This window comes from Oratosquilla oratoria, unplaced genomic scaffold, assembly GCF_046742065.1.
Source record: "Oratosquilla oratoria isolate Oo_2021 unplaced genomic scaffold, ASM4674206v1 SCAFFOLD74, whole genome shotgun sequence".
Lineage (NCBI taxonomy): Eukaryota > Metazoa > Arthropoda > Malacostraca > Stomatopoda > Squillidae > Oratosquilla > Oratosquilla oratoria.
The window spans coordinates 277,501-405,000 of record NW_027467738.1 but is presented as its reverse complement, the minus strand read 5'-3'; the positions used below and the strand labels follow the sequence as shown (position 1 = coordinate 405,000).

General features: G+C 40.3%; 1 protein-coding gene across 14 annotated transcripts; it reads left to right on the top strand.

Annotated features, from left to right (window-relative positions):
- The first annotated feature begins 9,985 nt into the window (after nucleotides 1-9,985).
- Nucleotides 9,986-104,499, top strand: LOC143023969 (fasciclin-3-like). 14 transcript variants are annotated; one of them, XM_076182642.1, is made up of 14 exons: nucleotides 9,986-10,507; nucleotides 28,144-28,295; nucleotides 28,384-28,549; nucleotides 28,664-28,842; nucleotides 29,215-29,347; nucleotides 29,465-29,655; nucleotides 31,668-31,815; nucleotides 33,057-33,146; nucleotides 34,281-34,388; nucleotides 37,998-38,058; nucleotides 73,264-73,369; nucleotides 74,963-75,088; nucleotides 90,001-90,057; nucleotides 101,824-104,499. In XM_076182642.1, exons 1-14 carry the CDS (start codon nucleotides 10,396-10,398, stop codon nucleotides 101,956-101,958), a joined length of 1,764 nt encoding a protein of 587 aa, XP_076038757.1. In that variant the 5' UTR covers nucleotides 9,986-10,395; the 3' UTR covers nucleotides 101,959-104,499. The 14 variants fall into 14 exon arrangements, with proteins under 14 accessions (XP_076038757.1, XP_076038756.1, XP_076038760.1 ...); XM_076182641.1 differs by having other exon boundaries at nucleotides 73,261-73,369; XM_076182645.1 differs by having other exon boundaries at nucleotides 9,987-10,507; nucleotides 73,264-73,354.
- The last annotated feature ends 23,001 nt before the right edge of the window (nucleotides 104,500-127,500 follow it).

Genomic DNA, 127,500 nt, shown 5'->3' with positions numbered 1-127,500 from the left:
TCCATCATATAAAAACCCCTAGCGGTCATTCTCTCTCTCTCTCTCTCCCTCTCTCTCTCTCTCTCTCTCTCTCTCTCTCTCTCTCTCTCTCTCTCTCTCTCTCTCTCTCTCTCTCTCTCTCTCTCTCTCTCTCTCTCTCTCTCTTACCACTTTTGTGACTCCTCTTTACCACGATTTTGTCCCCCAAGGATAGAAGCGCTGGTTATCACTGACAAAATACAAATATTCCGATACGCCTCCTTCTCCTTCCATCCCTGACAACCCATCTGACCACTTTGCTCAGTGGCATTCCTACGGACTTGAGTCAAGCAACATAGGGATCACTTTTTTCACCTATCCCCGTTTCTCTACCCTCCTTATATGTATATATATATATATATGTATATTCATATTCATATTTCTATATATGTATATATATATATATATATGTATATATATATGTATATTCATATTCATATTTCTATATATGCATATATTTATATATATACATAAATATATAATATATATATATATATATATATATATGAATATATATATATATATATACATAAATATATATATATGTATATATATATATATGCACATAAATATATATATATATATATATATATATATATATATATATGTATATATATATGTATATTCATATTCATATTTCTATATATGCATATATATATATATATATATATATACATAAATATATAATATATATATATATATGAATATATATATACATATATATATATATACATAAATATATATATACTGTATATATATATATATATATATATATATATATATATATATATATACTGTATATATATACTGTATATATATACTGTATATATATATATATATATATATATATATATATATATATATATATGTATATATATATATACATTTGTTTGTGTGTATTACTATATGGCTCCTCGGTGCTATTTGATTCCAAGGATATAAGCACAGGATATTGCTGACAGAATACCCCCCACACACACACCGCCTGCTCCCCCCCTCCCAAAAAAAGACCCCTTCGCCACCTAGGGTTTACCAGGAAGATGACTAGAATAGCCGGTAGATTGAGTTGACGGCGAGTGCCACTCTAGAAGGAAGGCGTTAATTGAGATAGACAGACTACCTAGAGGGTGCTATGAGAATGAATGAAATAGTCTGAAGAGTGTAAGAAAAATCGAAATAAACTCTAATCCCTTTCCTCCTGAGAGGATGCCAGTGCCACAGGGTTGAGGGACTTGTCTGGCGCCAACAATGCCAGAGCCACAGGAGTGAATGGAAAGCCTGGCCACAACAACAATTAAAGAAAACTTCCACTCGGTTCTTATGGCTGTCCGTCGGTGATCGACGACGACAGTGCTCCAATGAGGTGTGATGTATTGAGTGAAGCTGGGTGGTGATGCTAAGGTATTTGACGCCCGGTAAGAAGGAGGCGGTTTATCATATAAGGATTTTTTTCTTATATTGGATGTTTCCTCGAGTACACAGGCTGTCATCTTGGTGCACTGCCCATACATGCGTTTTCCTCTTTCCATTTCCAGTCTTTGGTGTAGTCGCCAACTATAATTCAATTTCCGTAAACAAGACTCTATTCTTGTGTTATACTCGTGTATATAACTCTTTACCTGTCTTCATATCTCGTGGCCGGGGACCTTACGTGTGCACACCCGTCTATACCAACATTCCTGTGAGTACCCTTTCACGTTCAGTGCACAATCCTTACTCTCCGTGACTTTCTCGTTCACAGTCCCAATCTTTGCGGCCTCCCTATACACAAAACCTTATATCTGTCCACTTAAGAACTTAAGAACACAAGAATGGAGGAGACTGCAAGAGACCATAAGGCCTACACCAATCAGTTTCATGCCCCTTACCACCTGTCATGCCTTACCATAAAGTTATTTAATCTTCTCTTAAACAACCTATTGTTTCATCGCTTACTACACGGTTACTAAGTCTATTCCATTTGTTAACCACTCTATTAGTAAACCAGTTCTTGCCTATTTCTTAAACCTAAATTTGTTCGATTTAGATACATTACTACGAGTCCTGCCCTGCTTTCTGAATATGATGACCTTGCCTGCATCACCCTTGTGAAAGTCCTTGAACCATTTGAATACTTATATTAAATCACCCCACACTCTTTGTTCTTTCCTTCTTCCACCTCTGTCCACAACTTTCTGTCTATGTGTACTATTCCTGTATAATCTCCCATTGGTGGCCAATGAAATATATAAGAATTCCTTTTCGCTTGCTTCGGTATAGTGAATTAAGAATGAATGAACCAGAAGACCATTCTGTTCGAAATCAACTCCTCCTCCCCCCCCGCCCCCTCCTGTGCACATCCTGTGTCCTACTCCGCGTCTCTGTTACAGATCATGCCTGAGCCGTATTGTAAGCGCATTACCCAATCTCTGGGACATAGTAATGATTGGGTGTGTAGCGGTGGGGCCTCGGCTATTGGTCAGTCAATATATCTCTCTCTCTCTCTCTCTCTCTCTCTCTCTCTCTCTCTCTCTCTCTCTCTCTCTCTCTCTCTCTCTCTCTCTCTCTCTCTCTCTCTCTCTCTCTCTCTCTCTCTCTCTCTCTCTCTCTCTCTCTCTCTCTCTCTCTCTCTCTCTCTCTCTCTCTCTCTCTCTCTCTCTCTCTCTCTTTCTATCTCTCTCTCTCTCTCTCTCTCTCTCTCTCTCTCTCTCTCTCTCTCTCTCTCTCTCTCTCTCTCTCTCTCTCTCTCTCTCTCTCTCTCTCTCTCTCTCTCTCTCTCTCTCTCTCTCTCTTTTTTTTACTTTGGTTCACTGTGAATTTTGTAGTGTACGTATGGTCATTGGCGGGTATGTATCTATGTATGTATAGGATGTGTATGTATGTATATGGTTTGCTCAGGGCTTTTTCCAACTGCTCTATTCCATGACAACCTGTTTCCCAACCTGTGGCGTGTGTCACTACTCATTTGTTGTGTCGGGTTTCGAAGTTTCGGAACCGACATGACGTCGTGGCCAGCTGAGAGTCAGAGTATAGCAGCCAAAAGCTTCGGTTGTGTTTTTTCAACCTCTGCTCCTACAAATTTGTTAAACGTCTCTCCTTTCCACGGAATCATCAGACAAAATCTGACGGACAGAACTTTCCGATCTTTATTTCCTGCGTTGAGACCACCGTAGCCTACCACAACCCAATCCGACGTTTTATCTCGGGATAATCTGGACGCAAGCCACTCCATGGCCCAATCAGCCATTCACTCAATTTTCCCATTATCTTGTAACCCCAATCGACCCAATTACCCGAGTATTTGATGAGCGCATTGGCAAATAACGTCTCCCCATTGTTACTCCCCTCCCTCACCCCTCACAGTCGGTGTCTGGTCCTGCCCGAAGATGCGGTGACTAACTTTGCTCAACCGAACTCACGCTAAAAACCGTAAAGGCTTTTCCAGCGGGTCCTAGCGATCTCATATGACTGATTAATTACAGGATATTCACTTATGTTTTTACTTGTGAGTTCCCACAGATTTTTTTTTATCATTGCGGCACACTCCTGTCCGCCCCCACCCCCTCCCGCAAAAAAGTGTATTCACACACGCACACACACACCCACACACACACACACACACACACACACACACACACACACACACACACACACACACACACACACACACACACACACACACACACACACACACACACACACATATATATATATATATATTATGAACACTTGCATCAAATTATAAGGATAAATTGTGAAAGTCCATGTACCAATACACCACGTCCTCAAAACGTCCATATGAAGTGTGTACGGGGAGTATAAACAAATTGAAACTTATAATTGTGATGACAGAACAAATGGATCCTTTTTCAGCAAAGTTGACATATAACCACTACTGTAGCGCCATGCCAAAGCTTCCCGTAATACGTTACCTGTCCCTGGAAATATAATTTTATTCATTCTCCTGCACTTGAACCGCCTTCACCTCCCGCGTACTACTCCAGCAGACCTTCTCCCCGCCGGGTATTGCCTTGTTCCGTTACCGCGACTTCGTGTACGTAACATCTGTCGTTCAGTATGGGAACGTTCCTTGCAGTTTGCCGCTTTGCGGGTTGTGCACTTGGCTGCACGGTTCCGAGACGTGGACGTAGCCTTGGTTTTGATTGCTCTTTGCTTGTAGAACCAAGGGTACCTGGAATTTCCCTCCAAGCCCGTGAAACCCCTTTGTACTGTCATTTGCTACATTCTTTACTTGAAACATTGTCCATATAAACTTGTCTCTTCACATTCACTATGTTCCCCTTGCATTCTGCATGAGCTAAGGAACGTTTTTATGCTTCTATATGCCATGCTCGTCATGAAATTGAAACAAAACAACACAAAAATATCTGTACCGCAAGACTAGCTCATGTGCCTGACTACAGTACCTCTTTTGTACATTTCCGTGTGCTCCCACACGTGATAATGAGGCTTATCATTCTACTCGGGCGATTACCTTGTTGTTGAATATATTTATCCTTGACCCCTTCCCATTGGCTAGTTCTCTCCCCTCCCACGCCCTCTACGCCACGACGCGACGCGACGCCGGGCTCGCCCCACTGAAAGCGGGACAGTTTCGTTCCATGACCACCAAATCCCTACAGCCGAGTGTGATGCGATTACCAAACCAGAACTTGCGGGACGCCCTCTTTCCGCCACCGAACTCTTGTTCACGGGAGTCCCTGGTCCTCCTCCACTATTACTTGTACTTTACCCTAAGATCCTTTCTTTAAGTAAGTGATAGGTACGAGCAAGGGTGATGCGATTTTCTATCTCTATACCAACAGGCTTCTCTCCCCCCTTCATAATGGAGGTAGACAGCCAAGGCTTTTTAACTAAATAGATGCTGTATGGGTGGGGGTGATTACATGCTTTGGGTAGCTACCCTCATTATAGATAGAAAATTGCATCATCCTTACTTGTAGTCAATGAAAGGGGATGTTTCATAAACAAATGTCTTTCAGCTTAAAACGATGAAGAGATTTTGTACTCAGACGAGATTGAAGGGTTAGTGTTTGATTCTTATTAGAGTGATAAACGGAACAGCATATATACTATTTTATACCACACAAGCAATATGCAATCATTTGCGGGCAATGCTAAATTGTTGAGGAAAGTGAAAACCGAAACGGATTGTGAATCACTACTGAGAAACCTAAACAAGGTTTGGAAATGGAGTCAGGAATGGGAAGTAGACCTCAGCATTCAGAAATGTAGCATAATGGAGTTCGGAAAAAGTAAAAAAGGGATATCAGGACAATATACAATTGCAACAAAGGAAGTAAAGAAAGTGGGATCTGAAAAAGACCTGGGAGTAATTATCTCAAATGATTTGTCCCCTGGTAAACAAAAAAAATTGTTGAACCCTACAACTTGCTAAGATCAATAAAGGTGGTTTTTACCTATTTAGACGAAGAATTGATTAAAAATAATATTAGCCACACTAATAAGGCCTAGACTGGAGTATGCTGTGACACTATGGTCACCCAGTACCAAAAAGAATATAAAGAAAATTGAAAGAATCCAGAGCAACCACAAAAATGGCCCCAGCACTTTCAAACCTGCCATATGAGGAGAGACTGGTTAAATTGAAATTACCGACTTTGGAACAAAGAAGAGAAAGAGGCGACTCGCTCACCATCTACAAAATCATGAAAGGCACGGAAGTCCTTGCGGACTTATTAAATTAGGACAAGAGAAACACAAGAGGACACGAAAAAACTCAAAAAGGATAGTAATAGAAGAGACCTAAAAAAAAAAAACAGTTTTCCACACAGAGTGGTAGCATCTGGAATAAACTGGACAAAACAATAGTGTGTGCAAAAACCATACACGAATTTAAGAGCAAATTAGACACGGCAAGATACAGAGACGGGACACTACGAGCATAGCTCCCTTTCCCGTAAGATACAACTAGGTAAATACACACACACACACACACACACACACACACACACACACACACACACACACACACACACACACACACACACACACACACACACACACACACACACACATATAACCTGTAGTGCAGTTTGTAGAGTTCCCGGCTGCCACTACGGAGGTCTGGGTTTGAATCCCACCCAGGTCTAGATACAGAGACGGGACACTACGAGCATAGCTCCCTTTCCCGTAAGATACAACTAGGTAAACACACACACACACACACACACACACACACACACACACACACACACACACACACACACACACACACACACACACACACACACACACATACACACACACACACATATAACCCGTGGTGTTTGTAGAGTTCCCGGCTGCCACTACGGAGGTCTGGGTTTGAATCCCACCCAGGTCTAAAAAAAATTTAGCATCGCTGCGCTGCGGGTTATTACTCCAGCTTTCGTGGGTGGGGAGTTGGGTGTGTGTGTGCATTTAAGGTCACAGCATTACCCATAGATCGGTCATATATGAGCTCTGAGCTCTGTTTCGGGAGAGAAATAGTTATCGATCACGAGTCCAACACGTGATCCAATACCATGGTGAATCACATACACATGCACGCACACACGCCCGCACGCACACAAGATATTATGTCCCCAAAAGTGAAAATTACCGAACTCGATGTATTGGTTAAATTGTTAAACACGAGTGGCAGTGGCATTTGTTATGAAAACAATACCTTGCCAGGTCGCCCATGTGCATGTAATATTCCTTGTATATCGTTCTGGCCAACACAGTACGAAGAAGACTTATATAGTTGGCTATAGCTAAATACCTCCTGGCGTGAGCTGTAAAGGTGTTAATCACTCTGGGCTATTTTTTCTTCGACTGTTGAAGCAGATTTGTAGCCCACAGCTTTCGGGAGGGAATCTGATATGTTCGAGGTAAATAATGTTCCTCCCGTATATCAAATAACATTCTATGCATTTTTATTGAGAAAACAAAATAGTTTGCCATAGTAATTATACGGCGGAAGATTGTCTGAAGGTGGGCGGTACCGCCGATTAATTGTATGTCGTAGGAAAAATAGCTCAGTGTGATATCCCCTTAAGCTCAATTTCACTTGTATAGTCTATTCAGAATACGACTCTTGGGTGACGGGTGAGTTCTTTGTGTCGGTGAAGTAAAGTTCTGTGAAATTTGGGGTGATTGTCGACGAGGCGTTGGGTGTCAGAGGCGTGATTATGTCGTCTGCATGTCCCAAAGGAGGGATCTTTGCGCACATATTGTGTGTTTGTCATTGCATGCAAACCTTGCGAAAATAAACCCTAACCGTTATTTAACCCTTTCACTACGTTTTACAATTCTGTGAATGATTACAGCTCCCACCAGGCGATTTTATTCAGGTGAAAGGACAGCTCCCTTCCACAGCAAAAAGGATAAGCCCACATCTGTGATTTTGTTATCTCACTTGATGGAAGACCAAGATTTGTTTTGAGTAATTTCTCATGTGCTATTGCATTTCACAGACCTTATTTGGAGCTAAATCCAAACTATTTTATTCAGCTTTAAATAGTTTTGGGACACACTTTTCAATTGTTCTATATCACCACCACTTGCAGCCCATTGTTATTTTTTAACGGAAACACAAACTGGCATTGATGGCGCATTTATGGTTGACAATCCTACGAGTGCTCGCAATAATATTGGCAAATAATGTTTCGTGAGGGTTGCTCGGAGCTAAACGATGGATGGGATATGGAGGCTATGCTGGGGGAGGGGGTTAGGCTTTTCAAGAGACCGTGGGGGCTTACCAGTCGACGATAGGCTTAACGTTGGAAGATGAATATTATTTTGATACATAGGCTAAACTGGGTAGTGCGTGGTTTTGGAAGATGATGGGGCATACTGATAGACGTAATTGAAATGAATGGGTGTGATGGTAGAATATTGGGTGCAGAATGTGCAGGTGTCTTTTAGGGGCGATGAAGGAAGACTGATAGTGGTGTTGGTAGGTAGATGTACATGTTAGTTTATGGTAAGGTATAAGATTGATGGCAGTGCTACAGCACTGAGTTCAGGGTTTGTTGTATTCACAGAGGTATACCTGAAAAAAGACGGTGCAATTACATTCCGAAGGATTTCTGGAAGTATGCAGACACAGTATGGTGTTAATGAACGACTGCAGGAAGCAGAATCAACTGTTTGGGTGATGGTAGCTAAGCATGCTGTATAGGATGCGGCAGGTAACTGTTTGCTATATAGATGGGAGGTTTTTGGTGATGGCAGGTATACTGTAGGGATGTGTCGGTGGTGGATGTTGCGCTTTGCTGCCAGACGCGCGACTACGTAAGTGTTGATAGATTTATGATTGCAGTTTTGTAATATTGGTCGATGCTTATATAAGTTTGATGCTACTTATAAATGTGTACATGTCTAGATATGTGTGTGTGTGTGTGTGTGTGTATAACATGTATGATTATTGTAATCTGCCGGAAGTATGTGCATGTAAGTGATAAGATGGACGTATTGAGAGACGTGTGCTTTGCAAACGCATGGTGGACTTAGGGTTTGTACTTATGTATGGACAGTGTGTATAAATACTGAGTACGATGAAGAATATGTATGCCACTGATGTCATTTAATCATATTTGTTCTATCTGTTATACATGTTCATATTATTTTCTGAGTGCTGGAATGACAGTTTTGTTTGCAATTTCACATCAGTTGTAATCTGTCTGGAGCTGGTGTAGAACTCGTTTTATGCCGTCAGTGAATATATGTTTTACCCAGTGGATATATGTTGTCGGTAATGTATCTGGATGGGGATAGTCATATCATACACGTGTTGATGGATACATTAGTGACGTAGGACATTACTGTGGAGTCCGATATTTTCTTGCGAAATGTGTAAATTTGCTATTGTACGCGGAAATGCGTTCGTTCAGATATTTTTAAAACGGATATGTACGTGTTCGTGAATCTAAATGGAGGGTGTGAGGGTTAATCTCATAACTGAAAAGACAAGTTTCTCGACTGTTATGATAACACGTAAAAAAGTAGCCATTCATAAAAATTAACAAAGTCACTAGCAGACACCATTTCGACCCTCAAATTCCTTTCAACGTTAATGTTTGATATCAACGCGATGAAAGAAAGAATTGTTTAACTGCAGCGTTATTTTTCTTTATATAGATTACTAGAATTTGCACAGTACAAGGTGAACTGAAGAGCCTAAATATAGTAACTGGTTGGTGGGAGTTCTCAGTGGAGGAGTCCAAGTGACGGATGCATCAGGAGTTCCGTGTATTGGTTGGTACTTTGGCGACTTCAATTCGACCGGACACAGTACGACAAAGGCGGTTTAGAATGTGCTTGGCAATGACTCGAATTTCCAGGAATGTTAAATTCATGAGACTGTCCTAATGCTGGAAAACCCGCTAACACCAGTCTTCAGCATCGCAAGGTTACAAGTTGTTGAATCTACAATGAAGTCGAACTGCTGAAACTTGCCTACCCTAGGCTACCTAGCCCATGCTGGTGGCCAACCTCCCTCTTTGCCCCCCAACACCCTCCTCCTTATTATCCCCCCACACCTCCGGGTCCCCCCCTTAGCCAGTTTTCCGCCCCGCCTCGACTCTTCCTCCCAGCCCGATGCTTGTGTTAGTTGGATTCACAGCACATTTGAACATAAAAATACGTTTTAGGCTTTATGACAACGCAACCCTGTGAACACTCGTGACGTCACGAAACCGCTCGGCCGCATTGTAAGATCACGGTCGTGTTTAAGAGAGGGAAATGGGGCAATTGGATTACGTGGAAATGGTGGCTGTGTTGAGTGAAGCGAGTAGTTGTTCCAGAGAACGCAGTAGGCTTGGCCCCCACCTCCTAATAACCCCCAGCCTTCACCCCTCTTCCCCCACCTCAGTCAGCTAGCCAACTCCCTCCCTCGTGCTCCGTTGCCTGCTAGTCCCACAACTCGATCCCTGGCTCCGCCCACACTACTGCCATATTTCTCTTCTTTTTCTTTAATTTAACACAATTTCGATCGTCAGTTGATCTAGAACTGTAGGTTGTCTCTCATGTACAGTCCAACCCCTTTGTTGTTTGCTAACCCCCACGCGTACCTGCCCGACCCCCTCCACCTCCCTCCTTACCATGCTTCCTCCCGTCCCCTCTCGGCTAACTCCGTCCCCTCCTCGCTCGCCGTTCCTCAGTCTAACTGCAATAGTTGAGGCGTAAAGGTTGCTGCGCACACGCTCCACTGTCGGGTAAAAAGTGAGCGGTTGTGATGCTGTGATAGCAAGTTAACACAAGTGCGACGGAGTGCGGACAGAACGTGTGCGCCGCAAGGAGACGGAGAAGCGAGAGTGCAGTTTTAGGAGTTGCCTAGTCTTATTATTTATTATTTTAAAGTTATAACTGTAATAGTGACTTAAACGCAACATGTATAGGTGGTCGAAGTTCCTCGTCTTGGCTGTACTAGCCAGCACGAGTTTCGCACAACAGTACAGTGTTGAAGATCCAGAGAATGCCAACATTGAATTCAAGAGTTCGTGTGAGTATCAGTGGTACATTACTTTGTCCTAGGACCCAAGTTAAGAACTAGTTTGGTAAAGTAAGATGAGAATAACGCCGGTACTACTTGTATATTATCTAAATCTTAACCGATATCTGCCAAATTACCTTACCATTGGGTGGTGAAAAATTTATAGTTTGAAAAACCTTTCCGCGTAACAAGGATGCGTGGCCAAGGTCTGGATGTAAATTGTAACTACTTTTGTGTGACAACTTTGTGAGAATTGTAGCTCTAACCATGAATTATCGACTGGCAGTTGCCATGCTGATGAGAATTGGCAGATTCCGGAATTTACCACCAGCATTATGCGGGTGCGTTCATGGTTGTGGGTTCCATTTTGCAGTGGAGGGTTGCACAAGATACTATACACGGTTGCTTAGTTGGTAGGATTACAGTGTGGGAATACATAAGATGGTTGTCTTGGTCTGTGGCATATATTTTGGTCGATATTGAGCCTTCTTGTGTTTGTCATTCGTACTGCCGTAGAGTTTCACAATCCGGTCATATAGACATTAAGTGACCAGTTCTTCAGCAGTTTGGTTCTGTGGTTTCAAGTTCAATACCAATGAATTTTAATTTGACAGACGTCACTGATTACAACTGTGTGTAGGTGCGTGCGCGCGCGTGTATAACATTTGGAATCTTCGTAGAGTCTGAAGTCTAGCCTACGCGGTGGGGCCCAGGTTAACAAAACTGAGCAATGCTGTAGCTTACCTGGTTTGGCTACGTGCCCGGTGAGACCCTCGTCGGACGTTCGCCTCGACCTGCATGCCTTCAAGTCTAGGAACTTCCGCTGGAAGTCGAGTACTTTTTCGGTGGTAGCAAGGATTTTATTTTATTTTTAACGAAAACTTTATCTATAGGGTCTGATGCGTATTACGGTTTGCTGCATTGGTTTGAACGTCTATTCTGAGTGACCTTTATGGTGAGTGAGGAGGGTTAGGCGGTCCGGCATCTATTGCAATCTTTGCCAAGCCATCTTCATCCTCCTTGAGGTCTCCCTGCCCTCCAGGAAATGCCAATTTTGTCTACGCTGGCGATACCCCCAGTGAATATCATACAAACATACATATACCAAGGCTTTTTCCCCCTTACCAGGGAGGTAGCCAAAAAGAAAAAGGCATAAAATCATTCCCACCCATTCCATCCCTGAATACACTCCACACCCCTCCACCCTCCCTCTTATCTGAGCACCTCCTGGGGTATTGGCTGCTTGTTATTGTGGCAAAGTAGCATGCAGTTGATACTTTAGGGTCTATATGGGGCGCCCCTACGGACCAGAGTGTCACATCATTTTGTCTATGATAGAGGAAAACTCTGTTCATAGAGAAATGATGACACTTTATACTACGACCGTCCCTCCGTTATGCTGTCCTCCAACCCCTTGGTGCTGTCCTGTATCATTTCTCTGAATATTCTTTATCTGTGGTGGGGGAAAAGAATACTGCCACCAAGTTTTCCCACTTGGATCGTAAGAGGCGAAAAGAAAGGGACGGGGATTGGGACTAGGCATCCTTCTCCTTGTAGCCCCACAGGGGACATTCCTAAAAGAAAAAGAGAAGGCATAAGAGGGCCCAGTGAATATACATACCGTAAAAGGATGATATATTAAAGTTGGCTAATGCAGTTTAAAATATTTGTACATTCCGTGCGTTTGGTCCGGGTGCGACACAACTGATAATTAATTTTTAGGTAACTGGTATCTCGTTGGGTGTGATATTCAAGGCTTACAGTGTACAAGATCATGTCTTCAGTGGACATGGTGGAGAGGATACGCACTGATATGGTGCTGCAGAATTGTGTATCATATATACGTCTGTTGGTAACTAATGTATTGCGCGCTTATCAGTTTAAAGTTTTATCAGTTTTATAGAAGTAAACGAGATAAGATATGCCATCGAATGTAATGGTAGACTGGGTATTGCTTTCCCAATTAAGTGGGCGTCGTGTAGTCCTTAAAAGTGTATGTAATGTGTTTTCAGTTATGCGTTCGGGAGATCTAGCATGAAGGAATAAATAAATTAGGCATTAGGAGCAATGTATATTTGACCGAACTGCAGTTTTCGAAGGACTGATGTGCTGACGGGCGTGGACTCGTCCGACCGTCCTGGCTGCAGAACACTGTCTGCACAAGTTCTCGCGTCGCCATTGGTGAGTTGCCCACGGAGCCGTTGTCATGGCGACCAGAGCTTGCCAGTTGGTCGAGCCCTGGATAACAGTGTACCTATAGTCTTACGGGATTTGGTCATTTTTGGATGTTGGTGTTAACAAGTTTTCATTATGCTTTCCAACAAATATGCCCCCCTCCCTCGACTGGGTTTCTTTTGTTTCACTGGGCTTGATCTGGTTAATCGGCGTAGGCGGTGTATTGTAAGGGATCAAGATAGTGACAGGTTCTGGCGAAAGTGAATAGGTCTGGTCGATGCGAGGAAACTAATATATTTTTTTTCCTATTTCTATATCTGGCGGTGAGGGTACGTTACCAATTCAATCTTTGACGTATCGCATCGCCCCCGTATGTTGCGACTCAAAGTTCGTAACGTAGTGTATAGCAAGATCTAAGAATATATTTAGACCTTGGTGTATAGCACATCATGACGTTGACAGCCGTTTCTCAATACTGTCGCTTCCTTTGAACGATTTCACTTATCGGCGTGGATGGTTGGTATGGGTGCGTGGACGGCGTGGAATATGATCAAAAGTAACTAGTGTGCAGGTTGACGGTATGGTCCACGTAGCCGATCAGCATTGGCATGTACGTGCATGTAGTAATCTCGATGGCTTTCACACGTCCAGGAAGACTTCTTCAACAGCCTGAGCAATGTGCAAAGGCTCAAGGGTCGCTTGTATCTGTCCTGTTTTCACACGAGTCTTAAAAAAATCAAACTAGTGGCCGTGACGAAAATGTCCAATCTTACCGGACTATGCATTGGCAAAGCGACAGTGCTGTTCGTTGCCGATTTGAGAATGTTATTTATCCACTCTGGTCCTAAGTCGGTAGAACCTTATATTGAATTAAAAAAAATGCTGTTGCAGCGGGTTTAGTATGCCGTCCCGAAAGCTTCAAAATTTGTTCATGCGGCCGTTTTGTATGTTAAACGTGGTGCACATTAGATTGGATTAAGAGGCTTCTCCACGGTCTCGAATTCTTGCATGTGCGACTGCTTATCACGGCAAGAACATTACCATTGTACTAAACACGCACTAGGTAGGTTATGGTCCAAGAGGTCTCTTGTTGGCTTGCTTTGATACTGGAGCCAGATAAAACAGTTCTGTGGTGTGATGCCGCGTTAGGTAGAGATGTACTCGTGTGTGGGCGGGCGAGCCGTTCCGCTTACGAGGCTCAACCTCAGAGGGCATTGACTCGAACGCACAAGTGAACGAGGAATGGTGGGGGATTGGGTCTTAGTTTTCGTCAAATGTAGGTGGAATGTGAAGTTTTGGATGTTAATGATCAGATTAATATGGGGTTGTAAGGGCGTTGAAAGTCATGCGAGACCTTGGTACAGAAGCTTTGGGGGAGTCCGTTGGGTAGGCGGGATGGGTGTGCTGTTGTGGAACTTTATATATTGTATTCATACGCCTGTCAAACAACGTATTGCAGTATGATAACATGACCTGGTTCCTTCGAAATCCAAGGGGTTTCCTAGCTGCCAGAACAGAAGCCTGATGCCATTGAACATATGTTGATGTTCATGTGACCTGTAAAGTAGTGACGTTGATGTGTGGCGGGTGTTTAGTGTCATCATGTGAATTCCAATAATTGTATATATTTTTTATTTTGGTTGACAGTATATTGCTTGACTAGGACTTAGCAAACTTTGATAACGAGTGGACTCGGCGCTAAACGGCTTTTTTTTTTTTTTTTTTTTTTTTTTTTTAATACTTGACCTTGATTCCACAGGCAGGTCCCGCGGCGTTGCCAAGTAACATGCCCATGTGTATAATCTTTGATATGCACATTACTTTATAAACTAGAACTGGTAGTCTACCATAACCATATGAAGGCGAGGATTAATCTGAAATAAAGTGAAATTGCATGGTGCAATGCAGAGCAAAATGAACCTCGCGGGAAGGGGATTGGCAGAATGGCAAGGTTGCAGGGTCTCTTGTAGTGCTACAGCACAACTATCTTCGGGTAAATCGTGAATGAAAATCGCCCGTTATCAACTAGGGTGCAAATAGTTTAGATTATTGCGGAAAGTGATAAAAGTACTATCAATTGTAAACAAAAGGCAAGCCATCGGATGTGGCTACCTTGAACAGCTCTTACCTCGTTTGGATATTTGGCACTTGACAAAACCAGTTTTTCGTAGCATGATGCTACATTGTTTGGTGGGAGGAGAGGTTACTTACGCAGCATTCATATTAGTTGCTGGTAGTGAACATTAGTTCATTTTATCTAATAACATTTGGCGATGATCGTTGAATACATGCCAAAGAATTAATTCAAAGTTTGCATATGCTGTGGAAAGTGATTTAAACTCGTGCGCGCACGTTTTATGCATATTTAATTACGATATTCTATCGAATTTTTTGTATCCTGTAATTATAGTAGTGTGAATCTTAAGATATAAACTTTGGCACAACTGTCGCAGTATACAGAGGTGGTTGGGTGGAGGCAGGTGGCTATGACTGGCGAGCAGCCACCTGTTGGCGTCGAGGCAGGAATTCACATGGCGTTGCACCATCTGTGGACGTGCGCCCGGATGGGTTCGCCTGGAAATGGTGTGCGACACATGGTGATAATTAATTAGTCACTTCTTGCATGATTCATCGTAGTCGTTGTGGTTAGAGGACTGTGTATTTATTTTATTGATATAGCATTGTTTGAATTTTCAATTGTTTGAAATTCAGTGTGTTACGTACTCTGAAATGCCCAACATTTTTTTTTTCAAACTCAAGACTATTATTGCACGCCCGTGTACTCAGCAGCATGATTATAAGTTCGAAAAACTAGTTACAAATGCTGCAGGCCTACCGTAGTTGAGCTTTCAACAAATGGCGATTCACAAACTTTGTCTTTAAGTAAGGTCGGCCGATTTAGTGATCTTGGAAGTTTCCTTTGTCGATATCTGTTCCACGAAACCACCAAAGTACCTTAAACGTGCAGAACTACATTAGTGGTTTGCACCTAAGGCGTGTCGTTTCACCATTGTGCCATGGCCGGTCCTCGGTCTCCGAACAAGCCCCCATGCAGCCACCCTTCCCATTCCGAACATTCTTGGCAAGTTCTATCGACTCCCCACAGCCACGAGTTCTGTAGGGGCCCCCTCCATCAACCTTCCCTCGACAAAAGAATGCATAACCTGCAGTATTTCTAGAGTATACTATGTAGGAGTTAGAGAAGCAAGCATTTATTAGTAAAATTTCTAAAGTTAATGCTTTGCTCATGTTTATATTTGACTGCTTATACAGACGTGAGCAATGGGAATTTTAATGCAAGGTATTTGTTACACCCAGGCATTGTGGAGTTGAAAAATAGTTGGTTGCCTATGTACGATAGTGTTCAAGTTTGCTTTATCTGTGCTGGAATGGGATAATGTATAATGTCTTTGCCTGTACGTAATCCACCGGCATCCTTGTCTGACTGAACTGGATTGCAGGATAATCACCTTGGATGCACAAGGGATCAAGTATATATTTATATTTTAGCGTGTGCTTTATTGATAATGGGCAATATGGGTAGTGTATTTATATTCCGCATTGCAAGAGCTATGATTGTACCGTAACTTGGATTATATTTGCACATGCCTGTTATATTGATGTAGTCAAATCTAGACTTCATGTGTTTGAAAAATGCATACGTCTACCCACAGAACGTACGTCCATGTCAATGACCTCTGAGTATATACAAGTGTTACTCACCTTCACGTTACACTATGGAAACTTAACGCGACGACGTTGGGTGCTTCGAACTTTCAAAATCAGAGAGCAGGACTGTCCTCCCTAAACTGGAGTACTGCTGCCGTATGTGGTCTCCTCACAGTGGGAATATCAAAGATGAGGGAGTACAGAGGTTTACGAGGAGGCCTCTATATCTGTACTCTCACAACGACACTGGGACAGGCACTGCTATCTTCCATGTACTTAGCTACTTCGCTCCGCCCTCACGTGGTAATCTATGGAAGTCCTTGGAAGAAGCCAAATGTTGGCCTCTTAGACCCAAGACGAGACAGGCTTTGGTTCATCGAAAGATCAAGTGTTATGCATGGGTGAACCACAGTTTCACCTAGGCTGGTTTTGTTTAATGCAGTGCCTCCTAGAATAATAACAATAAAAAAGTGCCTGGTAATGTGATAATGAGAAATGACTGGCAACGGTACCGGACCAGACCAATAGGCTATCCATCAACGTTCCCTCTAAGCTGTGCGCATATTTTACAACTAGCGCACATAAAGAATGTGCGCACACAAGGTCTTCATGATAATAAAATCCATTCAATAAAGAAGTTCCACCCAAACATCAACTCGTAAATTTTCTAAAAATGTTTAACTTTCCAACCGTCAAACCAATAATTGCTTTGTATTTCCTCCTAACCCTAGTGCTCCCATTGCAAAAGAGGTAATATGTAATAAGAACTTGCTAATTGTGCGTATTTGCTTAAATGATCAGATGGTGACTCGCATGGGTGCGCCGCACATACTTTTCAGAGAAGACAAAGTTTGCACACAAGCAAATTTCTGCGCACACTAGCAGCAAAAAATAAATTGATAGAGGAAACATTGCTATCCATGTGGAAATAGAAATCATCAAAGACCCAAGGGTAGTTACTGGGATACGGCAGAGGTCCACCGCGTCCATGGTCGACGAAATTCTACAAGGCGTACAACCTCGTACCGTTATGGTTCTTTGCAGTTGTGGCTCAAAACACTTAATTACATTCAGACGTACTTCCGTACGTACATGTATACATGCATACATACACATGCATATATGTGCGCGTGTTCGCATACACATGCATACTCCCAGTAAATGGGCTTTGTAGTCTCCGAAATGCATCTTTTAATTAGCCTTTAGTTGATTACCCAATCAACCTAACACGTCTGATTACCTATAACAGACACCCTCAGATTCTCGTTGTACAAAACGGATATTGTTAGTGATTTTCCAAGAAAACCAGTCTTTGGAGAATGGATGGTCATTAGATCAAAATGTTATGCAATTTTGTCCAGTGTTGAGGCTTTGGTCATTTTGCAGGTCTTGCTGCTGACACGAGTTTTGCATCTAGTCTAGATTTCTGCTGCTGCATTTTGTTTTTACACTTGGTGTCGCACAAACTCGGTGCGCATTAACCTTCATTGAGATAGCAGCTTGATCTGGACCAACTGTGGAGTAAGGGTTAGGGGCAAGGATGGTGTGAATGTGTGGGAGTAGAGTAACGGAAATAACATGATTGTAATTGGAAAATGCCGTTGGATAATTATCGTGTTGTATAAAGTAAAAATATTGTGTTACAAACTTGTAGTGAAGCAGCGCAGAATGATGTGGCGGGAAATGATAGTTCGAGAACTGATTGGAACCGAAATTGTGTAGTTCAGAAGTGTGAAATAATTTTTGTCAGTTTATGTATGTGTGTGTATACATATGTGTATAATATACACATGCATATATACAAGTTGCAGAGATAATATTTGTCCAGTCAAGTGTTGTATTTGAACGTAAGTTCGATTATGGGGTTCCTAGGAATGAAGCGGGAATGTAGGGGCTGGACATGATGAGGCTGGTTCGTCTCATTAGGACTGAAGTAGGCTTCCCTAATCGTTGGAAGGAGTAGCTGTAACTGTGAGACAAGTTTAGAAATTAATTTTTATTGGCCCGTCCGCCATGACATACATATTACATTGTAAATAATTAAAGCTATGAACAAAGTATGCAAATAAATATAGATATAAATATATTGAACAATAGAACAGTGATCCTCGTACTATATATAATTTTTGCAACATACTGTATAATTTAAAAGGCATGTATAATAAATTGATGCAGAATAATAATTTTACAAACAGTATGACGTGTACACTTCGGGGACACTAGCAGTGGTAGCGTGCTGCTACAGACAGGTTCGTTGCGGAAATAGTTTCCAACACCTGAACGATATAGACGTAATTTTTAGGACTACTGCCTTCTGAAGCTAGTGGGGAAAATGAAAATTAACTTATGGCACCCAAAATTAATTGCGTGTTTTTTGAACATGGTATGGTTTGGTACGGGCGGCAAGGCACGATACGATACATCTCCTTCAAGTGTATGTAGCATCGACTTCAATATTATCCTCTTGAAGTTCAACCATATTGATCGAGGAGGTGCTTGATTCAGACTGTACCTGAAAACACCCCCCTCAAATAGAATAAAGTATACAAAATAATTTTCCTTCTCGCTCCTAGAGAAAACGAACTTCTGGTCAAACTTTGGAGACAGTTTGGAAGAATCTAAAGTGAACCACTTTCTCCAGGTTGAGGGTTTATTATTGGTGAGCTGTTTATCATGAGAACATTGGACATTAAATGTTGATGTGCATGACTAGAATTAGGAATAGTTTGGAAAACATTTCGTAGTTATGTACTTCGCTTAGCTTTATTATAGTATCCACAAATGTGGTTCTTTTTTACCTAACTGCCTTGGTGCATGAGATATTGACCACTTTCGTGATCTTGAAAACCCTAACTTACCGAACGTCTCCATGGGAAAGAACAGGTAATACATACACAGCAAGCTACGACAGCATTAAATGGAAGGTTTTGGTCTGTTTCGATAATGCGACACAGTTTCTTCCTCGTGGGTCTCGCATCTCGTGGTTGTGTGTATACAGCAGAGTAGGCTGTTCAATATAGTTCCAGAAACTATAAAGGCGTTCTCAAGGGTATGGTGGTAAGCCAAGAGTCGTTATAATATTGATGCTTGTATGGTACCAACTGCAATAGAAATTGAAGTGCCGGCCAGCAGGAATGATGTTAAAGATTTATGTACATTTATGTATTTTCACCTATTTCCATACATGTTGTAGGGTACTGAATGGAATGGAGTGAAGAGAAATGGGATTCCCATTCTGTTTCTCCTACAGAAAGTCAAAATATTAGTCCATGGCCCTCGTTATTTAAATATGAATGGTATTGTGAAAACTGGAAGAAAGTAAAGTTGATCAAAAACCTTTGATCATCGTAAAGATGAGGGTGATGATGGGGAAACCCTTGGGTTAGTGTTACTCATTGTGTGTGTGTGTGTATATATATATATATATATATATATATATATATATATATATATAAATATATATATGCTTGCATTTATATGACTATACATGAATGTATGGATGTAAATATGAATGTGTACCTATGTATATACATTAAGTTTTGAAAATGGGCAATGCCACTGTCCATCTTGCAGTACCATCATGAACAACCCATCATTAGTCTTTGAGAAATGAAAATTAGTGTTAAGTCAAATCTCAAACCATATCTTGGCAGACTTTGTGAAGCAGTTGTACATAAGTAGCAAATTACATGGAAGAATGTGCAAAGTTGTTCAAATGAGTTACAATGGGAACTAGCTTGGCCAAAATGTTAGTACTTGATTTTTGTAATGGTACAGTTGTTTAATGAATCAATTGGTCTAATGCCACATCTTGCAAAAGGCCCACTGTTGACCTTTGCAAGGACGAATGTTTGATCAAAGAAAGTAGATTACATGCTAGACAGTGACAATTATTGCTGGCTACTTGGGAGCCATGGGTCTCCTGCAATAGCCCTAAGGCTGTTGACTGACTGACAGTGACAACCTTGTAAATCCAGTGAATGTGCCAGAAAGACAAACTTGAACAGACAATAGATACAAGGGCTTTTTCCCCCTTACAAGGGAGGTAGCCAAAGTCAAAAGGCATAAGGGCTTTTTCCCCCTTACAAGGGAGGTAGCCAAAGTCAAAGGGCACAACTCCACTCCCACCCATTTCATCCACACACACTCCACTCGCATTCACTACCCCTCCCTCCCTCTTTTCTTGGCTCCTGGATGACTGGACATCCTTCCATCTTTCCCATTGCCCTGGGTAAGAAGCAATGCACCAAGCCACAGCACATCTACAGCAAGGCCACTTCATTCAATTGGTGACCCCCCTTTCCATCCTCTGTGCTCCATCAGAATATTATTCATACATAACCCACTCCTTTCCATGCATCACAGGATCATCTATACACAACCGTTCTCCATTCATCCCTATCTTCTGTCTTCTCCCTTCCTCAAGACACTCTTACTCTATGCCCCTTTTATCCCATTCATCCATCCCATCCTTGGTCACCCCCTCATTTTCACTCCATCTACCTTTGCCTCCCACACTTTTACTAATCTTTCTTCACTAGCTTTTTCCACAAGTCCAAACTATCCCAATAATCTTTCATCAATCCTATCTCCCAACTCCTTTTCCATCCACGCTCTCCTCCTTGCCTCCTCGTTTCTAACTGTCCAGCCATACTTTAGATATATCATTTTGAACACGTTTGAATTCTTCCTCACCTATGTTCCATGTTTCTGCCCCATACAATGCTGTCAGCACAATGACCCCCTCCATACAATCTCTTGGCATCCATTCCCAAATGTCTTTCTCGTTACATTTCTCTCAATCTGCATTCTATCGCGACCTGTCACATGCACCCTTCGAGTATCTAAAGCTATCCACTTTCTCCAGTCTCTCTCCCTCAATAATATCTTCTAGTTTGCTGCCATCAATACAATAAATAGCTTACAAAAATGTTAGATTAAATTGTTAGTCTAGATCAAAGATTATAATCCTTGAATAAGTAATGTATGATAAAGTAAATGGAAAGAAGCATGGAAACTGATTTACATATGAACAAGTAAGGAAAAGCTAAGAACCTGTAGAAACCAGTGAACAAGACTGCCATAAGTAACAAAACTGGAAAGCAGAAAGCAGTGTTACAAATTCACTGAATAGTAAGCTTTGTTGGTAAACTGGAGAGTGGGTGAGTGAAAATGCAAGTATGGAAGATAGGAGCATAAAAAAATTGACCAATGAGAAAAACATTGTTGCAAATAAATTTTTAAATTTGAAAAAGTATGGAGGCTGAAATATACTTCCAGCAATAGAAGGTAACGTATTACATCATATATGGGAGAAATGATGTAATTTGTGGTGCTAGAAACTAGCAAGAAATGTGCAAGGTGTAGCCATGATTACAGGCTTCGAGAGGGGTGCATCTGTTTGTGGATAGGGGTGAGAATAAGTGCAAAGGTTGCAATGGATAGTAAACTAACATCAAGAATATTAAGAGTGCCAATAGTGACCAGTAATAGGTATGGTAGCAGAGCCCTTACATGCCTAAGTGCCACCCTGGGGCAAAGTTCTCAGTGACTCCCCCGCTCCCCCATCACCACTTCCCATCTCCACCATCCCTTACAGTCTGTTTTAGCTATTGGCTTGTGAAATAATTAAACAGATTTTAGAAATTGTATTTAATGTCCCAATGCAGAAAGGATAAGGGAAAAATGTTTCATTCTGTTGATTCTAACTCAAAATTCGTTTATTATGGTAAAATATTCAGGGATCCTTTGACACTATACCTGTAATTTTGTCGGCCTTGTGGGCAGCATGCCCAAACTAGAATTGCCCCCCCCAGGGCATGTAAATCCCCACCCCCCTTGTAAGGGCCCCCCTGTATGGGAGCTTGCTCAGAGACTGTGGGGACTGGCAATAGTGAACAAGTAAAATGTATCCCTCGTGGGATTTATCTTGTCCAACTACTGTTCCCCAGTATCTTGTCCATTCCAAGAATACCATAAACCCACCAGTATGTTCCAGTTTTCACATTTATCATTTGTAAGATATCTTGTCACTTTTTTCAGATCCAAATAATGTCTACTCGTAACTATTTCAAGTATAAATACAACCAGTTTAATATACATTTTACCATTTGTTTGCCAAGGTATTAGAACCACATATCTATATTCTCACACAATTTAGCCATAATCTTTCAATCTATATACCTAGAGTTTTTTTCCCTCTTACAAGGGAGGTAGCAAAATCGAAGGCATGTACCCAATCCCACCCATTCCACTCCCATCCACCACCCTTTCCCGGTTTTCATCTTAGCTCCTCATGGATCAGGAGCAATGTAGCAAGACGCATCACATCCACAGCAGAGCTGCATCACTAAATAGGTAACTCCCCTTTTCATCCCCTTGTGCAGAAAAAGAGAAGACTAGGAATAATCCCTTTGGGCTGCATTAAATTATTGTTCACACATAAGCACCCCAATCCCAGCCCCTCCCTTGCATAACAGTATCATCTATACACTCCATTCGTCCCCATCTCCTGCCTTCTCCCTTGTTCAACAGACATTCCCCTCTTACTCAATGCCCCTTTCACTTCATCCATCCATCTCATCCTCAGTCAACCTCTTGCACTCCCTCCACCTTTGCCTTCCACACCTTTTACTAATCTTTCATCACTTATTCTTTGTGTCCAAACCATCCCAACAATCTCATCTGCCCCATTTGCCAACTTCTTTTCCACTCCCACACTCATCCTCACCACCTTGTTTCTCACTATTTAACAATCATACTGGTCAAATATAGATCTGTAATTGAAGTTTCTCCTTTATGAATTGGTTGCAAATAAGTATTTTTAGATCTTAAAGCATTACCCTTTCTTGTAATGAACTTTTTTTATTGTGAACTTTATCAGAGATTCTAATAGGTCTTGCAGCTTTCCTTGTATCTAACATTTCCAATAGTGTGTATATTTCTTTCATTGCCATTTATACAGGGTGCTGCATAAGTAACGCCCTTTGTTTGAATGAAACAATTAAAACCTTTTTAAACTATCCTTTATTTTTTTTAACATGAATATATTCCACAGGTTAATAAGTTAATATGTATTAACAAAATTAATAGAATGCTTATTGGGTTCAATAATGGTCAGTAAAAATAAAATCAAACCAACTTAAGGGAAAAAATAAGTTACAAGCGCTGTGGACCTTTAAAAATGAGTCATTTATTTGAGATGTTCAAAATGTTCCCCTTCATGTTTCATACAATTTTGAACTCTACCAGCAACACTTTTACAATTTTTTTTGACACACTGATAAGTCTTGCAGTTTCAGCACCATTTTTATTGTTTTGATAATACAATTGAATAGCTTTTACTCTGTTCCTTTGTTAACCTCATGGTTGTATAAAATCTGAAAAAATAGAGATTTAGCAATTAATTAAAGAAAATAATAAAGAAAATATACATTATAAGATTAAAGAATAAAAAGGGGGTTACTTATGCCACACCCTATATATATTGTAACCTAACAGCATTCCTATTCCCCATGAAAACTGATAGGAATTATTGTTCATTATTTTGGTTAGTTGATGGAATTTCATACTTTCACATTTGCCATTTATTCCTTCCCAATTTCAGTTTATCATTGGCAAAATAATTTAACATGGTACACATTTATAGAATTTTTTTAGATTCTTTTTTTTTTTTACTAATACATACATATACCAAAGGCTTTTTCCCCCCTACACGGGGGTAGCCAAAAAGAAAAAGGCATAGAAATCACTCCCACCCATTTCATTTCCCATATATTCCACTCCCCGCCACCCTCCTCCCTCCCTCCTATCTTGGCACCTCCTGGATGACAGGTCATCCCTGCATCCTGTCCACTGCCCTGAGTCAGAGGCAGTGTCGCAAGACACAGCACATCCACAGCAAGGCCGCTTCATAAATTCGGCAACCCTCCACTCTGTCCCCTCATGCAGGACTTACTTAGTTTACTTAGTGAAGTTCTGAGGTCGATCCTCACAGCCGTAGTGGACTACCGCTGCTGCCAGTCCTGTTGTCCTTCCTTGCGAGGGTCAGTTGGTCTGGTAGTGTGTTTTGAGAGAACCTACTTATGGCAGTGTAGCCTGGCACTGGAGGCTCATCTGGCACCTTCCGCAGGAACCTGTCCAGTGCATGTTTGAAGCTGTCCACCGAGCATTTAGTTTTCTCTCTCACCTCCTTTGGGAGGGCGTTGAAGATTTTTGGACCCTCATGGCCTAGGCTGGTTGCCAGTAGGGTCTTAATCCTCTCCGGGGCTCTTGATGGGAGAGTTTGTCTCTCACATTTACGCCCATGCCTTATACTGTGGTATGGCTTGATTGTAGAGGGCGTGGGGTCCGGAACAAGCCCCTCAAGGATTTTCCATGTGTAAATGGCCCTGTATCTTTCCCTCCTCCTCTGTTGAGAGTATAGGCCTAGTGCTCCCAGGCGATCCCAATAGTTGAGATCTTGCATCCCTTTGATGCACCTGGTGTAGTTCCGTTGGACAGCTTCAAGCATCTGGATGTCTCCGCGTTTGTGTGGTGACCAGAGTTGGCTACAATAGTCCAGTATCGGTTGGATAAGCGACTTCCAGAGGGTAAGCATCACTTGAACCTCTCTTGAGGAAAGGAGAAGACTGGGAGAAATCCCTTCAGGCTGCGTCAAATTTTTTCTTATGCATACTTCCTCACCCCCCCATCCCCCCACCCACTCCCCCATCCCCCTACCCACTCCCCCATCCCCCCACCCACTCCCCCATCCCCCCACCCACTCCCCCATCCCCCCACCCACTCCCCCTCATCCCCCACCCACTCCCCCTCATCCCCCACCCATCCCTCCTACCATACCCAAATATTAGTACTGGTAATTTTTTGGTCCATTTTTTAAGGCTAAATTTATGAGGTTGATTTTTATGAGGCTACTACTTTTTCTGGGACAAATTGAATCTAATTTGGGTCAAAACTTTGATTTGCAAAGGCCTAATTCACATAAATCATTACAAAACCAAAATACTAAGTTTAATGGTGATTTGTGTATGATTATATGCATCAAAAGACACATCCTGTTAAAAACTTGCTGAACAAATACCACGGCCGATTTGCTTTTGTAAATATTTAGCCTTGCTCTATCACAGCCTTAGCATATACAGACGCTCCTCAACTTACGTTTTAGTTAGGTTCCGAACGGCCGAACGTAACGTGAAAATGAACGTAAGTTGTTACTGTACTATACATCCATAAATTCTATTACCGTATCTTATAAAACACCCCTAAATCATTAATTATAAACATAACATTGTAAAATAATATCATTAATTTCAAATAAATTAAATTCAAGCAACATAAATTGAGATGGTGGAGGAGGATGAGGAGGCAAGGCATGTTCAGTCTGTCGTTTGTGCCATGTAAACAATGGATGCAGCATCATGCGTAAGTATCGTTTGAACTACGGAGAGCGTGCTAAACTAAAAAATTCACTCAATTTTTTTTATTTTTAACAATTTTTTTTACAGTCGGTTCAAACGTAAAATCGAAAAAATGTAAAACGAATGAACGTAAGTAGAGGAGCGTCTGTAGTGTATAAGTACCGATATTTGGCAAAATATACTTTTCTGGAAGGCAATATGGAAAAAGAAAATAAGGCAAGGACAATATGTTAAGCTTAGAGAAGACGTGTTGCAAAGGCAAAATCTCATAACTGGTGGTGATACATTCCAGGTTTGTAACTAAATATTTTCTTTAGTTTTTCTTCCTTTTTCTGCCAGAAAGTGTATGTCAAGTTGTACATGTAATGATATGCTATACTAGGCTGGATATATGTTAATGCAGACATAAAAATCTAAGGTCAACCTTTATTGGAGGTATGTGAAAATTTCAGAATTTTCTGGCCACAAATTAGGGGTCAACTTGATAGATAGAATATTACTTGGGTATATATGGTGTCTTTAAAGTTTAAAATCTGTATACCACACTTGTGTATTCTTTAGGTTCTTCAGTTCTGCAAACTTTGCATTCCTAAAATTGTATCAGGAGATGATTAGGGGAAGTGGTGTGTGCGCCAATTGTTGAACACCATTTGTGTCTGGTTCAGAGGAGAGTGACTATTTAGGAAGATATGTGAGAGGATGAAAATGTGGATAAAAGAAAGGTGATGAAATGTACTGTGGGTGAGAGTGGCAGTAAGTCAGGCAAGTCATGAAGATTTAAGGGAGGGAGAAGGAAATTTGGACATGTGAGGTAGTGTTTCAGAAGTATGGTGGGGTTAATAGGATGTATAGTGATAAGTAGGATGAGGAGAGGAGGAGTGGAAAGGGAGACAGTAGATATTGCTGATAAATGAATACTAGGATGGTTTGAGGACATGGAAAGAATGAGTGAGGAGAGACTAGCAAATAGTTTGGAAGCTAGAGGTGGATGGACTGAATTCAAGGGGAAGACTAAGAATAAGATGTATGGATAGGGTGAAGGGGGTCTCGAGTAAGTAGGGAACATCTGTTGAGCAGGGAAGGGAGAGAGCAAGAGGTAGATGTGAGTGACGAATGGTTATGAATGAACAATAAATTGACATGGCCCAAATGGATTTCTTAGTCTTTATTTTTGCACAAGGGGATGAGGAGGGAGGGTTGCCAAGTAAATGAAATGGTGGGACCCTGCTATTGACATGCTGTGTCCTGCTGCATTGCCTTTGATCAGGGCAGTGGATAGGAGAGAGGGATGACCTTTCATTTTTAAAGAGTTAAGATAAAGGGGAAGGGATGGGTGATGGCTGGGAGTGGGATGTATACGTGCCCTGGCTGGCTACCTTCCTTATAAGGGAAACCATTTGGAATTTGGAAATTGTATCCGCTTTTTTCCCATTTCTGTTGTTGAAAAGATGTGTGTGACAAATTTATGTATTCAGATGAATTTATTATTACCTTACCTTACTGGGGTGCTGTATTGACTTGGACATTGGTCACCATGGAGGTCCATTCCTGTCTGCACATGGCTCTTTTCTTAACAAGATGGCATTTGTTATTTCGGATCTCATGAAGATTTGTCACCCCAGTCTTTGACAGGGCGACAATTCTTCACATGGTCCATCCTGGGTTTACGATTCTTCAGCTGTACAAGTTGATAACAGTAAGCATAACCCTTGTTCAACCTAACTTATCCTAACCTAACATCATCTTTATTTTACTGTTGATATTTGGCATACTGGGGGGACAATTCTTCAGGTGGTATCTCATGGGGTGACAATTCTTCATGTGGTATCTCATGGGGTGACAATTCTTCATGTGGTCGTTTTGGGGTGACAATTCTTTGTGTGAACAGTTATTTCTTCTACAGATGTCCTTAATCCGTCTACATATTTTATGTGTGGTCTTCCTCTTGCCCTCTTTCCTTCTATTTTTCCTGTTAGGCACATGTGTTCTATTTGTTTTCTCATGACGTGTCCTACAAAGTATTTCTTCATTTGTTTTAAATTGTCCATGAAATTTTCAGCATTCTTCTCCAAATCCACATTTCTACTGCTTCTATCCTGTCCTGCATTTGTTCACTAATTGTCCAAGTTTCACATCCATAACATTTTACAAATCTTTTACTTGTTCTCGTGATTTTATTGTTACTGTTTAGATTATTTTTTGTTATGGCTATCCTTCTTTATCTTTGTTGCTTTTATTATATATATAAACACCATTTTTTCCTACAATGTACAAAAAAGTAGTTATGATCAGGGGGTTGTCTTTTTCAATTTTTTTTATATTGGTTTATTTCAGAAAGGTGCTTCAAATATGCCAGCTCATTAAATTTAAATTTTCTTGCAGCTGCCGATGAAGTTAATGCAGATGGCCTGTACTTCAATACTCGGGACACCATTGTTAACCCAGGAGAGCCTATTAACCTTAACTGTGGAGTTGAAAATATAGATGACCTGAAGTTTTGTGTATGGGCCAAACCAAATGGGGGTATTGTGCAGGTATGTACACTATTACCTGTTGCTGGACAGATTTAGTAATTGGTTATGTTCATGTAATCTTTGGACTAAATAACTTTTGTTTACATAGGTTGATGAATTGCCAAAAGATGGAATCGAAATGCCAACTTCCTTGGATAGAAATCAGTGTGGCATCAGTGTCACTTCAGCCACCACTGAAGACCATGGCAAGTGGCAGTGTACAGTTTATGTTGCTGGCAAGGCTCACAAAGCTTCGAAAAAAGTCATTGTTACAAGTAAGTAATATTTATTGGGTAAATATTGTTATGCAGTTGGTACAAGTGGGAAAAAAAAAGAGTAATAATAATGTTTAAGTAGTACTTTCATGAACGTTGTCTTGCTATTTTCAGTTACTCCAACAAACCCATACATGGATATTGATGACCCCTTGGTGGTTTTAACTGAAGATAAGAAGCCAATTATGTGTACCGTTGCTGCTGCCCGTCCTGCAGCCCAAGTCACTTGGATGCTAGGTGACCGTGACATAACTGTTGATGCACGCAGTGAACAGACTCTCACAGATGGACAGGTAAGGGATTGTTGGATGATTATTGTATGTTCACAGGGGAAAGATGCAATTACAATTATTTTCAGGGTAGTTTTGTCTTGCTTGCAAGTGACAATCCTGCGAAATTGATGTGGGACAAGTCTCCCCATCATTCATCCATCAGAATCTCTCCTTTATCTGGAGGTGCAAGCCCAAAACCAGACTCTGTATCTCTATCACCTTAACTATTTTCTGTATCCACACGAGAGGTGACAGTTCATCACTGCCCCCTTCCCTTACTACTGCAAAATAATATAGTCGGGTAATATGTTTCTTTCCAGAAAAATCTGAGTGCCCATGTGTGTATGGGTATCCAGTCAATAAAACTTACATTTTTGTCATTTTTCTCTACAGGATACATACAAGACAACATCAACATTGGTGCGTCATTTTCAGCCAATGGAAAATGGCAAAGATTTGGTGTGCAAGGTTAAGCATTATACCCTTGATACGCCCAAGATGGTCAAAGTCAAAACTGATGTGCAATGTAAGTGAGAGATGTTTATTAATTTTGAAAACCACATTTTCATGTGAAAACTTGTCTATCTTTAGTTGCTGTATGATTTTCTCATAGTAGTGCTAATGCCTTCTTATTTCATGACAGTTGCACCAGTGCATAAACCACCTCAGACATATTACCAGATTCGACCAGGTGCAGACTATGAAGTAGTTTATAACTTTTCCTCCAACCCGACTCCCCGTTCCATTGTGTGGAGTTATGGTGACACTTTTGAGAACATGGTTGCTTCTATCTCTGTTCCTGGGGAAGATGAGAGGTATACCACAAATATTCAGGTGAGTTTTTTATTTTACATAGTCATTGCAAACAAGACAGCCTACAATCTAAAAAAATAAAATAAGATAAAATAAATAAATAAATAAATAAAAATAGATAAATAGAATAACAGAATGCTCCAAATCCTCTCCAATAGAATATTACATACAGCAACCCCCCCCCCTAGACTATAAAAATTGTAGGCACACAGTTCTTTGCAAGAGCTCTATTTTGCTCGTCTTTCCTATTACATAGCTTATGCTCCAAGTGACTGCAACAGAAACTACACCAGCTGCATACAGTTCATATCTACAGCTACCTACCCTGAGCTCCACACTCCATATATATATAGAAATAAAAGTACTGATCACAAAACTTAAAGAACATGCATACACATACCAAAGGCTTTTTTTTCCATTATAAAGGAGGTAGCCAAAAAATAGTCATAAGAACCAGTCCCACCTATTCCATCTCTTGTCATAATCCACTCCCCTCCCCTCCACTACCAAAATACATCAACCCTACTGAGAAATCCCACACATCATGAACCATATCAGGACATTTTGTGTTGAGGTCACCAGCCAGCTTTAAACAATAGCAACAGAGAATAGGCCTAGCCACAGATGCAGATTATCTCATCACCACAGAGATGCCAAACACATCATCCATTACCTTGCTCTTGCCCCCACCCCCCACCCCTACCCTAAACATTTCATGTACAAGCAACTTGTGGGTCAACTTGGATGCTATGGGCATCTACTTTGGACCTGGGGGTCTCCTGCAAGAGCTATGGAGAAATTGATTGATGATGCATCTTACTGTAAGAGTAATAGTAGGGTCATGTATGGCAATATTGATATTATCATAACTATTGTACTACAGATATGAGTAACATGCTGTTGCTAGCAAATTAATAGTAGAGGAGCAATAGTACAAGTGATTGTAATCTATATACCAAGGGCTTCTTCACCCACTACCCACTACCACCCAACCACTCCCATCTGTCACCCTTATTTCCCTCTTATCTTAGCTACCCTTGGATGAAGGGTCATCTGTCTCCTGTCCACTGCCCAAGTCAGAAGTAATGTAGCAAGACATGGCACATCAACAGCAGGGCAGACTGTAATAGTGATGCTATTGTTCTACTCTTATTATTGATGCCATTGCTGTTGGTTTCATTATTGCTGTATACTATTGTGCTAACAATAGTAGAATTTTATATTAGTATGTCCAGTAGTAAATAAGTGAGCAGTAAGATGTTGCTATTTCACCAGTAGAATAGTAATTAGAAATTACTATTCTGTTACTAATAGTGAAATGTATAAAACTTACATTTTTATTGTAATGGTAATGGAAAATTACTATTCCACTATTGCAAGAATAAAATAGTAATTTTTTGCACCACCTTTGTACTTGTAGAATAGGACATTGTTTTACTTTGTACTAGATGTATATTGGGAATGGAAAATGGGAACAATTTTCTATCATTCTCTTCGTATTTTCAATTTATATTGTATAGGAATATGAAATTACTATAATCCTTCTTCTAGTAGAAGGGTAAGCTACCACGATTATGGATGACTGCATTGTACACAATCATGCATGCCAACAACACATTATATGCTATAAAGGATTTGTGGGAAAACCCCATTCCAGCTGTGGCATTCCCCCAGGGACTGTTCAGCCATACAGTCAAGGGAACAATGACTACTAAGGATTAGAAAAACATTTTATTTAATTTATCTTCTATAGGAGGCTCACTGGCCAGCTGGGTTAAGGCATCGATACTTGCGACGAAGGTCAAGGGGATGGTGGTTCAAACCCTGCCACCGGTGAAGTCGAACCAAGGGCATGGTTCATTAAATTCCATGCTACCAAGTCCTCTGCAAGGTGCACTGTCCTAGCCTCCTGATACAGAGGGAGTTTGACATTAAACCAAATCATGTATAGGGTTTTTACATCAATTTTCAGGAAGCATTTAATGGTTCAACATGTAAAAGGTCAAGTATGTTATAAAAATATATCATTTCAGGAGTATGGAAATGGACAGTATGCTGCAACACTGTACATCAGGGAATTTATGGAATCTGATGCCAACCTACGCTACAGACTGACTGTGGGGAATGATTTGGGAGAAACTGAATACAGAGTAATTCTATCTATGGATGAGAAGCCAGCAGGTACGTGAATATTAATTTTTTGGAATCTCCAGAACAGGCTGGCGTTTGAACGCATTGACGAAAGGCAGGAATATCTTTTGACTTGACCAGTGGGTGATGTTTTATGTGCAGCAACAGTCCAGTCCAGTCCAGTCTCGTGTGTGCAGCAGTCGTCATTGCTTTGTTTGCACGACTTGTCCAATCCCAGCCTAACCTGTGTTGGCAGTCGTGGAATGTTTACCCATAAGGCATCACCTTATCCCAGCCACCCAAATATAATTTGTGATTGTGCCCTACTTAAGAGTCTGATATAATTTGTGTGATTGCATCAACTTGTTTGATATTACTTTGTTCCTGGTGACTTTGGTGTCTAATTTGCATCTTGCTAACCTCAGTGCTGCATGTGTTAGGAGTTATTAATCAATAAGTGTTTGTTTATTTTGCAAGTGCTGGCCATCATCCCATGGTTGTGGCTCCTTGATTTATTATAATTTGTCACTGTGATATTTTCATCTATATCCTTACTACTTTGATTTCATTTTTCTAAAGCTTTATTCTTTATTTTTATATAAGCATTCTTGCACACAAGGACATGTTAAGGATGCAAGCTGGTAGTGTTGAGGGATTTGGGTCATAATTCCAAACTGCCCAAGAGCTTCTTTGCAAAGTGACCTGGACACTTGAAGCAGGAGCTACACTTTTCGGCTTTGATCCACATTTCCTTGTGTTGTTCATCACACTTAATCCCTTATTCACAATCACATGCACTCAAAACTGGAACAGCAGTTTCACTCACCTGCATACTGCAACATTATTAACGTTAGTGGGCACACAGTAGTGGCCACTTTACTTACATCACAATTGTAATTCCATTTCTGGATTCTACCTAATTTCTGGCTGGCTAAGGTATCATATTGTTAGACTGCAGGCATAATTAATATTATCTAATTCTCTAAATTAGTAAAATCAAAAAAATTAAAGTCATTTCCATAAAGTTTTAAAAATTTTAGTAGATTATTTTCAATGTGTTTTAAATAATCCTTGGAGCTCAAAATGTTAAATAGAGGAACTTTAAGATTTGACAATCTAATGAAAGAAACTAAATTTTTGAAGACCTGAAATTGGAAATATGTATTGGAGCTCCAAACATCAGCCATACCCATCTCTCTCTCCCTGTCACTTGCCTGGTCCAACCCAGTAGTCGTATATTAGAAGCCACCTGGGTGACGCGCCGTTCACTGTGTGTCTTGTCTCTCCCCTAGATGGTGACTCAGAAACTTCCGCCCCTGACATTAAGGGTTCAACAGACCCATATGAGTCTGAAGGTAGTGTTAACGATCAGGTGGACTCAAGTCAGGAAGCTAACTATTCCTCGCCAAAGCCAGTACCACTCCAAATCTGTCTCTAGCTCTCTCTACTGGATGTAATACTGTTGCAAGAAATTTAATCATCTGTCCTTACTAACCAAAACTAACATCCAAACCCCATTTTCTCATGTCTTATTCCATTCATTGGTATCTCACTGGTATCTCTGGTTGCAGAACTCGGCCTGTGGGTTTAGATGCTCCATTCTTTGTTTTAATACATAATCCTCTCCTAAACTGACTACTTTGGCAATCTTAGAGGAGGAGGTGCGATCAACGAACCCCCTGGCCAGCTTGAATATATTTCTCTTCCCAGGGATGTTAAGTCAGGAATGCCTGCAGTCAACTGTCTTCCAGTATTAATCTGCATGTTAACCCTGTTCCAGTTTAGTTTTGCTGCATGCTGCACAAACTATTTGTATTCATGCCTGTCTAAATTTTTCAGTTTGAAAGTTTGGTATACATACACAACAAAAACGCAAACACATTATAATTAGTTCAAGCTTCAATGAAGTATGATAATTGGCCTTGGGATGGGTGCATGTTTTCACTGTCAACCCCCCCCCCCCTTACAAGGAAAAAAATTGTCTTTGAAGAACGAGACAGGACCTTATGAGCATAGCTCCTTTCCTGTGTCTTAGGTACACAAAACAATTTCAAATATGTATTTCATTGTCAGTAATAGGTGGTTCTAACCTTACTGAAGAATTAAGATAGTCAGTGCTCAGTATTGTGATAGATTTGTACAAATGTTCAAAATGGATGGGTGAAGGAAGGGGAAAGGGTTTCTTGATGTATGTATGTACATATGTTCAAACACAAACACATCAACATACTATATACCTAGTAATAATGCTTTTAATCCCAGCATTGCTTCTGTGTTACCTGCCAAGTTAGCTCTGACTTACTGGTCATGTTGATTAATTGTATGACGTATAACTTGAAATTTGATTCTTAATTACTCTTCGAATAAAAGTTGTTTTAGTGTGAATGAGATTCCAGCCCCTGGGTATCTTTGAAGGTTTCCTTGGGTTTATTTTCTTGGACAATGGAATATAATTCTAGAAAAAGGTTTTATTTGTACTTATGAAAGTATTGTCATGTTTCCCGAAATTTCTTTAGATCCCCTGGATGATGGAGCTGTTGCAGGAATAGTGATTGTTGTGTTACTGGTTGTAGCAGCACTTGGAGCAGCAGGATACATGCGGTACCGCCAGATGTACTGCTTTGGTAAGTGTTCCCTTCCTCCGGCAAGACCCCTATTTACCAAGTCGGGCAGTTGGCGCTTTGTGTTTGGATAGACGCTTGTGGTATTGTTGCTTTTGTGTTGGATTGTTGTACTTCGCAGCTTGATGCCTTCACCTTAGAATAGCTTTGTATTTATTTGAAGAAATACACTTGTTACATTTTTATTTGTTAGTTTTACTTGTTTATTCATACAATCATTCATTCATTCATTCATAGTTCTTGGCATGCCTCCTGTGGTTTGGTCCCTTTCATTTCACTTTTTCCTTTGTTCGACTTTGTTATTCTTATTTTGTATGTAAGAATAACCGCAAAAATTCTTTGTGCCAAACTTACACCTCTTGCAAAGATTCTTGACACCTATTTTTTTCAAGCATAGCTTCACAATTATAAGGCACTGTTGCCCAAATTTGTCACCTTGAGAGAGACAAGCCAAACCACTTGCATGCAAACTGTGCATGAACACATTCCTCAGGGCTTTCATCAACATCCTTCTGTGTGCCAACATCACAAACCAAAGTATTTCAGTGACAAGTCCAATGGGTAAATGCCAGTATTGGGATTTATCTGTGGGCTTTCACAGGTGACCTTCATGACCTCCTTGTTTGGGTCTTGTAGAGGTCACAGTATGGCAAGTGTTTTGGCTGGCAATGGCTTTACTTCTCTCTTATTATTATTATTATTATTATTATTATTATTCAACTTCTCGTGCACCAGTCAAGGCAAGGGGACTAAGGTGCAGGGCATGTGAAATTGCAGTGTCTTTTTGCTTACAAGGAACCAGTCAACGAGTGAGGGGATGTACAGTTAGTGCGGTGTATTTTTACTTGTTTTGAATCCGTTTAGCAGTGTTAAGCATCGTCATGAATTATTTAGTGGAGTGCTGTATCCTCATCTGGTGTTCAAATGTACAGGAATGCCTAAGTTGCTTATTCTTTGTTTTGCTTCAGTGTCTGATATATATATTTTTTATATTGCTTTTTATCATGGAATAGCTCATTGATTAAAGGCAGAATTAGTAATGAAATGGATCAGTATATTAGCTGACTTGCTTTTTCCATGTATTCCTTGGTAGCCATGGACTTTGTACTATGTTTCTTTTATAATTTTTCCTACCTTGCATAGTCCTGTGTAAATGCAGTCTCTCAGTCTGTTCTGTATTTTTTAGTTGTTTATTTCAGTAGTGCAATCTACCTATTTTCTTTTTCTCCCTCTTTCCCTCCTCCATGACACTGTATTTTACGAAAGGTCATATTTTCTTTCCCTCTACCTTCTTTTCCTTTCTTGCTTGACTTCAGCCTCATTTTGATACGGTCCTTGCCATTCCCCTCCAGGTAATTCTATCAGTCTATCCACCTCAGGTAATTACTTTCCATTAATCTTACTGCAGTGCTCCATTCCATCTTTGCAATTTGCTTCATTGTAGTCTTGCATTCTTGCCAAAAGGCTTTCCCATTTGTAAAGGTGTGAAAGTCAAAGCATACACACCACCATTTACCTATCCAAAACCCATTTGTTGCCCTCCTATCTAAGAACCTTAACTGCTAATTTAAAGTGCTGGTAGTAAGAATGGGAAGTTAGCTAAATTCTCTTTGCAGTCAGAATAAACTGTTCTAGCTTCAGCATCAGATATAGTTTAGATTATGTGGAAACTGGTGACCTATGTACTGATTTCTCTTGTACCACAACTTGTCAAAGAATTTGCTCTATTGGATTCAGATTTTTGGGAGTGCATTTTTGTAAGTTTAAAGGTAAAGCCTTGCCATACTCTGGTTTGCTGGTTATGGTGGTGGTGTTGGGTGTCGTAACTGATCCCACAGCCCCATCTTGGATGTTGTACACCAGATGTTTGGTGTCGTGTGCTCCTATATTCCTCTCCCAAAGTTATGACAAACGCCACCACCTGCAACCGCCAACCTTGCCATACTAACTGTGGGGTCTCCTGTGTGTCCGTAGCTTCCCGGGCAGAGAGCAAGGCGTACATCCAGGACGACATCGAGAAGGCTAGTCACTATGACGGCACCACCAATGTTGTCAGCAGCGAGCACATTAATGGCAAGAGTGAGGTGGTCACCAATGGCAATGGCAACATCGAGCAGACTAAGGTGGAACAGCAGCAGCAAGATGACAGCAGCGACACTAAAGACGAAAAGAAGAATACGGATGTGTGAGATGGGGCCAGCGCAAGGGTGCAGTGTTGTGGAACATTTGTGCTTGAAGTGAAGCTGATGCAAGGCTGAAGTGATATAGCAAGTTCAAGTGGTGATATATGGTGGACACTAGGGAATGAGATATCCGTTGGAGGTATTGACTCTGCTCAAATGAAGGGAAGCAGGCCTGTGTCTGGTGTGATGGCAAAACTCTTGGATCAAGCTATTTACAGTGAAGTGTTTTGAACACGGTTCAAGAGTGGATTTACAGGGAACAGTAATCAGTTTTCCTGCACCTCTGATAAAAAAGTGCTATGGCTGGGTTTGGCACAATGCTTTTCTGTATGCTTTACATATCTGGCTACTGCAACCCTTGTGTGGGCTCCATGTCTCCCTCCTTTTGCAAGGTCACAGTTGATGTCATCAATATATGAGGAGAATGTACATAATCTTTGCATTCCAATGCTCCAAGTTTATTCATGGGAAGTCAGTTGATAATACCCATGTTTGAAACTCTATTTTTATTTTACTGCACCTGTTGTTTGGGTGTTCTTAATAAATTTGCTGGGATGGACTGCTGGGTGGGAGATGACTTCTCCATTTCCCCCATTGTTATAATAAACATGACTGGTACACAGGATTCATTCTAGCCAAGAACTCTTATGTTCCTCCTGCCATGTAAACTGTAGGGCTAGACATAGCCTACTTACTACACAAATTCTATATTGTTATGACCAGAATCACAATCCTTTCCTGATGAAATTGTTACAGTGTTGTTACGTAAAAATACCATCCCTGATCTGTAATCACAGCCCAGACTTAAGTTTTCTGAATTGTGTAAGTAGGTGTTATAGGTACAAAGGAGACTAAACTTGGATTTCTAGACTAGAGGCAATCTGATTGGACTTCAGGAAGTGTAGTGAATAAATTTATTGTTTAGGTGTTCATAAAGGACTTATGATGAAATAGCAACCATGACATAGTGTGAGTGTGTTTGCCTTGAAACTATTTATGGTATAGTCACACTAATGCAGGGAATAGAAAGTCCTTTGTACACAATTTCAAGAGACACCCTGTTGAATGTTTCCCCCATTACACCAAATCCCAACATTTTATCCAAATTCTGTTTTACCTGTGTAATGTTAAGTAGGTGTATTTTAAGGAATTTAATAAATGTATAAATAACTATGTGTTTACTTTTCCAGGAAACTTTGGTTTGTGATGAAGTAACCTGCTTATACCCATGTAGAAGTAGACTAGCAATGCATGAACTGGCAACAGTCAGAATATTGGTGTATAATTTAAGTTGTAGGCTGCTAGTGCAGTAATATTGATGTTAATCTCATCTGGATTGTCTTGCCCTGTATAAAAAAAAAAAGTGAAGATACTACCTATCCCCATGAATTTTTTTTTTTCTGTGGTGCTAATAAATGGTTTTCTTTAGCTCCTGTTGAGCCTGCTGCAGAGGCTGAGGACAAAGGAGATGGCAAGGAAGAGAAGGAACAGTGAGTATGCTGGCCTCTGCTATGCAAGCCATCCCAGCTTTAGACTGGGTCCTGGCATATACATGGAAATGCATAAGAACATTGTGCCTGGCCGTGGTGGTTTCCCCAAATTTTTAATTTGGCATGATTGGTTGTCAAGTGTTTAACCCTTTGTCTAACAAGAATGATTTGCTTGTGCAAAATTTGGCATTGGCTTCTTTTGCAGTCCAGCTTGGTGGTGGATATGCAGCCTCTTATGTGGTGACTTAACAGGGTGTGGGCATTGCACCAAGGATTACTTATTGAATTTTACGTGTCAGTATTAGCACATGTACTAAAGACCCTTTCCCCCTAATAGAGGAGGGCCAAGCCAAAGTATACATGTGCAGTATTTAGATCTATGAAGTGTGAATATACAAAAACCTGTGGGAGCAGGAAAACTGGGCATAAAAAAAGAAAGAAAAAATGACTGGGAAAATTTAGATCAGGAATAAGTCCTACAAAGGGAGAGAATACTCAGGACTTTCTTTTAACTTATAATGAGCTCATAAGATATATGGGAAGAATTAAGTATTATGAATAACATTCTAGTACTGGACTTCAGGAGAGCCAATTTTGAGGAGATGAGAAAGTAAGATACACAGTCCAGACATCGTTAATTCAGTCAGGTGTCGGGTCACGGAGGGTCACAAGCATGAGGTCAACAGCTCAGTCGGTGGTCTGGATGAAATGTACAGTAAACTAACAGCTCTAATTCTAAATGCACAATAAATTTATTCCCCTTGAGTCAATATGGAAAAATGGTAATACTCCCAAATGGATGACGGACAGGCTGAAAAATGAAATAGGAATGAAAACGGAACTTTACACCCCCCAAAAAGAAAAGGGGGTGGGGGACTTTATGCCTGAATAAAAAAAACAACTGGGAAACTCGCCTTGGATCCAAATATAACAATGATTAGACTGGTTACAAAAAACACATGCACAGCTAAACATAACTATGAAATTAAGTTTGCCAGATGAGATCTAACCCAAGGGCTTCTTTCATCTGTGCAGAACAAAAAATGAGGGAAGGATAGACCCAATTAAAAACAATGAAGATGTGATTGAATTGGAGGAAAAAATGAGTGAGGCATTTAACAAATGTTGTGTTTACAAAGAGGTTAGGTAAGGTACCTGACTGCAATCGGATTAAGTGGGGATGAAGAAAGGTAAGGATGTTTTTTGGGCTTTCATGGATCTGGAAAAGGCTTATGACAGGGTAGACAGGAAGGCACCATGGGAGGTATTGCAAATATGAGATAGGAGGAATGCTGTTAACATATGGTGACGCCTACGTATGGGTCATGAGGAGCAAGTGGGTACGCGATGATGCCGACGTCGGCATCTTGATTATATTTATTGTAGTCGTACCTATGTAACCTCCATTATCTCTAAACTGGCTTCATCATATTTTCTATGGTTATAAAAATTCACGGGTGAAAGAGAACGAACGATTATTATGACGCAACATCGCACGTCGGGCAGCTAATGCTGCCAGACATGCGATGTGCCCCGGAGCAAAGAGGTTAAGAGCAGCCAAGAGTTTTTACAAGAATAGTAGAGCGTGTTATGATTAGAAATGGAGAGAGTGGGTGGTTTGAGGGGACTTTGTCAGGGATGTGTTATGTCACCCTGGCTGTTCAATTTATGCATGGGGTGGTGTAAGAGGTAAATGCAAGGGTAGTGGGTCAGGGATAGGAAATGAAAGGATAATGAAATGATAGGGAAGAAAATGGAGATAAGCCAACTATTGTTTGCTGATGACACTGTGCTTATAGCAGGATTGAGGAAGTTTATAAGATAAATGGAAGTAAAAGTAAGGTGATGAGATGTTTAAGGGGAGAAAGTGGCAGCAGACTGGGAGTGAGTATTAAGGGAGAGAAACTGGAGGGAGTGGAGGTGTAGGTAGAATGTAGATTGAGAGATTGAGAGAAGCAAGTAAATGCCTTGGTGGATTAAAAGTGTAATAAGAAATAGACATTTGGGAATGGATGCAAAGAGGAAATTGTATTTACCTAGTTGTATTATACAGGAAGAGAGCTATGCTCATAGTGACCCATCTTTTATCTTTCAGCATCAATTTTTTTCTTAAATTCTTGAATTGTATTTGCACACACTGTTGCCTTATCTAATTTATTCCAGATATCCACCACTCTGTGTGGGAAGCTAATTTTTTCAGATCATTTCTATAATTATAATTTTTTAGTTTTTCATGTTCTCTTGTTCTCTTGTCCCACTTTAAGGGGCATGGTAACACTTTTCACCATGGTTCATTAAAAATGCTCCAATTTTCATTAAACTTTAATGGTAACTAGTTTAGGTACCTATTTACAAATGTAGAATTAATACCTCTGAAAAACACCTTCATTTTAAATCCGTAAGGCTGGAGAGAAGGTGGAGTGCCAGAGGACTGGAGGAGTGCGTGTATAGTTCCACTTTACAAGGGAAAGGGGGACAAGTGTGAATGTAGTAGTCTCAGAGGGATTAGCTTGTTAAGTGTAGTTGGGAAGGCTTATGGGAGGATCTTGATTGAGAGGATTAGGAAAGGATTAGGAGAGGAACAGAGGGAGTAATTGGTGAGGAACAGTGTGGGTTTAGGACAGGTAGAGGTTGTGTAGATCAGATTTTTGTGGTAAGACAGATATGTGAGAAAGCTATAGGTAAGGGGAAGGATGTTTTCTGGGCCTTTATGGATCTGGAAAAGGCTTACGACAGAGTAGACAGAAAGGCACTGTGGGAGGTTATGCGGATATACGGGATAGGAGGAAAGCTTCTGGGAGCTGTCAAGAGTTTTTATGAGAGTAGTAGAGCTTGTCAGGATTGGAAGTGGAGAGAGTGAGTGGTTTGAGGTGAAGGTGGGACTTAGTCAGGGATGCATTGTCACCCTGGCTGTTCAACTTATACATGGATGGGGTGGTGTGAGAGGTGAATGCAAGGGTGGTGGGTCAGGGATTGGAGACGGTTAAGGAAAATGGAGAAAAGTGGGAGGTGAGCCAGCTATTGTTTGCGGACGACACTGCGCTTGTGGCAGGATCGGAGGAGGGATTGAGGAAGCTGGTGACAGAGTTTGGGAGAGTGTGTGATAGAAGAAAGCTGAAGATCTGGAAGTGAGCATTAAGGGAGAGCAACTGGAGGAAGTGGATAGTTTTAGATATTTGGGTGCAAATGTGGCAGGAAAGGGTGGAGTGAAGGTGGAGGTAGAATGTAGATTGAGAGAAGCGAGTAAATGCCTTGGTGGTTTAAAAAGTGTAATGAGGAATAGGAATCTGGGAATGGATGCTAAGAGGAGACTGTATGAAGGAGTGATTGTGCCAACAGCACTGTATGGAGCAGAAACATGGAACATGAGAGAGGAAGAGAGAAGGAACTTAAATGTGTTTGAGATGAAGTGTCTGAGAAGTATGATGGGGGTTACTAGGCTAGATAGAGTGAGAAATGAGGAAGTGAGGAGGAGAACAGGGGTGGAAAGGGAGCTGGGAGATAGGGTGGATGAAAGAGTATTAGGATGGTTTGGACACATGGAAAGAATGAGTGAAGAAAGACTAGTAAAGGAGGTATGGAAGGCAGATGTGGAGGGAGTGAACATGAGGGGACGTCCTAGGATGAGATGGATGGATGGGGTGAAGGGGGCTTTGGGGAAGAGGGGAATGTCAGTTGAGGAAGGACGGGAGAGGACAGAAGACAGGGGTGAATGGAGAATGGTTGTATATGGAAAATGTTGTGATGCATGAGGTGGATTGGACGGGGGAATGGGGGTGAGGTAGTGTGTGTGAGCAAAAATTTTTGACGCAGCCCGATGGGATTTCTCCCCGTCCTCTCCTTTATATGGGGGGACGGAGAGTGGGTGTCGCCAATTTAATGAAGCGGCCTTGCTGTGGATGTGCTGTGTCCTGCGACACTGCTTCTGACCCAGGGCAGTGGACAGGGTGCAGGGATGACCCGTCATCCAGGAGGTGCTAAGATGGGAGCGAGGGTGGAGGGGTGTTGAGTGTTTTCGGGGATGAAATGGGTGGGAATGTTTTTGTGCCTTGTCCTTTTTGGCTACCCCCCTGGTAAGGGGAAAAAGGAGCCTTGGTATATGTATATGTATGTATTTCTAAAGCAATATATGAATAGACTAATGATTGCCAAATAACATACTGGGATTACTTTTCCAAATGTGCATAGCTTACATCGTTAAAAAAAAAATTGTAAGAATTTGGCAATCCCCTAAAAAATTACAATCTCGCATATAAAAAGTAGAAATATAGTAGTAAAAATGAAAATAATCCCAGTTAATTGTAAAGCAGATAATGACAAAACAAAACAGAAATGAAGTAAATCGGATAAAAAATAACGACAGAGTAGCAACTCAAAGAACAAAAACTTACATGTTGAGAAAGCGAAGGTTTTGTTGAGGCACTACAAGGCCCCCGCCACATACTCCAGCTCTTTCCGTACCCTGGTCTTTCTCATTTTTCTTTTGATGGGAATGTCCATAGAATCATCCTTGTTCTTCAGGTATTCATGCATGGCATGAGTGTACTCAATGCCAAGGAGATGAGTGAGGTTACTTAACACATAGCCAACATTATAGTTGCAGGAGCCGTAACGGTGGCAAACTCCATGCCACTCCTGAATGTATTGCGATGTTTTGGGCATATTTTCCATAATCGTGAATGTAAATGTTCATTTCTGTTTTGTGTGAGGCCTTTGAGGCACCTTGACATCAAATTGTCACTCGTCAAACGATCGTACACTGATTTCACGAGTTCAAGTTCTGTTTTACCCAAATGAAAATACTCGCATATTTTTGTGGGACTTTGGTGCTGCCCCATGAGCTACGACTCGGTTATAAAAGCACTACGAGTCAGGTCCTTTAGGAGAATGATCAGGAGAATAATTTAAATGCCCTGAGCGTAAACACAGCTGGCGGCGGGCCCTTTAAAATTTAAAGACACCCATAGAATTGTGAAATATAGCACTGGAAGCGTTTGGAAATTGTTGCCAGATCATTGTACGATTTTTCAGTGTGCTTAACGCAATTTTGCATTTTTCTCAGATTTCGCTCAAAAAAGCGTTACCATGCCCCATAATAAATCATCTCTATCTTGGACTTCCATTCCTTTCATGATTCTATAAATAGTAGATCTCCTCTTTCCCTTCTTTGTTCCAGAGTTGGTAGTTCCAATTTGGACAATCTTTGTATGTCAATTTGGCGAGTGTTGGTGCCATCTTTGTCATTGCTCTTTGCATTCTTTCTAATTTCTTTATATCCTTTTTAGTACTGGGTGTCCATAGTGTTGCAGCATACTCCAGTTTTGGTCTTACAAAAGGATTACAAAGGCGGAGCATGGTGACAGGAGACCTTTTGGTCCATATCTAGGTCTAATGCGAAAATAAATCTAATAAATAAATAAACTATAATAATGTAAATAACCAATAAAATACATAAATAAATGCATAGGTATAGTTAAATAATAAACAAACGGGTAAATAGTAAATAATGATAGATTGACATTAATAATAAATGAGAATCAGACAAATGATAACAAAACAAAAACAAATAATATAGAATAAATTATAATCATTACAGCATCTTCTTCAGATGTTTATCAAAATGATTCTTAAAGCTTCGAACTGAACTACATTGCACTACCTCTGCAGGAAGTTTATTCCATTAATTAACTACACAGTTGGCGAAGTTGTTTCTACCCACTTCCAAATTGAATCTATTTCCGGACAGTTTGAGACCATTGTTTCTTGTCTGATTCTCCTTCAATGTGAAAATTGTCACTTGATGTTGTCAATTTCCTTTAGAATTTTAAAGACCTGTATCAAGTCACCTCTGAGTCTACGCTTTTTAAGGGAAAACAGATTCATATGTTTTAGTCTATTTTCGTATGATTTATTTTTGATATTTGGAATCGGTTTTGTGACTTGCTGTAGTACTTTTTCCAGTCTGTCAATGTCTTTAATGAGATTCGGTGACCATACGGAAATGGCATATTCCAAATGTGGATGAACTAACAATTTATATAGCTTGTTAATGAGTGATGGACTTTTGAAGTCAAGTAATTACCGATCCTACGAGGGGAGAGAATACTCTGGACTTACTCTTAACTAATAATGAGCACCTAACGAGTAACATAAAAGTGGGAAATAGTCTAGGCTCTAGCGATCATCAAGAAATAAGATATATTATTTGGGTAGAATTAAAAAGTACAAATAACATTCAAGTACCAGACTTCAGGAGATCCAATTTTGACAAGACGAGAAACTATACGAGACATTTGATCACTTATGGGACCGACCCAGGGGGATGTGACGGGATCAGGTATATGGTCTTTGTATTCTTTCTAATTTCTTTATATCCTTTTTAGTACTGGGTGTCCATAGTATTGCAGCATACTCCATTTTTGGTCTTATCAGTGTAACTAATATTTTCTTTATCATTTCCTCATCCAAATAGTCAAAAACCACATTCATCGACCTTAGTAAGTTGAAGGTTTCTCTATTTTATTGATATGCATGTCTGGTGACATGTCTTTGCTGATAATTACTCCTAGGTCCCTTTCAGAGCTCACTTTTTTGACTTCACCAATTTTATAATTTCCACTTTTGACTCCATTTCCAGATTTCATCTAGGTCTGTAGTGATTCACAATCTTCCTCTGTACTTAAATTCTGTAGTATTTTTGCATCACCTGTGAAGTTCATATAACATTCCACACCATCCATGTCATTTATATACAGTCACTATCCGAGTTATGACATACACGAGTTACAGACACCCGTACTTACAACCACGTCTAGCAGATGCCAATTATGAGTTTACTGTATATGTCTGGCAGCACAGCGCGTAAGATAGTTGTGGCAGCTTGGCATCGCGTACAACAGTTATGGCAGAGATGGAAAGGTTGCTATACACATGGTTGGAAGATAATAGGCAAAGAAATGTGAAGGTAATGTTGCAAGCAGTGCAAAGTATGGCTACAAGTTAATTTCACATGTTAAAAGAACATGCAGGTGAAGAATCCACTTCACATGAATTCACAGGGAATGCTGGGTGGTTTCGTCACTTTTGAGAGTGTTGCCAGGTTCACCACATGTTGTCGAAAGGTGAGGCTGCTAGCAGTGAGGCACCTGCAGCTAAGGCATTTATAGAAGAGTTTGATAAATTAATTAAGGATGAAGGATATTTACGTATTTACGACCACGTCTAGCAGATGCCTATTACGAGTTTACTAATAACAATGCTGTATACAACTGTAGGAGAGAAGACAAATGCAGAGTATGGGCTCCAATGTATTTAACATTTTGCCCAGCAGGGCTTCTTCAGAAATAACAGTGGACAAACATCTGACTCCTTATATAACCTGAGCTTGCGGGGAGAAACGAACATAAAACTGGTGTAAACACAATTTGCATAAATTGATTGTTACTTTATTAAAATTGCTAAAGGTTTATTTATTGTAAAAAAAATTTTTTTTTATTTATATCAATGAGAGATAAAAGTAGATTCAAAACATCTACGTTTCTTAGTATGATTTTCATATTTAATAATCTTAGAATTATTCCAGTCAGCATTGTGGCCTGTATCATATGTCTAACAATGGCATTATTTATATTGTAAGTTTTCATATATCTATGTTCCAATATTCTTTTATCAACACCACGGAAACTTTCACCAATGTAGACCTTTTTACAACCTAAACATGGCACACAGTAAACACCTACTTGATGAACATTTTCCCTACTTTTATTTCAGTTTTTTATAAGATTGCCAACTGTTACCGAGCCCGTGTTAATGTTGTGAAAACCAGCTCGGTAACAGTTGGCAATGTTATAAAAAGCCGAAATAAAAGTAGGAATTATGTTCACCAAGCAGGTGTTTACTGTGTACAATATTTAGGTTGTAAAAAGGTCTATGAATGGGATCCGACTTGCAACCAATCCGACTTATGACTGGTTGGTCGGAACTGATCCAGGTCATAACTCGTATAGTGACTGTACATGGGAAATATGATTGGAGCCAATACCGAACCTTGTGGGACACCACTTATTTCTTCCCAGGTCGAGTATTTGTCTTTATTACTACCCTCATTTTTCTCCCAGTCAAGAAGTCTTCCATCCATTCCAATAATTTTCCTTTAATACCACCTGTTGATTCCATTTTTCTTGTTAGTTTTTTGTGTGGTATTTCATCAAATGCTTTTTGTAGATCTAGAAAAGCAGTCTGCCCATCCATCCCTTTCTTGTATTATTTCTATTAGTCTCCAGCAGAAGCAAATAAAGTTTGTGGTAAATCTTCCTTGTATAAAGGAGTGATTGTGCCAACAGCACTGTATGGGGCAGAAACATGGAACATAAGAGAGAAAGAGAGGAGGAATTTGAATGAGTTTGAGATAAAGTGCTTGAGAAGTATGATAGGGGAATAGGTTGGATAGAGTGAGAAATGAGGAAGTGAGGAGTTAGGAGACAGGGTTGATGAAAGAGTAATGGGATGGTTTGGACACATGGAAAGAATGAGTGAAGAAAGACTAGTAAAAGAGGTGTGGAAGGAGTGAACATGAGGGGTTGACCTAGGATAAGATGGATGGATGGGGTAAAAGGGGCATTGAAAGAAGGGAATGTCTGTTGAGGAAGGACAGGAGAGGACAGAAGATAGGGGTGAATGGAGAATGGTTGTGTATGGATGATGTGATGCATGAGATGGAGTGGGTAGGGGATGGATGAGGGAGTATGTGTGAGAAATAAATTGATGCAGCCCGAAGGGATTTCTCCCAGTCTTCTCCTTTTCTGCATGAGGGGACGGAAAAGGGGGGTCGCCAATTTAATGAAGCAGCCTTGCTGTGGATGTGCTGTGTCTTGTGACTGCTTCTGACCCAGGGCAGTGGGCGAGATGCAGGGATGACCCATCATCCAGGAGGTGCCAAGATAAGAGGGTGGAGGGGAGTGGAGTATGTTAGGGATGGAATGGGTGGGAGTGGTTTTTATGCCTTTGTTTTTTGGCTACCTCCCTTATAAGGGAAAAAAAAGCCTTTGATATATATATATATGATCACTCGAGATGATTACCTTTTCATCCAGAGAGGGCTGGAATTTCTTCAAAGCTAATATGAGGCTGAGGGCCTCCCTTTCAGTGGTAGAATACTGCCTTTGATAATCCTTGAGGATCTGAGACATGAATGATATGGGCCTCATGACACCATCCTTTCCCTGAGCAAGCAAAACACCTACTGCTACATGACTGCCATCACAAAAAGAGATAAAATGTCTTGCTATAATCTGGAGCTATCAAGACAGGATGATGCGAGAGAATCTTTTTACATTCCTTAATGGCTGCATCTGCACCTTCATCCCACTTGAAATGATTATAAGTGTGCATGCGAGTTAAAAAAGCAGCTACATCTGCCAGGTTTGGACAGTTTCTCCAATAGAATCCAAGCATGCCCATGAATCTTCTGATACCTCACTTTGTCTTTTGGACCTGGAATTCCATGATGTCCTTCACTCTGGCTTCTACAGGTGTGATGCAATTCTGGTCAACCTGATGTCGCAGTTGGTTGATGGTGCTCCTCCCAAAGGCACTCTTCTTCAGATTCCCAGTAAGATGGGCTTGTTCTTCTAGTCTAAGTAAACCCCTCAACCTGCATATGTCATCACTCCATGTATCCGAGAACACAACTATGTCATCCGAGTATGCTCTAACACCTGACAATTCCTTGACTAGCCAATGTACAAGGTAGCTGAAAGGATGCTCCACTATTTTTTATTCCAAATGGGGGTCACTTTTTATTGAAAGTGCCCATGTGGGGTAACAAAGCAGATATCTCAGTAGCTCTGCTTGTAAGGGGGATCTGATGATATCCCTTCATAAAGTCCAATTTTGACAGGTACTTTACTGCAGCAACCCCCTCAATGAGATCATCTATTCTGGGGGGAGGGTAAGGGCCCACTTTGGTGACTATGTTCACCTTCCAGTAATCAACAGTCTCCACTCACCTTCGGGCTAAGGTACCAGCACAGCTTGCAAAGCCCAAGGACTAGTACTAGGTTCCACTAATCCTTGATACACAAGCTGCTTCACTTCCTTCTCCATGATCTTCTTCTGGGGCAACAATCTGTAGGAGGTTTGCCTCACTGGCTTGGCTCCATATTCTAAGACAACGTCGTGTGATATCACTTTAGTAATGGTGGGGTATGAGGAAAATATCTCGGCACCCTTGCAGAGAAGTGCTTGGACTTCTTCATGCATCTCTCCTAGTGATGACAGAGATCCCTCTAATGCCTCCCTTATGTCTGATCTGTCCAAATCATAAAAGAAATTAAGATCCCCAATATCTGAAAGTTCCTGTCAGCTTGTCCTGTCTCGATCATACCAACTGCTTCATCCTCTACAATCCCCTTAAATTCCTGCTGGAGGTTTGTGTGCTTGTTGCACTCCTGATCTCCTCATCGGGTTTTTCATTAAGTAGCGAGATTTTACAGATTGATTACAAAATAGGACGAGGGAGTCATATGAAAGGTACAAAGAAAAGAGAAGAGAAGTAAAGCACAAGGTAGAGGAGAGCAGATGTGAAATGGGGGCAAGAGTATGACAAAATTTTGAAAGTAATAAAAAGATGTTTTGGAAAGAAATTAAGAGAGGAAGAGGAGGCGAATCAAGTAGAGAAGAAAAGGTAAAAGGTGCAGATGGAGAGATGATAATGGAAGAGAAGGCAGTAAGAGGAAGATGGGGAGAGTATTTTTGGGAGTTGCTAAATGTGAAGGAGAATAGGGAGGGAAAGATGGTGGCAGTGGGAAGTGCTAAAAAAAAATGACAGTGATGAGTGAGGAAAAGGGAGGAGAAATAAGGAAGGATGAAGTGAAGGCAGTTGTTAAGATGATGAGAACATGTAAGGCACCTGGTCTGGATGGATGCCATGCAGAATGTCAAAAAAAAAAAAAAAGGTACAGTGATGGTGGACTGGCTGGTGAGGTTATTCAATGTTTGTTGGAGAGAGGGTAGAGTGCCAGAGGACTGGAGGAGTGCCTGTATAGTTCCACTGTACAAGGGAAAAGGGGATAAGTGTGAGTTTAGTAGTTTCAGAAGGATTAGCCTGTTAAGTGTAGTTGGGAAGGCTTATGGGAGGATCTTGATTGAGAGGAACAGAGGGAGTAATTGGTGAGGAACAGTGTGGGTTTAGGACAGGTAGAGGTTGCATAGACCAGATTTTTGTGGTAAGACGGATATGTGAGAAAGCTATAGGAAAAGGTAAGGATGTTCTTTGGGCTCTTATGGATCTGAAAAAGGCTTATGACAGGGTAGACAGGAAGGCACTGTGGGAGGTTTTGCAGATATACTGGATAGGAGGAAAGCTTCTAGGAGCCGTCAGGAGTTTTTATGAGAGTAGTAGAGCATGTGTCGGGATTAGAAATGGAGAGAGTGAGTGGTTCGAGGTAAAGTTGGGACTTTGTCAGGGATGTGTTATGTCACCCTGGCTGTTCAACTTATACATGGATGGGGTGGTGCGAGAGGTAAATGCAAGGGTGGTGGGTCAGGGATTGGAGATGGTTAAAGAAAATGGAGAAAAGTGAGGTGAGCCAGCTGTTGTTTGTGGATGACACTGTGCTTATAGCAGGATCAGAGGAGGGATTGAGGAAGTTGGTGACAGAGTTTGGGAGAGTGTGTGAGAGAAGAAAGTTGAAGATAAATGTGGGTAAAAGTAAGGTGATGAGATGTACAAGGGGTGAAAGTGGCAGCAGACTGGGAGAGAGAGTGGAGTAAGTGGATAATTTTAGATACTTGGGTGCAAATGTGGCAGGAAAGGGAGGAGTGGAGGTGGAGATAGAATGTTGATTGAGAAGTGAGTAAATGCCTTGGTGGATTAAAAACTGTAATAAGAAATAGACATTTGTGAATGGATGCTGAGAGGAGATTGTATAAAGGAGTGATTGTGCCAACAGGACTGTATGGGGCAGAAACATGGAACATAAAAGAGGAAGAGAGAAGGAGTTTGAATGTGTTTGAGATGAGGTGTCTGAGAAGTATGATAGGGGTTACTAGGCTGGATAGAGTGAGAAATGAGGTGAGGAGGAGAACAGGAGTGGTAAGGGAGTTAGGAGATAGGGTGGATGAAAGAGTATTGGGATGGTTTGGACACATGGAAAAAATGAGTGAAGAAAAACTAGTAAAAGAGGTATGGAAGGAAGATGTGGAAGGAGCAAACATGAGGGGGCGACCTAGGATGAGATGGATGGATGGATGGGATGAAAGGGGCTTTGGGGAAGAGGGGAATGTCTGTTGAGGAAGGATGGGAGAGCACAGAATACAGGTGAATGGAAAATGGTTATATATGGATGATATGATGCATGAGGTGGAATGGATGGGGGGTGAGGTAGTATGTATGAGAAAAATTTGACGCAGCCTGAAGGGATTTCTCCCCGTCCTCTCCTTTTATATGGGGACGGAGAGGGGGGGGTCTCGAATTTAATTAAGCGGCCTTGCTGTGGATGTACTGTGTCATCCAGAAGGTGCTGAGATGGGAGAGAAGGTAGAGGGAGGAGGGGAGTGGAGTGTATTAGGGATGGAATGGGTGGGAGTGGTATTTATGCCTTTTTTTTTTTTTTTTTTTTTTTTTTTTGTTGCCTCTCTCGTAAGGGGGGAAAAAGCCTTTGGTATATGTAATTATTACCCCCCCTTTCTCTCAAGTACTTTGAATGGTCCCTCATATTTTGGATGCAATGAGGTCTTCTGAGCACATACTCTCCAAAATTTAATTCCCTCCTAACTGAATTCCTATCATAATAACCTTTGTAAATACCTTGCACCTGTTCAAGGTTTCTTTTTGCTATTTGTCTAATCTTCCTCAACTTCTCGAAGTTAGTACCAACTAGTTTTGTGTAGGGGGAGTTATTATCTGGGTTCCCTGCTAACATCAATTCATATAAGGATGCAAGGGGTTCTACTGAACATTAAGTAAAAAGGAGAAAATCCTAGACCCTTGTGTACAGTTATTCTAGTGGCATATGACAGCAAGTCTATACCTTTATCCCAATTCTTCTCAAATTCTAACACATGCTCTAATCATGTGTTTTAAAGTTCTGTGGAACCCCTCAAGACTCTCTTGACTTTGGGGGTGGTGTACTGATGTGATCGCATGTATTATATTGAAGCCTTCCAGGGCCCCTTTCAATATCCCACTTAAAAAGTTAGTGCCTCAGTCACATTGTACTTCCCATCTTGCTAAAATACGACATTATGGCCTTGGTGATTGTTCTGGCCTTTATGTTCGGAAGGGGTATTGCTTCAGCATACCGTGTGGCCTGGCACATTATAGTTACAAGAAAGGACTTCCCAGACTTAGTCTTTGGGAGAAGTCCTACACAATCAATCATTACTGAAAGGTTCCTCAATGACAGGAACTTGGCACATGGGTACCTTCTTGGGTGTGTTATTTGGCTTTCCAGTCACTTGACTCACAGTAATAATCACTTTCTTGATATCATATGACAACAGAGGCCAGAAGATATGCATCAAGATTAATTGTCTAGTCTTGGTAATTCCAAGGTGGGCGTACAAAGTCTCATGAGCTAGCCTCACAATTTTCTCTCTGATCTTCCATGGTATTACTATTTGCAAAATTGTGTTGCCTCTAACCTTTTTTGGTGCCTTAGATGTTCTCATAAGTACACCATCTTTAATGATGAACTTGGTCTCGCTGTACTTCCCTGTCATAATAACAGTTCCTTACCTGTGGGAATTCTTCAAAGCCATGAAATTCTGCTTCCTGTCTAAGATTGATTGCTTTGTCTTATCTCATCTCTATATTCATCATCTGTTCTGCCTTCACCACTACCATCTCTTGCATCATTATACCTCTCACTCCCATCATCTCTTACATCATAATATCTCTCATTTCTATCATCCCTTATGTCGTAATATCTCTCATTCCTATCGTCTTTTACATTATATTTCTCATGTCTGTCATCTCTTATACCACAATATCTCCCTCCTACTTGTGAGAATCCCTCAAAGTCATGACTATTTTCGGTGCTGCTTGAACTATTTGAATGAGACGTCCCCTATTTAAAGACCAATTGTACTTTGAACACAAGGATAGCTGACACTGAATGTAAACAACAAGTATGGCAGTCATGCTTCTGTTTCTATGATTGATCATGATTTTAATTCACTCAGCAACCTAGCTTCTTTACTTTTTCCTCTCAAGTATTTTGTACACACCAGTTATTTCATCTAGTGAAGAAGAAAATTGATCTTGGACAAGAGGCCCCCTTTATATGTCATCGACTAGCGATTGTATGTGAGTTGATGTATCAAATCTAGGACGTGATTTGAACATTTCCTTCAATCAGCTGGTCAATGTGATTATTTTGCCTTTTAATGGAATTCTAATCTTCACTTGGACAAAAAAAAAAAAAAAAAGAGGTGATGTGCCAAACTCATTTAATTTACATTATATAAAAATAAGATTTTTACTTAGAATGAAATTGGGTATGAACAGAGTACAAGTGCGAGAGTCATAGAGAGTGGCCAATGCCCATGTCCCTTAATTTATACCACGACCGTACAACACAGTGACAGTGACAAATGCCACATCATTAAGAATATGAACCTAACCTATCTCTATTTACCTGGCTTCACTGAATTTATTCACTTCTTTTATTTTTGTGTGAAGAAGGTTTACAATTTACCAATCTCAAGCTATCTAACACAAGAAGGAATACATTTAAAATTTTCCAAGGACGCTACTTATTCACATTATTTATAACGACCTCTGACCTCGGATAGGGGTGCCTAAGTCATGTACTCCTCTGCCGTCTGTGCAGCAAAAACTCCTGCAACTGGTCATTCATCACATGAAAAAAGCCTGATTCAAGTTTGCATCTTATTACCTAATTTTAGATAACCTACTATGTTGTTGGAGCTAATGTTATAATCAATTTACCAAGAATGGTGAGCACTATGGCTCTTGTCAGGATGTGGCTTATAGCGCCGTACCCACATCCCTTTGTGCCAGTTACTCATCATGGAACAAGACAGGTGTTAAAGTGGATCAAAGGCTTTAACAGGGGTGATGCAAACAGGGTCATTATATTAAGACAACAGGGACTCACAGTAATGGATTTAAGCTGGACAAATTTAGATTTAAGAAGGAAATAGGCAAGAACTGGTTTACTAGTAGGGTGGTCAACAAATGGAATAGACTTAATAACCATGTAGTGAGCACTGAAACTATTGGTTGTTTTAAGAAATGGTTAGACATCTTTATGGATTGGGATGACAGGTGGTAATGGACATGGAACTATCTAGTGTAGGCCTTATGGTCTTTTGCAATCTCATTCTTATTTTTTTATGACAGAAGTTTGATTAAGGTCTATAAAACACAAATGAACAAATGTGAAGTTGAATCCCTTCGATTCAGTGTATATACCCCACCTCATTCACTTTTGTTCAACATTATATTCAAAACTAATTAATCTCTATCCATCCATCCATCTTATGAAAGTTCCCGCCATTCACTTGTAGTTTAAACCTCTCATTTGTCCTTATCCCATGTTTCTCTTGGGCTCCTATGCTGTGTTCCTTGCTCCATTGGCCCCCCCTCCCCCATTATTAGTATTGCTATCACCGTTTTGTCTAAAAGATGGTAGAATGTTGAAGGAGTGCCCATATAGTTTTGCTCTACAAGGGAAAATGGGACAAATGTGATGGTAGTTGGGAAGGCTTATGGGAGGGTTTTGATAGAGGATTAGGAGAGGGAGTGTATCATGTTGCCTTGGGGTGATGCAGGAGGTAAATGTAAGGATAATGGGCAGGGGATTGGAGATGGTTAATGAAATGGAGAAAAATGGAAGATAAGCCAATTGTTGTATGCTGATGACACTGTACTCGCATCAAGATCAGAGGAGGGATTAAGGAAGTTAATGACAGTTTGAGAAGGTGTGTGAAAGGAAGTTGAAGGTAAATGGGGTTAAAGTTAGATGATGAGAGGTACAAGGGGAGACGATAACAGTAAATTGGAAGTGAATATTGAGGGTGAGAGGCTGGAGGAAGTGAATAGCTTTAGATACTTGGAAGCGCATGTGGCAGGAAAAGGAGAAGTGGAGGTAGAGGTAGAATGTAGATTGAGAGAAGCAAGTAAATGCTTTGGAGGATTAAAAAGTGTAATTAGAAAAAGACATTTGGGAATGGATGCTAAGAAGAGATTGTATGAAGGAGTGGTTGTGCCTACAGCACTGGTTGGGGCAAAAACATGGAACATAACAGAGGAAGAATTTGAATGTGTTTGAGATGAAATGTCTGAAAGGTGGTAGGGGTGACTAGGTTGGATAAAGTGAGAAACAAGGAGGAAAGCTGGGGTGGAAAAGGATTTGGGAGATAGGGTTGAAATTTTCTGTATTGGGATGGTTTGGACACGTACAAATGAGTGAAGAAAAATTAGTAAAAGAAATGTGGAAGGCAGAGGTGGATAGAGTGAACAGGAGGGGGCAACCGTGAATGGGATGGATGGAGGTAAATGGGGTGTTGTGAAAGAAAGGGATGTCTGATGAGGATGGAAAGGTACTTTCTGCAGTAATACAGTGAAAAATATATGCAGCATGTGGAGACCTACTTCAGTTGTTAATATTGTTAGAATACCTTTTCATCAAGAGCTTCCACACCACCTGACACCCATATTGCCAGTCCATTCAGCATGCTAGAAATACTTTGTCATTCCAGTCTAACATCTACTCAAGCTCTTGTAGACACCTACCCCTACTCCTATATCCCCCTGTGTCACCCTCAACTAGTGTAAGCTTACCATCTGACATCCAACAAGTTCCTTGTACATATTGCACCAAAAGGGGTAAAGGACAAATGTAAAGAGGGATAGAAGTTTAAGGTCAATCTCCAATCATAACAGTATTGTTGGACTGCAGTCAATACTTGATATAGGGTAGTCTCCATTAGTGTGTCCCAGTTGCATTTGTCACAAAGAAAACTAAAGCTAACTGCCCTACACTGACTTCAGTAACAACTCTACTAAAGCTATGGCAAAAGATCCAGGACCACAAATATTTATTTAAAGCATTACAACAAAATGGCTGGGTCAGTAATAATTGTTTCACCATCTGGAAACTTGCCTCACTAGAGCTGCTATTGGTCCTTCAGCCCTTCTGTAGAATATCGGAGTAAATTTTGGATTGATGTCCATTTTGTATAAATGTGGGATTGTTCACCACCAGCATGTAGAAGCAGTAGCAGGGGAGGGGCAGTTCTTGGTTATCAGTTCTCATGTTGAACAAAGAAGGGAGAAAGCAGGAAATAGGGTGAGTGGAAATTGGGTGTGTATAGATAATACTGTCTTGCAAGGAAGGTAGGGGAGAGGAAGATGGGGAGTGGTTATGGATGAATGATATTTTGACGCAGCCTAAAGGGATTTATCCTTGTCTTCGCTTTTACTGCATGAGTGGATGGAGAGGGGGTTCACCGATTAAGTGAAGCTGCCTTGCTGTGGATGTGCTGTCTTACTGCAATGCTTCTGATACAGGGCAGTGGGCATGATACAGGGATGACCTGTCATCCACAAGCAGTTAAGACAAGATGGGTAGAAAGGGTGGTGGATGGGAATAGAAAGGGTGGGAGTGGATACTTTCCTTTTGACTTGGCTGTCATCCTTGTAAGGTGGAAAAGGACCTTGGCATATAGATACATATATTATGTGAAAAGGAGGAATTAGGTCTTAGTTGACAAGAGATCTTAGGTGTCCATTTCCAGACAGAGGCAAGGATGTTGAAAGGTTTTGAATTCAAGCAGCAGGGCCACTTTGCCAATACTCATCATTCTTGTTCTTTAGCTGGATCATCTAATGTGAAATTTTATGAAGAGTGGGCTGTAGTATTTCTTTGATTCCATTGCATTCTTGGCTGCATCTTCCTATAAATTTGTGCAATTGAATTCCAAGCAAGGCAAAAGTCATCTATGCTATTTCTAAGTTATAATCAAGTCCATCTGGATATTCACATACATAATTTTCAAAATTAGCAGGATAAAGGTTTAGGAAGTGAAGTTCATTGATTGTCTGGTACTTTTTTCATCCTCTTCAAGACTATATCCTTTCTCTCTTTTACTATGAATTTTGCAAATTCTCCTGTAGACATTTTTTCCCACTTGCCAACAACAAGGAGCTAAGATGAAAGGGAGGAAAGGGGGATGGGAGTGGGTAATGATAATAATAATAATGATAATTTTATTTGGCATTGAATCAATATACATTAAGTGCAGATAATGAAAAGAACACATAATTCATAATAATTACAAATGGCGAGGATAACACAAAAAAGCATGTAAGCTTATTCCCATTGTGGTATATGCCTTTTAACTTGACTACCTCCCTTGTAAAGGGGGAAAAGCCTTTGGTATATAGATAGCCAACAACAAGTGGGAGTTAGAAAGGGAGATGTCAGATAGGGCTGATGAAAGAGTATTGGGACGGTTTGGATACATGGAAAGAATGAGTGAAGAAAGATTAGTGAAAGAGGTGTGGATGGAGTGAATTTTAGGGGACGACCGAGGATGAAATGGATGGATGGGGTGAAAGGGGCTTTGAGTAAGAGGGGGATATCTGTTGAGCAAGGAAGGGAGAAGGCAGGAGATAGTAATGAGTGGAGAATGGCTGTGAGATGATACTGTAATGCAGGGAAGGGAGGGAGTTGGGAGAGTAGGGAGCAGTTATGTATGAATGATATTGTCACACTCCATGATGCGTCACTAGCACAAAGGGGACATGAATAATGGCGCCATAAGCTACATTTTAGCAAGAGCCATATTGCAGGTCATCCTAAATGGGATGACCATTAATGTTGGATTCAACCAATTAGTGGGTTATCTTAAATTAGGAAATAAGATTTGATGTAAATTGTCTGCACCTTATAAATGCCATAGTTGCAATAGCCTTGCTGCGTGGATGGCAGAGGAGTACAAAATTGAAGCTGATCTCCCAACTCCCTTTCCACCCCTGTTCTCCTCACCTCATTTCTTACTCTATCTAGCCTAGTAACCCCTGTCATACTTTTCAGACATTTCATCTCAAACACATACAAACTCCTCTCTTCCTCTCTAATGTTCCATGTTTCTGCCCCGTACAGTTCAGTTGGCACAATCTCTCCTTCATACAACCTCCTCTTAGCATCCATTCCCAGATGTCTATTTCTCATTACACTTTTTAATCCACCAAGGCATTTTGTCACTCCTCTCAATCTACATTCTACCTCCACCTCCACTCCTGCCTTTCCCGCCACATTCACACCCAAGTATCTAAAACTATCCACTTCCTCCAGTCTCTCTCCCTTAAAGCTCACAGTCTGCTGTCACTCTCTCCCCTTGTACATCTCATCAACTTACATTTGCCCATATTTATCTTCAGCTTCCTTCTTTCACACACCTTCTCAAACTCTGCCACTAACTTCTCAATCCCTCCTCTGATCCTGCTACAAGTGCAGTGTCATCAACAAACAACAACTGGCTTATTTCCCACTTTTCTCCATTTTCTTTAACCATCTCAAATCCCTGGCCTATTACCATTGCATTCACCTCTCGCACCACCCCATCTGTGTAAAGATTGAACAGCCATTGTGACATAACACATCCCTGATGAAGTCCCACCTTTACCTCAAACCATTCACTCTCTCCATTTCTAATCCTAACACAAGCTCTACTCTTGTAAAAACTCTTGACTGCTCTTAACAGTGTCATGCCCTGAGCTCTGTGTTTGAGTTGATACATCAAATTCTGAATTAGAATTTGAGTAGTTCCTGCAATCCAGAATCCTAGAGAGATATTGCCTCTTATTGATACATTCACTTCGCCAGGATAAAGAAAGAAGATATACAAAATCACTTAAGAATTTACTAGCACAAAAATAATGAGAGTGTCTCTTACTTACAAAGTACCGGTGAGTGCAGAGGGCGGATGCGGGGAGGCCTTATGGGTGCCCGCATCCCCTTTTTATACACCAGCCACACAACACAAGTGCCACAGCACAGGTGCCAACATATTGCAACTTATATATTCTTATCCCTATCTACCCAACTCCACACATCTCATTATCTTCTTTATTTATGTGTGAAGAGGGTTCACAATAATTCCCTAGCTTGTACCTTAATTTATAAGTCAATGTGGTAGAAAAAGGGGGGAGGCTCTACTTCGCCTCTTGTTTCGTGATTAACGTGCCCCTTATCCTCGGCTGACAGGCGGCGTCGGTTTCGTACCCCTCCTCCGCCGGCCCATGGGCACTTTCGCGTGCATTCTAGGCCATATGGTCCTAGCGGACAAGGAGCCATTGTTCCACTGGGCTCCTTCGATACAGGCCCATGAGTACCTTCACATGCATCAATCACCGCGCGGCACTGCCGCGCACAAAGGGTCCGTTGTTCACTCACCCTCCATAGGGCTAGGGCGATCAAGAGAGGGGACGCCGTCCTTCCAACTGACGGACCTACGCTGCTCCATATTAGGTCCGCGTTATAGGTCACAACGAGGGGTCACACAACACAACGTAGTCATGCTCAAGGAATGAATATGGCACAGCACCGTTATGGTCATGGTGTGACGTGACAACAGCTTTCCTCCTATCCCATATATCTGCAGTACCTCCAACAGTGCCTTCCTGTCTACCCTGTCATAAGCCTTTTCCAGATCCATAAAAGCCCAAAAAACATGCTTACCTTTTCCTATAGCTTTCTCACATATCTGTCTTACCACGCAAATCTGATCTACACAACCCCTACCTGTCCTAAACCCACACTGTTCCTCACTAATTACTCCCTCTGTTCCTCTCCTAATCCTCTTAATCAAGATCCTCCCATAAACCTTCCCAACTACACTCAACAAGCTGATCCCTCTGAAACTACTACACTCACACTTGTCCCCCTTTCCCTTGTAAAGTGGAACGATACAGGCACTCCTCCAGTTCTCCGGCACTCTACCCTGTCTTAACATACATATATACATATACCAAAGGCTTTTTCCCCCTACACAGGGGGTAGCCAAAAAGAAAAAGGCATAGAAATCACTCCCACCCATTCCATTTCCTATATATTCCACTCCCCTCCACCCTCCTCCCTCCCTCTTATCTTGGCACCTCCTGGATGATGGGTCATCCCTGCATCCTGTCCACTGTCCTGGGTCAGAAGGAGTGTCGCAAGACACAGCACATCCACAGCAAGGCCGCTTCATAAATTCGGCGACCCCCCTCTCTGTTCCCTCATGCAGAAAAGGAGAAGACAGGGAGAAATCCCTTCAGGCTGCGTCAATTTTTTTCTCATACATACTTCCTCACCCCCCATCCCCCACCCACTCCCCCTCATGCATCACAGCATCATCTATACACAACCCCTCTCCATTCACCCCTACCTTCTGTCCTCTCCTGTCCTTCCTCCACAGACATTCCTCTCTTTTGTAATGCCCCTTTCACCCCATTCATCCATCTCGTCCTAGGACACCCCCTCATATTCACTCCTTCCGCCTCTGCCTTCCACACTTCTTTTACTAATCTTTCTTCACTCATTCTTTCCATGTGTCCAAACCATCCTAATACTCTTTCATCAACCCTATCTCCCAGCTCCCTTTCCACCCCTGTTCTCCTCCTCACCTCCTCATTTCTCACTCTGTCCAGCCTAGTAACCCCTATCATACTTCTCAGACATTTCATCTCAAACACATTCAAACTTCTTCTCTCTTCCTCTCTCATGTTTCATGTTTCTGCCCCGTACAATGCTGTTGGCACAATCACTCCTTCATATAACCTCCTCTTAGCATCCATTCCCAAATGTCTATTTCTCATTACACTTTTCAATCCACTAAGGCATTTACTCGCTTCTCTCAATCTACATTCTACCTCCACCATCACTCCACCCTTTCCTGCCACATTTGCACCCAAGTATCTAAAACTATCCACTTCCTCCAATCTTTTACCCTTAATGCTCACTTCCAGTCTGCTGTCACTCTCTCCCCTTGTACATCTCATCACCTTATTTTTACCCACATTTATCTTCAGCTTCCTTCTTTCACACACCTTCTCAAACTCTGTCACTATCTTCCTCAATCCCTCCTTTGATCCTGCTACAAGTGCAGTGTCATCAGCAAACAACAACTGGCTCACCTCCCACTTTTCTCCATTTTCTTTAATCATCTCCAACCCCTGACCCACTACCCTTGCATTCACCTCTCGCACCACCCCATCCATGTAAAGATTGAACAGCCAGGGCGACATAACACATCCCTGACGAAGTCCCACCTTTACCTCAAACCATTCACTCTCTCCATTTCTAATCCTAACACAAGCTCTACTACTCTCGTAAAAACTCTTGACTGCTCTTAACATCTTTCCTCCTATCCCATATATCTGCAGTACCTCCCACAGTGCCTTCCTGTCTACCCTGTCATAAGCCTTTTCCAGATCCATAAAAGCCCAAAAAACATCCTTATCTTTTCCTATAGCTTTCTCATATATCTGTCTTACCACAAAAATCTGATCTACACAACCCTTATGTCCTAAACCCACACTGTTCCTCACCAATTACTCCCTCTGTTCCTTTCCTAATCCTCTCAATAAAGACCCTCCCATAAGCCTTCCCAACTACACTCAACAAGCTGATCCCTCTGAAACTACTAAACTTACACTTGTCCCCCTCTCCCTTGTAAAGCGGAACTATACAGGCACTCCTGCAGTCCTCCAGCACTCTACCCTCTCTTAAACAAACATTAACCCCTTGAGTACTGGATGTGTGTTTTGTGACACCTGCGTGTCACGGCTGAGTGCACCTGCCAGGAACCGAGTGTGCTCCCCGTGACATGCACGTGTCACAGTTATAAGCTGTGTGTATTGAGGGCTCTCAAGGCCTCGGTTTCTGGGTTATTTCTACCCACGTGGTGGCAAGTGTCTGTGTTTACAAACATATGGCTCCAGCCATTCGTGGGATGGTTTGAAACGTTTGTTTACGTAAGGTTGACAGGTCAGTAATAAAGGGGTTAAATAACCTCACCAGCCAGTCCACCATAACTGTACCTCCTTTCTTCAGACATTCTGCATGGCATCCATCCAGACCAGGTGCCTTACCTGCTCTCATCATCTTAACAGCTGCTTTCACTTCATCCTTACTTATTTCTCCTCCATTTTCCTCACTCATCACTCTCATTTTCTTAGCACTTCCCACTACAACTACCTTTCCCTCCCTATCCTCCTTCACATTTAGCAACTCCCTAAAATACTCTGCCCACCTTCCTCTCACTGCCTTCTCTTCCATTATCATCTCTCCATCTGCACCTTTTACCTTTTCTTCTCTACTTGATTTGCCTCCTTTTTATTGCTTTCAAAAATTTCTGTCATACTCTTACCCCCATTTCACATCTGCTTTCCTCTTTGCTTCCTTTATCTTATGCTTAACTTCCCTTCTCTTTACTTTGTACCTCTCATATGATTCCCTTGTCCTAATTTGCAGCCAATCTATGAATGCCTGCTTCTTCTCTTCTACACATTTCTTTGCTTCCTCACCCCACCACTCACTACCCTTCCTTCTATTTCCTCCTGCCCTCCTTGTTCCACACACCATCTTTGCACACCTTATGACTCCTTGAACCATCCCCATTCCTCCTCCATTCTTAGTTCTACTCTATCCTTTACTCCCTCCCACTCCTCTTTCAGCTTCTTCTTATACTCACTCTCCTTTTTTTCCTCATTGAAGAAGTTCACTCTAAGTACCTCCCTACCTTCTGCCCTTTTCCTCTTTCTCCACCTATTCTCCACTCTCAATTTACCTTCCACCAGAAAATGATCTGATATTCCCCCACCCTCTCCCCATAGAACATGTACATCCTTAACTCTTCCTACCATACTCCTGGTCACCACTATATAGTCCATTAATGCTCTATATGCCACCCTTCCATCCACCACCCTCTCCCATGTGTACTTATGCTTGACTTTCTTCCTAAACACTGTATTTGCTATCATCAACTCTCTTTTAAGACACATCTCCACCATCATTTCTCCGCTACAATTTTTACAAGGAACTCCATACTTCCCAATCACTCTGTGTATTGGTTCATTTCCTACCCTAACATTAAGGTCTCCCAATACAACTACATTGACATTTCTTCCTAATCCCTCTTATGCACTCATTTATATCTACCCAAAAAGCCTCCCTTTCCTCTATGCTCTTCTCACTACCAGGTCCATATGCACTTACAAAAACCCACATCTCCCCAGCTTCACCTTCATCCACATCAACCTTGATGAAACCTCCTTCCACTCCACTACCCGCTTACTTATCTCTTCACTTACTAGTATAGCCACCCCTTCTTTCCCTCGTCCCCTCTTCACTCCTGAGTACCTCCCAACTACACTCCCAAACTCACAGTTGCCCTTTCCTTTCATTTTAGTTTCACTTAAAGCCAGCACATCCATCTTTCTTCTCACAAACATACTGCCTATCTCTTCCCTTTTACTCTCATCTGTACCACATCCACGCACATTAAAAGACCCAAACCTTAGGGTACTGGTTGGAAAACTAGACCCTCTTATGCCTTTTCTTCTTTTTTTTAGTAATGTCCCCTTTTGGGGCTACAGGTAGTAGGACTCCTAATCCCATCCCCATCCTGTTTTTTGTCGCCTTTTACAACTCAAGTGGAAAGACTTGGTGGTAACATTCTCTTCCCCCACCACAGGGTCGGTGAAAACAGGAAATGAATATTCAGAGAAATGGTACAGGACAATAACAAGGGGTTGGGGACAGCATAACGGAAGGATAGTCGTAGTATAAAAGTGTCATCATTTCTCTATGCACAGAGTTTTCCTCTATCATAGACAAAATGATGTGTGGCTCTGGTCCGTAGGGGCGCCCCATATAGACCCTAAAGTATCAACTGCATGCTACTTTGCCACAATAACATGCAGCCAATACCCTAGACAGGGCCAATACCCCAGACAGGGTCTTCAACAATCATTAAATAACCCCAGATGGGGTCTTAAACAAACATTAAATAACCTCATCAGCCAGTCCACCATAACTGTACCTCCTTTTTTCAGACATTCAGCATGGCATCCATCCAAGCCAGGTGCATTACCTGCTCTCATCATCTTAACAGATGTTTTCACTTCATCTTTCCCTATTTCTCCTCCATTTTCCTCACTCATCACTCATTTTCTTAGCGCTTCCCACTGCAGCTACCTTTCCCTCCCAGGGGTGACCTAGACAAATGGATGTATGCGGAAATGGTGAAAAAATCTAGAAATGGCATTGGAAGTGATAGCAATTGAACAATTCCATAACTTACTGAGCAATGAAACTAGGCTATATGTCACCATGCAGAAATTTGAGACATTATTACAAGTGGCGAGTTTTGCAGAAAACTTTGAGCTAAGAACAAGCAAAGGTAGGAAGAAAGGCATGATACAAATTCAGAAGGGTGAGAACAGAGGTGCATATACAATTCTGAGTCAGAGATATGTGAAGAAAACCAGTCAAATGCTTTAGATGTGAGAGGTTTGGGCATAGAACTCAGATTGTTATGCTAGGCTAGGTGAACAAAGGTACAGGCACTACATGGGAGGCAAGTAGACTAGGCAGGAAATAATGTGTGTAGAAGGATATAGGAGGGATGTGAATCATAGTAGATGTTATACCTGCAGAACCTTTGGTCATGGGATGGAAGACTGCTCCAAGGGAAATAGAAACAAAGGGGACAAACAAGACTGGAGATGAGAAAAGAATGACAGCAAGACAAAGGAGAAGGGAGTAGCAGGCAAGAAGGAAGATAGCAATTGCTATGTAGATGGAAATAGGTTAGATGAGACGGAAAAAACAGGAATTAGCCAAGAGTGGCCACCTTTTGTGAAAGATGCCAAGATAGGAACAGAGGGGAGTGAAAGGAAGTATGTGGTCAAAGCTGTGCTTGACACATGGGCATCCTGCACCATTGTGAGGCCAAATGTGATATCAGGATTAGGAAATACAGATTCACCTCTCATTAACTGACACCGCATTACCGGATATCGGATGCAACGGACAAAATCCGCTGGTCCGGTCAGAAATCCGCTGGTCTGGTCTGACAGTCTAAATTTCACGGGTAGGGTGAATGCGTCCGTTAGTTTGGCGTTTGTCCGCTGAGTGGCTGATGGCGTGATGGCGCGCACTTTGTTTTGTTTACTAGTTAACAAGATCGTGATCGGTGTGGACGTTTAGACGTTTATTAGCTTGTTTGCGGTGTTTTCACTGTGTTTTCGGTGTGACTGGGAATAAGGATGGCAGTTTGAATCCTGCCACCGGCAAAGTAGAACCAAAGGCATGGTTCATTAAATTCCATGCTACAAAGTCCTCTGTAAGGGGTACCATCCTAGCCTTCCGATGGGAGGAGTTTGTGAAGTTATACCATATCATAATCAACAACTACTCCCCTATGCCATCATTGTTGTATTGACCCTTGACCCCTTACTGCAAATTGATCCATTTGTGTACTCCTCTGCCATACTTTGCAGCAATTTTTATGTAATTGATCATTTATCATAAGTTACCTGATATTATAGTCTTATTTCTCATTATCCAGCTGAAGATAGCCTAATAGTGGTTGAATTCAACATCAGTTTATGTATTGGCACCTTAAGATAGCTAGTAAGGGAAGTTATGTTATATAACTCACAGGGATATGTGGACTGACATTATCTAACACAAGTTAATAAGCTACTGTGTTACACTTGCATATATTTGTGTCATCATGACACATTGTCACAAACTAGCCTTTGTATTTGAGTTGAATTACACTGGCCTGCGAAGTTTCAAAGGTAAAGCATCTGATAACTGATTCTAGGGTAATTTGCTATGCAGAATCTAAAAATCACACTCATTTTGTTCAATCGGGTCACGTTTTTGAGATACGAGGCGGTAAAAATAATTAAAAACGCCATTTAGTGCTATTTATTCCCTTTAATTTTGGAAAAAAATTCTTGACAAAAGAAATAATTTTTTCTTGCATAGTTCAGAAGATAAAGAGGATATATTACAGAAAATCTAATCATGGATGAAGGGCCTTTTCAGTGATTTTCTCCTGTGTTGGGCAGCCACCACGTCTCGTTTCAAACACCAACAGTAGTCCACAAGAAAGTTCACATCCCACCGGCCTTGGTAGCATTCTTCCATGACACGAATATCCTGGTGGAAACGTTCTCCCTGTTCCTCACTGAAGTCACCACAGTTCTGAGGGAAATAGTCTAAGTGGGACCGTAGAAAGTGCATTTTGACTGACATGCGAGCCCCTAATTTTTTATAGCTGTTCAAGAGCTCATCGACTTCTTTCTCGTATTCTGCACTTCGGTTATTTCCTAGAAAGTTTCTTATCACTGACTTAAGCGACCACCAAACGGACAGCTCAGCTGCATTCAGTGCATCGTCAAACATTGAGTCCTTCATAAGTTCCCTTATCTGAGGCCCATCAAAGATGCCAGCCTTAAGCTTTTCCAGACTGATCCGAGGAAACTTCTGCTGAAGAAAAGTAAATCCCATGCCATCCTTGTCCATTGCCTTCACAAAGTTTTTCATCAGTCCCAGTTTGATATGTAAAGGTGGGAGTAAGACCTTGTTTGGTTCAACAAGAGAACAAGCCTGAACATTATGTGAACCAGGTTCCAAATGTTGTCGTGGTGGCCATTCTTGTCTGACAAAATGTTGATCATCAGCCCGACTATCCCACAAACACAAAAAGCATGGATACTTTGTGTACCCACCCTGTAGTCCCAAAACCAATCCAACTACCTTAAGATCTCCACAGATCAACCAACCATGGTCATTGTAGTTCAGAGCAGACAGTAGCTGATCCATGTTGTCATGAGTTTCTCTCATTTGCACCGAATGACCGATTGGAATTGAAGAGTATTTATTTCCGTTGTGAAGGAGGTCTGCCTTGAGACTTCTGCTGGAAGAGTCGATGAACAGTCTCCATTCAGTAGCAACATAGTCCAGCCCCATTGATTGAATCAAACCAGCAATGTTGTTGCAGTAAACTAATGACGAGTCCGTCTGGGTTGTGAAGAACTGTCTAAATTCTCTTTCAGGCTCTCGGTACCAAAAGAATGTTGTCTCAGGTGCTAGCAAATTTTTCTCACGAAGACGAGAACCCAGAAGCTGTGCTGATTCCTTTGATAGGTTTAGATCCTGTGTCAGGTCATTGAGATCTGCTTGTGTTAGAGGCACTGGCCGGTCATTCTCTTCTGGCATGTATTCTCCACCCTCTGCCCTGTCTAGTGCGTTATCAGATTCCGATTCAGAGCTAGATTCCATTGCAACATCTGGCTCGGGAACGGGCAGGCCTAGACCATGAGGGACTGGTCGTATGGCAGACGGAACATTAGGATACTGAATACAATGCTTGTTCTTGCGGTTGACTCCTTTAAGATTAGTCATGCAGAAATAGCAGTCTGACACATGATCTTTACCCTCTCTCCAAACCATTGGAACAGCAAATGGCATACTCTTCCTTTTTTTTATTTCTCCAATCACGCAAGTTCTCGACACATGTTTTGCAGCTAACATGGGGTGCAAATGGCTTGTCCTGGTCCCCAAGCTTAACTCCAAAGTAAGCATGATATGTCTTCTTCACAAAATCAGTTATATTTGCTAGTCGACGAGGAAGAATCACATTACCACATATGTAGCAGAACCTATCAGGATGATTTGTGCATTTGTGTTCCATTTTCTGTCAATCTAAGATACGTGTCCAAAATAGAAACACAAGAAGCACAGATTCTTGTAAAAAGCACAGATTCTTATCAAATCAGTCACATTCATTGGAGATCACACTTTTCTAAACCATTTTCAGTTTCAGTGTTGTCAATGCAGTTTGTCAATGTAGTCAACGCAGTTTCAGTTTCAGTTTCCTGAAAGTAAACAAAAACATCATTAGGTTTCAGTATCAGTTTCGGGGTGCTACAGTATAATTTTTATGCAAAAAAAAAAAAAAATTAAGAATAGGCTATACCTGCAGCCTCGTTTTCCTTATACTTAGTACTATACAAGGCCCAAAAGTCGCACTTCTCATATCTAAAAAACTAGACCTGATCCAAGGAAACGGATGGCATTTTTGGATTCAGCGCACCAAAAAACCTATAAATCACTTGAAAAACCTTCGACCTTTGAAAAAAAAATTTAAACGCAGGCCAGTGTTATCAAATCTTAGCTATGATTTCAACAGTTCTTTCAATCCACTGGCCAGTGTGATTATTTTGCCTTTTAATGGAAATCCAATCTTCACTTAGAGAAAAAAAAAAAAAAAATTGTGCAAAACTTATTTAATTCACATTATATAGAAATAATATTTTGACTTACAATGAAGTTGGGTATGAACAGTATGAGTACAGGAGGCTGAGAGAGAAACTCAATGCCCACATCTTCTTAAATTTATACTATGACCACACAACATCAGTGCCAAGGACAGGTGCCAATGTGTGCCTATATAAGCCTATTTTATCACTATTTGCCTGGCTCCACACAATCCTTCTTACTTCTTTATTTGTGTGTGAAAAAGCCTTACAAAATTTCAATCATTACCTATCTAAACAAATGGGAAAATGTAAATACATATGTAAGGATACTACTTCATAGTGTCATCCTGTTTACATGCCCTCTGACCTCTGAAGGGTGAAGGCCTCAATTTTGTACTCCTCTGATACGGCTTGCAAGTGTCCTGCAGCTAGTCACGCTCACGCTCAGAAGAAATATAAGAGGACACGAGAAGAAACTTAAGAAAGACAGTTACAGAAGAGATCTGAGAAAAAAAAAAAAAAAAAACAGCTTTCCATCCCCCAACACCAAGAGTTGGGGCCAAACAGTGGCAAACATCCCTGGCCATTGGCACTATGCAGGTGGCACCTATCCCCAGGATGGGCTTCAGTCACATGGGCGAGCACCACATTCCTTTCACAACAGATTTAGAGAGCAATCCTGGGCCCACCACAACATACACATGCCCAACATGCTCCAAACCCATCACATTGAACAGACAGACAAAGGGTTCAGTTCAATGCAACATATGCAAAAACTGGGCTTATTTCACGTGTACAACATTTGCAAACACAAGTGAATACACAAACACTTGGACATGTTCTACCTGCCCTCCAATAACCTCACTCCCATCTTCCCAACCACAGCCTGTACCCTTGCCTACACCCAGTCTCCCCCTGCCCTTATCCTCAATCAATCCTCCCCCTCCCTCTAACCCAGATCCTATAACTGCCCCATCAACACCCCAACCCCAGAAGGCAATATACAACACACAACATCAACATATTACAACACAACATTGATGGCATCAACACAAAAAGACATGAACTTGAACACTTCCTCAAACAACACAACATACACATTGCCATCATACAAGAAACAAAACTAAGACACTCACACAAAACACCAACATTTCACAACTTCACCACCATTAGACAAGACTGGACCGATGACAATGGCAGTGGACTCATCACCCTGGTCCACCAATCCATCTGTTTTGTGGACACAAGTGCCACAACCAAAATCCTCCTCCCTACCACAGATAACACCACAGAAATCCAATCTATCCTAATCTGTACAGGCAACAAATCAACACTGACAATAGTTAATATATATATTCCCCCTCCAATCATCTCCCACAATTCCAAACACCTTCAGGCCTCAACTCAATCAACTAGCCACAATCCCAAACCTTATCATGGGTGGTGACTTCAACGCTAAGTCATCGGCCTGGTGTGTCAACAACCCAGACACAGACAGAGGGCTTGATATGCAGACTCAACTTGACTTACCATCATGAACAACACACATAAACATACACATATCCCACACCAAGCCCTCTACACCCCCCTCCTCTCCTGATATCACCTGTTCCCCCTGTCTAACCCCAACAACTTCATGGAAAGTGGTCAGATACCTTGGATCTGACCACCTTCCAATCATCATCACCATCAAAACAAGATGCACCCCAGTTGCCCACAGACACACATACACCAATTACAAGAGAGCAAACTGGGAAGCTTTTACTGAAGAGACAGAACAACATTTTGAAACACTTAACAGTACACCAAAATTTTGTACTCCTCTGCCGCTGGCTTGCAAGTCTCCTGCAACTAGTCCCACTCACATTAGAAAAAGCCTAATTGTTTTATATTTTTATTTAATTTAAGGTAACCTACTTTTTTACTTTGTTAGATCGCATATTATAATCAACTTGCTAAAAATGGCGAGCACTATGGCTGTTGCTAGGATGTGGCTTATGGCGCCATACCTGCATCCCTTTGAGTCAATGACACATCATGGACCATGACACACATCATGACACATCCCATCCCTGGATAAAAATGTTTAAGCCTGTGAAGCAAGGTTTGAGCATTTTGTGTCAGGAGGCAACAAGGTGTCAGCTACCACATTTTGTTTTCCTGAGATGTGTTGAATACTTAAATCATATCCCTGGAGTGCTAATACCCACCTGGCTAATCTCTCACTTTTTGTGTTCCACTTATGTATTTCAGGGGTTATGGTCACTAAGAATGACTTTTTTTTTTTTTTTTTTTTTTTTAAGAAAAAATTGAAATTTCTTCAAAGCTGATATGAGGCTGAGGGCCTCCTTTTCAATGGTGGGAATATTTCCTTTGATATTCTTTTGTTACATGAAACAAATGAATTGGGCCTCATGATGCCATCCTTTTTCTGAGCAAGCATAGCACCTATTACCACATAACTGGTATCACCAAAAAGATAAAAGGTCTTACTGTAATCTGGAGCTATCAAGAGAGGATGGTCCAAGAGAAACATTTTACATTCTTCAGTGGCTGCATCTGCACCTTCATCCCACCTGAAATGACTATAAGAGAGCATGCTTGGATTCTGTCAAAGGTACTATCCAAACCTTGCATAGGTAGCTGCTCCTTCAACCCGCATGCTTTCTTATAGTCATTTCAAGTAGGATGAAGGTGCAGATGCAGCCATTGAGGAATGTAAAAAGCTTCTCTTGGACTTTTCTGTCTTGATAGCTCCAGACTATAGTCAGACCTTTTATCTTTTTTTGTGATACCAGTCATGTAGTGATAAGTACTATGCTTGCCCAGGAAAAGGATGGTATCATGAGGCCCAACTCATTTATGTTTCATGTAATGAAAGAGTAAAAAGGAAATACTCCTGTATTGAGAAGGGAGCCCTCAGCCTGCTCTGAAGAAATCTAATTTTTTCTTGACAAAAAAGTAGTCATTCTTTGTGACCATAACCCCCCTGAAATATATCATAAGTGGGGAAACAGAAAGTGATAGATTAGCCAGATAGGCATTAGCACTCCAGGGACATGATTTAAGTATTCTACACATCCCAGGAAAACAAAATGTAGTAGCTGATGGGTCAGAAGCAGTGTTGCAATATAATATAATAAATATAGATATAATAATTTTTTTCAACAGGATTTTATTCGTTATGGCGAATTTTTAGTTCGTATTTCGATTTTTGGGACAAATTTTTTTTGTTCTTTATAGCGAAAATTCGTATATGGAGCGTTCTTAAATCGAGGGAGGAGTGTACAGTGAGTCCTACCCTTTGTCTTAATATAATAACGTTGTCTGCATCACCCTTGTTAAACCCCTTGATTCACTAATATATCACTCCACACTGCATCTTTCTAGAGAGTGTAAATTAAGGTGTCTAAACTTGTCCTAATAAGGTAAATTTCTGAACCCATGTATCATTTTGGTAATTCTCCTCTGTACTGATTCTTGTGAATTTATATCCATTCTATAGAGATGGCAGTTGTGTGTTTAAGAACAGATTATTCCCATTTCACTTATGAATTTTTTGTTTGATTATCTAATTACAACCCCACCAGCTGCTCTTGCACTTCTCTTACTAAAAACAATTAACTTGAATCCCACATCTACACAACAGCTTACAACAACTTTTTTCACCATTCATAGATTTCATTACAATTTATTTTAGGAAAACCAACACCAATACCCCTGTCTCCTCTCCTCACTTTACCTCAAAAGACAAAGCTTCCTTCCAGCAATAACCCCTACATGCCGTACATACATCAGTACCCCAACACTCTTATAGTTTAAAAGAGATTATGTTTACAAATTTACCTCACACCTCACTAATCCACACCTATGACCTTACTGTATAGCCCTACTATGATCTTCAATATTGATGTGATGTTCTATCTATATACCAAGGGGTTTCCTCCCCTTACAAGGGAGGTAGCCAAGTCAAAAGGCATGTACCAAGTATCACACCATTCTGATTTGATATTATCTTAAAGAATAGAAACATTGATAAGTTACTGGCAATAAAATACAGTTCCTTTACTCTTAAATTCACCTCCACACCTATATGGAACCCCAGATGCACTCTCCACTTCAAGCCTTTCATCATTTGAATAAACCCTTTAGTCATAGCAGTTGTGTAAGAATATATACCTTGTGGTATATAGTGTGTAATACACATTGGATCAGCAGTTAAAGTGTCAAGAGAATGACTGAATGTATAAGTTTGTGTCTTACCTAGTTTAACCAGTTACTGTAGTACTTTTTACAGGTTTTGAGGTAGCTAACATCAGACAGTCAAATGAAACTCCTACTAAATGGGTTCAGAGTCTATCAAGACCAAGTCATACCATGAGGTGCCATCAGATAAAGAATACCTGATATTTCCTGTATCAAAATTTGTACTATGTACTACAGTACTGGAGGGATTATTGTGGTTTGCACTAGACTTGATGTCAGTGTTGAATAGTTTGGATATTTATCTGGACAGATTCGAGTCCAAATTGACATACAGTGGGGTCTCAGTTTATGAACATAATACATTTCAGAACCCTTTTCATAAATTTTTTGTTAATTCATTCCAAGCCCACCCAAACCCCACAGAAAAACATAAACAATGAAAAATATAGAAATTATATAGATGATACACTGTTCATAGTTTGTTATTCTAATTTCAACATGTTATCCAAATTTAGTTTTCTTTAGAATAAGTGTTCATCATTAGATTGGTTCAGGTAGCAAACTTCTCATATATGGGGACCCCAGTGTATATCAACCACTTGTGTATTTTTCTCTACCATTCTTTCCACTTTCTATTTTTCCCTTGCCTTCTCTTATGATCTTGTCCCCATCCTATGTATCATGTATGTATGTATTTACTTATATTGCTGTAAATGTAGCCTTTTCCTATATACAAACTCGCTGGTCATTGCTATAACTCCCATTTCTCCATCCTACTCTGACTTTATCTGTTTTTTACTTCTTGATCCATGAATAACTGGCCAATCCTTAATGGCTTAAATTAATTTATTTAATCTAAACTACACTCAAAGTCCAGACGGGAGACAAATGATATGCAAATTATATCTGGAGATGCAACCCTAAGGGACCTGACACTGTTTCTGGAGCAGCCCAAGATACTTTTAACTTAAAATGTGGTTCCTCATTATTTTCACATAAGGAGATCTTACAACTAGCAGCTGCTCCCCTCCTCATACTACAAGCTGGTGGCAATCAGTTCCACATTAATACTACAGAAATCAGTCAAGTGTTTCTTCCTAGAGAGCTATGGGAACGCCCCAAAAACCATTGCCAGCCATTGTGGGACTGTAGGTTCCCTTTCAGTGGAAATAGAAGCAGTTGTTATCATTATTGAATACTTGAAAAAACATTTGAAGATAATACAGAACTAAACTTGATGAAATGCCATATATTTATTGTAGGTCCAAAGTTAGGAATAAAGAGTTGGAATATCATAATATTGACATTATTAAATAATTATGGTGCAGATTAGTAAAAATGGGATATGGGATATAATTAAACTTCTTTAAATGAAGGATGTCATCCACATTAGGGGTTGCATGTCATCAGCCACCTAACTATTCTCCATGGCCTGGAATGATAATTTTCTTGATATATATTATTTTACTGAAATACATGCTTAATACATTTTTTAAGTTGCAATATTGCACACATCTTGTGCTGATTGTGAGTGTGACTGTTTTGCATCCTGCTTGTAGGCTTTAGTCTGTTCCTAGTTAATGTTAGACTAGTTATTGTTTAGTTAAGTTAGAATAGTAAATGTGTTCTTGTAGTGCTTCCCTATCGCTGGTGTGTGACTGTGGTGTGAGACTGACAGCACTCATGCACACTTGTTTCAGCAGTGACACTGAGAGCGCTCGCGGAACAACGGCCAACCCTGCTGCTAACATCTGGAACAGATTCCAGGCTCTGATTAAACCGAAGAAGGAGCAGGTTGGAGTTTTACAGGTTTTGTCAAGTAGAATTTTGTATTCTGTAGTTAGATACATCTGACCAAATGTATGAATAGACTTTTTCCTTATAATACTTTACAACTTGTAATCCTTTTACTGCCTGGTGCCCCTCAGCTGAATAAAATCACCTGGCAATAGCCAGCATAAAAATTTGGCTAGAAGGTGGTTGGAGATTACCTTTGTATTAGTAAAATTTCTTTTGGCAGAATAAAATTAATTTAACCTTTTCCATACGATGATGTCTACATAGGCGTCATGAGAGCGAGTGGGTATACAAAGATGCTGGTGGTGGCATCCTGATTATTATATTTATTTTGTAGATGTAGCTGAGTTACCCCCAAAATCTGTGAACTGGTTTGATTACTTTTTCTGTGTTTATTATTACTCAGAGTGAAAGAGAATAAGTAAATCAGCAGTGACTTTATATATTATAATGCAAGTATTGTGATGCATCATCAAATCATCATATATCAGGCATCTGATGATACACATGAGAATTTGACTCATATTGAAGAGGTTAAATGCTTCTCATTTTCATAAGGTAGCAACATTTTTCATTTGAACCATTTTACTACAATTTAGAACATACTACTGCCAGGTAATTATATTCAGCTGTAGGAAACATCACCTACATCTTAAGGGTGTGTGTAGAGAAATGTAATAGACTTTTAGCATAGATGTTCTGAATACTGAAAATTTACAAGCACTTATATAGATTTATTCTTTGCATTTAGTAAAATATTATAAGGAAATGTAATACCTCACACTTCCCACTATTCAGTAAAATATTAAATGGAACTTACAGGTTTCTCTCTCTCTCTCTCTCTCTCTCTCTCTCTCTCTCTCTCTCTCTCTCTGTCTCTCTCTGTGTCTCTCTCTCTCTCTGTGTCTCTCTCTCTGTGTCTCTCTCTCTCTCTCTCTCTCTCTCTCTCTCTCTCTCTCTCTCTCTCTCTCTCTCTGTCTCTCTCTCTCTGTCTCTCTCTCTCTGTCTCTCTCTCTCTCTCTCTGTCTCTCTCTCTCTCTGTCTCTCTCTCTCTGTCTCTCTCTCTCTGTCTCTCTCTGTCTCTCTCTCTCTGTCTCTCTCTCTCTGTCTCTCTCTCTTCTTGCATTTGTTTATACATGACAAAAAAAATCTTTAGAAATTGGTGGTATTAAAGGATATAGTGAGGTTTTTCTTACTCCATATAGTTTCATTTCAGAGAAGTTGTAGGTTTAAGAAAGTAGTTTGCTTGTTTCCCTTATGTTCTGTTCATCCCTATCCCCCTGACTTGTGGAAAATGAAATTATCATCTCTTAAATAATATTCAAGTAATTTTGATACATAATTCATTAATATTTTGTTTCACAAGATTATGAAGTTAATGTGTAATGTGCCATAAATTGCCAAAATTAGTGGGTTGTAAAATATAATTAATTCTAATATGAAATAATTCACTCTAAGTACCATATACTGTTTGTATAAATTTTTATGGTTGGTTATAGAGCTTGTATTAACTCCCCATTTGAATTTCTTTAAACAAAGCCTTACATAGATTACAATTCTATTATGCCATTTGAATGCACAATACTTAAGTCATCACTATGACAGGACACAAAATTGGATAAAATGGAAGAAGGGGAGGCAACGGAAGAAGATGAGAAGAAATCTTTGACCAAGGAGAAAGAAGTGGAAAAACCAGCAGATGTGGAAATGTGCCCTGATGATAGGAAGGAGGTAAAAAAAGTGTGATGCCAGTGTTCCACTTACCACAATTTTCATGATACATTATTTAATGAAAATAATCAATAGATTAGGTCTCAAAAGACCTAGGGCAACAGACCATTTTAATCTAAATTAGGTCATATTTATACCACAATAATTCGCAGGTACTTTATAATTGAGGTGATGCCAGTGTATCACAAAGTACAGTGTCACAAAAAGTAGTATGTAAGTCATGTTATGCTACAGTAGTATAAAGATTTAGTTAAAATTATAATCTTAAATCACTGGACACTTCTAGAAGTGTACATTCCATACTCAAACCAGTTAAAGTTGGCTATCTGAGCATGATCAGAGGCAAGGTACAACACTAAATTATCTCACTGCCTTGGACTTCTAGGTGGTAATAGCAAACTAGGAATTTCATGAATTATAAGAAAAAATTATTATTAAAGCAGACTAGGACACCAACATTTTCAGGAAAGAATACAGAATGATTAAAGCGAAAGCCAAACCACCTCAGTGTAGGTAATGGTGAAATAATGATTATAAATAAATTAATGATAAATAATGATAATAATAGATAAGTGAAATAGTGGCAAAGGTTTAACAAATGGAGGGAAAGAGGTGAGACTACATGAGCATTGCTCCAAGCCTGTACATTAGAACTAGGTAAATACAGCTAGGTAAAACACACGTCAACAACTGGCACTCCTGGGGACTACATTAAAAACTGGACCTCTCATCAGTGCTACAATAACATAATACCTAGGTGTGTTAAATGGGAAGGGGGAGCACTCGTGGGTGCTTGAGGTAAGTTAAAACAGTGAAAATAGTGAGTATTGAAAGAAGGTGGAAGGAAATGAAAACAGGCCAGATGAGACCCTTGTGGTGAAGCAGCAAAACGAAAGGTAAACATGAGCTTAGAGACTCCATTAGCCCTGAGGAGATTATTAGAAAACTATGAAGAAAGGCCATTTTTGGGATTTAGACAAGAAAGAGGTAACTTGAGAAGAATTATAGACATTGAGAAGACAATGAGAGATTTGAAAGATTTTGTTTCAGGGGTCATTGTACAAGATATATTTTACAAAGCAATTAGTGAATTAAAGAAACCAATTGCTGAAACAAATCGGGAAGTGAGTGCCCTAAAAAAAGAATTGGTTGAGGTAAAATGAGAAATTGAAAAACAAAGATACCGCAAATAGTACAGTCATAAAGGAGGTGAATGAACAAATGAAAGGAATGACCAAGAAAATTGGAGTAAATATAGGCAAGGGAAAGATACAACTCAGTAAGGAGTGGAAAAAAGATCATGAAAAGGATAAGGTATCTTTTAAGGAAATTGTTCAGCAACAAATGCAGAACATAAGGAAATAGTCATTCGGGTAATCAAGGAAAATTTGCTGAGAGATACAGTAGACAAAAAGAAGTATATAGTAGTATTTGCTCTAAAAGAAAAAAGAACCCAGTTAGATTCATGAAAGACAAAGAAGAGAAAGAATTAGCAAGAGATGTTTTGAGAGTAGTACAAGATGAAGAGCAAGAATTAGAAAAGGAAATAGAGGAAGTGCATAGGATGGGAAAATATGTAGAAGGAAATCGACCCCTAAAGATCAAATTAAGGTCACAAAGAGTAGTGGAAGAGATACTAGCAAGTACAGAAATGTTAGTAGATACTGAGCACCATAAAGGTGTATGGATAAAAAGATATGAACCTTGAGGAAAGAAAACAAGAGAAGACATTACGAAGCGAAGCTATAAAAAAAAAAAAAAAAAACGGAGACCAAGAAAAAGTTCTTGTGGTACGTTCAAGAAAAGGAAATGAAAGGAACAAAGAACAAGATGGATGTCGCATGATAATATAAATGGATTAATTTCAGGATTGAATGAGCTTAATAATTACTTTCTTGAAGTTCCAGGAAGAAGTCGTGGAATGAATGTAAAATAGATTATCCTTATATAATTATGCTTATTAACATATTTTGAGTGTCCATTGTTTTCTGTATGAAAGGGAATAAATGAAACAAAATGAGAAAATGGTAACTGTAGGATAAATATGCCTAGTGAAAGGAAGGCGCAGTGACACGGTAGTTGTTAGTAGGTTACCGAGTGAGTGAGAGGTGTGTACTTACACAGGGATCCAATAAACAGTGACCAGGAACTTTACGACTCTTTCGTTCACCAAACCTATGTTGAGTCTTAAACGACACACAACAAAATGGTGGCAGTGGTGAGATTGTTGTCGCCATTAAACTTGGTAACATCAACAGTTTCATGTACTATAGTCATTAGTTGTTGGGGGGGGAGATTGGGTGGAATTCAAAACACAACACTCAGCAACAGTGTGAAAACAAAGGCCATGAATAGGGGATTGTTTATCGGGAGGAGTGGTGGAGGATGTTACGCAGATGTGGTAAACAGGAAATGGGTACTGCTTGTGGGCTGCTGCTTACCCTTCACACTTGGTGAACATGGTTGTGGAGGCAGAGGTGACCCTAGAGAAGATCTTGGAGGCGGTCTCTAGAGATGGAAGAGAACTTCTTTTGCAGATGAATATTGGTCACCCAGGATGGAAAGCAGTACCCATTTCCTGTTTACCACATCTGCGTACCATCCTCCACCACTCCTCCCGATAAACAATGCCCTATTCATGGCCTTTGTTTTCACACTGCTGCTGAGTGTCGTGTTTTGAACTCCACCCAACCTCCCCCCCCAGAACTAATGACTATAGTACATGAAACTGTCGACATTAACAAGTTTAATGGCGACAACAATCCCACTGCTGCCACCATTATGTTGTGAGTCTTAAACGACACATCTCTATCCTCAGTTCTTATTATAACACTGGGTAACAAAAATTTTTTTTTGAAAAATTGTCCAGGGTTTTCCAGCGGAACTAGACTAATTGTGATGCTCTGAGTCCGAAAATGCCCTTGGTTTTTCTCAATCAGGTCAGGATTGTTCGCTACAGACATTTAAGAAAAAAACGATTTTTCGTCCAAAAACCCAATTTCTGCGGATCATAAAAATTCGGTTTTTCCATTTTCCTGGGGAAATAAAAGTCAACGTATCCAAATTCATTCATTTTTTATTTACTCGATTACATTTGATAAGCTTAATACATGTACATGAGCGTTACGTGACACAAAAGTTCGGAGTTCACGGCGTAAATCGCCGTTTCCTCGAATTCCGTGTGTGAGCAGCTGCTGGGTTGTCTCTCTTCAGCGACCAGCAGTAGTCCGCGAGCATGACTGCGTCCCACCTCCCCTGGTACCTCTCCTCCATTTGACGCATGTCCTGATGGAACCTTTCTCCCTGCTCGTCGCTGACCGCACCAAGGTTTTCAGGAAACTTCTCCATGTGTGAGAACAGGAAATGCATCTTTATACTCATCAAACACCCGAGGTTTTGGAAGTTCTTTATCATGCTGTTGATGAGTGTGGCGTGGTTTGCTGCCTTCTTGTTCCCCAGGAAGTTGTTCACCACCTGCACAAACGACCTCCAGGCGGCGCACTCTAGCGTGTTCATGGAGTTTTCGAACTCTGTGTCCTTGATGAGCTGCCGTATCTGTGGGCCATCGAAAATGCCGGCCTTCAGCTTCTCAATGGTCACTCCAGGGAAGGCTCGCCACAGGTAGTTGAAGCACCTCCCATCCTTGTCCAGAGCGCGCGTGAACTGTTTCATTAACCCAAGCTTGATGTGAAGCGGTGGGAACAAAATCTTTTCCCGGTCAACAAAAGGTTCGTTTATGATGTTGCTCGCCCCAGGTACTAACTGCTCTCGCGCCGGCCACTCTTTCTTCACATAGTGCTGGGCTCTGTCTCGACTGTCCCACTTACATATAAAGCATGGGTACTTTGTGTACCCGGACTGCTGACCAAGTAGAAAGTTCACCATCTTAAGGTCGACGCAGATGAGCCATTGGTGCTGCTCATATTGGATTTTGTCGAGCACATACTTGACTGCTTCATATTTCTCTTTGAGAGTTGTGGAGTGCGCAAGAGGAATTGAGGCGAACTCGTTCCCGTTGTGGATGAGCACACTCTTCAAAGAGCGCTTGCTACTGTCTATGAAGAGTCGCCAATCTCTCGGATCATGTTGAGGAGCGCCGAGTTTAACAAGAAGACCGGCGACATCTCGGCAGTACACGAGGTCTTCCTCCTGGCAGAAGTAGCCCATGTAGTCCTGATGCCTTCTACGAAAGAACGTGATACGCGCGTCCTCGCCGAGTAGATTTTTCTCTTTGAGTCTGGAGGCCAACAGCTCGGCGGAAGTCTTTGACAAGCTGAGATCCCGAACCAGATCATTAAGCTCACATTGTGAAAAGGGCTGCGGACCATCTTGTGTTTCATACTCTTCTTCTGTATCTCCTCCCTCATATGCAGTGGTGGCCTCGTCGTCGCTGTCAGGAAGCTCTCTGCACGCTGGTACAGGAAGTTCTTCGCAGTGAGCAACTGGACGGCGGGCAGATGGAAGGTCGGGGTACTGGAGGCTGCTCCGATTCTTCCGGTTGATGCCAGTAGTATTGATGGCGCAGAAGTAACAATCCGATTCATGGTCAGACGGCTCCCTCCAAACCATCGGAATCCCAAACTTCAGTGAAGTTTTCGTGCCCTTCGTCCACCGCCGGAGGTATTCCACGCACGTCATGCACACCGTGTGCGGTGCCCAGGACTTATCTTGGTCACCCAGCTTGACTTGAAAGTAAGCCTGGTATGCGCGCTTCACAAAGCTTGTGATGCTCTTCCTGTGCATTGACAGCGTGTATTCTCCGCAAATGTAGCAGAAAATGTCAGGATTATTCCTGCATGACCGTCGCGCCGAAGCCATATCAATACCCTGAAAAGAAAGAAATAAGTCAATTAGTCAATTTCAAACAGAAACACACCAGAAGCAACCATTTATATTTACAAAGGATTACAAAGGCGGAGCATGCCGACAGGAGACCTTTTGATCCATATCTAGGTCGGATGCAAAAAAAAAAAAAAAAAAAAAAAAGTCATATTAATAATAAATTAAAACTATAATAATGTAAAAATAACAAATAAAATACATAAATAAATGCATAGGTATAGTTGAATAACAAACAAACAGGTAAATAGTAAATGATTATAATTTGACATATAACTAATAATAAGTGAAAATCAGACAGACAAATTATAACAAAACAAAAACAAATAATATAACATAAATTATAATCATTACAGCATCTTACTTAGGTATTTATCCCAAATGATTCTTAAAGCTTCGAACTGAACTACATTGCACTACCTGTGCAGGAAGTTTATTCCATTCATTAACTACACGGTTGGCAAAGTTGTTTCTACCTACTTCCAAATTGAATCTATTTCCGGACAGTTTGAGACCATTGTTTCTTGTCTGATTCTCATTCAATGTGAAAATTTTGTCACTTTTGATGTTGTCAATTCCCTTTAAAATCTTAAAGACCTGTATCAAGTCACCTCTGAGTCTACGCTTTTTTAGGGAAAACAGATTCATGTGCTTAAGTCGATTTTCGTATGATTTATTTTTGATATTTGGAATCAGTTTTGTGGCTCGCCGTTGTACTTTTTCCAGTCTGTCAATGTCTTTAATGAGATTCGGTGACCATACGGAAACAGCATATTCCAAATGTGGACGAACTAATGATTTATATAGCTTGTTAATGAGTGATGGACTTTTGAAATCAAAAGATCGTGCAATCAATCCCAGAATCTTATTTGCTTTCTCAGAGGCTGAAATACACTGCTTGGATGATTTGAGGTCGTTACTGATAATTACGCCGAGATCTTTTTCACTATCCACTTTTGTTAACGAATTTCCAAATAACTTGTAATCGTACTTACTGTTATTTTTACCTATGTGCATTACCTTGCATTTACTTGTGTTAAATTTCATTAGCCACTTTTCAGACCATTGCTGTAATTGATCTAAATCTTCTTGAATATCTAATTGGTTTGAGTGATCATTTGCCACTCCGCACAGTTTTGTATCATCAGCAAATTTGGAAACAGTAGATTTTAGTCCATGGTCTATATCATTTATATATACTATGAATAGAAGTGGCCCAAGAACGGAACCCTGAGGAACTCCACTTGCAACACTTTTCCATCCAGAAGTTTTTCCATTTAAAACAACTCTCTGTTTTCGACCTTTCAACCAATTACTAGTCCAACCTAATAGGCTACCACTTATTCCATGCAAAGCTAATTTAGTAAGTAGTCTTTCGTGTGGGACAGTATCAAAAGCTTTTGCGAAGTCTAGATATATTAAATCTATATTGTTTCTTTTGTCATAATTCGAGATAACTGTGTTGTAGAATTCGAGTAAGTTAGTCACGCAAGAACGTTTCCGTCTGAAACCATGCTGGCTATCATTTATCAAACGGTTACTTTCTAAATGATATTCGATATCATCTCTGATGATAGTTTCCATTATTTTTCCTACGATCGAAGTCAAACTTATAGGCCTATAGTTATTTGGTTTCTTTTTGTCACCTTTTTTGAATATGGGAGTAACGTTAGCTAGCTTCCATTCTCTTGGGACATCTCCGGATATGATGGATTTCTTGAAAATAATTTCTAATGGAACAACAATCTCATTTTTCATTTCCTTTAAGATTCTTGGATGCCAACCGTCAGGCCCTGGTGTTTTATTAACTTTGAGTTTGTCTATACACCTTTTAATTTTTTCTTTTGTTATATTTACCGTAGTAAGTAAGTTTACCCCAGACTTTTCACAGGTTTCAGTTTGGAATTCACTTTGAGGTGTTTCGTTTACGAATACCGAGCTAAAATAATTGTTTAAGATATTACACATTCCTTCATTTGAATATTCAAGTTGACCGTCAGCAGATAATAGTGGACCAATGTGATTCCTAACAACCTTTTTATCTCTAATGTAACTATAGAATTCTTTGGGATTCTCTTTGGATTTATCAGCGATGTTCATTTCGTATTGTCGTTTTCTTTTTCTTATTGTCTTTTTTAAATCTCTCTGTATTGATACATAACTTTCATAGTCATTAGATGCACCCGAGCACTTATATTTCTTATAAGCCTGTCTCTTTTTAGCAATACTTTTTTCAGTTTCTTTGTCGAGCCACTTTGGGCGAGCCTGATTTGGGGGACGTCTGTCCTTAAAAGGAATGTAAGTTTTAATCATCTTAGTGAGCGTATTTTGAAATATTTCCCACATCTGATCTACAGGCCTTTCGTTTAATTTTGCCTCCCAATCTGTAAGCTGAAGCTCCTGACGTAGTTCTATAAATTGAGCTTTGCTGAAATCGGGTATTTTAGAAGCACAAGTATCTATTCTAAAATTGTTTAGTAGTTTGAATCTGACTAAGTTGTGATCGCTATTTGCAACAGAATAATGAATAATTCGCTATATTCTTCAAGAAAAATAGGATTGAACTCAAAACCCTTCAAATTATCATATGTATAGCTCGTCAGGTAGGCCTATGGCTGTATCTCAAAAAGTTGACCTGATTGAGCAAAACCAATGTGATATTCGGACTCAGAACACCAAAATTAGTCTAAATCAGCTGAGAAACCCCTGACGATTTTTTGGCTGTTACCCAGTGTAATCAATTCCACACTGTTCTTTCCTTCTGTGATTTTTGTTGCATTTAGGCTTTTCTTGGTTAGCAACATCACTCCTCCACCCTGCTTTGTTTATCTGTTTCTGATCCAACAATAGTATAATTCCTTCATTGGAGGATATCTTATTTAATTTCTTTGATCACAGTTTTGTAGATTTTCTTTTTTGGTGAATGCAGATTTGAAATATTTGTTCTTAATATCTGGTATTTTTATATCTTGTGTATTCTCTGGTACCTTGACATAATTTAAGTATTTCCTGTTTATTATAAAGTTTGCCATTTACATATCTATAAAATTATTTGGGTTGATCTTTACTTTTGTCTATTATGTCCTTCTCATAATTTCTTTTTTCTTTCCTATGTATTTTTACATATTCATTTCTTAGTTTGGTGTACATTTTACATTTCTCAGATTTGTTTTCTTTTTCCTATCGTTTCCAGGCTTTATCTCTTCTGTGTTTTCCCTCACTTCACTTTTTATTGTACCAGGATTTTATGTATACCCTTTCCTGTTTTTGTATAGATACATACTTGTCCACTCCTTCATTATAGATTTCCTTCCAAATTGTCCAGTTCTCTTCCACCTTTGTTTTTTCATTATTAAAATTTTTCCCAATTTGCTCCTAGAAAGAATTTTCTAAGTTTCCTAAAATCTGTTCTGTTATACATTAGTCTTTCTTTTCTGTGTTTTTCGTTTATTTCTATACAGTCAACTCCCCGTTAATGCGAGGGTTATGTTCCTGGAGATGTGTTAATGGAAATCATGTTAATGGAACATAATTTCTCCGTAAGAAATAATGGTAATAGTGGGGTTACATTCCTGAACAATGGGAAAGTCCATCTATTTTGGGATTTTATTACTAAAAATCATAAACAAACACACTATTAATAAATTTGAAGGTTACAGAAATAATAAAAACACACATTCTTACTATATTGGTATTTATTGTGCGGTAAAATAATTTTTTTTATGCATGTAAACATCATGACGCATCAGTACCATCACTGTTGCTTGCCGTGCTCCCGTCCCCAACCTCACTCCCCTCTCCTTCCTCACCCCACTCTGCCTCCTCACTCTGCTCTCCCTCCTTGCCTCGCCCTGCCTCCTCACCTCCCTCTTCCTCCTCACCTCCCTTTCCCTCCTCACCTCCCTCTCCCTCCTCGCTTCACCCAGCCTCCTCTTCCTTGACTGTCTTTTTTTGAAAGAAATGGTGGGGTTTTGTCTGCATCGTCTTTTTCTTCTTTTGATCTAACATCACTTTGTAACAGTTCAGCTCCAACATAACTTTTCTGGCCACTGTTGCACTTCTGTTAATATTCGGATCTTTGGCTTCCAAGATATCCAGTCCTTCTTGTATAAACAAGAGTGCTTTTTCAAGATCACTTTTGGTCAAGACTCTCTCGAGCTCTGGGGTTCCTGATATAGGCCGAGATGCAGCTGCCTCCAACTCTGCATTGTGTATTGTCTCCCTCTCTAACAGTTCTTCGTTAGTCAGCTCCACTGTGCGATTGTAGCAGTTCATCAATGTCCTTCTGCTCAAGTTGGTCAAACCCGGCTTCACTGGCCTTGTCAAGACTTTCCTTGTTAGCTTTAGAGACATTTTCTTGGATGTCAAAGGCGACAAAATCATACACCAACTGAGGACATAGATGTTTCCAAACCCCATTTAGGCATTTCCTTGGTACTTTCTCCCAAGATTCTTTAATGAAGCGGAGAGCATCTTTGATGGTAAACTGCTTCCAATATTCCTTCACGGTCATCTTGTCTTTTTGTGTCCTCTCAACCATGTCAGTCAGGGTCAAACATAGATAATACGACTTGAAGGTTTTAAGGGGATCGTCCATCAGAAAATCACGAAAAAAAAAATTCTGAAAATATTTCCTCTAAAAGTGTTGCTCATAAGCTATCTCGTGGTTGAGTATGGAAGCTGGATCTTGATTTTTACTATCTAAAAAAAATATAATACAGTACCCCCCACCCTACTGTGGCTGGGTCGTGTGTGCTGCGTACTGCATATTACGTTTTCTGTTGTTACATATATTTGCTAGCAAAAGAAGCTGTGTATTTTGCACAATATTTATGCTTTTGTATGATGAATAATAGCATATGAGCTAATATATTGACAGATGCTGTGACAGTTGACACATTATTATGGGAAGGCAATACGTGATTGTGTGAATACTGACGTTCAGACAATGCGTAAAGCTATCATGGCCTCCTACCTGCATTCTGTCAGCACAGATGAGAAGCCATTGCATTCTTACTGTCCTAAGGGAGAAGACTCGTGGTGTTTTTTTCCAGAGAGCACTAGCCAGGCAAGAGGAACCCGAGTCTCACAGAGTCAAGAAGCCGTTCCTGGCAAAGATTCCCACTGAGAAGCGGAAATCCATCCTGGCAATATATCAACACCTCACCTCTACAGAGCTTTTAGAGAAATGCCTCAAGGGAAGGACACAAAACCAAAATGAAAGCTTCCATGCAAAGATCTGGGCTGCATCAGCAGCTAGAGTTCAATTCTGTGTTCAAGTTGCAGTTCTGAACCACATCCTTGGTTATGAACTTGCATATATGCCATCAGCAAGAGGGACAACAACCAGTGATGCCATAAAACAGCTTAGGATGGCAGATAAAGATCGTCTGTCGCCAAAGATGCATCGCACCAAGAAAAGGAAAAAAGTGCAATATATCCCTGGTGGATACTAACTGGATTCATCATATAAACCTGTAATTAATCAAAAGCTGGCGACAAACAGTAGGGTTGTGCCTATGATACCCTTTCAACACCATAACATCCTAAATGATGAAAGGGGACCAGTAACCATGAACAAAAAAACTATGACGCTCATTCCTCAAAAACTTGATTTTTGCACATTTAACTTGATTCATATCCAAAACGCCTTCACTGATTTTTAACTGCAAATCCTTTTCGGATTCAGCATAATTGGGAGAACATTTGGAGGCAGATTTATGTCCTGTCAAGGACTAGTAGGACTTTTTCATATATACTTTTTTTTTCTTCTTTTTTCATCAACTTTGGATTTTTTTTTCTCATAACAGACTGATCAGAACATCATAATTCTGCCTCCATTTCTTCATCTATCTTAGCCCATTATAAAGACAAAAAATAATCAATATCCAGTCAAAGATCTATCCTCTGAATCAATTTCAAAATTTTCAAAAATTACCCCTAAAAAAAGAAAGAAAAAAAAATCACAATAAAAAAAAGTATAAGCATAAATGACTTGAAAACTCGGTGGTATCTTCTCTGAGACAAAACAGTTACTAGGAAAAAATCTCAGCCACTTTCACCCCAAACTAAAAAAGTTTGATTTTCTAATGGATGATCCCCTTAATAATTGCTTGGTCACATGGCTGCAGAATGGAAGTGTTGTTTGGTGGCAAGAATGCGAGCTGGATGTTGTTGGAGAGATTTTCTATTGACGGGGGATGGCTGGGAGCATTATCCAAGATCAGGAGAATCTTGAATGGAATCTCTTCCTTCTTGCAGTAAAATTCTAACTCTTTCTCCAATTTCCCAAAGTAGTCCTTGAATATGCTCCCCATCATCCATCCTTTTTTTGTTGGAATACCAGTAGCAGGGTAGGAAGGTCTTGACATAGCCCTGTGAAGACACAAGAACAAACAAAATTAGTTAAATGTGCCGTAAATTGTGAGAATTTTCTTTTTTGTTTTGGTGCACGAAAAATGAACCTTAATGTCAGGAAATTGCATGGCCCAGATGGAATAGCAAATTGAATATCAAAAGAATAACTAACAAAATATATAACTTTGCTCACTCAAAGAAGGAAAAATACCAGAAGACTGTAAAAATGCTGATATCATATCAATTTATGAAGGAAATAAGGAAGACCCAACAAATTACAGACCAGTTTCCCTTACAAGCACAGTAGCTAAAATTTGTGAAAAAGTTATAAAAAGTAGATGGATAAAACATCTGGAGGAGAACAATATCCTAAATCCAAGACAATTCGGATTTAGACAGGGAAGATCATGTACCACAAATTTGATCTGTTTTTACTCAAGACTACTAAACATAATACAAGAAAGGGACAGATGGGCTGATTGTGCATTCCTAGATCTACAAAAGTTTTTTATAAAGTCCCCCACAAAAAACTAATAAGAAAATTGGAAACCATAGGAGGGATACAAGGTAAATTACTGAAATGGATGGAGAACTTCTTGCATGGAAGAAAAACTAGAGCCAATACTGATCCTTGTGGAACTCCACTAATTACCTCTTTCCAAGTAGAGCCCTTATCTCTTGTAGTGCTCAGAGATAAGGGCTGTACTTGAAAAGAGGTAATTAGTGGAGTTCCACAAGGATCAGTATTGGCTCTAATAATGTTTGCTATGTGAATGACATGGGCGAAGGTGTGGAATGTTGCTTGAGCTTTGCAGATGATGCAAAATTGTTCAGAGAATGAGTACTGAAAGAGACTGTGACTCACTACAGAGAGATCTGAACAAGGTGTGGGAATGGAGTCAGAAATGGGAAGTGGACTTCAACATTAAGAAATGTAGCATAATGGAATTTGGAAAAAGTAAAAAAAAAAAAAAAAAAAAAAAATATATATATATATATATATATATATATATATATATATATATATATATGTATATATATATATATATATATATATATATATATATATCAGGACAATATAAAATTGGTGAAAAGGAAGTAAAGAAAGTGGGATCTGAAAAAGACCTGGGGGTGATCATCACAAAAGATATGTCCCCTGACAAACATATAAACAAAATTGTCAGCAAAACCTATAACTTGCTAAGATCAATAAAAGTGGCTTTTACTTACTTGGATGAAGAAATGGTAAAGAAAATATTAATCACGCTGATAAGACCTAAATTGGAGCACACAGTGACACTGTGGTCACCCAGTACTAGGAAATATATAAGGAAAATTGAGAGAATCCAGAGAGCAACTATGAAGATGGCACCAACATTATCAAAAATGTCATATGAAGACTGTCAAAACTAGAACTACCAACTCTAGACCAAAGAAGAGAAAAAGGTGACATGTTGACCATCTACAGAATTATGAGAGGTGTGAAAGTTCTTGATAGAAATGACTTATTAAATTGGAATAAGAGAAACACAAGAGGACATTGAAAGAAACTCAAAAAGGACAGTTATAGAAGAGATCTGAAAAAACAGCTTTCCTCTCAGAGTGGTGGATGTATGGAACATATTAGATGAAACAGTAGTATGTGCAAAAACAATACAAGAATTTAAGAGCAAATTAGATATGGCAAGATACAGAGACAGGACACCACGAACATAGTGCCCCTTCCCATAAGATACAACTGGGTAATACTAGGTAAATACATACAAAACACTGAGATCACTACTGTAATCAGTCTTCTCAGGCCATCCTCAAAGAGCTACCATCCTGCTTCGTTCTTATGCACCATCTAAAAACTTACAGAATGTATGATCTTTGTACGAATCAACCCAATTGTTGATCTGTTGTTATCACATGACCAGGTTGGTTTCCAACAAGGTTATTCCACAGTTGACCAAGTTGTGAGGCTCACACAGTTTATTGAACAATCCTTTGACAGAAAACACATGACAGGTGCCATCTTTTAGGACCTCACTGTTGCTTATGACACAGTGTGGCACCAAGGTTTTCACTTGAACCTCCAGAGAATGATCACCTTCAGCCATCTTACAGACTTCATCATGGAGCTCCTATACACCAGATTGTTTGTGCTCTTCACATGCAATGGTCACTGTAGCCAACCCTACAGACTGAAGAACATCTATACCTCCAACTGTCCTTCCACCTCAGCCACACATTACCTGTACTCGTATGCTGGTAATGTTGCCCTCACTTTGTCTACAACAGATGTCAAAGAGGAGGAAGGAAAACTGCTGAAACATCATTGTTGGTACCTGAAGAACTGAAGACTGAAATTGTCTACCACCAAGACATTATCTTCACTCTTTCATTTAAGAAGCCATATGGCAAAATATCCGTTTAGGGTGTAGCTTTGCTCAGGAGCACTCCTCAATTTTGACCCACATACCATGGTGTCATACTTGACTGCAGCCTTACTTACAAAAGCCATCTGACTAAGCTGAAGAGCAAGGTTACTGCCAGAGTTAGGCTCCTAGCTAATACCAGCTAGGGTGCTTCTTTCAATGCCTTCAGAATCTCGGCATTGGCATTGCCTTTTGAGCAGCAGAATAATGTGCCCCAGTATGAATACATAATGCTCACACTGATAGACTTGTGTACCCTTCCATGATACAATGAGACTTAAATCAGGCTGCATCCACTGTACCCCACTGTGTCACTTACCATTCCTGTCTAGGATTCAACTACCATAGGCCTGTCATAATGACATCTGTAGACAGTTGTACCAAAAAGCTAGTCAGGCAAACCACCTTTTGTATGATGTACTCATTGAGAAAGAAGCTCCAGCTAAGCTTAAGTCAAGGAAACCTCTGTGCCCATTTATGGAGAGCCTGGTAGCAAAAGACTCTTTAGATCCAGTGGTACCTGAGAGGCCAAAGTTGTATATAGACACTTGGTCCATGTACAACCTTCCCAGAAAATCCTGGGTATAGCTAAAAAGGCTATACACAGATACTGGCCGTTTTGCAGCAAGCATGAAAAAATGAGGGAATCTTTGATGCGGATCTTTATCTATGTGGTCAAATACAGACCCATGAACACATGCTAAATGAGTGACCTACCTCCCCAATTGCCAATTTTGACAACTTAGGCTGTTGACATACGAAATAATAATAACCGAGACAATAATACAGCCAGGCAGTGCAGAGAGACAAAAAATCATTTTTGTATCAACCCCCAATCATGCAGCAAATTTAGAACAGCTTGACAATGGTTTGAAGTTTAAAACAGTTATTTAGTTATGACTCAGTGAAGATTGAGACCAAATTGTTGTGTTCTGTAATGCAATATTTTAGTTGGATGTAAGTACATTTTAGTTTGAAACTATATACATATATTCTACAAATGTATAAGAACTAAGAATGGCTCTATATAAATATTGGTTAAATATTGCAGGAAAATAATTTACGGGGACTGTTTCATGCTTTGGTAGGTTGCCTAGAAATCATATGGATCAATGATATTTAACACCAATGGGTAAATAATGCACATAATGATAAACAAAGAAGAAACTTATATCACCGTCTTAAATTATTCTAGATATTAATTTCCACTTGTACCTTATATATTGATTTGGACACAAGTGTTTAAGTCAGGTACATGTGGTTGGTAATATAAATAGTTGCCTGTTTTTTACAAAGCCCCTGGAAGATAAGCCGACTGAGATTGCTACTCCCACACCCGACGATAAGAAGGAGGTGTGATTAATGCACATTATCTTGTACTTCGCATTCACTATCTAATTCAACCTAAGTTTTATAATCTGTAGCTGTGTTTAGTAGTTTTTTATGTTTGTATAAATTTTTGTCAAAGAAAATGTGTATGATTTAAGTATTTTCCTCTTGTTTGTAGATTTTTCCACATGCATAGGCATAGTTTGATGTAGCCTCAGGACTAAATGGCAGCAATTAATTCCATTACTATGAAAAGCCCTTCCCCTCTCATATATAGGGGTGCCTATGTCAAAGCACACACACACACACCCAGTACACTTTCAAACCCACATAACATCCCTCCCATCTCAGGTCCTCATACACATGGACACAGACAGGACCCCCACACTCACACACACACACACACACTAGAAAACACCCTACCTAATTACCCATTCCTGTTATTGCCAATCATGGTGTGCCTGTGAGCTACTATTACTCTATTAACAGAATAAATTATTAACCTTTACAATATTTATGCTAAATTTCATGTAGTTGAGAATTATTTTTGTTTCTCCCAGGACATACATTTTAACTGGAGTCCATATACAGTCAGTATTAATCACTTCTCTATCATTAATATATTATAGAGTGACTTTGTGCTTGAAAAGTGAAACCGTCGTAGATGCTAGATAAAAGTTTACAGATCAGAATAATTTGCTATGCTTATGTTACTCATATATATAAATATACATATATATTCTTCTGTTTTGGAATTTGCTCAGTCAATTTTATGCTTTTTCTTTAAGTCACAGACATTTGAACAATATTTTTAGCTGTAGCTATTAGTGTACAAATTTTTTAGCAGGACTTGCTAAGTCATTTAGATACCACAGATCTACAAAGCACATAGAATAAACTCCTTGACAAACAGGAGACTTGTGTACAAGTTGCAGTGCATCCTTACAAAGGCATGATCAGGGCTCTGAAGCTAGTGCAATGTCGTAACATTAGTTTTATTGTGAAAAATAGTGTTGGCTGTAGTGCCAAATGTAACCGAAACCTTGCAAGTCCACAAAAGTGGGGCGACATCTTTTCACAGCCCTATTCATGACCTTCCCATTAATTTGTGTTCAGTTTGCCATTGTCCCCACTTTCTAATGCAAACACTTTGTTTTCTCTCAGACTAGTATTTGACAACCTTAAGAGGTAATTGTTCATTTGAATTGATACACCTGCACACTTATTTGTGATGTGTTGCTTTGTGCACCTCGATAGCATCTGCCAAGTGCACTACTCTGTGGCTAGTCTTTACTGCTACTACCTATATGTGTAGCACAAGTCATTGTTTTATTTTTCAACAGTTCCATGTTGAACCTGTGAGAGCATTTAACTCACGTATCATTGAGGAATTGGTACCTTACTGCCACTCACCACTCAGCAGTGCACACAAAAAATGTAATAGCAGTCCTTTATGTTGCAACACTTTGCACCGTATATAGTGTAGATGCTAGATGTGATAGTGCGTACAGTGTGGTAATGGTCATACTGCATTCCAGTCTGCACTTTGCTTTGTTAGTCAGTTATTATAATTTCTGTAGAAATGCTTGTATACTATTGAGTTGTATTTGTGGCAAAACTTTGAGTTTCACAGGAGCAGGACTACATGAAGTTTTATTGTTCATATATTCACCTCATCTGTAGACCACTGATTTTCTCTTGTGATCAGTGATCTGAAATCAAGATGTTGCTTTCCTTTTTACCAAATTTAAAAATTTATTTAGAAATCATGTTCTTTGATAAGTTTTGACAATTCTTGAAGCATAAGGAAAAGAATATTGCCAACTATAAACACAAGTTTATTCTAATCCTACAGTAGGCTTTTGGTAGAAAATAGGAAAAATACAAACAAGATATTTGTTATGTTAGTTCCTACCAAGTTGAATCTATTTGGCTATCGAGTGAGATCACTAATTTTACAATGAAAAGATCATTATGTCCTGCTCCAGAGTGGTGACCAAGTTTATGGCCTAGGTTTCTTGTAGCCATGACATCATGCCAAGTTTAAGATGTACAGATGAACTAATTATCTTGCTCATTTCATATTTCTTCATACAGATTTTCATACCTTGAACTGAAATGAGGGAATTTCCTTTTTTTTTTTTTTCCCACAGCAAGGCTGCTTCATAAATTTAGCGACCCCCACTCTCCGTCCCCCCATGCAGAAAAGGAGAAGATGGGGTAGAAATCCCTTTGGGCTGTGTCAATTTTTTTTTTCTAATACATACTGCCTCATCCCCCATCCCCCACCCACTCCCCCTCATGCATCACAGCATCATCTATACACAACCCCTCTCCATTCACCCCTATCTTCTGTGTTCTCCCGTCTTTCCTCAACAGATATTTATCTCTTTTGTAATGCCCCTTTCACCCCATCCATCCATCTCATCCTAGGACGCCCCCTCATATTGACTCCTTCCACCTCTGCCTTCCACACTTCTTTTACTAATCTTTCTTCACTCATTCTTTCCATGTGTCCAAACCATCCCATTACTCTTTCATCAATCCTATCTCCCAGTTCCCTTTCCACCCCTATTCTCCTCTTCACCTCCTCATTTCTCACTCTATCCAGCCTAGTAACCCCTATCATACTTCTCAGATATTTCATCTCAAACACATTCAAACTCCTTCTGTCTTCCTCTCTCATGTTCCATGTTTCTGCCCTGTACAATGCTGTTGGCACAATCACTCCTTCATACAGTCTCCTCTTAGCATCCATTCCCAGATGTCTATTTTTCATTACACTTTTCATTCCAAGGCATCTACTCACTTCTCTCAATCTACATTCTACTTCCACTTCCACTCCTCCCTTTCCTGCCACATTTGCACCCAAGTATCTAAAACTATCCACTTGCTCCGGTCTTTCACCCTTAATGCTCACTTCCAACCTGCTGTCATTCTCTCCCCTTGTCCATCTCATCACTTTACTTTTGCCCACATTTGGAGGGGAGTGGAATATATGGGAAATGGAATGGGTGGGAGGGGTTTCTATGCCTTTTTTATTTTTGGCTACCCTCCGTGTAGGGGGAAAAAGCCTTTGGTATATGTTTTTTTTTTTTATGGAGGGTCAGGCTTAAAGTAAATACACGACTTACAAATACCAAAGGCCTTTTGCCCCTTACAAGGGAGGTAGCAAAAAAAAAAATAAAGGCATAAAAACCACTCCCACCCATACCATCCCTAACATACTCCACTCCCCTCCACCCTCTTCCCTCCCTCTTATCTTGGCTCCTCTTGATTGATGGGTCATTTCTGCATCTCACCCACTGCCCTGGGTCAGAAGTAGTGTTGCAAGGCACAGCAAATCCACAGCAAGGTCACTTCATTAAATCAGTGCCACCCCCCCCTCCCCACACACACACACACACACACACACACTCTCTCCATCCCCTCATGCAGAAATGGAGTTGGGGAAAAATTCCTTTGAGCTACATCAATTTATTTTTCACACATATTCCCTCACTCCCCATCCTTCACCCACTGGGAGCCTCATGCATCACAGCATCACCCATACACAATGATTCTCCATTCACCTCTATCTTCTGTCCTCTCCTGTCCTTCCTCAACAGACATTCCCCTCTTTCCCAATGCCCCTTTTACCCCATCCAGCCATCTCATCCTTGGTCACCCCCCACATGTTCACTCCTTCCACCTCTGCCTTCCACACCTCTTTTACTAATCTTTCTCCCCTCATTCTTTCCATGTGTCCAAACCATCCCAATACTCTTTCATCAACCCTATTTCCCAACTCCCTTTCTACTCCAGTTCTCCTCAACTCCTCGTTTCTCACCCTGTCCAACCTAGTAACCCCTATCATACCTCTCAGGCACCTCATCTCAAACACATTCAAACTCCTCTTTTATGTTACATGTTTCTACCCCATAGTGAAATTTCATACAATCTCCTCTTAGCATCCATTCCCAAATGTCTATTTCTCATTACACTTTTTAATCCCCCAAGGCATTTACTCGCTTCTCTCATTCTACATTCTACCTCTACTTCTCCCTCTCCTACCACATTCACACCCAAGTTATAAGACTATCCACTTCCTCCAGTCTCTCTCCCCTTGTACATCTCATCACCTTACTTTTACCTACATTTATTTTCAACTTCCTTTGCATACCCTCCCAATCTCTGTCACTAACTTCCTCAATCCCTCCTCTGATCCTGCTACAAGTGCAGTGTCGTCAGCGAGCAACAACTGGCTTATATCCCACTTTTCTCCATTTTCTTTAACCACCTCCAATCCCCGACCCCCTACCCTTTCACACCACCCCATCCATGTATAAATTGAATAACCAAGCCGACATAACACATCCCTGACAAAGTCCCACCTTTATCTCAAACTCTTTATATCAAAACACTTGTAAAAACTTTTGACTGCTCTTAAAAGCTTTCCTCCCACTAAAAATTCACTTACATACATACATATACCAAGGCTTTTTCCCCCTTACAAGGGAGGTAGCCAAAAAGGAAAAGGCATAAAATCACTCCCACCCATTCCATCCCTGAATACACTCCACACCCCTCCACCCTCCCTCTCATCTTAGCACCTCCCAGATGATGGGTCATCCCTGCACCTTGTCCACTGCCCTGGGTCAGAAGCAGTGTCACAAGACACAGCACATCCACAGCAAGGCTACTTCATTAAATCGGCGACCCCCCCTCTCCGTCCCCCCATGCATAAAGGAGAAGACGGGGAGAAATCCCTTCGGGCTGCGTAAAAAAATTGTTCACACATACTACCTCACCCCCCCATCCCCCCGCCCATTCCACCTCATGCATCACAACATCATCCATATACAACCATTCTCCATTCACCCATCTTCTGTCCTCTCCCGTCCTTCCTCAACAGACATTCCCCTCTTCCCCAAAGCCCCCTTCACCCCATCCATCCACCTCATCCTAGGACGTCCCTTCATGTTTACTCCCTCCACATCTGCCTTCCATACCCCTTTTACTAGTCTTCACTCATTCTTTCCATGTGTCCAAACCATCCTAATACTCTTTCATCAACCCTATCTCCCAACCCCCTTTCCACCCCTATTCTCCTCCTCACCTCCTCATTTCTCACTCTATCCAGCCTAGTAACCCCCATCATACTTCTCAGACACCTCATCTCAAACACATTCAAACTCCTTCTCTCTTCCTCTCTTATGTTCCATGTTTCTGCCCCATACAGTGCTGTTGGCACAATCACTCCTTCATATAGTCTCCTCTTAGCATCCATTCCCAAATGTCTGTTCCTCATTACACTTTTTAATCCACCAAGGCATTTACTTGCCTCTCTCAATCTGCATTCTACCTCCACCTCCACTCCTCTTTTTCCTGCCACATTTGCACCCAAGTATCTAAAACTATCCACTTCCTCCAGTCGCTCTCCCTTAATGCTCACTTCCAGTCTACTGCCACTTTCACCCCTTGTACATCTCATCACCTTACTTTTACCCACATTTATCTTCAGCTTTCTTCTATCACAAACTCTCCCAAACTCTGTCACCAACTTCCTCAATCCCTCCTCCGATCCTGCCACAAGCGCAGTGTCGTCCACAAACAACAGCTGGCTCACCTCCCACTTTTCTCCATTTTCTTTAACCATCTCCAATCCCTGACCCACAACCCTTGCATTTACCTCTCGCACCACCCCATCCATGTATAAGTTGAACAGCCAGGACGACATAACGCATCCTTGACGAAGTCCCACCTTTACCTCGAACCACTCACTCTCTCCATTTCTAATCCTGACACATGCTCTACTACTCTCATAAAAACTCTTGACAGCTCCTAGATGCTTTCCTCCTATCCCATATATCCGCAAAACCTCCCACAATGCCTTTCTGTCTACCCTGTCGTAAGCCTTTTCCAGGTCCATAAAGGCCCAAAAAACATCCTTCCCCTTTCCTATAGCTTTCTCACATATCTGTCTTACCACAAAAATCTGATCTACGCAACCACTACCCATCCTAAATCCACACTGTTCCTCACCAATTACTCCCTCTGTTCCTCTCCTAATCCTCTCAATCAAGATCCTCCCATAAGCGTTCTCAACTACACTTAACAAGCTAATCCCTCTGAAACTACTACATTCACACTTGTCCCCTTTTCCATTGTAAAGTGGAACTATACAGGCACTCCTCCAGTCCTCCAACACTACCCTCTCTCCAGCAAACATTAAATAACCTCACCAGCCAGTCCACCATCACTGTACCTCCTTTTTTTAACATTCTGCATGGCATCGATCCAGACCAAGTGCCTTACCTGCTCTCATCATCTTAACAACTGCCTTCACTTCATCTTTCCTTATTTCTCCTCCATTTTCCTCTAAGACACCAGAATGCCATAAAACTGCCACAAGGGAAATCTCAAACCTGGCTGAGGTAGATGAAGGGAAAATATAATCTACCTAAACATATCCAAGGTTCATAATGATGACCATATAAATGATGCTCAATCAAGCTTATAGTCGGAAAAGACTTGGATCACCTGAAGTTTAAGAGATGCCACCATTGTTTATACTCGCACTACTGTGCCTCTCAATGTAAGTTGAGGGTAAAAGTTAGGAACACCCAGAGAGTTCATCAAAATGTTAGGAATTAAGAACTCCTTTGATTACTCCTCTCCATAACAAAGAAGGAAGTTTAAGTAATTGAATTCAGGTTTCATGAACCAGCTAACAAAGAAAAGAAAAGAAAAAAAGTTTAGATCTACATAGGTGGTCCAAGATGCAGTTTGGTGTAATGTCAATATGTGGGTTCCCCAGATATGAACAGTATACATGGTATTGCCTTTCCTAGATACTTCCTCTAATTAATATGACCATTCTTTAACTTTATTTGATTGTTTCTTTACCATAACGAGATAAGGAAGAAGTGATTGGATCATTACAGAGGCTTTGGTTTTGACAATGTGCCCTGACAATAAAATTTAATCCTGCAGAGCCCACTGAGCAACATAGAGGCTGATAATGTACAATTTTATTAAATTCTGATGTGGTCAAGTTGAAGAAAGACTTGTTAGCACAGGTTCCTGAGGAAGCTCAGATCATAGAATTAAATGTACAGTCGAACCTCAAAAGCCCGGACCCCGAATGACCAGACCCTTGTATGACCGGTTGAAATGAACAAAGGGCGGACTTTTCAAGCAAAGTTCCCTATTTGTCTGGAAGGTGGCAGCGACGGCCATACACGTGTACTCAAACCCGGCCCAGTCAAGCCGCCGCCAGGGCTGCCATTTCGTAGAATTCTGTACCAAAACGTAGTAAAATAGCGGCATGTGGCAACTGCACAAGGACATGAGGAAATTTTTTCTACATAGCACGCCGTTAAAAACATGAAAAAACTCAAACTTTTGTTTAAAAATCATAGAACTAGTTATCAAATAATAAATGGTACATCAAAATATGACTTTTATTGGTAATTGTGTTACTTATAAAATATTATACCCCAAAAGATACGTTTTTACCGTGTAGAAAAAAATTCTACGTTAAAGTTTCAGCTTTCTTTTAGCGATGATAATATAAGAAAAAAAAATTATATCCTACTGAATATGTTAGGGCATGGGGGCCTTATATACATTCAAGAATAAAAAAACTAGAACCACCATTTTGTCAAAGTTTGACAAGTACATCTTGCTATGAAAGTCTGCACATGGCCGAGAAAAATGTATGCCCCGGTATGGCAACACTCCCATTCTACATGGCAGTATACAAAATGCGGCATCCCTGGCCACCACCACTGTCCTGCGTGCATACCTTCTGATATTTACAGTGTACGTAATAAAAAATACAGTACAGGCGTCCCTCAAATAACACTGATTCGAATAACACGGATTCAATCATACGCGGATTTTATTTCAAAACCATCTCAAATGCAGAGAACCGTTTTAAAATTCGTGCCGAGTCGGGCACGCATACGCACACACGCGGCAACATTGCAAACATTTGTGGTGACTGCTTTCTATTTTACCATATACAGTCGGTCCTCATATAACGCGGTCATTATGTACACTGGGAACTGCTCAAACAAGGGTGCGGGGGGCGAGGGGATAGCCGTGGGTGGCTGCCTGCGGTCATGTGTCAACTTCCGGGTACTGATGCAGGAGAGAGGGAGGGGAGGAGAGGGTGGGTAGGGGGCTAGCCAACAAGCTTTAGCTTTTCGCTTCCACCACCTGCGCCGTGCTATCGTGAAATTTTACCGCCCTAACCTGTTGAAGTGTAAAGTTTCTTTCGTTTGGAACACAACTAATAAGTCTGATAATGACTGCGCTTGTCGTGACTTAATTTCTCTTATGAGGTTCTTGTTGTTACTGGCAGTGGTGGTTTGGGAGATAAAAGCAGACATATACACGCTTACACATGTGGCACAGTTGGTAGAGCGCTGAACTGGAAAGTAGAAGTGCTCCCAGTACCCAGTTCGAATCCTGCCCAGGGCTGAAATTATTTCGGTATCGCTGTGCCTCGGGTCGTTACTCTGACTCTCGTGGGCGGGGAGTTGGGGGTGTGTGTGTGTGTGCAAGGTCATAGCATTACCCATAGATCGGACCTACAAGCTCTGAGCTCTCTTCCAGGAGGGAAATAGCTGTCGATCACGAGTCCAACACGTGATCCAAAGACCAAGTGAATACATGTAGACACGTGTTAGACAACCAGTGTATGTTGTGAATGCGCATGCGTGTACACACAAATACGAACACAGACACATGCACGTACATGCTTACTTGTACATGTGAACACAGACACATACACGCATGCACACACACACACACACACACACAAATACGCCACATACACACACATATACATATGCCACATACATACATACATATACCAAGGCTTTTTTCCCCCTTACCAGGGGGGTAGCCAAAAAGGACAAGGCACAAAAACATTCCCACCCATTTCATCCCCGAAAACACTCCACACCCCTCCACCCTCCCTCCCATCTTAGCACCTCCTAGATGACGGGTCATCCCTGCACCCTGTCTACTGCCCTGGGTCAGAAGCAGTGTCGCAGGACACAGCACATCCACAGCAAGGCCGCTTCATTAAATCAGCGACCCCCCCTCTCCGCCACATACACACACATATACAGTGCATATGCCACATACACACACACACGTCTATACCCCACATACACACACATATGTATATACACCACATACACATATACGCCACATACACACACATGTAAATACGCACAAACACATACATACGCCACAAACGCCACATACATACACACACACACACGCATGCACGCACACACACGTACACATACACATACATACGGTTCTCGGTATTTAATATGGAAAGTCAGCATACGCGGATTTGGTCATACGCGGTAATTTCAGGAACCTAACCCCCGCGTTATTTGAGGGACTCCTGTACAGTACACTGTATATACAGTACATTTACATGCCTGTATTACAGTTATTATTACAGAATTATTAGTATTACAGCATTATTATTACAGTATTGTTATTATTACGTGTTTTTATGCCATATCATGCATTACCTATACGTATACCACTATGAAAATCTACAGGTGTTAGGGCGATATTTTTGATGACTGGACGTTTGACATGACCGGACCACCCTTCCCCCCAATTAGTCCGGGCTTTCGAGGTTCGACTGTAATCAACTGGAGAGCAAACTCTCATTGAGACATGGACCATTATTCTGATGAATATGCCTTGCACAGATTTTAGCTATTTTATTTGTATTTCTCCTCGTCTTCTCTTTTTCTGCTCGTGGGGACAGAGAGTGGGGGTTGCCTATTAGTGAAGCAGCCTTGCTTTGGGTGTACTGTGTCTTACTGCATTGCTTTTGACCCAGGGCAGTGAACAGGATACAGGAATGACCTGTCATCCATGAAAAACTAAGATAAGAGGGAGGAAAGGGTGGTGGAGGGGAGTGGAATGGGTGGGAGTAGGTATGTGCCTTTGACTTGGCTACCTCCCATATATGGGGGAAAAAAGCTCTTGGTGTATAAATAGGTTTTAGCCCCTTGATTATAGTGTCCTCTCTTCCTTGGGAAAAAAAAAAGTTAAATCTGTAAATGATGCCATCGTAGTGAGGGAAGGTGGTTATGAAATCAACAGAACAACCTGTGCTCCCCAGCTTCTCCATAGCCATTTGTGGTTACTGACAAATTACCTCATAGTGGACCTTGAGGCCTAATCAAATATTACTTTTCTCTATCTATTTCTATATACCAAGGGCTTCTTCCCCCTTATAAGGAAGGTAGCTAAGTCAAGGCACACACCCACTTCCACCCATTCCACTGCCATCCACCACCCTTGTTTCCCTCTTATTTTGGTTCCTAGTGGATGGAGAGTCATCTCTGTCTCCTGTCCAGTGTCTGGGTGAGAAGCAATGCATCAAGACAGCACATCCACATTAGGACTGCTTCACTTATACAGCAACCCCCCTCCCTGTCCCCTCATGAGATCATTAGAGAAGACAGGGAGAAATCACTTCAGGTCACATCAAAATATCATCCACACACAACCATCCTTCACTTACCCCCATTCCCCCCCACACTCCATCCACCCATCTCATCTTCAGTCATCCCCTGAAGTTCACTCCATCCACCTCTACTTTCCACACCTCTTTTGCATATCTTTCTTCACTCATTCTTTCCACATGTCCAAATCATTCCAGTAATCTTTCATCAGCTGTATCTGCCAACTCCCTTTCGAGCCCCACTCTCTCTTCACTCCTCGTTCCTCACTATCCAACCCTGTAACCCCTACCATACTTCTCAGACACCATATCAAATATGTTTAAACTTCTCCTTTCTACCTCTCTTAAATATTCTACTGTAATTGTAACATACATCCTGTCTACCAAATCCATCCGCCAGTTTTTTGGGAGACATACATATACCAACAGCTCTTTCTCCCTTACAAAAGAGGTAGCCAAAGTCAAAGGCATAAATCCACTCCTACCCATTTCATCCCCACATACTCCACTCCCATTCACCACCCCTCCCTCCCTCTTTTCTTGGCTCCTGGATGATGGGTCATCCCTGCATCTTGCTCACTGCCCTGGGTCAGAAGCATTGTAGCAATACAGCACATCCACAGCAAGGCCACTTCATTTAATCAGCGGCCCCCCTCTCTGTCCCATCATGCGGAAAAAGAAAAGATAAGTGGGGGGGGAGATCCCTTCAGGCTGCAACAAAATATCATTCACACAAACTCCCTCACCCATTCCCTTCCATGCATCACAGCATCATCCATATATAATTTTGCAATAATGTAACAAACAGAAAAACGAAATTAGCAAGATATGTAAGCAAAATTAATGTATAGAATTGCCAGTCACCTCATTATGTCTACAAGTAGCTTGGGCCATTAACATAGTGATCACTCTTTGTATAGTACAATAAACTTGTTCATGTAGAACTACAATGAAAATATGTTCTACATTTAGTCTTAGATTAGTGTTTAGTGTCATAAAGGAAAATGGTAAAAGGTTAGTACTCATAGCAGTTAAATTACATATTGAGAAAAACAACTGTCAACAGATTTTGATAAGATGCACTGAAATGTTTATTGAAGTTGCAATTTGATATCCTAAAGTAATTTTATACCATCTATTTGGTTTCAAGGAAATATTCTTTTTTTATTTTCTTGTTTATTTATTTATTTATTTTTTGTCTTAAATTTTTTTTATTAACTGCATCACAGGTTCTGATTTACCTAACTGGATATTGGAGTTAAAATGTATATATTATTAATGTGACAACATTCCAGGTTGTGTATGCGGAGTTGGACCTAGCAAAGGGAGATGGCGACCAGAAGAACCAAGTGAAAGCAGAGGACAAGACTGAATATGCACAAATTGTAGGAACTGTCACAGATAACAAGGAGGAGGAAAAGAAGGAATAAGAAGAAACCAAAGAAGCAAGTCAATTTTCATACAGGAATGTTCTTCTCTATAGAAGAAAGGTCTTATAATTAATAGGAAAAAATCAAGAGACATGCAGAACAAAAGAATTTGAAATATATCTTTCTTTCTCCACATCCAGCACATTTCGTATCAGTATCAAGGTAGCCTTTTTGTTTTCCTTACAGAAGTAATGGAAGATATTTGCCTTCTTATGATAGTAAAGATATGAATTATAGTACCATAGTACCACCAATAATAACTCCCTCTCCCTTCAACTCCCAGTTTGGAATGGTTGGTTCAGGTTATGACTTACAAGTCTCATACAAGTCTAGATCAGATCCCGCCAACCATGTTGAACATGGCAAGGTTATTGGGTTAGGGAGGGGTTTATTTGAGGTCAAGAAAAAGCACCTTTGCATCTTTTGCAATATGAGGGAAAAGAGTCAGGTCATACACTGACTGTGGGATGTAAATATTTAGATGGGAAAGAAAAATAGCAGGTTCTCATAAACTAAGTATATTAATGATGTGAAAAAGTAAGAAGACATAGTATAAAATTTTTAGTAATTTAAGGTCAAACTCAATGTAAGGATAGTCAAGTGTAGCATTTTAATTAGGGCATCAATATTTGATATCCTACAATAAAGATAATGGTTTATAAAAGGAAAATAAATACAAGTATTGACTGAAAATAGTGGCAAATATCAAGTTTGTTCTTGTCAATTTGAGAAATATTAAGGAAAAGAAGCGGCTTCTACACCAGAAATTTATGAATAATGTGGACTATATATAGAAACACTGGGCATATATCATTTTAGAAGTTTAGACCATAAGCACACACTCATACACATGCACACATGTACACTCAACGGACAAGGTACAACCACCTTCTTGGCCTTCTTTACCAAGATGGAGTAAACCCAACATGATAGGATTAGGGTACATATACCATGCAGATTCACACCTGTCCCCATTTTTTTCTTGGGGGTTGGGGACAACAAGAAATACAGATATATATAAATATACATGTAAAGCCTTGATTCCACTACACCTTTATATGAATGTTGATAAGAGATACATTGTCTCTTCATCCTGAACTCGGTGGCTTCCTTCAAATGTCACATGTGTCTTACTTCAACGTCATGTGTTTTAAACTTTGTGTGGTAATGGCTGTATTATTTCAGGCACCCCAAGTTTTAGGTATAAGATGTATTTTATCTGCAAGTGATGTTAAACAAGTTTGATTACATCTCTATGTTTTATCAAGTGTGATGTTTCATTCATGTATATAGATAGCTGGAATCCATATCATGCAGTTTATGTGAGTCAGTGTTTGTCTGTTGGCAGGCCTGTTTTAAGACATGACAGTGTAAACATAAAACATTTTTTAGCCATTAAACTTTTAATTAGCATGACTGAATTTCATGGGATGCCATGCCTCTAAATTGCACTACATAGCTGCAAATGATTATTAATTGGACTTTTTTTTTAAGATAATACAAAAGAAAAAAAATCACACCTGCAATGAAATGGGAGATGAGATAATGAATTACTCCAGAAAAATTAAATTATATTATTCCATTTCAAAGCAGAACTGATTATCTAGTTTAAGCTGCTGCCAGCTTTGCTCACTTATTGAAAGGTACTCTGTGCAATATGCCCTTGCCAGATCTCATGCTGCATCTTGATAAGCCACTGCAAGGTGCACTGGACCAATGATTTTTTATTTTATTTTATTTTTATTTGTTTGTTTTTTTCTCTCTCTTTCTCTCTCACTCTTAAGGCTTACTTTCAGTTTTTATTTATTTTTATTTTCTATATTTTTCCAGCTTACATTTGGCAGGATCATGCTTAATGCTTAACACAGGTAAAATTTTACTCCAACTTTAGCAGTATCAAGTGTACTGGACAACATTTACTCAACTCGACATTTACTCTTTTGTATCATCATTGTCAGTACATGACAATGGTCAATGTACCTTTGTGTTACGAAACTGGGGTTTAAGTTAAGTAACCTGGACAGTACGATTTTTAGAGATGGCAGCAATTTATAAATACTTCCCATAATATATATATACACACATGGCAGTAATTTATAAATACTTCCCGTAATATATATATACACACACATTATCTCCTTTAGTCATATTGTGTACGTACATGGATAAACTATTATCCACTGGATAGGAAATAACGTGCTGAAGAGTACTATGAAAATAGGGTTACTTCATATATCTTATTTATTTTTGCAATGAAAGAGATAAACAATTCAAAATTTATACCTCTACACTTATAACAAATACTTCCATTCTTCCTACATACACTCATGCTTGCAATGCTTTGCTTGTTAATTCCATGTTTGTCTTGTCAGTGTCATGTATTTTGATATGTCACTCACTGCCACTTTGCCTATGGTAAGTGTAGCTAGGTTATTAAGTGTATTTGTATATATATGAATCAGTGTGTATATGCTGAGAGTTCACTACTGTAATTTTGTAATATGCTTTGTCAAATCTTGAATACAAATTCATTGAAATGGACATGTGTTTTATTTATGCTTTTTCATCCTGTTCCCCTTGCAATGGTTGTTCTTAATAGGGGGAACAAGCCCCACAGGGGGCCATTTTGATTTTTAAGGTGGGTAATTTCAGAATGAGTTATTAACAGTGAATTTTTTCTGAGTCTAGGTATGTGCAAGTTAACACATGATGTATATAAAGTATGCATACATAAAGTTTATTGTGTGTATTTATCTAGTATTTACCTAGTTGTATTTTACAGGAAGAGAGCTATGCTCGTAGTGACCCGCTTTTGTATATTTCAGTAGCCAGTTTGATCTTAAATTCTTGTATAGTTTTTGCACTCACTGTTTCTTCATTCAGTTTGTTCCAAATATCTATTACTCTGTGTGGGAAGCTATTCTTTTTCAGATCTCTTCTGTAACTATCCTTTTTACATACATATACCAAGGCTTTTTCCCCCTTTCAAGGGAGGTAACCAAAAAGAATAAGGCATAAAATCATTCCCACCCATTCCATCCCTGCACCCTCCCTCTTATCTTAGCACCTCCTTGATGACAGGTCATCCCTGCACCTTGTCCACTGCCCTGGTTCCGAGGCAGTATTGCAAGTCACAGCACATCCACAGCAAGGCCGCTTCATTAAATTGGCAACCCCCCTCTCTGTCCCCCCCATGCATAAAAGGAGAAGACGGGGAGAAATCCCTTCGGGCTGCGTCAAATTTTGCTCACACATACTACCTCACCCCCCATCCCCCCACCCGTTACACCTCATGCATCACAACATCATCCATATACAACCATTCTCCATTCACCCCTGTCTTCTGTCCTCTCCCGTCCTTCCTCAACAGACATTCCCCTCTTCCCCAAAGCCCCCTTCACCCCATCCATCCATCTCATCCAAGGACATCCCCTCATGTTTACTCCCTCCACATCTGCCTTCCATACCTCTTTACTAGTCTTCACTCATTCTTTCCATATGTCCAAACCATCCTAATACTCTTTCATCAACCCTATCTCCCAACTCCCTTTCCACCCCAGTTCTCCTCCTCACCTCCTCATTTCTCACTCTATCTAGCCTAGTAACCCCCATCATACTTCTCAGACACTTCATCTCAAACACATTCAAACTCCTCTCTTCCTCTCTTATGTTCCATGTTTCTGCCCCATACAGTGCTGTTGGCACAATCACTCCTTCATACAGTTTCCTCTTGGCATCAATTCCCAAATGTCTATTCCTCATTACACTCTTTAATCCACCAAGGCATTTACTCACTTCTCTCAATCTACATTCTACCTCTACCTCCACTCCTCTTTTTCCTGCCACATTTGCACCCAAGTATCTAAAACTATCCACTTCCTCCAGTTGCTCTCCCTTAATGCTCACTTCCAGTCTGCTGCCACTTTCACCCCTTGTACATCTTGTCACCTTACTTTTACCCACATTTATCTTCAGCTTTCTTCTTTCTCACACTCTCCCAAACTCTGCCACCAACTTCCTCAATCCCTCTTCTGATCCTGCCACAAGCGCAGTGTCGTCCACAAACAACAGCTGGCTCACCTCCCACTTTTCTCCATTTTCTTTAACCATCTCCAATCCCTGACCCACCACCCTTGCATTTACCTCTCGCACCACCCATCCATGTACAAGTTGAACAGCCAGGACGACATAATGCATCCCTGACGAAGTCCCACCTTTACCTCGAACCAATCACTCTCTACATTTCTAATCCTGACACATGCTCTACTACTCTCGTAAAAACTCTTGACAGCTCCTAGAAGCTTTCCTCCTATCCTGTATATCCGCAAAACCTCCCACAGTGCCTTCCTGTCTACCCTGTTGTAAGCCTTTTCCAGATCCATAAAGGCCCAAAAAACATCCTTCCCCTTTCCTATAGCTTTCTCACATATCTGTCTTACCACAAAAATCTGATCTACACAACCTCTACCCGTCCTAAATCCACACTGTTCCTCACCAATTACTCCCTCTGTTCCTCTCCTAGTCCTCTCAATCAAGATCCTCCCATAAGCCTTCCCAACTACACTTAACGAGCTAATCCCTCTGAAACTACTACACTCACACTTGTCCCCTTTTCCATTGTAAAGTGGAACTATACAGGCACTCCTCCAGTCCTCCAGCATTCTACCCTCTCTCCAGCAAACATTAAATAACCTCACCAGCCAGTCCACCATCACTATACCTCCTTTTTTTTTAGACATTCTGCATGGCATCCATCCAGACCAGGTGCCTTACCTGCTTTCATCACCTTAACAACTGCCTTCACTTCATCTTTCCTTATTTCTCCTCCATTTTCCTCAATCATCACGGTCATTTTCTTAGCATTTCCCACTGCGGCTATCTTTCCCTCCCTATTCTCCTTCACATTTAGCAACTCCCTAAAATATTCTGCCCATCTTCCCCTTACTGCCTTCTCTTCCATTATCATCTCGTCATCTGCACCTATTACCTTTTCTTCTCTACTCCTCTTCCTCTCTTAATTTCTTTCCAAAACATCTTTTTATTACTTTCAAAATTTTCTGTCATACTCTTACCCCATTTCACATCTGCTCTCCTCTTTGCCTCCTTTACCTTGTACTTTACTTCTCTTTTCTTTGTACCTCTCATATGACTCCCTTGTCCTATTTTGTAACCAATCTGTGAAAGCTCACTTCTTTTCTTCTACAACCTTCTTTGTTTCCTCATCCCACCATTCACTACCCTTCCTTCTATTTCCTCCTGTCCTTCTTGTTCCACACACCATCTTTGCACACTTTGTGACTCCCTCCTTGAACCATCCCTATTCCTCCTCCACTCCTAGCTCTACTATATCCTTCACTCCCTCCCACTCCTCTCTCAGCTTCTTCTTGTACTCCTCCTTTTCCTTTTCATTTAAAGAGTTCACTCAAAGCACCTCCCTACCTTCTCTCCTTTTCCTCTGTCTCCATTTATCCTCCACTCTCAACTTACCTTCCACCAAAAAATTATCTGATATTCCCCCACCCTCTCCTCTTAGCACATGTACATCTTTAACTCTTCCTATTATACTCCTATCTACCATTACATAGTCCATTAATGCTCTATCTACCACCCTTCCATCCACCACCCTCTCCCATGTGTACTTATGCTTGACTTTCTTCCAAAACACTGTATTTGCTATCATCAACTCTATTTCTAGACACATCTCTACCATCAACTCTCCACTACAATGCTTTCCTGGAACTCCACATTCCCTTACCACTCCGTCAATTGGTTCATTTCCTACCCCAGCACTAAGGTCTTCTAGTACTATTACATTGACATTTCTCCCTAATCCCTCTATGCACTCATTTAAATCTATCCAAAAAGCCTCCCTTTCTTCTACACTCTTCTCACTACCAGGCCCATATGCACTTACACAAACCCACATCTCCTTTCCCAGTTTCACCTTCATCCACATTATCCTTGAGGAAACCTCCTTCCACTCCACTACACGTGTACCTGTCTCTTCACTTACTAGTATAGCCACCCCTTCTCTCCCTCGCCCTCTCTTCACTCCTGATAACCTCCCACTTACACTCCCAAACTTACACTCGCCCTTCCCTCTCAACTTAGTTTCACTCAAAGCCAACACATCTATCTTTCTTCTCACAAACATACTACCTATCTCTTCCCTTTTACTCTCATCTGTACCACATCCATGCACATTAAAAGGCCCAAACCTTAGGGTGCTGGTTGGAAAACTCCCAGACCCTCTTATGCCTTTACTTTTTTTTAGGAATGTCCCCTGTGGGGCTACAGGGAGAAGGATGCCTGGTCCCAATCCCTGTCCCTTTTTTCTCGCCTCTTACGATCCAAGTGGAAATACTTGGTGGCAGTATTCTTTTGCCCCCACCACAGGGTAGGTAGACAAAAAAGGAAATGAATATTCAGAGAAATTGTACAGGACAGTAACAAGGGGTTGGGGGAAAGCATAACGGAGGGACAGTCGTAGTATAAAAGTGTCATCATTTCTCTATGAACAGAGTTTTCCTCTATCACAGACAAAATGATGTGTGGCTCTGGTCTGTAGGGGCGCCCCATATAGACACTAAAGTATCAACTGTATGCTACTTTGCCACAATAACATGCAGCCAATACCCCAGATGGGGATACTATCCTTTTTAAGTTTCTTTTTGTGTCCTCTTGTTTTTCTTCTATTCCACTTCCATCCCTTTCATAATTCTGTAGATGGTTAGCAGGTCTCTTTCTCTTTTTTGTTCCAGGGTTGGTAGTTCGAGTTTGTCCAATCTTTATTCGTATGTCAATTTGGAGAGTGTTGGTGCCATCTTTGTCATTGCTCTTTGAATTCTTTCTAATTTCTTTATGTTCACTTTAGGTGTGTATAGTGTTGCAGTCTCCTCCAGTTTTGGTTTTATCAATATAACTAATATTTTCTTTACCATTTCTTCATCCATGTAGTCAAAAGCCAATTTCATTGATCTTAATGTAATGAAAGTTTCTTCTCCAACTAATTTGTTGATATGTTTGTCTGGTGCCATGTCATTGGTGACAGTTACTCCTAGGTCCCTTTCCAAGTTGACTTTTTTAATTTCCTTTGTATCAATTTTGTATTGACCAAATATTCTGTTTTTGCTTTTTCCAAATTCCATTATACTACATTTCTTGATGTTAAAATTCACTTCACTCTTCTGACTCCATTTCCAGAGTTTTTCCAGGTCTTCTTATAATGATTTGCAATCTTCCTCTGTACTTATTCTCCTTAATAGTTTTGCATCATCTGCAAAGAAGTTCATATAACATTCCACACCTTCATCCAAGTCATGTATGTACATGTGTAATTAAGTATGTATATATATGTATCTGTGTTTTTATGTTTTTTATTAAGACAATATGTCTGAATTATGTGATTATTATTTTTACTTGTCTGAGTTAATAACATGGCATCAAGAGAATTGTGTTGAACAGTGTTACTATTCACAAACACTGTTTACAACTTTATCAACATCATCACAACTATCAACTGGCTTTTTGAATTATAAAAATTGTCACAGGGGGGCATCAGGATTTTAGAGATGCTTAGGTGAGTCATACATTTACCAATGGCTATTTCCCCCTCACAAGGGAGGTAGCCCAAAAAAACAAAGGCATAAAATCCACCCCCACCCATTCCATCCCCATGTACTCCACTCCCAATCACCCCCCTCCCTCCCTCTTATCTTGGCTCCTCCTGGATGATGGGTCTTTCCCGCATCTTAGCCACTGCCCTGAGTGAGAAGCAGTGTCACAAGACACAGCATATCCACAGCAAGGCCACTTCATTTAATCAGTGAACCCCCTCTCCATCCCCTCATGCAGAAAAAGAGAAGTCAGAAAGAAATCCTTTTGGGCTGTATCAAAATATTCACACATACTCCCTCACCCCATCCCACTTCCACTCCCATGCATCACAGCATTATCCATACACAACAATTCTCCATTCACCCCTATCTTCTGTCTTCTCCCTTCCGTAACAGACATTTCCCTCTCTCCCAATGCCCCTTTTACCCCATCCATCCATCTCATCCTTGGTCACTCCTCCTGTTCACTCCTTCCACCTCTGCCTTCCACACCTCTTTCTTCATTCATTCTTTCCATGTGTCCAAATCATCCCAATAGTCTTTCATCAACCCTATCTCCCAACTCCCTTTCCATCCCCTATTCTCCTCATCACCTCCTTGTTTATCACTATATCCAGCCTAGTAACCCCTATTATACTTTTCAGGCACCTCATCTTAAACACATTCAAACTCCTCTCTTCCTCTCTTACAGGGAGCTCCAAAAAAGATGTAACTAGTTTGATTGGTCTTTATTCAGACTTTGAATAACAAGCTTAATACGCGAGATACATAAAGTCAATAAGGTTGGATTATGTCTGAAAGTCAAACTTCTGGTAGTGCACATGCTTGATATGAGCCCCATTTCTGTTGAAACATGCTTTCACGCGGACGCAGAAATTCTGGCCAACTCTTTTCCATGTTTCAGCGGAAACTTCAGCTACATAAGCTGCCACATTCTGCTTTAGATCAGCCTGTGTTTGAGGTCTGTTGGCATAGACCTTCCCCTTTGCTGCTCCCCAGAACCAGAAATCAAGTGGATTTAAGTCAGGGCTGTGGGGGGCCCACTCATGATCTGTGTTGAGGCTGATGAGACGATTCCGGAAGAGTCCCCTGAGATGATCCAATGATGCGTGGGCTGTATGAGGTCTTGCACCATCCTGAATGAACCAAGCAAGCCTTAACTGTCCTTGGGTTAGCTTCTGAGTCAGGTCACTGTGAAACTGATCAAGAATGGCAATATAACGTTCACTGTTGATGGTAACGGTGCGCCCATTTTCCTCGAACCAGTAAGGTCCCAGCAGACCATGCTTTGCATTGAATGCCACAAATGCAGTGACCTTCGGACCTTTGAGGCGCTTCTCATTGATTTCTTCTGGCTTCTCTTCTCCCCAAAACACATTGTTGTGGTTATTAACAGCCCCATTAAGATGAAAGTGTGCTTCATCACTAAACCAAATGTGATTGAGCCAGTTGGGAGTTTGCTCGAGCTTTTCATTCAGCCAGTTGCACACCTCGATTCTCTTCTCTTTGTTCTGTTGCTGCAGCACATGGTGAGTTGAAATTCTAAATAGGAACAGCTTCATGTCCTTCCTCATAACTCTCAAAAGTGTAGTTGGAGAGAGAGCCAGCTCTTGAGCGCGGATTCGGTAAGATTTCTTCGGACTGCTAACCACCGACTCATGGACTTGCTCCCTCTTCTCAGGAGTGATGATTGGTCACCGGCCACTTCTTCCCTTGTGGACATGATCCAGGGTTTTCTCCTTTTCAAAATGCTGCTCAATCCTCTGTATTTTCAAATTTGTAAGTGCTGCACACTCAGACTTAGATTTGTGACCCTGGTGTGTGTTGAACCGACGGCGGACTTCTGCGGGTGACTTGGTTTCATACCAGAGTTGGACGATTTTCAACTTCTGCTCTAGCGTGTACATTTTGCATACAATCTGGAAAACAAGAAAAACAAAGACATGTTAACAAATCCAACCTAGTTGACTATGTAACCTGAAAAGGAAAAGTCTGTACGCGCCCCAACAGATTTATTATAGCCGATCAAAGTAGTTAAATCTTTTTTGGAGCTCCCTGTATGTTCTATGTTTCTACCCCATACAATGCTGTTGGCACAATCACTCCTTCATACAATCTCTTCGTAGCATTCATTCCCAAATGTCTTTTTCTCATTACACTTTTTAATTCCCCAAGGCATTAACTTGCTTCTCTCAATCTGAATTCTACCTCCACTCCTTCCTTTCCCACCACACTCGCACCCAAGTATCTAAAACTATCCACTTCCTCCAGTCTCTCTCCCTTAATACTCACCTCCAATTTGCTGCCACATTCTCCCCTTGTACATCTCATCACCTTACTTTTACCCACATTTATCTTCAACTTCCTTCTTTTGCACACCTTCCCAAACTGTCACTAACTTCCTTAACTTCCTCTGATCCTGCCACAAGTGCAGTGTCATCAGCAAACAACAACTGGCTTATCTCCCACTTTTCTCCATTTTCTTTAACCATCTCCAATCCCTGGCCAATTACCATTGCATTTACCTTTCATACCACCCATCCATATATAAACTGAATAGCCAAGGTGACATAACACATCCCTGGTGAAGTCCCACTATACCTCATACCACTCACTCTCTCCATTTCTGATTTTAACACAGGCTTTACTACTCTCATAAAAACTCTTGACTGCTCTTAACTGCTTTCCTCCTAGCCCATATATCTGTAATGCCTCCCACAGTGCCTTCCTGTCTACCCTGTCATAAGCCTTTTCCAAATCCATAAAGGCCCCAAAAATTTCCTTACTTTTTCCTAAAGCTTTCTTGTATATCTGCCTTACCACAAAATTCTGATCCATGCAACCCCTACCTGTCCTAAACCCACATTGCTCCTCCTCAATTACTTCCTCTATTCCTTTCCTAATCCTCTCAATCAAAACCCTCCTATAACACTTCCCAGTTGCACTTAACAAACTGATCCCTCTGAAACTACTACACTCATACTTGTCCCCTTTTCCCTTGTAAAGTGGAATTATACATGTAGTCCTCCAGTCTTCTGGCATGGCAAAAAAAGGTTGGGAACCACTACCTTAGCAATTTATCATACTCAGATAGGCTTAGTAGTAGTTTTGTGCCTTTTGACTTTGGCTACCTCCCTTGTAAGGGGGAAAAAGCCTTTGGTATATGTATGTATGTAAGATAGGGTTAGGCACTTACACTCTGGAAAGATGAAGAGTGTGAGGTAATTTACAAAGATATTCAAATGGTTCAAGGACTATAACAAGGGTGATGCAGGCCAGGTCATCATATTAAGACAGCAGGGCAGGACTCATAGTAATGGATTTAAGTTGGACAAATCTAGGTTTAAGAAGAAATTAGGCAAGAACAGTTTACCAACAGAGTAGTTAATGAAGGGAATACATTTGGTAATCATGTAGTGAGCATTGATTAAACAATTTTATGGATTAGGATGATAGGTTGTAACAGACATGGAACTGCATGTGTAGGCTGTCTTCCTCATTCTTATGTTCTTATCATAGAGGCCGAACAAAAATTCCCCTCCCTAAGCTGATTAAACAGAATCAAAACACATACTGTCACTCACTAGAGCAAAGTCACAATGTTGCCCCAAAGACAGGAATATAATTGAATTATCAACAATAGGTAGGACTTGTAGTAATGGACAAATCTAGATTTAAGAAGGAAATAAGCAAGAATTGGTTTATCAACTTTTATCAACAGAGTGGTTAGTGAATGGAATAGTAACCATGTAGTGAGTACTGGAACACTTGATTGTTTTAAAAGAAGATTAGATGACTGGACAGGAATGACAGGTGGTGAGGGACATTGAAATCCTTAATGTAGGCCTTATGGTCTTTTGCAGTCTCCTCCATTCTTATTTTCTAGATTATTGTACTAGGATGGTTACAAATCTAACTGTGGTGTATTTAGCACAAAATAGTTCATGAATATTAGTAGCAATGTCCATTTTCTTTGGTAGTTGCACTCAAGGGAGTGTATCACTTCAAGTTGTGTCATCAGAATGACCAGTTATTGTTTCATTGATCTTTGGAGCTGCACTCATTGTGTCTCATCATCATAATTTCATAATGAGGGAGAGTGATGAGTTCATAAGATATCCTTGATTACAACAATATTTTGACAAGGTGAGTCAAGTTTAATTACAATCTATCTAGGCTTTTTTTCAAGAATGATTGTTCAACCATGGTCTCCAAAGTTATCATGAACATGATTAAGCTGTTTGCTTGTGAAGGTGACATTGTTTCATGGTTGAAAAAGATAACTTTGGTTGCAAAGTTGCAGGGGATAATAGATTTGGCTAGTTTCATTCCCTTATATTTAGAAAGTGATGTGTTAGCATTATATTTGGAGATCAGGCAGGCACAGGGAAAATATATAAATTTTTGTTGATAATGCATTTGCTGCATTTAGGAAATTAGTTCACATGAAATGGATGTGAGAACTGGTTGATGTTTTTGCCAATAAAATTAGCTAAGTTTAATGGAAATGATTTGGGATATGTGAAGTTGACATTTGTCACTGGTTTCCCAGACCATATTAGTGTTTCTTTACAGAAGTTTCCAGTGTTCTGACAATTGCAATGAGTGAAGTGATTGGTCATGCTAAAACTTTGGCATCGAAACAGCAAGGCAGTGTATCAGTTGTGACTGTTAAATTGGCTATGGAAACCTGGTACTGGCCAGTTTAAGGGGAAGTGTTTTCTTTGTGGTGGCTCTCATATTAGAGATTGTAAAGAACAGGAATCAAGGTGTTGCAGGTGTAATAAATTAGGTCATGTTGCTAGTTGCTGTCAAGAACAGAACTGGAAATGAGTAAAGAGTGACTACTGTGCCTGTAGTCACCCTTGTGATGTGAAGGTGTGTCATGATGTACAACCTATTGTCAATGTTTTAATTGATAATGATCCTGTGAAAGCACTTGTAGATACAGTGTGTTCATTCCAAGGATATAGCTCAATGTGAAGGTAATATTCAAATCAATGCTTTTGATGGAAGTCACATTAAGTGTAGGGGTGCAAATTGGTTGAAACTCAATGTTGGTGGTAGATGTCTGATAATTTAATTGATGGAGTTAATGTGATGCTTGGTGTTCATGTCATTGATCAGTTGGGAGGTGTCGTCACTGTTAATTGTGGAAGGGTATGTTTAGGTTCCATTAGTGTGTTATCAGTCAATCAAGAGATTGAACAGGTTGTTGTGGGTGATGGAAATTGTGCAAAAGTCATTATTAAAGATTCAAATTTCCATGCCATATCTAATGGGCAGAAATGGACAGTCAAGTGGTTGTGGAAGAATGATCAACCTATGAAACTGAATAATAGAATAAGATGTTATGTTAAAAATCTTGATGGGAGAAAAAAGAAAAGTTTGAGAAGGAAGATGAAGGGTGGCTTGCAGAAATGATTTTAGTGCTTTGGAAAGAAAAAATTAAAACTATTATTCTTGCTCTGATGGATGTGTAACAACCTACAAAAAAAAAAAAAAAAAGCCAAGGCCCGTACTTGATTTTTGTGAACTAAAGGTGAATGTCAAATGTCACAGGTGATAAAGTGATCATATGTAGTGAGACACTGACTGAATCGCAATGCTTAGGTGAGAATATGTCAATTATTGACTAAGTCAGTGTACCTACAGTTGAGTTGACAAATAGTTGTGGCCACCAACTAGTTAACTGTAAGGGTCAAGCATTTTATCTTACATGTTTGGGGTTTGGATTGAGCTCAGCAACCCCTATTATGTCAAAGATTTTGAAGAATGTCTTAAGTAAGGATAAAAAAAAAAAGACTAGGCCATATGTTGATGGCATCCACAAAGACAAAAGTTTCTGTTGATGAGGTGATCACACCTGAATAAATTTGGATTAATAACTAAGTCCCCTGAGTCACTTAATGGAGGAGCCACCTTGGGGTTACAACTGTTGAAAGTTGGAGGCAAGTTGATGTTCCATAGAGATAATAAGGTGCCTAAAGTGACCAATACTCTGTACTTACAAAGAGGGAACTGTTCTCTGTGGTTCATTGGTGGGACATCCCATAGCAGGATGGTTACACATACCATGCAGTTTTATTAACAGAAGAACTGCAGATCACAATGGGAGGATTTTGTTGGTGAACAGTTGATGTTGATGATTAAGGAAGATATTGAGAAAGTAAAACTGGAAGATCCTGTAAAAGGGAGCTGGTGGGTACCCAATGTTAAACATGGTGTCATATGGTCAGATGCCAGTAAAATTGCAGTTGAAGATGTTGCTTGGCCATGGAAAATTGATTATTTCAATCACATTAATGTTGCAGAATTGAAAAATGTGTTGAAAGGGGTGCATTTGGCCATCAAATAGTCTTAACTCAAGAGCTGAGGATTGATCCAGCAACTGTTGGAGCATGGTTGAAAACTGTGGTAAGTGTTGAAAAGCGTGTTCACAAAAACAGAACTGCCAAAATGATTGTCAAACAATGTTTAGGGAATTTGGAGGAGATGGTTAATGCATTTGGGTTGAATGTTGCTGTATCATTGGTATGAGTACCTACAGATTTATACAATGATTATGGGGATAGACAGAACCTTAAATTTGGCCAAGAAGTTGGACCTGGAAATGTCTTGGAATTACTGTACTTGAAGAGGGTCGTGAAGTGTTGTGATCGATGTCAGTCAGTAGATCTTGCAGCATCTGGCTACTGGTGTAACCCATTACATGGGGGTTCTCTATTTAACCATGGTTGAATGCAGTCCAGATTGTTTTGTGCTATGGAGAAAATTGAAGAGAGAAGATGCACAGTGCATCACAGCAGAATTGGACAATATCCTTATGGAAAGAGGCCCAGTTGATGGACAATAGTACAGCCATTTGAACACAGTATTTAGTATGTTGCATGGTGAAATATTGATAAGGCATTTAGGTCTGCTTACAGACCAAGAGGGAACAAAATAATAGGGAGGCACTACAGGACCATGGAGGGTATTGCTGAAGGGGGAGGAATCTCTCCCATTGAGTCAGTACAAATATGAATGGAGTTAACCTTTAGTTTAGATTTAGTTTTATTCATTTCAGCAATTCAAGCCAATATCCAATACAAATGAATTAATCATTAAATTTGTGTTTAGCCCATCTGGTTACAGTGGTTCATAGGTCATGATGAGTTGTTTGTGATCTTAAGATAATGTGGGTGTGAAGTGTATTTAGCTTGAAATGATTTCTGAGTACTAACGGGAACATCCGTATACTGTACTTTGGTGGTCACTAGAGGGAATGTGTTACCAACACAAGATCAGCAGGGGTCAGACGTCACTCTTAGTTCCAGCTGTCACGCTCACCGCTTTTTGCCGGTCAGTCATGGCAGAGGAGGTTTTCCTTTCCTCTGCTACTGACCGGTCCAGCACACGCCTGACCTCTTCGTTGATGCTGGCAAGCAGGCTTACATGTTAGATATACACACTTTTCCTGAGTCATGTAATTCTCTGTTTTCAGGGTTGTGCTCAAAAGGAAAGACTCACAAATTTACATTCGCCCTCTTGCCCACCGCACTGTCCATCAGATCTACTCTTTAGACTACGCTCCAATTATCACCCGCTGACTGCTGTCAGCAATACTCCAGTTATCGCCCACTGACTTCTGTCAGCAAGGCTCCAATTACTGCCCATTGACTTGTCAGCAACCCTCCAGTTATCGCCCACTGACATCTGTCAGCAATGCTCCAGTTATCGCTTGCTGACTTCTGTCAGCAGCACTCCAGTTGTCGCCCGCTGCCTCGCTAGAGGACAACTCTCTTCTCCCTTTAGGGAGCCACCTGCAGCTGACTCGTCAGCACCGCCCAGCCCCGGTTGAGGCCAGTCTCCTTTAGGAGCATATACGGGAAGTGAATCTTACTTCTTGTAAGATACATACACACACCTTTCATGAACATAACATGCCCCACATGCAAACATCTACTCTTGCTTTTTCGTCAGCTAAAATTTGCTTCCTTTCTTTCTCTCTTACCACATATTCTCATTTCAGTTTATCTTCACTAATTTTTTTCACGTTTTTCAACCTTTCTCTACCACTAAGCCTCTTACCATTTTCTCTGCTTTTGATTGTTCTAGATGCAGGCGTTGGCATCGCCTTCGAAGTTCCCTGCCCATTCCTCCTGTGCCACTATCATCGTTCCTTTGGCCCCTTTCACACTAGGCAACTAGTGACCATCACTAGTGGCAGTCACTAGTTGCCTAGTGTGAGTCTTGGGCAACTGCAAGCAACCAGTGACTGTCACCAAGTTGTGGAATCCTTTCTCATCATCTCATTAGTCGAAAGAATGGCATAAATGGAGGAGGTGCTTCTGTTGGCTTTGCTGGTCAAGAGAAAGAGACAGTCAGTGACGGCAAATGCCAGTGATGGTCACTTGTTACCGGAGCGGGCAACAGCCATAGCCTGTTGTGCAACCAGGCAACCACAGTGACGTAGTGTGAAAGGCTTAATTTAAAATAATGGTAGGCAACTAGTGACGGTCACTAGTTGCCTAGTGTGACAGGGCCCTTACTGGTCTCTAGGGCTCCCTCATTGTGTGTCATTGTATGTTTTTATCGTAATTTCACATCGAGAGAGAGCTGGCGGGTTTATTAGATATCCTTGATTACAACAATATATTGACAAGGTGAGATGAGTTTAAGCTAACTGAGTGTATCCTAGATGGGAAGAGTGAAATGTTAATGTACAACTTTGCTGAATGCCAGTCTGCTAATTGATGGCACTTTGTATAAAGGTGATCTGGAAACAGCCTCCATTCATTCTCTAGGAATGAATGGAGAAAGACTGAATGATGGAGTGATGTAGCCCTGAGGGATGATAATATCATCTGCTTCATAATCCAAGTGGATGAGGGGGATGCAGTTAGAGTAATCTAGCTCTGCTGTAGAAGAGCTGTAGAAGACCAAAACAGTGCGATGGGGTGGGGGGTGACTTTTTCCTTGGTGTACTAAGATGGGAGAGGTGCTTGAATGTGTTTTGTTTGTTTATGATATGGGTCTTGTTGCATTGCTTTTTGCCCGGGTAGTGGGCAAGGGACAGGGATGACCCTTCATCCACAAGGGTGCACCCACCCCCACAACGAATGGGTGGGGGTGGGTGCATACCTTGGCTGGCAATCTCCCATGGGTATGTGCTTTGACTTGGACATTACCCATACACTAATCTCCTTAATACATATTCATCACAGACACGAGGAGTGGCCATGCATGCACCTACTTCACTACACATTAAAACCCATTCACCAGCTCTCCTCTCTCAACAGCTTATCAACTAATCTGTTTAACTGTCAAGTGCTTCTTAAATTGCAAGTATATAATGCGTTCCCCGTCGGCAGCATTTATAAACTGCTTTTAGCATCAGAACACTCGCAGCTCCAGACCAGAAAGATGCATGTTCCTTACCTCTGGAGACTCCAGGCATATTTGAAACTGGATCGTAGCTGTACATATCTAGTCATGACGGTGTCTGAAAGATGTCTTTCTTCTCTCACATGCCCTCCCAAACTCTGGTCCGTACTTCCATCTCATCTCTAACTTGGCAACAATTAGGTGTGTGTTCGTGTGTGTGTGCATTCACCTAGTTGTATTTTACGGGAAGGGGAGCTATGCTTGTGGTGTCCCGTCTTCATATCTCATTTTATCTAAACTGTTTTTAAATTCATGAATTTTTTTGCACACACCACATTTTCGTCCAACTTGTTCCAGATGTCTATCACTCTGTGGGGAAAGCTGTTCTTTTTCAGGTCCCTTCTATAGCTGTCTTGATTTTCTTTCCGTGTCCTCTTGTATTTCTACTATCCCATTTTTTTAGATCCTCTCTATCAATAGTTCCTATGCCTTTCATGATTCTGTAAATAGTTATCAAGTCTCCTCTCACTCTTCTTATTACAAATTTCCTGGACAGTGGAAGGAGGAGGAGGTGGTTGAGGGGGCGTGGGGAAATACGTACCTCAAGGGAGTGAAGAATGGAGGAGGATGATAATCTCAGTGGGGAAGCCGAAGTCCAGGAGATCGCATTACCACACGGGACCACGCGTGCTTCCTCACAGCAAGCGTGTATGTACGTAAATCAAAGAGGGGTGTGGGGACAACTCATAAAGATAACCGTCTTTGGGTAATGAAACCCAGAATTCCTATTATGAGTTTTAATGAATTGAATAATTAAACACTAAAATTAAGCTACTTGACATTAAATAAGGGTTTTAATAGTTGGATTCACACACACATCCTATCTATCCTATCTCCCTGCGCGCCTATCTAGGGGTCCTATCTATTAAATACTCCTTGTTACTTGCTCTTATCCTTAGAGGGTCTCTGCTGGTTGAGGGGATGACTTCCATGGGGTACTGTTCCTCGTTCTGGCAGGATGCTTTTGAAGTATATCATTGTTGTCGATCACGGCGGGAACCCAGGTCATCCTTTGTGATTAGCCTCGTGGAGGGGGAGCAGGATTGAACACGTAGGAGGCTTCTCGTGTACGCTATCCAGTTCCTTTCAGGTCAGCGTCCCGATGAAAGGGGGGTACAGATACGTACGTGACCCCTTGATACACAAATGTTTGGTTCACTGGAGGCTGGAGGCCTCTAGTCACTATGATAGTCGGGATGATACACACAGCACTCCACCTGATAAGTTCGGAGGGGGATTTGACCCACTAATTCTCCTTTAACGCTCACGCACTCACTTAAGGATGCAAATCCTTAATAACCACATGAGGGAGGATAGGGCGCGATTTGGCTCTCCTGGACGTGAGCGGCCCGAACCTCCCTGATCGACTTTAATGGGTAGACTGCTTGTGTCCTGCGGTAGGTCAGGTCACGATGTCCGCTAGCCGGCTTCCGACGTTGCCAATAGTACTATGTCTCCGTCCCTAGTTGCGAAGGGTACTACGAATAATGTTCATGCGGGAGGGTGACACAGTTCCAAGTGTTCTTTGAGGTAGACACTGTTCACGAGCGGGTTTGACACAATCCTAATTATTCTAATTACCTAGCTTAATCAAATATGTGGCAGCGCGCAGGGGGGGGAGGGGGTGTGTGTTTGAGTGCTTTGTGTGGGCGCGAAAACCGTTGAGCATGGCTCTGAGAACACAAATCAAAAGGGGGGGTGTGTTTCTAGATATTAGAAGTCTCTCCCTTCGTTAAGGCATTGAAATTGATTGTCAAAAATGACATGACAGATGAAGAGGATAACGAGGAGAAAGGACAGGATGCAGCTACTAGAAGTCTTAAGGACTGGAAATTCCCCGAGTATAGGGAATAAAGGGCCGTAGTGGTGAGAAATCGGACGTGAGAAAATGGGAAGGGAGACAACGAGCTGGGTGTCACAATTTAAAAAATTGTGACACTTCTTTGTTCTAATGTCTGTAGTTCAAGTTTTGTTAGTCTCTCTTCATATGATAGTTCTGAGAGTGTTGTTGTTAGTTTTGTAATTGCTCTTTGTATTCTTTCAAGTTTTGTTATACATTTTTTTTGTACTTGGTGACCACATCGTTGCTGCATATTCCAATCTTGGTCTTATCAAAGTAACTAGTATTTTCTTCACTATTTCTTTGTCCAGGTATGTAAAAGCCACTTTGATTGTTCTTATCAAATTATAAGTTTCTCCAAAAATTTTGTTTATATACTTTTCAGGGGACATATTATTCATAATGATGACTCCCAGGTCCTTCTCATTTTCTATTTTTTTTTTATTTCTTCTTCTCCCAATTTATATGATCCCACTATTCTTTTTTTGCTTTTTCCAAATTCCATTATACTACACTTCTTGATGTTGAATTCCATCTCCCACTTCCCACTCCATTCCTATACTTTATTGAGATCACTCTGTAGTGACTCACAATCTTCTTCAGTGTTCACTTTTTTCAACAATTTTGCATCGTCCACAAAGAAGCTCATATAACTTAATTCCTTCATCCATATCATCAATATATATAGCAAACATTATTGGGGCCAAAACTGTTCCTTGTGGAACACCACTTATCACTTCATCCCAATTAGAGTGTTTGTCTCTTATCACCACTCTCATTTTTCTTTCATGCAAGAAGTCTTCCATCCACTTCAGTAGTTTGTCCTGTACTCCTCCTGCAGTTTCTAATTTCTTAAGCAACTTCTTATGTGGCACCTTATCAAAAGCTTTTTTCAGGTCTAGAAATGCACAATCAGCCCATCCATCTCTTTCTTGTATTACATCTATTAGCCTTGAATAGAAACACCTAAATTTTGTGACACATGATCGTCCTTATCTAAATCCAAATTGTCTTGGATTTAGTGCGTTGTTTTTCCCAAATGCTTTACCCATCTAGTTTTTATCATTCTTTCACAGATTTTAGCTATCGTACTTGTAAGAGAGACCGGTCTATAATTAGTAGGGTCTTCCTTGTTTCCCCTTTATATATAGGTACTATATTTGCTCGTTTCCAATCTTCTGGAACTTTTCCCTCTTTCAATGAACTGTTTATTAGGCTGAGTATTTTGTCTGTTAGTTCATTCCTGCATTCTCTCAAAATCCAGTTTGCCATTTCATCCACTCCATGTGATTTTCTGACATCGAGATTACTCAAGTGTTTCATTATTTCATTTCTTGATACCTCTATCTCTTTCATAGGGGGAACTCTCTCCTCCCATTTGATATCTCTAGGTTGTACTACCTTGTAAACACCAATTTAAAATGCTTATTCATAATTTCTGCCATTTCTATTTCCTCCGTGTATTCGACTCCTCCTTGTCGTAGGTTCTCTAATTCTTGTTTGCTTTTCAGTTTGTTGTTTACAAATCTGTAAAATAATTTTGGTTAATCTTTACATTTTTCTATGACATCTTTTTCGTATTTTCTCTTTTCTTCTCTGCGCACTTGTACATATTCATGTCTATAACTACGGTAGTATATAGTTTCCGATTTTCAGTTTTTTTTTCCATTTTATCCAAGCTTTATCCCTTTTGTCTTTTAACTCCCATCATCTTTTGTTGTACCAGCTCTTTACATATCCTTTTTCTTGCTTTTGTCTTGGCACTTACTTTTCCACTCCATCTTTATAAATTTTTGTCAAAATACTCCATTTCTCTTCTACTGTTGTTTCCTCCTTGTGTGTTCTTTCCCAGTCAGCTCTTTGAAAGAATTCTTTCATTTTGTCAAAGTTTGTTTTTTCATACATCAACCTTCCCTTATATTGTTCATTTTTTCATGTATTTTTCCTCGTTTAGTTCCAGTTCAACCAATATGTGGTCACTTTTACTTATTGGTGTTTTATATTCGATCTTATTCACTATTTCGGGTTCTGATGTGATTATTAGGTCCAGTCTCAATGGTTCTTCCTCAATTATATACCTAGTATTCTCTTGTATCTATTGCGACATCGTATGTTCAATGATCATATCAAGTATTACATTTTCCCCATAGGTCATCTCCACCCTTCACTGTCATCTCTTCCCAGCAGATTTCTTTACAATTAAAGTCACCCATTATAATTATTCGTCCTCCATCTTCCATTATCTTAGTGATATCCTGGTGTCTTCTACCATGTTTTTGTGTTCTCTCACTTCCCACGGAGCCGTTTTAGGATGCACATAACTTACTACAAACTTCCTGCTCTTCTTATCCTTGTCCTCCACTCCCATCATAATCATCTCTACACTATTCTTTCCATATTTGACATTCCTCACATTTATATCCTTCTAAGTCAGAAACGTAACTCCACCCCCTTGTTTTACCTCTCTGTTTCTAATCCAACAATTATACACACCATGTCCTACACTGTTGGGTAGTAGTGGACCTTTCAATTTTGTCTCTACAATTCCCATTATGTCCGGTTCTTTTTCCTTCAGGTAATCATTCACTTCGTTCAAACCTGTTATTAATCCATCTATATTTGTGTAAGACAATTTTCTGTTACTTCCATCGTGTTTTCTGTTCCCCTTCCGTTTTTCTCTGCTATGAACAATTTCCTCACTTTCATATTCACCACTCTCCAATAGAATTTCTCTTTTTCTGTCTCTGTTCTTTTCTCGTTTTTTTTCCTTGGCTTCTAGTCTTTTTGCTTTCCCATCCTCTCTTTCCTCTTTATTCATTTCTCTTTTTATCCATACCTGTTTAAATTGCTCACTGTCTGCTAGTTTCCCTGTTTTTGCTAAGATATTCTCTGCTGTCGTTTGTGACCTGAATTTAACCTTAATTGGTCTGGTCTTATCAGTATATTATTTCCCGAGTCTATACATTTCTTCTATTTGTTTCCCTATTTTTGGTTCATCTTCTTGAACTAGTAATATACTATTTACTTTTTCCTTTTTTTGGCTACCCCCCATGTAGGGGGAAGAAGCCTTTGGTATATGTATGTACTTTTTCCTTTTCCTTTATTCTTGTAGTCCTATCTAGATTATACTTCTCTTCCATCCCTAATATCATTATGCATTTCTTTTTATCTGCTAAGTCTCTTACTATATTCTCCTTCTCTCTCATCACTTTATAACTGTGCCTTCAGTTTGTTCCTTCATCTGTTGTTTCACAGTCTTTTTACTTTCTCATCCTCTCTTTCCTCTTTATTAATTTCTCTTCTTATCCATACCTGTTTAAATTGCTCACTGTCTACTAGTTTCCCTGTTTTTGCTAAGATATTCTCTGCTGTCGTTTGTGACCTGAATTTAACCTTAATTGGTCTAGTCTTATCAGTATTGTATTTTTCTGAGCCTATACATTTCTTCTATTTGTTTCCCTACTTCTGGTTCATCTTCTTGAACTACTAACATACTATTTACTTTTTCCTTTTCCTCCTTTATTCTTGTCCTATTTAGATTATACTTCTCTTCCATCTCTAACATAATTATACATTTCTTTTTATCTGCTAAGTCTCTTACTATGTTCTCCTTCTCTCTCATCACTTTAGTAAATGTGCCTTCAGTTTGTTCCTTCATCTGTTGTTTCACTATATCTCTAAACTCAATTTTGTTATTCTGAACCTTTTCCAACCACTTTTGTTATGGACTATTTATTTTCTTTATTATTCCTCTTTAATTCCTCATTCTCTTCCTTTACTTCTCTTAACTGTCTTCTTAATTCTTCTACTTCTTTAGTTAGATTTTTATTCTCTTTTCTTAGTTCTTCCAGTTTATCAACTTTCTCGGCAACTAGAGTTAATTGGTCAAACCTAATCTTCCATTCTTCGTTCATTTTGTTCATTTTTTTTCTCCTCTAGATTTACTATTGGGGAAAGTTGTCCCCTCCTCCCTCTTTAAATCCATAAAAGCAGTTATCATCTCTTTCCATTGAGCTGCTATTATCTATATTTCTGCTCTTCACCTCTGCTTCCTTGTTGTTCGTCTGTATATTCCGCCCCCCCCCCGTTTGTTTACGCCTTTCCTAAGATCTTGGGCCCATTCGTCCCCTTCCTCATTTCCCTCCATTTTCCTCAGTAATCCCTCCCCTTCTCCTTTTTCTTCACCTTCCCACTACACCACGAGCTTTCCCCTTCCCTATAAATACAACACAAGTACTTGTCGTAGTGATCCTCGAAATTCTTGGATAACTCCGGAGCCCGAACTTCGCTGCCACTCCGACCGACGTGTGTGTGTGTGTGTGTGTGTGTGTGTGTGTGTGTGTGTGTGTGTGTGTGTGTGTGTGTGTGTGTGTGTGTGTGTGTGTGTGTGTGTGTGTGTGTGTGTGTGTGTGTGTGTGTGTGTGTGTGTGTGTGTGTGTGTGTGTGTGTGTGTGTGTGTGTGTGTGCGTGTGTCTGTATTTACCTAGTTGTAATTTACAGGAAGGGGAACTATGCTAGTGGTGTTCCGTCTTCATATTTCATTTTATCATGTATTGTTTTTGCACACACTACTTTCTCATCTAACTTTTTCCAACTGTCTATTACTCTGTGAGGAAAGCTGTTCTTTTTCAGATTTCTTCTATAGCTGTCTTTCTTGATTTTCTTTCCGTGTCCTCTTATATTTCTATCATCCCATTTTATTAGATCCTCTCTATCAATAATTTCTATGCCTTTCATGATTCTGTAAATAGCTATCAAATCTCCTCTCTTCTTTGCTCTAGTGTCTGTAGTTCAAGTTTTGCTAGTCTCTCTTCATATGATAGTTTTGAGAGTGTTGGTGCCAATTTTATAATTGCTCTTTGTATTCTTTCAAGTTTTTTGTACATTTGTTTGTACTTGGTGACCACATCGTTGCTGCATATTCCAATCTTGGTCTTATCAGAGTGATTAGTATTTTCTTCACCATTTCTTCATCCAGTATGTAAATGCCACTTTGTTCTTATTAAATTATAAGTTTCACCAAAAATCTTATTTATTTGTTTCCCAGGTGACATATTATTCATAACAATGACTCCCAGGTCCTTCTCATTTTCAACTTTTTTTATTCTTTCTTCTCCCAATTTATATGATCCTGTTATTCTATTTTTGTTTTTTCCAAATTCCATTATACTGCACTTTTTAGTATTGAACTCCATCTCCCACTTCCTACTCCATTCCCAGACTTTATTTAGATCACTCTGTAGTGATTCACAATCTTCTTCCGTGTTCACTTTTTTTTAATAGTTTTGCATCATCTGCAAAGAAGCTCATATAACTTTCAATTTCTTCATTCATATCATTAATATATACAGCAAAAAAACATTATTGGGGCCAGAACTGTTCCTTGTGGAACACCACTTATTACTTCATCCCAATTTGAGTGTTTGTCTCTTATCACTACTCTCATTTTTCTTTCTTGCAAAAAGTCTTCCATCCATTTAAGCAGTTTGCCCTGTATTCCTCTTTCGGTTTCTAATTTCTTAAGCAACTTCTTATGTGGTACTTTGTCAAAAGCTTTTTTAGGTCTAGAAATGCACAATCAGCCCATCCATCTCTTTCTTGTATTATATCTATTAGCCTTGAATAGAAACATATTAAATTGGTGACGCATGATCGTCCTTGTCTGAATCCAAATTGCCTTGGATTTAGCACATTGTTTTTTTCTAAATATTTTACCCATCTACTTTTGACAATTCTTTCACAAATTTTTGCTATTGTACTTGTTAGAGAGACTGGTCTATAGTTGGTAGGGTCTTCTTTATTTCCCCCTTTATATATAGGTACTATATTTGCTCGTTTCCAATCTTCTGGAACTTTTCCTTCTTTCAAGGAACTGTTTATAATGCTATGTATTTTGTCGGCCAGTTCATTCCTGTACTCTTTCAGAATCCAGTTTGCTATTTCATCTGGTCCATGCGATTTTCTGACATCAAGATTACTCAAGTGTTTCATTATTTCATTCTTTGTTACTTCTATTTCTTTCATAGAGAGGACTTTCTCTTTTCATTCGATCTCTTCAGGTTGTATGTTCTCCCTTGTAAACACTAATTTAAAATGCTTGTTCATAATTTCTGCCATTTCTATTTCCTCTGTGTATTCAACTCCTTGTCTTAATTTCTCCAAATCTTGTTTGTTTTTCAATTTGTTGTTTACAAATCTGTAATTATAGTTTTGGTTGATCTTTACATTTTTCTATGACATCTTTTTCATATTTTCTCTTTTCCTCTCTGCACACTTGTACATATTCATTTCTATAACAAGTATATATTTTCCATTTTTCAGGTCTTTTGTCTTCCTTCCATTTGATCCAAGCTTTATCTCTTTTGTCTTTTAACTCCCTACAACTTTTATTGTACCAGCACTTTACATATTCTTTTTCTTGTTTTTGTCTTGGGACATATTTTTCCACTCCTTTTTTTTTTATAAATTTTTGTCAAAATATTCCATTTCTCTTCCACTGTTGTTTCTTCTTTGTATATTCCTTCCCAGTTTTCTTTTTGAAAGAATTCTCTTATTTTTATCAAAGTTTGTTTTTTCATACATCATTCTTCCTTTCCTATATTGTTCATTTCTTTTCATGTATTTTTCCTCACTTAGTTCCAGTTCAATCAATATGTG

Coding starts and splice junctions, on each gene's coding strand:
- LOC143023969 (XM_076182641.1), top strand. CDS start 10,396: ATGTATAGGTGGTCGAAGTTCCTCGTCTTGGCTGTACTAGCCAGCACG. Junction 29,348..29,464: donor AGTCAAAACTGATGTGCAAT/GTAAGTGAGAGA, acceptor ATTTCATGACAG/TTGCACCAGTGCATAAACCA. Junction 29,656..31,667: donor GGTATACCACAAATATTCAG/GTGAGTTTTTTA, acceptor ATATCATTTCAG/GAGTATGGAAATGGACAGTA.